Raw genomic sequence first — 125,831 nt, 5'->3', positions numbered from 1 at the left:
TCTCTAAAGCCAAAAAACTTTGGTCAGATTTCCAACAAAGTTGAATAAGTGGCTTTTGATTCAGATTCACCAACCGAACATCCACTTCGTAAAACAGTTTGCTCACTCTTTTGATCGAGGAGTTTTCCCCGATTTCTCTTAACCTTTGTACAATGTATGGTTCTTCCTTGAGATCACACACAATTTTTTCAGTTGCCCCTTGGACAGTGGTGGAAAAATAAAAAAATGCTTTCAGAACCCTGGCCAAGGCGTGTTTCAGTCTCGTTGTAAAAAGTTATTGTGCGATCTCCTCAAAGTACTGTATCGCTCAAAATAATAAGCTTCTAGTTTGAACAAGCAAGAATGTCCTCGCTGGCTAGGATGGCCACCTTACACCTTATGCATGATTTCTTTAGCTCGATCGCAATGATATGTTCCAGAATAAGAGCCAACGTTGCCTTGATGATCTTTACAAAGGGGGTGGTGAGACAACTGTCCACATTGTTTTGTAGGTATGTTAGATTCAGAGGTCCTATTTCTGAAGCAATCTGATCGAGCCAGTGGTAGTTCATTTGCAGAAAAGAATCGAGAGTTGCATGTTTTTGGTAAAGGTATAAGTCAGGATAGCCGGTCTCTGCGTTGTCATCCAAGGCCTCACAACACCAGCCACTAGATCCACGGTCTTGGAGGTCACAATGTGGATCATCTTGAGACATACTCCTCAGTCGCTGTAAGCAACTCGTGTCGAATTGTTGTCTTCCCTCTTTCTAACCTGTTCTTCTGGTAGATAGATGCAGGGGCATAGCACGTCAGTGCTACCACCCACAGTCACACTCTAATTGATTTTCAACACCCGACGGGATTAACTCTGATCTGACAGCCTCACACTGTTTCAACCCTTCAATACATTTCTATTCTATTAGGAATATCTTTTGACTGAGACACACAAAACGCATTCTGGAAAACACTCCGTTCACTTGAGTTAAAATCTACCTTGTGTCTCACAAAATTCCTTGCCTTGATTTCATTGAGTAAAATGTAAGCATAGGTTGTGAAGGCATGAAAACACCGCCAATACGACCATCTGAACATTTCCACTCATGCCGCAACGTGTCTGGATGTAGTTGAAGAATTTGTGTCAAACTAGGCATTAGTTTCTTGGGCTCTGACACAGTCATTGCGTCTTCATTATCCGGATGGACCCTCTTGGTGGCCTTAGTAGACTAGACCCCTTGATAGATTTCTCAGGTGTTTTAATCTACATGGTGGGTACTTGACCAAGCTCCATGGCTGTTTGACTGGGTATATCTTGTTTCACTCAGACATGTCTGAACAAATTACCCTACGTTTTGTGACGTGTATATATAGCCAAAGTGGATTAAAAAAAATAAAAAGATCAGAGCATGTTCGGATCAAAGTAATCATATCATGGCGACCCCACAGTTATAACATTTTATAACCAAATTGTATTACCTCCTGCCACGCCCCCTTCATAAATCCTTCCGCTCCACCCCTTTCAACCAAGACACTATGCAGTACAATATTCCCAAGCCAAGACTCATCTGTATTGTGACATATTTGAGGTGTGTGTGTGTGTGTGTGTGTGTGTGTGTGTGTGTGTGTGTGTGTGTGTGTGTGTGTGTGTGTGTGTGTGTGTGTGTGTGTGTGTGTGTGTGTGTGTGTGTGTGTGTGTGTATGTGCGTGCAAGGGAGGGAGGGAGGGAGGGACAGGACGAACACAGTGTGAGTTACATGCCAGTCATTGTCTTGTCTCTCGCTTTCTTTTGCTCGATCTCTTTATTCATCAATCTCATACAATGTTTACCCTGACAACCACAGTGACAGGCAGTAGTGATGAAGATGAAGAAAAAGAAGCTGATGATGACGTGGATGAAGAAGAGCAAAAGGTCCTGAGGTGTTTTCGTGGTTCTGCGACCAGCCTCTGGGAGGAGTCGCGGATGTATTCTTCCATGTTACCGTTTCTCTCAGTTCTGTTATTCCCTCTATCTGTCTTTCTTTCTTTCAATTTGGTCTTTGTTTTTTGTCTTTTTTTTTTTTGTGCCATGAACATGTAACGTCGCCAGTAAGCACCTGAGGCCCGGCCCACAATCCTGCCAGGACTAGCCTGATTAGTGGAACTGGGAGGGGCAAGGGAGAGGAGGTGTAGCAGAGGGGAGAGAAGAGCGGGAAGAGGAGTAGGAAGTAGAACAAGAGGAAGAAGAAGGAGAGGAGGAGTGGAGGAGGAGGGATGAAAGTGGTTCCTGCTCAGTGCTGAATCCTCCTGATGGACTGGATCTGAGGGGTCTGGGCGTGGGAGCCAAACTCACGGTAACACTTGTACTCTCCTCCGTGGCAGTCACACTCCATGATGTACTGGTGGCCACGGTAGCCGGGGAACTGGTAGCACACGAAGCTACAGGGAGAGAAGAGAGCAGGCCAATCAGATACACTGTTACTGTGAGGTGAGTCACAGTGGGCCAATGGAAATGAGGGTGAGGATCAACTTGGCAATAGGACAGCGTAGTGCAGGCAATATAAGTGCAAAAATCACTACAGTAGTATAGTATTAGAGTAGCAGCTTCAAATTTGCAAAGATAGAGGTTGGTCTTTGTGGTAGTGTTGTTGTTGTTGTGGTAGAAGTATAAGTAGCAGTTATTATTAGTAGTAGAGATTGATCTGTGCTAGAAATGTACAGTAGTAGTAGCACGAGTTGTAGAAGCAGTCATTATTAGCAGTAGATATTGGTCCGGGTCGGTAGTGTACAAGTAGTGGTAGTACAAGTAGTAGTAGAGTAGTAGCAGTCGGCGGCAATTGTGTACAGAAGTAGCAGTGGTAGTATATTTAGTGTGAAGTGGCAGTGTCCCTGTCATGGCATTAGTATACTTACGCTCCGCTCTGGATGTGCATGGATCCAACCTCGTTGTTGAACCAGCCCATGGCCTGCAGGGAGGGGTAGTCATCACGCATCTCAAACTGGCGACCAATCATGTTCTCCTTCTCATAGATGGTTATGTGGGACTCCTTGTGGCTCTGATCGAGATGGAGAGAGGGAGATAGATAGAGAAAGGAGGGATGGTGAGAGCGAAGAGCGATAGAGAGATGATGGGATGAAAAGAGAGAGACATTTTAACACACCGTTTACATTCTTACAGTATTTCATATAGTGTTGTTGATAATTGAATATATCATAAGGTTATGCAATGTTATGCAATGCAAATATAATCTGGTAACATTGGCATGGTAATATGATGGGATGTTATGTTCATTATGTAATAAAGTAAAGATATTGCAGGGGGATTTCATGTATTGTAGATACTGTTGATAATGTCGCCATGATAATGTGATGATCTGTGATAATGTGGAGTGACTCACAGCGGAGCAGATGGGTCTGAAGGAGATCATCCTCTCGATGCGGTAGGAGTTGCTGCCGCTGTAGGCCTCGAAACGGGGGTAGTCTCCCTTCTCCAGGACAAACTGCTGGCCACTGAAACTGGAGTGCTCATAACCCACCCAACTAGAGGGAGGGAGAGAAAGGGAGATGGAAAGAGGGAGATAGTGATGGAGGGAGATGGAATGAGAGAGAGGGCGATGTCGGGAGACAAAGGAAGGTAAGGGAGAGGGAGGTAAAAGAGAAAAGAAAGGGAGATAGTGAGATTGAAATCAAGGAAGAAAAGACAGTGATGGATGGAGAGAGAATTGAAAGAAGAGATGAATAAGGAGAGAGAGTGATTAGTTAGTGCCCAATGTAAAAAGTTTTGGGACTACTTACGCTCCACACTCGACCTTCAGGGATCGGATGTTCTCCATGCCACACTCCATGATGTTCTGGCAGCAGGCGGTGAACTCCACACGCTTCCCCTGAAAGTACTCCTGGTCGTACACAGTGATCTTCCATGGGCCCATGGGCATGGGGTTCACAGGTTTGGTCAGAGCCATTATGTCCTTCTGTCTCAGTGCTTGACCTGGAGAGAGAGAGGAGGGAGGGAGACGGGGAGGTGAGTTAAAACAAATAAACATGCAATCATCCATACTGACATTCTTCTCCAAGCATGTCTCTGCACATAGACAATCATCACTGTATAAACACATAGAAGCTCTCACGGACATAGTCTGATATACATATGAACAATTCAGTGAATTCTTGACAAAATGTATTTTTAGGACGCCTACACCAAGAAATCCCACCCTGTCTCGAGGCTCGCAGTGAATGACCCATAGCCTCTGGTCCCCTGACCTGTAGCTACAGAACAACACAGTTCATTGAATCATGAGGTAAAGCCTTAGACGGATGCCCGACCAGCTCTTTTAAACAAACAGAGTGACCTATGCATGATGACCAGTCGTTCCTACCGTTCCACTGAAGCTCCCTGTCATCAGAGCCTCAGCGGTTGTCAGACTATTTTATACCATGATCCACCTAAACTGAAGCCTTTCAAAGAATAATATTGTAATCCTCCAAATAAGATAAAACAAAACTAAATGTATCGTAATACTAACAAGTCTTCAGGAAGAACTCCCAGTCACCACCTGCCAATGGTTCCAGATACATCATTTGGGAAACACTACCCTCTAGTCCCGTTCTAACAGCCCTGCGAAGCTCTATCACACAGACAAATAGAGGTCTATGGGCCGGCTTCCCGGACACAGATCAAGCCTGAAGCCTCACGTCCTGAACTAGAAAACATGGTCAACGGAGAATCTCCGATAAAACAGCTTTATAGTTTTTTTTATTTTTTTAAAGCTATGTGTCAAAGCCCATCAGATCAGACCTATCCAAACAGATACGTCTGTTAGATAACCACGAAGCTATGTGCTAGCAGACCTACCTAAAACGTAAGCTGTGTGTGTCACAGGGTTCCACTGAGCGGTCTGCCAGAGAGGTGTGTGTGTGGGTATATATACATCCCGGGGCCTGGGGCTAGGGGGTCGGCCACACCCGATTCACTGTCAGCACTTTGCTTTGGGATCCATTGTTACTGAGCCTGAACCTGACTGAGGTGGGGTTAACACACATACATATGCATACATGGGCGTACGCAGACACACACACAGAATTAATTAAGGCAGGTCTTTATACCTTAAGAGTGTACATATATGGATTAATTGTGTATTCAGTAAATGGACATGCACACACACACATTTGCTCACAGAGACACACTTACTGTTCACGCAGGAGCACAGACTTACAGACACATACAGTCACACCACTGTAGATACAGATGGGGGGGGGGGGGGGGCAACTCAATATTAGGAAGATGCTGCTAATGTTTGGTATACTCAGTGTATAAAAAATATTATTAACCGGCTAGTTTGGGTCCTGGATGCTGATTGATTGAAACAGCATTTCAGCTGTGTGTATATCAGACAATAGACCATGGGTATGAAACAAATAATACTTGTTTACTGTTCTATTGATGTTGGTAACCAATTTATAATAGCAAAAGTCTTTGCGTCGTGCATAAGAACAGCCCTTAGCCTTGGTATATTGGCCTTTATAAACTGGGTGGTTCGAGCCCTGAATGCTGATTGGCTGACAGCCGTGGTATATCAGACCGTATACCACGGGTATGACAAAACATTTACTTTTACTGCTCTAATTACATTGGTAACCAGTTTATAATAGGAATAATGCACCTTGGGGGTTTGTGGTATATTGGCCAATATACCACGGCTAAGGGCTGTTTTTTGGCACGACGCAACGCGAAGTGCCTGGATACAGCCCTTAGCCGTGGTATATTGGTCAATATACCACACCCCCTCGGGCCTTATTGCTTAAGTACCACTAACTCTTTATTATGATGTTACAGTGTAATATAACTTTACTTACTGTGCATTTTTAGCTCAGTGTAACAGTGTTGGTCAAAAATACACTTTACGGGTCATTTGTGAATGACATAACTGATCAGCATTTTGGGAATAGTAGAAGGACATTTGTTAGGATGAGGGGGCAGTGGTACAATGCCAGGGGGGTAATGAGGGGGCAATATAACCCTGGTCTCTGCCATGGAGGATAGAGTGGTAGTTGGGTAGATCTATGCACTGGTAAAGTCTGGTACAGTTTATTGGTACTGGCTGGTTATTTCTGATCTCTAGTGTGAATGGACCATGATTTAATAAAATATCAGATGTGGGGGTGGTATAAAAGAGCGAGAAAGGAAAAAAGAGAAAGAGAGAGAAAAAGAAGAGCTCTTCTTGCCATGGATACACAGAGAAAAAGAAGAGCTCTTCTTGCCACGGACACAGAGGGAAAAAGAAGAGCTCTTCTTGCCACGGACACAGAGAGAAAAAGAAGAGCTCTTCTTGCCATGGATACAGAGGGAAAAAGAAGAGCTCTTCTTGCCATGGATACAGAGGGGAAAAGAAGAGCACTTCTTGCCATGGATACAGAGAGAAAAAGAAGAGCTCTTCTTGCCATGGATACAGAGGGAAAAAGAAGAGCTCTTCTTGCCATGGATACAGAGAGAAAAAGAAGAGCTCTTCTTGCCATGGATACAGAGAGAAAAAGAAGAGCTCTTCTTGCCAAGGATACAGAGAGAAAAAGAAGAGCTCTTCTTGCCATGGATACAGAGAGAAAAAGAAGAGCTCTTCTTGCCATGGATACAGAGAGAAAAAGAAGAGCTCTTCTTGCCATGGATACAGAGGGGAAAAGAAGAGCTCTTCTTGCCATGGATACAGAGAGAAGAAGAAGAGCTCTTCTTGCCACGGACACAGAGAGAAAAAGAAGAGCTCTTCTTGCCATGGATACAGAGAGAAAAAGAAGAGCTCTTCTTGCCATGGATACAGAGAGAAAAAAGAAGAGCCCTTCTTGCCATGAGAGCCAGAGAGAAAAAGAAGAGCTCTTCTTGCCATGGATACAGAGAGAAAAAGAAGAGCTCTTCTTGCCATGAGAGCCAGAGAGAAAAGGAAGAGCTCGTCTTGCCATGGATACAGAGGGGAAAAGAAGAGCTCTTCTTGCCATGGATACAGAGGGAAAAAGAAGAGCTCTTCTTGCCACGGATACAGAGAGAAAAAGAAGAGCTCTTCTTGCCACGGATACAGAGAGAAAAAGAAGAGCTCTTCTTGCCAAGGATACAGAGAGAAAAAGAAGAGCTCTTCTTGCCATGGATACAGAGAAAAAAAGAAGAGCTCTTCTTGCCAAGGAAACAGAGAGAAATAGATTTGTTCTTCTGGAGAATGTTGCAATTTTTGGATGAGATTCAGAAGAGTTGTTTGTCAATGTTACTCACTGTTCACACAAGCATTGTTAATTTGTTTGTGTTCTAAAGTAGTGTATAGTTAAGTATGTAGCTAATTATTTACATTAGCCATCAATATTTCAGTCGTATACAAGAATCTTCCTAAATTTATTTTGTTTGTGTCTATATGCTTGCGTATGTACACTTGTCTGTCCTAAGTAAATACACTGATGTGCTGAAAGCAGTGACAAACTGTGTCTTGGACTAGTTTCTAGTAAAGCATGCATTTACCAATATGCTGGAGGCAGCGCAATTTTCCATTTCACCTCCTTTTTCCTTTTCTTTTTTACAATCAATCTAAATGAACATGAATTGTGGAGCTGTCATTATTTCCATGTACAGTACGGTGTACTTTTACTGTACACCCATACTTAAGGCAAAGTAGGCACGCTCTGTCTGGTACAATGGGAGATCAGACAGGACAGAGCTATAGTAAAATGCTATAGCCTATTCTAAATCTCTATGGCTCTATGCCTCTCTCCCCTGTATGTCATTCTGCTGCTAAAGCAAACAAGCAGAGATGGGACAAAACAGTATAGCGAGAGACTGGTGGGACTGTAGAATGCATCTAACAGAGGCTACAGCATCCATCCATCCACTCCTCTCACCAAACAATGAACTCGTTGGGAACAGCTTACTGAGGTCAGCACATTGCCCAGACCTCTCTCTCTGTGTGTGTGTGTGTGTGTGTGTGTGTGTGTGTGTGTGTGTGTGTGTGTGTGTGTGTGTGTGTGTGTGTGTGTGTGTTTCTCAGTGAATGTTGGTCTATGCATATGTTTTGGATGTTTTGGTGTGCAGCGGCTTTGTTGCTAGTATGTGTATAAAGCATATCAATGTGTGTGTGTGTGTGTGTGTGTGTCTCTGTGTGAGTGTGTGTGTGCGTCCGTGTGACACCCTTAGCATGTATTCCTCTGTGTGAGTGTGTGTGTGCGTCCGTGTGACACCCTTAGCATGTATTCCTCTGTGTGTGTGTGTGTGTCTGTGAGTGTTTCTGCTGATGTTAGCAGCAGCCCAGAAGTGACAAAGAGACAAGCACTGTCAGCAAGCCTATGGGAGGAGCTCTCTGTGACCATATGTACTCTACCGTATACAGACATCAGCCATTCAACACACACGCAGGCGCACAGACACACACACTCCTTAGACCTGTGCTAAGAAACATAATCATCGTATCAGATGAACATGTACACAGGTTGCTGTTCGTTTAGGATGAATGAATGAATCCTGTTTTGCAACAGATTCTTCTCTTGCTGCAAACATTTTTTTGAGGGGTGAAAAAGCTAAACATAATCCACAAAGAAAAGACTGCTCATAATTCTCCACAATCATAGTCCGCCCTTTTTTTATGCGGTGTTCTCTTTCCGTTGTTGCACCTTTTATGGAAATGTATTCTAGTAAACAAACTCAGCAATGTATTTTTTACAAATGGACTTCAGGAAAAATGTGAAAATGCTCCTTTTCAGCCTTGATGACCAACCAAACCATGACAAACCCATCCTGAAATGTCCACTGTGACTGGCTCTGCGGTAGAGGCAGCTGGCCTCTAGGATGCAGCCTTTCCTCGTGGATGAGTGAGAACTTGTGGAACTGTTGTGACATTTTGGAACAGCTGTGACCTTCCAGAATGTCTGGGATATTCACTGGAAATCTCATGGACTAGACTGTATGTCATTGGCCATACTGACATAGGCCTGTCCGTTTTACCATGTGGTACATTTCAATAACCTAAAGTTGCCATCTCCACATGCACCTACCTTCTCACCGATCTGAAAGAACAGGCCAGCCAGGTGAATGCAAACCTTTTGCAAACCTTTTGGAATTTGCTTTATTGCAGAGGCAAGGCGAAAAGGCCACTTTATTAATACGCAACCTATGACCATATATGAAATTACCCCAAATGATGTATAGACTGCCGTCTAGTCCAGTGACACTACACGGTCTGGTCAGTACAGGGTAGGGTACTAATAGGCTATGGTATCCAATGAAATACTAGTCTCGGAAAGTCAAACCCATTCTCCACAGAGTCGGCAGAAAGTGGATGCTTCTGCTTTTCAAGGGTACAGTATTTTCAACCTAACTTCCATTTCCCCTGAAAAATAGAAGTGGGGACTCCGCTTTGCCATTTTTTTACCCCTGCTACCTGCTACCTGCTACCGAGGCAAGCTGGAATATTGGTACATTGTGTGAGGTAACCAGTATGTCTAGAGAGACAAATTAAATGCTACTAAAGGCAATCAGTGTTGTGGTTCTGACCTATTAGTCAATTGCACCTCCTAATAATGAAACAATCTGGAGAAATTCAGGCTATATAGGTTTATAGGCCGACCCCACATTATTAATATATCTGTTTGGTCCTCTGACAAACCAATAGGCCTAATTGACTTCTCTTGATGGAAATCAGCAGGCAGTATCATTTCAGCTGACATGGCAAAACATTTTTGGAGTGACATCCAAACGGACCATACATAATTGAGAGATAGGGGCAGCGCCCAATAGGGATCAAGTCAAATATTATATCAGATGTCTAAATCCTTGCATTGTTTATAAATGCGACGTCCCCGAGCTGACAAGGTACAAATCTGTCGTTCTGCCCCCGAACAAGGCAGTTCACCCACTGTTCCTAGGCCGTCATTGAAAATAAGAATTTGTTCTTAACTGACTTGCCTAGTTAAATAATTTAAAGGTAGAAATGTTAGTGGACAAGCTGCAGTTTGGACATTTGGATCTCAACCAGTGCCACTTCTCTTTTTTCAATTACGACGAAAAGGCACAACGCTCACTTTGCCTTGACTGTTTCAGTTTCAGGATACAGTGCGCTGTTGGTGGATTTGTTCGATGTTAGGAGGAGAGAGAGCGACTCTATAGCAGTATCATCTCCTGCAGACGGCAGACTTCAAGTCAGAAAGAAGAAGGGCTTTTGAATTAAGCACCAAGCAGCTACAGACAGCAGCTGTGCAGCCTTTGGAGAGGGAGGGAGGGAGGACGACTGTTTTGTATCTTGCAGGCACGGGCTCGGAGAAGGGGGAGGAGGGACAGAGAATGAGCTATTCTTGCACCAGCAGACGCAACAGCCGGGACCCGTCAAGCGCTAAGAAGTCCACTGGTAATAATCCTGGCAGTTGCCGTGGCGGAGGAGATACCGGAGGAAGCAGCAGTAACAACATCAACGGCCAGGCGAGCCCGACTCCAAACGCGAACCAAAACCCAACAGCAGTAATGAAAGTCAAAAAAGGCTGCAACTCAATGGATGTGGGGGTCCCGGCGACCACGGAAGAGGAACTGCTCGGGAACACTGCGATCACTCCCGAGGACCTATTGGGCTTGCAGAAGATCACCGAGAGTAAGTTCGATAGTCCAAATACCACACTAGGCTTACCGATTGACTGGCTGCTTTGGGTAGCCTAATAATAAGACACGCATAACAGCCCATTCATTCAGGGAATGAAGTGTGAAGGCGCCTAAGCAAAGTGTTGCAGGGAGGGTAATTTTTTATATTAAACAGCTTCCTTTCCTTCCACGCTGTTCATGCATTCATTGCAACAATGTAACCACGTTCTATCTTCTCGGGTTAATCAATACATTGTCAACAGCTGCATTTTACGGGAAACTGCCCAGCTAGCACAGTGGATCTGGGCTGATTCCGGCTGAGAGTTGGGGCACTCGGCTGAGAGTCAGACTCTGCCGACGTCATGTGGCCCGAGTCTGGGCCGCCTTCGGCAGTATTACTTATGGCTAGGATGCATGGATTGAGCTCGGGCCGATTCCGGTGTGAGTTATCTGGCCCAAATGTATTACTTGGGGCTCGGGCCGATTGGGTCTACTCTGGGAGATGATTACACGGGCTGCTTTATACAATGAACATTTCATTATTTATTTGGCCATATTTTCTCATTGTTTCTGTGATCCAAAAATGAATGTAATATTTAAATGAAATTCTTTAAGAGTCCTGTGTAGTGTTTTACTATTTGAAACTTTGTGCAAGGAAACTGATAAGCATTAAAACCTGTGTGGATGGAGCCTCCTGAGTGGCGCAGCGGTCTAAGACACTGCATCGGCAGTGCAAACTGTGCTGCTACAGATGCTGGTTCGAGACCCGTGCCGACCGGGAGAGGCCAATGAGGCCACCCACAATTGGCCCAGCGTCGTCTGAGTTAGTGGAGGGTTTGGCTGGACGGAATGTCCTTGTCCCATCACACTGTAGTGACCCCTGTGGAAAAGGTCAAGGTTTCTGAATACTTTTCGAATGCACGGTAGAGAGAGAGAGAGAATGGTTTAGCAGCTATATCTATCCATCTCTGATGCCCAAACCTCACTAACCTCCATGTACAGGAAGTTAGATAACAGGTGGCCAGTAGGGCCCTTGACTACTTTAAGTAATACCTTCTTACACAACAGGTGATGTCCCAAATGGCACCCTATTCCTTATATATGTAGGGAATAGGGTGCCATTTGATGCCCATCCAAACACCCTCCTCCCCTCACACGTAGCCTACAAAATGCTGGTTGTTGTTCTACTTAATCAAATCAAATCAAATGTATTTATAAAGCCCTTCTTACATCAGCTGATGTCTCAAAGTGCTGTACAGAAACCCAGCCTAAAAACCCAAACAGCAAGCAATGCAGGTGTAGAAGCACGGTGGCTAGGAAAAACTCCCTAGAAAGGCCAGAACCTAGGAAGATAACTAGAGAGGAACCAGGCTATGAGGGGTGGCCAGTCCTCTTCTGGCTGTGCCGGGTGGAGATTATAACAGAACATGGCCAAGATGTTCAAATGTTCATAGATGACCAGCAGGGTCAAATAATAATAATCACAGTGGATGTCAAGGGTGCAACATCAGCACCTCAGGAGTAAATGTCAGTTGGCTTTTCATAGCCGATCATTCAGAGTATCTCTACCACTCCTGCTGTCTCTAGAGAGTTGAAAACAGCAGGTCTGGGACAAGGTAGCATGTCCGGTGAACAGGTCAGGGTTCCATAGCCGCAGGCAGAACAGTTGAAACTGGAGCAGCTTCTGTTCCTCTGGATAGCATGCTGACCTCCAGCCATACACTTATAAATTAGGATTCTTCCTCTACACTACAGGGACGAGAGTTCCTCGTGGAACCTTTTTTATCCAGAACTTCTTCAGAACATTTGAAAAAACCTTCTCTATGAAAGAAATGGTTATTTGTTAGGTGAAAAGGTTCTACCTGGCAGTGTCCTTCTACATGGACAAGTCAGAGAACCCTTTCTTATACAGTGCTACTGCCATAGAAACAGAACAAGAGTAGTGTTGAACAATGTCCAGCTGGGAATGCCCTAATGAGCCCAACTCCCAGGCCGGGACAAGCTCCAACTCGGAGTGTCGGGACGAGAGGGGAGTCATGCTTGGATGGCTGCAGCATCTTGGAAAATCTCTCCATGGTTACAGCAGCCTATCTCTCTGTGGCCTAACAGGAACACACACACACAGACAGTCCTCTCTGTCAGGAGAGAGAGTCTGTCTCTCGGTCTGTCCATTCGTCCGCCTGGCTGTCTGTCTGCCTGCCTTGTTGGCTTGCTCATTCGCTGTCTGCCTGTCTGCTGGCCTTGTTTCCTCTGTCCCCTGAAGAACAAAGGGATCTCACTCTTTCAGAGGCTGACACCATTTCTTCCAGTCAGAGAGAAAGAGGGAGACAGACAGAGAGAGAGAGGAGAAGGACGCCTTATAGTCAGTGTTTGTGTGGGAGTTTATTGAGTTCTGACAGAGCACACAATGGACAAGACAGGAGTCTGACAGTCAGTGACTTTCATTTAGTTCTGTGACGACCCTCCCACTCTGTCTGCCGAATTCTTTCTCTTTGCTCTTATTTTCTTTAATAGGATGTCGGTGGGCGGAGCTGGGAGGGTCGTCAGCGAAATGGTACACACCTGGGATAAATACACCTTTTCCCCATTCATTGAGGAGACTCTCTCCATCTCTCCAACACTGTTGGATTTTGGTTGTGGCATTTTTGTTGCCTTTTTGGTTGTTTGCTTTGGCACCTTTCAACACCTCTCATTATCACATCTATGTACGCAACCACTCACTTGCACTACTGATTACTGGCTACACACCCCATTGTTAATTGTATTTAGGTTACTTGAGTTAATAAATATATTTTGTTATTCCTTATCTCCACGTTGTCTCCCTTTTTGTTGCGGACTTCGAGTCGGTTCGTGACAGTTCACTGTTCTTGTCCTTTAAAGACATGCTCCGGGACTTTAGCAAATTGGGCTAAACTACGTTAGTATTTGTTAAACATCCCGCTTTAGGCTGGATGTGTCAATGTGTAGTTCATACACGTGTAATCTATGAGCAGAATTATTGTTTGACCTTAATAAGCCATGAAATCCCTAGTTTGAAAGCGACTGTTTTTTGGTAACTGTGTGGCGCCATTTTCCTATTCAGGGAATCTACACATATTTTGGCGACGTACTACAAGCTTGGCCCATGCGGGCCAGCCCGCTAGCGATTTGAGTTCCAGCCCCTTGCTATTGTTTTCAACATGTCAGCCAAATAAGGTTTACAAGCTATGCATAGTGTTTTTATGAACGGTGATTTACTGATGTATTTTTAGTTAGCTATAGCCAGCTCTGGCTATAGCTAACTAGCATATACATATATATATAGAGAGAGAGCTATATATAGAGAGCTATATATAGAGCTATATTTAAAAACACGAAATACATGGCTCTCTGGCCATAGCTAGCTAACTTATCATAATGAGGCTGGATTATTTGAAAAATAAATAGAAAGGAAAATATCCACATAGTAGCTATGTAGCTAATATAAATATTCTACATTTTCTAGCACAATAGTCCCTCCTGTTACACCTGTATATCAATCAATCAATCAATTTTATTTTATATAGCCCTTCGTACATCAGCTAATATCTCGAAGTGCTGTACAGACACCCAGCCTAAAACCCCAAACAGCTAGTAATGCAGGTGTAGAAGCACGGTGGCTAGGAAAAACTCCCTAGAAAGGCCAAAACCTAGGAAGAAACATAGAGAGGAACCAGGCTATGAGGGGTGGCCAGTCCTCTTCTGGCTGTGCCGGGTGGAGATTATAACAGAACTAGGCCAAGATGTTCAAAAATGTTCATAAGTGACAAGCATGGTCAAATAATAATCATGAATAATTTTCAGTTGGCTTTTCATAGCCGATCATCAAGAGTTGAAAAACAACAGGTCTGGGACAGGTGGCGGTTCCATAACCGCAGGCAGAACAGCTGAAACTGGAATAGCAGCAAGGCCAGGCGGACTGGGGACAGCAAGGAGTCACCACGGGCGGCAGTCCCGACGCATGGTCCTAGGGCCCAGGTCCTCCGAGAGAAAGAAAGAGAGAAGGAGAAAATTAGAGAGAGCCAAGATTTTCAAAATTTCCATAAATGACAAGCATGGTCAAATAATAATCAGGAATAAATCTCAGTTGGCTTTTCATAGCCGATCATTAAGAGTTGAAAACAGCAGGTCTGGGACAGGTAGGGGTTCCATAACCGCAGGCAGAACAGTTGAAACTGGAATAGCAGCAAGGCCAGGCGGACTGGGGACAGCAAGGAGTCACCACGGCCGGTAGTCCCGACGTATGGTCCTAGGGCTCAGGTCCTCCGAGAGAAAGAAAGAGAGAAGGAGAAAATTAGAGAGAGCCAAGATTTTCAAAATGTTCATAAATGACAAGCATGGTCAAATAATAATCAGGAATAAATCTCAGTTGGCTTTTCATAGCCGATCATTAAGAGTTGAAAACAGCAGGTCTGGGACAGGTAGGGGTTCCATAACCGCAGGCAGAACAGTTGAAACTGGAATAGCAGCAAGGCCAGGCGGACTGGGGACAGCAAGGTGTCATCATGCCCGGTAGTCCTGACGTATGGTCCTAGGGCTCAGGTTCACAGAGAGAAAGAGAGAACGAGAGAATTAGAGAGAGCATCTCTCAGTTGGCTTTTCTCAGTTGGCTTTTCATAGCCGATCATTAAGAGTTGAAAACAGCAGGTCTGGGACAGGTAGGGGTTCCGTAACCACAGGCAGAACAGTTGAAACTGGAATAGCAGCAAGGCCAGGCGGACTGGGGACAGCAAGGTGTCATCATGCCCGGTAGTCCTGACGTATGGTCCTAGGGCTCAGGTTCTCAGAGAGAAAGAGAGAACGAGAGAATTAGAGAGAGCAATTAATAACATTTATGACCCTTTCGAAAGGGTCTCTATGAATCATAACGAGTCTTATAATGCTACTCCTGAAACATGTAACTAACATAAGTGGACTATGTCTTATGAAGTAGGCCACATTCAACCATAATACAGAACTATATGCTTGACAGTATATTGTCACGTGAGAAACCACAAAGTTGCTTTATCGAATCCCCGAGCCGACAAGGTGAAGAGCTGTCATTCTGCCCAAGAGCAAGGCAATTAAACCCCACAACAACTGCTCCCGGGAGCCGATGATGTTGATTAAGGCAGCCCCCTGCACCTCTCTGATTAAGAGGGGATGGGTTAGATGCGGAGACACATTTCGATTGAATGCATTCAGTTGTGCAACTGGCTAGGTACAGTGCATTCGGAAAGTATTCAGACCCCTTCACTATTTCCACATTTTGGGACGTTACAGCCTGATTAAAAAAAATCCTCATCAATTTACACTCTTTTGACACCACAATGTCAAAGAGAAAACAGGTTTTTAGAAAAAAAATGAAATTTATTACAAATAAAAAAACACATCTTATTCACATAACTATTCAGACCCTTTGCTTTGAGACTCGAAATTGAGCTCAGGTGCATCCTGTTTCCATTGATCGTCCTTGAGATGTTTCTACAACTTGATTGGAGTCCACCTGTGGTAAATTCAATTGATTTGACATGATTTGGAAAGGCACACACCTGTCTATATAAAGTCCCACATATGACAGTGCATGTCAGAACGAAAACCAAGCCATGAGGTTGAAGGAATTGTTCGTAGAGCTCCGAGACAGGATTGTGTCGAGGCACAGATCTGGGGAAGGGTACCAAAAAATGTCTGTAACATTGAAGGTTCCTAAGAACACAGTGGCCCTCCATCATTCTTAAATGGAACAAGTTTGGAACCACCCAGAATCTTCCAAGATCTGGCCGCCCGGCCAAACTGAGCAATCAGGGGAGAAGGAACTTGGTTAGGGATGTGACCAAGAACCCGATGGTCACTCTGACAGAGCTCCAGAGTTCCTCTGTGGCGATCGGAGAACCTTCCAGAAGGACAACCATCTCTGCAGCACTCCACCAATCAGGCCTTAATGGTAGAGTGGCCAGATGAAAGCCTCTCCTCAGTAAAAGGCACATGACAGCCCGCTTGGAGTTAGCAAAAAGGCACCTAAAGGACTCTGACCATGAGAAACAAGATTCTTTGGTCTGATGAAACCAAGATTTAACTTTTTGGCCTGAATGCCAAGCGTCATGTCTGGAAGAAACCTTCCACCATCCCTACAGTGAAGCATGGTGGTGGCAGCATCATGCTGTGGGGATGTTTTTCAGCAGCAGGAACTGGGCTCCAGAGCGCTCAGGACCTCAGACTGGGGCGAAGGTTCACCTTCCAACAGGACAATGACCGTAAGCACACCAACGACCCTAAGCACACAGTCAAGACAACGCAGGAGTAGTTTCGGGACAGGTCTCTGAATGTTCTTGAGTGGCCCAGCCAGAGCCCAGACTTGAACCTGATTAAACATCTCTGGAGAGACCTGAAAATAGCTGTGCAGTAACACTCCCCATCCAACCTGACAGAGTTTGAGAGGATCTGCAGAGAAAGGAAGACCCATACCCAAGAAGACTCGAGGCTGTAATCGTTTCCAAAGGTGCTTCAACAAAGTACCGAGTAAAGGGTATGAGTACTTATGTAAATGTAATTTAAAAAAATAAAAAATAATAAAAAAATTCTAAAAAATTATTTTTGCTTTGTCATTATGGGGTATTGTGTGTGTAGGTTGATGAGGGGAAAAAACTATTTAATCAATTTTAGAATAAGGCTGTAACGTAACAAAATGTTGAAAAAGTGAAGGGGTCTGGATCCTTTCCGAATGCACTGTACCCCCCCCCCCCCCTTTCCTTTTCATATGTGTTGTGTGTTTTCTTAGCGAGGTAGTAGGCCACAATCATATAATATTGGCCTTTAAAAATGTGCATAATTTTCACATGGCACATTACAGAGTTATTAGAGCTTACTGCAGCCATAGCTTCATAGAAGTCTTGTTGTATTATGAAAACCCATGTTGACATTTATCTGTGTGAATTTGTTATTCATAAAGTTCAAAAGTCCACAGTTTTTCTTTTTATTAAGTAAAAAAAAAAATACCTGAATAGTATTTACATATTTTACATAATGTGCTTCTTGCTCGAAGATGGCAACTCCAATACAGAAGTTGGTTGAGACTCAGTGTCTCAACCAACTCTATTAGAGTTGCCATCCTCAAGCAAGATGGTAAGGGGATTGCCGAGGCCACAGGAAGGAAAGCCACAGGAAGGTCAGGGTGTGGTGGATGTGTGGCTGGTGGGTCATTCATGACTGCTAATGTCCATCTCCTGTGTATAGAGAGCGTATATAAATGTTTGCTCACAGTGACAATTATGAACATAATAATATATGACATTTAGCTAGGGATGACCCCATTTAGTTGACTGGTCCATAGGCTGTTTGTCGACTGAGATGTCTTTACTCGAGCAGTCGCAATTATTAGTTTTTTTTCCTTCGTTGTGCACAAGAAACCTGTCTGATTCGCGCCTGTCTCAATGGACTAATCCATTTTGGACTAATCACAGGGATGGCACAGTCCATCACTCTAAGACATGTGATACTGAAATTGTATATGGTTATATTATTTTAAAATAATGGTGAAACACGAAAAAAAAATCGTATTTTATAACAAATGCGCTTTCTCCCACATCGGATATGGTTGCTGTCCGTGATTCTGAAACAATCATCAGTGCGCTGTAGAATTGGCTTCTGTCCCCATGTTGCATAGTAGCAAAATGAACCAGGATATTGGGACAATGCCACAGAGTTAGCAGCAGAGAAGAGGAAACAGTCCTTGCCTAAAGCCCTGTTAGGACACGATTAGTTTTACTGGGGGTGGTAATGTAATTTTGCGCACAAGCACAAAACACTGCATCTGTCATTTTAGTCCCGTCCGAATCTGCCATGTCAGTCATTTGTACAGGGCAGGAGAGTAACAATTCCAGCTTCAATAACTGCAAGGTCCTCTGATAATACTAGTCCCGTGCGAATTGACATCCCTGTGTTTTGAGAGAAATGTCTGAATTTGACAAGTGTGGCTCACGGTTTGAGCAAGAAAACAACAACTCACTCAATAAATTGAATGAAGTGCTGCACACATATATATATAGGGGGTACATGTATCAACTTTCACAGTGAATGCTTTTGTTCAAATGTTTTGTGTGCGTATTAATGAAATATTACCAAATGCATAAGTAAAAAATATTGCACCTATTTAATGTAACCCTTGCCGTTAAATAGATCGTAAAGCAGCATAGAACTGACCTAAACGCTTGGAAATGAATAAGTTCACTTTTGCATCCATAGCATTAAAACACATCTGAAGTGCAAGTGCACTGTTTAGCTCAAATCTGAAGGCATTTAGGACGTCTACTGCTGATCACTAAAATATCCTAATGATTATCACACTTCCTCAAGCCAAATATTATGGTGACACTATACCACAGATGGTTTGGTATGGTTTAGAAACCAAGCTCGAGTTATCAGTGTAGCCCTGATAACCAATCACAGATGGTGTTGGGATCCAGAATTTCCTCCACCTGAACCCAACACCGCTCCTCTGGGCCATACCCCTCCCAGTCCACCATGTACTGGAGCCATCCCCCAAGACGTCGGGAGTCCAGTAGAGAACTGGCGGCATAGGCCGGACCACCCCTCGATGTCCAGGGGGGACAGCATCAGGGGACACACTTCTTCTGCGCACCTGAACCACTCATCAACCGCAGGAGCTTCAGTCTGGCCCGGGGTCTTTGGAGCCAGGGCCGGCTGAAAACCCAGAACACACTGGAAGGGAGTCAACCCAGTGGAGGAGTGTCACAGCAAATTCTGGCGTACTCTGCCCATGGACGGTATCGAGCCCACTCTCCCTGCCAGTCCTGAAAGTGACTCCTCAGGAACCTCCCCAGCTCCTGGTTCATCCTCTCCACCTGCCCGTTGGACTGACCATGACCAAGCTTCTCCATAAATCAAATCAAATGTATTTATATAGCCCTTCTTACATCAGCTGATATCTCAAAGTGCTGTACAGAAACCCAGCCTAAAACCCCAAACAGCAAGCAATGCAGGTGAAGAAGCACGGTGGCTAGGAAAAATTTCCCAAAAATGTCTGGGTCAAGGTTTGGCTTTTTCAAGAGAGGCTTTATTACTGCCACTTTTAGTGAGTTTGCTACACATCCGGTGGATATAGAGCCGTTTATTATGTTCAACATAGGAGGGCCAAGCACAGGAAGCAGATCTTTCAGTAGTTTAGTTGGAATAGGGTCCAGCATGCAGCTTGAAGGTTTAGAGGCCATGATTATTTTCATCATTGTGTCAAGAGATATAGTACTAAAACACTTAAGTGTCTCTCTTGATCCTAGGTCCTTGCAGAGTTGTGCAGACTCAGGACAACTGAGCTTTGGAGGAATGCGCAGATTTAAAGAGGAGTCCGTAATTTGCTTTCTAATGATCATGGTCTTTTCCTCAAAGTTCATGAATTTATTACTGCTGAAGTGAAAGCCATCCTCTCTTGGGGAATGCTGCTTTTTAGTTAGCTTTGCGACAGTATCAAAAATACATTTCGGATTGTTCTTATTTTCCTCAATTAAGTTGGAAAAAAATAGGATGACCGAGCAGCAGTGAGGGCTCTTCGATACTGCACGGTACTGTCTTTCCAAGCTCATCGGAAGACTTCCAGTTTGGTGTGGCGCCATTTCCTTTCCAATTTTCTGGAAGCTTGCTTCAGAGCTCGGGTATTTTCTGTATACCAGGGAGCTCGTTTCTTATTACAAATGCTTTTAGTTTTTAGGGGTGCAACTGCATCTAGGGTATTGCGCAAGGTTAAATTGAGTTCCTCAGTTAGGTGGTTAACTGATTTTTGTCCTCTGGCGTCCTTGGGTAGGCAGAGGGAGTCTGGAAGGTCATCAAGGAATCTTTGCGTTGTCTGAGATTTTATAGCATGACTTTTGATGCTCCTTGCTTGGGGTCTGAGCAGATTATTTGTTGCGATTGCAAACGTAATAAAATGGTGGTCCGATAGTCCAGGATTGTGAGGAAAAATATTAAGATCCACAACATTTATTCCATGGGACAAAACTAGGTCCAGAGTATGTCTGTGGCAGTGAGTAGTTCCGGAGACATGTTGGACAAAACCCACTGAGTCGATGATGGCTCCGAAAGCCTTTTGGAGTGGGTCTGTGGACTTTTGATGTGAATATTATCTGCTATGACTACAAGGTCCGATTGGAATTCAGGGAACTCAGTGAGGAATGCTGTATATGGCCCAGGAGGCCTGTAAACAGTAGCTGTAAAAAGTGATTGGGTAGGCTGCATAGATTTCATGACTAGAAGCTCAAAAGACGAAAACGTTATTTTTTTTGTAAATTGAAATTTGCTATCGTAAATGTTAGCAACACCTCCGCCTTTGCGGGATGCACGGGGGATACTCGTGGGATAAAGGCTCTCCATACCCGTGATGTGAATTGGGGGCCACGGTCGTAGACAATGTCCTCCAGAAGGCCATAATGCTGGAAGACCTGTTGGAATAGTGCCTCAGTAACCTGGAGAGCAGTAGGGAGACCAGAAAGAGGGATTAAACAGGATTTTGAAAGTCTATCCACAACCACCAAAATGGTGGTGAAACAGTCAGAGAGGAGATCAGTAACAAAGTCAATGGATAGATGGGACCAGGGATGCTGAGGCACAGGAAGGAGTTTCTGCTGGAGAGTTCCGGGGGGATTTGGTTTGGACACATACGGCACAGGAGTTGACGTAGCGAGTGACGTCCTGTGCCAAGGTGGGCTACCAGTACTTCTCAGAGATGGATTGGTAGTGCGAGAAATACCTGGATGTCCAGCGACGACAGCTGTGTGTGCTCTTGTCAGCAGCCGACCCCTTATCATCGTGGGAACGTAGATGCGTTTGGGAGGACAGTTAGTGGGTGGGGGCTCCCTCTCCAAAGCCTGGCGAATGCCCACCTTGCTTGGCACAGATTCAGCCTCCTCGCTGTTCAGGTTCCGATGGTCAGTGAGGACGACGAATGGTTCCTTGGCACCCTCCAGCCATTGTCTCCACTCCTCTACTACTCACTACTCACCGCCAGGAGCTCACGATCATCAATGTCGTAATTCCTCTCTGCAGGGGACAGTTTTTTAGAGTAATATGCACACGGATACATTTTCTGTCGATTACCCTGTCGTTGAGACAGAACTGCCCCCATGCCCACCTCTGATGCGTCCACCTCCACCACAAAGGATATCGTGGGATCTGGGTGTTTGAGCAATGGGGCGGAGGTGAAACGTCCCTTGAGGAGACGGAAGGCCTCGGCTGAGGAGAGACGTGAGAGGGGCGGCTACGGAGCGGAAGTTCCTGATGAAACGGCGGTAGAAGTTGGCAAACCTAAAAGACTGTTCTAACCCCTTTATGGGAGGTTGGGACTGGCCATGACCTGACCACATCTACCTTCTTGTCGTCCATCCTCACTCCCTGCAGGCTGATTTGGTAGCCTAAGAAGGAAACAGCCTTCTGATGAAATTGGCACTTCTCAGCCTTGACGAACAGGTGGTTAGCAAGGAGGCGTTCCAGGACTGCTCGAACGTGAGAGATGTGATCCTCCAGGGTAGCCAAGTATACCAGGATGTCATCAAGATACACAACCACCTGGCATCCGAGCATGTCCCTGAACACCTCGTTAACGAATGCCTGGAACACTGACGAAGCATTGGCTAAGCCAAATGGCATCACCAAGTACATGTAGTGGCCAGACATTGTGCTAAACGCAATCTTCCATTCATCCCCCTCCCAGATGCAGATGAAATTGTATCCACTCTGTGGGTCCAGTTTAGTAAAGAACCGGGCACCACGGAGCTGTTCGATGGCTGCCGAGACCAATGGGAGAGGATAACGGTACTTCGTGGTGATTTCATTGAATCCTCTAATCAATGCAGGGACATAACCCTCCATCCTTCTTGGCCACAAAGAAGAAACCAGCCGACACAGGAGAAGTGGACGTGCGGATGAAACCTTGTTGGAGCGTCTCTTGGATGTAATCCTTCATGGCCTGGGTATCAGCCACCAATAGAGGGTAGATGAGGAGGGTATCTTGCGACCTGGTGCACTGGTGATGAAGGGGATGTTCTCCTGATGAATGGACTCCACAGTGAGGGTGATGTGTGTGATGGTTCCGGATCCTAGTGGCCAATTATCGAGACCTTGAACCGAGTAGAGTGGGTATGTGATGATGTTAAGAGAGGCAAGGGTCTAGTCCATAAAGTTCCCCGCGGCACTGTAATCCACCAACGCTGTAGTTGACTGTCCCTCATGTACTGTGTCTAGTGTGATGGACAAAGAAATAAAAAATAAAGAGTTTAGCAGAAAGTCATGAAGATGAAATACTCACTCCTGCACCAGGAGGTGGAAGATCACTTGACCATCCCTCTGCTCTTGTGGATCCCGGATTAGGAAGTGCCGGATACCGCTGGAGCTGGTGCCTTCCTTGACCACAGTACAGACAGAGCCCCAGCTGTCTCCATCTGCATCTCTCCGCTGCGGGGAGACATGTGACCCCTACCTCCATGGGTTCAGACTCTGATCCGGAGTTTTCACTGAGTGAGGGAGAGAAGCAATGAGTGTACCGACACTCCTGAAGTAGGTTATCCAGACGGATGGCCATCACAATGAGTGCGTCTAGGAAGATGTTGGCGTCGCGACAGGGCAGTTCTGTCTGGATCTCCTCACGCAGACCTCTTCTGAATAGCGTACGAAGCATTCGCTGGATGCTGCTACTGTCCGGAAGGTGAGCGTGCATTCGGCAGCCGTCTGGTCCACCTGCCATAATTGAAGGAGGCGCTCACCCCCTCTCTGCCCTCCGGGGGATGATCGTAGATGCATTTGAACAGAGCCATGAACCCCTCATATGAATCTAGCACCTCTTCTCCCAGATGGCCATAGCCCATTCCAATGCTCGCCCGGTCAGCAGAGAAATAACTGTGGCAACATTAGACCTCTCGGTGGTGCGGGCCCCTTGTGGTGCGTAAAGTAGAGGGAGCACTGAAGCAGGAAGCCACGGCATTTAGATGGGGTGCCATCATATTTAGCGGGGAGGTACAAAGGGGCATCGCTGACCTGAGTGGGTTGCTGAATGGGCTGTTGTGCTGGCTCTCTGGGTCAACTGGTTGTAGAATATTCTCCGCTAGTTGACGACAACGCCTCCCGGGTGTGTTCAAGATGTTGCACACTGCGAATAACCTCTTCCATAGCCATCCCTAGTTGTGCCAACTGGTCGTAGTGTTGACATAGAAGGTATCCCTGCTCGTCGACCATCTGGGAGATATTCTGTTTTCCTGCTGCTTCCATTGTTTGAGTCAGTGTTCTGTAATGAAGAAGCTGAGAGTTGAGAAGCAGGTGAAAGGTTTAATAAAACAATAAACATGGAACGAGACAACATAACAGCATGCATAAACACAGGAATAATACTGACTGGGGAAAGAACCTAAGGGAGTGCCATTTATATAGGGGAGGTAATAAGTGAGGTAATGGAGTCCAGGTGTGCCTCATGATGATGTACAGGTACGCGTAATGATTGATGTTAGGTGTGCGTAATGATGGATCCCAGGACCGGTGGTTAGTATACTGGCGACGTCGAACACCGAAGGGAAGGAGCAGAGAATACGTGACACTAAGAAAATTGAGGAGAGAGCAAACCCCAAATGAATTAGGTCTGTAATCAACAGCCTAACTGTTAAATGTGCCTGGCTTTATAAATCATCCACATACAGTACCAGTCAAAAGTTTGGACACACCTACTCATTCAAGGGTTTTTCTTTATTTTACTATTTTCTACATTGTAGAATAATAGTGAAGGCATCGAAACTATGAAATAACACATATGGAATCATGTAGTAACAAAAAAAGTGTTACAAAATCGAAATATATTTTAGATTCTTCAAAGTAGTCACCCTTTGCCTTGATGACAGCTTTGCACACGCTTGGCATTCTCTCAACCAGCTTCACCTGGAATGCTTTTACAACAGTCTTGAATGACTTCCCACATACAGTTGAAGTCAGAAGATTACATACACCTTAGCCAAATACATTTAAACACAGTTTTTCACAATTCCTGACATTTAATCCTCGTAAAAATGCCCTGTCTTAGGTCAGGTAGGATCACCATTATATATTTAGAATGTGAAATGTCAGAATTATAGTAGAGAGAATTATTTATTTCAGCTTTTATTTCTTTCATCACATTCCCAGTGGGTCAGAAGTTTACATACACTCAATTAGTATTTGGCAGCATTGCCTTTAAATTGTTTAACTTGGGTCAAACGTTTCGTGTAGCCTTCCACAAGCTTCCTACAATAAGTTGGGTGAATTTTGGGCCATTCCTCCTGACAGAGCTGGTGTAACTGAGTAAGGTTTGTAGGCCTCCTTGCTCGCACATGCTTTTTCAGTTCTGCCCACACATTTTCTATGGGATTGAGGTCAGGGCTTTGTGAAGGCCACTCCAATACCTTGATTTTGTTGTCCTTAAGCCATTTTGCCACAACTTTGAAAGTATGCTTGGGGTCATTGTCCATTTGGAAGACGCATTTGCGACCAAGCTTTAACTTCCTGACTGGCGTCTTGCGATGTTGCGTCAATATATCCACATAATTGTCCTTGCTCATGATGCCATCTATTTTGTGAAGTGCACCAGTCCCTCCTGCAGCAAAGCACACACCCACAACATGATGCTGCCACCCCCGAGCTTCACGGTTGGGATGGTGTTCTTCGGCTTGCAAGCCTCCCCCTTTCTCCTCCAAACATAACTATGGCCAAACAGTTCTATTTTTGTTTCATCAGACCAGTGGACATTTCTCCAAAAAGTACAATCTTTGTTCCCATGTGCAGTTGCAAACCGTAGACTGGCATTTTCTATGGCGGTTTTGGAGCAGTGGCTTCTTCCTTGCTGAGAGGCCTTTCAGGATTTGTCGATGTAGGACTCGCTTTACTGTGGCTATAGATACTTTTGTACCCGTTTCCTCCAGCATCTTCACAAGGTCCTTTGCAGTTGTTCTGGGATTGATTTGCACTTTTCGCAGGTACGTTCATCTCTAGGAGACAGACGGCTGCATGGTCCCATGGTGTTTATACTTGCGTACTATTGTTTGTACAGATGAACATGGTACCTTCGGGCATTTGGAAATTGCTACCAAGGATGAACCAGACTTGTGGAGATCTACAATTAATTTTTTGAGGTCTTGGCTGATTTCTTTAGATTTTCCCATGATGTCAAGCAAAGAGGCACTGAGTTTGAAGGTAGGCCTTGAAATACATCCACAGGTACACTTCCAATTGAATCAAATTATGTCAATTAGCCTTTCAGAAGCTTCTAAAGCCAAGACATTATTTTCTGGAATTTTCCAAGCTGTTTAAAGGCACAGTCAACTTAGTGTATGTAAACTTCTGACCCACTGGAATTGTGATACAGTGAATTATAAGTGAAATAATCTGTCTGTAAAGAATTGTTGGAAACATTTCTTGTGTCATGCCCAAAGTAGATGTCCTAACCGACTTGCCAAAACTATAGTTTGTTAATTAACAAGAAATGTGTGGAGTGGTTGAAAAACGAGTTTTAATGACTCCAACCTAAGTATATGTATATTTCCAACTTCAGCTGTATGCTGAGCACTTTTTGGCTGCTTTTCCTTCACTCTGCGGTCCAACTCATCCCAAACCATCTCAATTGGGTTGAGGTCGGATGAGGGTGGAGGCCTCGTTATCTGATGCAGAACTCCATCACTCTCCTTCTTGGTCAATAGCCCTAGCACAGCCTGGAGGTGTGTTGGGTCATTGTCCTGTTGAAAAACAGAATGCTGTGGTAACCATGTTGGTTAAGTGTGCCTTGAATTCTAAATACATCACAGACAGTATTACCAGCAGCACCCCCACACCATCCCACCTCCTCCTCTATGCTTCACGGTGGGAACCACACATGCGGAGAGCATCCACTCACCTGCTCTGTGTCTCACAAAGACACACTGGTTCGAACCAAAAATCTTAAATTTGGACTCATCAGACCAAAGGACAGATTTTGGTCTCATGTCCATTGCTCGTGTTTCTTGGACCAAGCAAGTCTCCTCTTTTTAGTGGTTTCTTTACAGCAATTCAACCATGAAGGCCTGATTCACTCAGTCTCCTCTGAACAGTTCATGTTGAAATGTGTCTGTTACGTGAACTCTGTGAAGCATTTATTTGGGCTGCAATCTGAGGCTGGTAACTTTAAACATCTTATCTCCTGCAGCAGAGGTAACTATGAGTCTTACTTTCCTGTGGCTGTCCTCATGAGAGCCAGTTTCATAATAGCTCTTGATGGTTTTTGCCGACTGCACTTGAAGAAACTTTCAAAGTTCTTGAAATTTTCCGTATTGACTGACCATCATGTCTTAAAGTAATGATGGACTGTCGTTTCTCTTTGCTTATTTGAGCTGTTGTTGCCATAATATGGACTTGGTCTTTTCCTTCATAGGGCTATTTTCTGTGTACCACCCCTACCTTGTCACAAGTGATAATGAACTAGAATGTATTGGCCTGAACGTTACACTGTCTCCCCAAATGTAATTTACCTTTATTGGAATGTATAGGCCACCTTCCACCAAAAGTGTGTTTTTTGATCAGTTTAATAACATGCTTAGGGAATGTGATTTTGGGAAAGAGGTCATCTTAATGGGAGATTTTAATATGAATTATGAAGACAAGTCTTGAAGGAAAACACTCAAACGGATCACTAATACCTTTGACCTTACACAGCTAGTTAAAGGACCAACCTGTCACGTCCTGACCATAGTTCTTATGTGTGTTGCTTGTTTTAGAGTTGGTCAGGACGTGAGCAGGGTGGGCATTCTATGTTGTGTGTCTAGTTTGTCTGTTTCTGTGTTCAGCCTGATATGGTTCTCAATCAGAGGCAGCTGTCAATCGTTGTCCCTGATTGAGAATCATATATAGGTGGCTTGTTTTGTGTTGGGGATTGTGGGTGGTTGTCTTCTGTCTTTGTGTTCTGCACCAGATAGGACTGTCTCGGTTTTCACATTTGTTATTTTGTATAGTGTTCACGTTATTGTCTCTTCTTTATTAAATCATGTTGAACACTAGCCGCGCTGCATTTTGGTCCTCTCCTTCACCCCAGGAAGAAAGCCGTTACACAACCAAGGTGACTTGTTGCTCTAAAACACAGATTGATTTGGTGTTCAGTAATAAACCAGAGAGAGTGACTAAATCATTCAATATGGTTACTGGGCCATCTGATCATAATCTGACACTTATAGCCAGAAAGCTGTCTAAGAGCAGGTTTAACCTCTCTATTGTTAGAAAGCCGGATCAACTAAGAATACCTAAGAGTGAATTAAACTATTTTGAAAACGCAATTAAGGGAATTAACTGGAATGATCTCTTGTCCTATACAGACATGGAAGCTGATAGTAAGGTTTTTCTATCCACAATCCAGACTACAATAAATGGTTTCCTAAAGAAAATCAAATCCAAACCTGGCCAAAAGAGCACTCTTCCTTGGCCAAATGGAGAAATCTGGAATTTGATGAAAGAATAAGATTATGCTCTAAAAATAGCCCTAAGATCCAAATTAGAGCATGACAGACTTAGGTTTACCATGTTGAGAAATAAGGTGATGAAAGAAATCAGACAGGCCAAGGCAAACTTTTTTCTTAGCATAATTGGTGAAGCAAAGGGAAATTCTAAATTGATCTGGGAGAATCAAAAAAGCTAACAGGGAAAGACCATAGTAACAGTGCAAAAAGACTAGAAATCATGGTGAATAACAATCTAACACAGGATGCAGTCGAAATAGCAATAGCCTTCAATTCCTACTTTATTGACTCTGTCAGGGTACTGACACAGAACCCCTCCACTGGTTTCTTGGGCTCAGTGCTAGTGAATGACGCTCAACCTGTCTTCATCATAAGGGAGGTTTCTGAGTCAAAGGTGAACAAGGTGATTAGCTCACTAAAGAACTCTAAAGCCAAAGATGTGTTTGGGCTGGACTCTACTTGTCACGTTCTGACCTTTATTTCCTTTGTTTTGTCTTTATTTAGTATGGTCAGGGCGTGAGTTGGGGTGGGCAGTCTATGTGTGTTTTTCTATGTTGGGGTTTTGTGTTCGGCCTTGTATGATTCTCAATCAGAGGCAGCTGTCAATCGTTGTCCCTGATTGAGAATCATACTTAGGTAGCCTGGGTTTCACTTTTGGGTTGTGGGTGTTTGTTTCCTGTGTCTTTGTGTATGTCACCAGACAGGACTGTTTCGTTCTCGTTGTTTTGTTCGAGTATTTCGGTTTGCATTAAAAGGAATATGAATACTCACCACACTGCAGTTTGGTCCTCCTCTCTTTCTCCTAACGACGAGCGTTACACTACCTTTCTTAAAAACTACAAAGAGTCACTGATTGGCCCCATTACTAAGGTCACCAACACATCTTTTGGTCTGGGGGTGTTTCCAAGGGTATGGGAGTCGGCCATATTAACGGCCATCTTTAAATCGGGCGACCCTGCTGACGTGAGTAACTACAGGCCCATTAGTATACTACATGTGGTGTCAAAGGTTGTTGAAAAGTGTTTAGCAGAACAACTGATTGCCCACCTCAACAACAGCCCCTTCACATTACACTCCATGCAGTTTGGCTTCAGAGAGAAACACTCTACAGAAACGGCCAACTGCTTTCTTCTGGAAAATGTGAAATCCAAGATGGACAAAGGGGGCATTGTTGGGGCTGTGTTTCTGGACCTAAGAAAGGCTTTTGATACTGTTAACCATGAGATTCTCATCACAAAATTGTCCAAGTTCAACTTTTCCCCCGATGCCTTGAGATGGATGAAATCATACCTCGAAGGCAGAACTCAGTGTGTCACAGTGAGCAATGAGCTGTCGCCCACTCTTAGCTATGATGTGGGCATGCCCCAAGGGTCAAACTGGGGCCCCTCCTGTTCAGCCTGTACATTAATGTTCTGCCTTCTGTCTGTACTGGGTCTGAAGTTCAAATGTATGCAGATGATACAGTGATATATGTGCATGCAAAGAGCAAACAACAAGCTGCACAAGAACTCTACTGTACTTACTACCATTACTACTGTAATGGTCCAGGTTACAAAGTGGCTCAGTGACTCGTGTTTGCATCTCAATGTGAAAAAAACTGTTTGCATGTTCTTCACAAAGAGGGCAACAGATGCTACTGAGTCAGATGTCTATGTGTCAGGGGAGAAGCTCCAGGTGGTATCTGATTTTAAGTATCTTGGCATCATACTTGATTCCAACCTCTCTTTTAAAAAGCATGTGAAAAAGGTCATTCAAATAACCAAATTCAAACTAGCTAATTTCCGATTTATACGAAATTGTTTGACTACAGAGGTAGCAAAACTGTACTTCAAATCTATGATACTCCCCCACTTAACATACAGCTTGACTAGTTGGGCCCAAGCTTGCTGTACAACATTAAAACCTATTCAGTCTGTCTACAAACAGGCTCTCAAAGTGCTTGATAGGAAGCCCAATAGCCATCATTACTGTTACATCCTCAGAAAGCATGAGCTCCTGAGTTGGGAAAATCTTGTGCAATACACCGACGCATGTCTTGTATTCAAGATCCTAAATGGCCTGGCTCCCCCTCCACTCAGTATTTTTGCTAAACAGAAATCCCAAACATATGGCAGCAGATCCACAAGGTCTGCCATGAGAGGTGACTGTATAGTTCCCTTAAGGAAAATCACCTTTAGTAAATCCGCTTTCTCTGTGAGAGCTTCCCATGTCTGGAATACACTGCCATCAGACACACATGACTGCACCACATATCACACTTTCACAAAATGCATGAAGACATGGCTAAAGGTCAATCAGATTTGTGAACATAATCCCTAGCTGTGTATTGCCGCTTTCCATGTTGTCTGTTGTCTGTAGCTTGTGAGGTGTGGAAGCACTTTGTTGCTTTTATGAATTTTGTCTTGCTGCTTTTTGTTCTATGTTGCTCTGTCTGTATGCTACATCTTGCTTGTCCTATGTTGCTCTGTCTGTATGCTACGTCTTGCTTGTCCTATGTTGCTCTGCGTGTGCTCACTGCTCAATGATTGTCTATATTGTAATTGTTCTTAATAACTTGCCCAGGGACTGCAGTTGAAAATTAGCCGGCTGGCTAAAACCGTCACTTTTACTGAAACGTTGATTAATGTGCACTGTCCCTGTAAAAATAAAATAAACTCAAACTCAGACTGAAACATAACTGATTGGCTCAAATGCATTAAATTCCACAAATTAACTTTAAACAAGGCAATTGAAATGCATTCCAGGTGACTACCTCATGAAGCTGTTTGAGAGAATGCCAAGTGTGTGCAAAGCTGTCAGCAAGTCAAAGGGTGGGTACTTTGAAGAATCTCAAATATAATATATATATATTATATTAACACTTTTTTAAATTTAACCAGGCAAGTCAGTTAAGAACAAATTTGTATTTTCAATGACGGCCTTCCCCGGCCAAACTCTCCTCTAACCTGGACGACGCAGGACCAATTGTGCTCCGCCCTATGCAACTCCCGATCACGGCCGGTTGTGATATAGCCCGGGATCGAACCAGGGTCTGTAGTGACTCCTCTAGCACTAAGATGCAGTGCCTTAGACCGCTGCGCCCCTCATGAGCTACTCATTCGCCCTACCCTCTGTAGCGCCTTGCAGTCGGATGCCAAGCAGTTGACATACCAAGTCAAGATGCTCTCAATGGTGCAGCTGTAGAACTTTTTGAGGATCTGAGGGCCCATGCAAAAATCTATTCTGTTTCCTAGGGGGAAGAGGCGTTGTCATGCCCTCTTCACAACTGTGTTGGTGTGTAGACCATGATAGATCCTTAGTGATGTGGACAACCCGCTCCACAACAGTTCCGTCGATGTGAATGGGGGCTTGCTCTGCCCTCCGTTTCCTGTAGTCCACGATCAGCTCCATTGTCTTCTTGACATTGAGGGAGAAATTGTTGTCATGGCACCACACTGCCAGATCTCTGACCTCCTCCCTATAGGCAGTCTCATGCGCCCTCTGTGATCAGGCCTAGGTCGTCAGCGAACTTAATGATGGTGTTGGAGTCGTGCGCAGCCACCAGTCGTGGGTGAACAGGGAGTACAGGGGGGGGGGACTAAGCATGCACCACTGAGGGGCCCTGTGTTGCGGTCATCCTGGATGTATGTGTTGTTGTCTAAGCATGCACCACTGAGGGGCCCTGTGTTGCGGTCATCCTGGTGGATGTGTTGTTGTCTACCCTCACCACCTGGGGCGGCCCATCAGAAAGTCAGGATCCAGTTGCAGAGGGAGGTATTCAATCCCAGTGTCCTTAGCTTAGTGATAAGCTTGGAGGGCACGATGGTGTTAAACGCTGAGCTGTAGTCAATGAACAGCATTCTCACAAAAAAAATCACATTTTACAGTAAACAAGCACAGCACTTACACAAATAACTGATGATTGGCTGAGAGAAATTGATGCTAAACAAGAGAGTTACACAAACAAGGAGGTGATTCCACCTCGGGACGCAGGAATCGCCAGTGGCAGTAGGGGAATATGCCAGGCGTGGTCAAGCCACTGTTACGTGTTCAGCCCGCACACAAGCTTACACGAGCGGGGGGCAGCCGGAGCATGCACCGTGCCGAGACAGACCATACATCAAGAACATCTTTTCATTTATTTGGGCATGGTCTTGAACCCGACCCCGGCTTGTTAGCCTTCGTCGTTTTGGTTGCGTTAGCCATCTTAGCCAGTTAGCCAGGCTAAACAGGCCTAAGAATAACTAACAGATTCAGCAGGAAACTCACAAAACCAGTTACCAAGAGTTAACCAGAAGGATGAGCACGCTCTCTTTAAGTGGGACAGCTAAGTTGGAGTAAAGGCTGATAGATTTCACGTTTACATGTTTACTTTAAAAAAAAAGTGTGAAATTGTTCTGCTCAGCTCGAGGTGAATAGCGGAAGAATTTAAGGAATGTATCTGTGCCTCGGTTATCACCTGTGGAAGGCGGGGCTTCCGGTGAGGCACAGTGATTCAAATGTTATTCAGTAGAGGACGCTAGCGCAAACTCCCCAAAGCTGTGTTGTACCTAGTTGACCGACTGAAATGGAACTGAACAAACACTCCCAATAACAACCTCTGCTTTAGACTCAGGTGTCAAGTCTCTAAGATGCTGGCCAAATTACTACACTCTGCCTTTGTTCTGTGGGGGTTCTCTCTCTCTGTCCCCTGCTTCCATCTGTCTGCCTGCCAGCCTGCTTGTCCGTCCATCGGTCTGTGTAGTGTTGCGGTGGAATGAAGTGACCCATCCTCTGATTGGAGAGGACTACATGGTCACACCATGACAACATCATGGATCACCAAGCCCTGGGGAGTTAGTGTTCAGAGGCAGGGCTGGACATATACTACGTGCCACTGTTACGAACGTGTCAAAATAGTAATTCCCTGTTATGAAGATTGTTTCAGATCTGCATTAAGTGGTGTCTTGGGGTAGATGTTAGGGTAGGGCCTGATTTTGGAACTCGGCACCTGTCTTTCACCTGCAGCACAGCCCCATAGCCAGCCCCATCACATCCCCTCTGGGCCAGCACAAAATATTTTGGCAGCAGACCACCATACTGTACCCTCCTTCCCTCCCTCGTCACTCAGATCTCTCCAACCCTGCCTACCTACCTCACCTGCTCCCTCCCTCTACTAACCATACTGTCCCCCCTGCCCCCCTGCCCCTCTGGTCCTAAACCTTCTCCCCTACCCCCTCTCTTGCTCCCCCCTGCCTCCCTCTCTCCCCCCACTCTCCAGTGAGGGATTAAATGGATATGCTTCCTTGCGAGTCACTAAAGCGGATTAGTCCCGTTGAGCTGTGTGCAGTGGCTTCCTGCTCGTCCCTGATTGGCTGTTCAAACAGACCTGAGTGGTCACTCTGGCTGCACACGTATTCTTTTATAATCCTGTTTTATTCTCCTTTGATGGCTAGAGAGTGACACATAACATGGTCATCATGATCCTCATGGTCATCTATTGAGTGTTAAGGAAAAGACAGGCTATTCTCCATTCAAACTAAGCTTAATGTGATGTTAGTTTTGAGAAATACAACTTTGTTATATGTCAAGCTCAAAACTGTAGCCTACATTTGAAAAGAGAACACTAAAAGCTTCACTCCCCACAACTCCAGTTCAAACCCCCACTGTTTCCTTTATGAGGCATGCTAGATGTATGTAGCCTTCAGACAGTGCATGTCTGTTTTATTATATCCATACACAACCAAAAGCCAAACGCTGTGGTTACAGTGACACAGACTCTGCTTTGCCGTTCATGTCACAACTCTGTTTTATGTAATCCCTACTGTATGTATTTACAGCCACATCCTGATTCGCATCCTGACTGGCTCAGTGGAGAAAGAACTAGCCCTCATTGGTCAAAGGCTGGGACAACTGTGATGATGTCAGGGTGATGATGTCAGTTAATGGTATCATCATCATCATCATACTTTACATCTCCAGGTGGGTGGGTTGGATAGAGAGAGGTGGCCAGTGTGAGCAAGTGATTCGAGGGCAGGGGACAGACACTTAGCTTTCCATGGTAACGCTGCTGCCAGATTCTAGTGATTAGAAAGCAACCCATCACTGTGAGAGTCAGTTGGCTTTTTCAGGGTTGTCATGGTGATTAATTATACAGTCCAGCTGATGAGGACTGGGTCAAATGTACCTACAGTTTGGGGTCATGTACAGCTACAGTGGGGAGAACAAGTATTTGATACACTGACAATTTTGCAGGTTTTCCTACTTACAAAGCATGTAGAGATCTGTAATTTTTATCATACGTACACTTCAACTGTGAGAGAAGGAATCTAAAACAAAAATCCAGAAAATCACATTGTATGATTTTTAATTAATTAATTTGCATTTTATTGCATGACATAAGTATTTGATACATCAGAAAAGCAGAACTGAATATTTGGTACAGAAACCTTAGTTTGCAATTACAGAGATCATACGTTTCCTGTAGTTCTTGACCAGGTTTGCACACACTGCAGCAGGGATTTTGGCCCACTCCTCCATACAGACCTTCTCCAGATCCTTCAGGTTTCGGGGCTGTCGCTGGGCAATACGGACTTTCAGCTCCCTCCAAAGATTTTCTATTGGGTTCAGGTCTGGAGAACGGCTAGGCCACTCCAGGACCTTGAGATGCTTCTTACGGAGCCACTCCTTAGTTGCCCTGGCTGTGTGTTTCGGGTCGTTGTCATGCTGGAAGACCCAGCCACGACCCATCTTCAATGCTCTTACTGAGGGAAGGAGGTTGTTGGCCAAGATCTCGCGATACATGGCCCCATCCTTTCTCCCCTCAATACGGTGCAGTCGTCCTGTCCCCTTTGCAGAAAAGCATTCCCAAAGAAATATGTTTCCACCTCCATGCTTCACGGTTGGGATGGTGTTCTTGGGGTTGTACTCATCCTTCTTCTTCCTCCAAACACGGCGAGTGGAGTTTAGACCAAAAAGCTCTATTTTTGTCTCATCAGACCATATGACCTTCTCCCATTCCTCCTCTGGATCATCCAGATGGTCATTGGCAAACTTCAGACGGGCCTGGACATGCACTGGCTTGATCAGGGGGACCTTGTGTGCGCTGCAGGATTTTTATCCATGATGGCGTAGTGTGTTACTAATGGTTTTCTTTGAGACTGTGGTCCCAGCTCTCTTCAGGTCATTGACCAGGTCCTGCCGTGTAGTTCTGGGCTGATCCCTCACCTTCCTCATGATCATTGATGCCCCACGAGGTGAGATCTTGCATGGAGCCCCAGACCGAGGGTGATTGACCGTCATCTTGAACTTCTTCCATTTTCTAATAATTGCGCCAACAGTTGTTGCCTTCTCACCAAGCTGCTTGCCTATTGTCCTGTAGCCCATCCCAACCTTGTGCAGGTCTACAATCTTATCCCTGATGTCCTTACACAGCTCTCTGGTCTTGGGCATTGTGGAGAGGTTGGAGTCTGTTTGATTGAGTGTGTGGACAGGTGTCTTTTATACAGGTAACGAGTTCAAACAGGTGCAGTTAATACAGGTAATGAGTGGAGAACAGGAGGGCTTCTTAAAGAAAAATGAACAGGTCTGTGAGAGCCGGAATTCTTACTGGTTGTTAGGTGATCAAATACTTATGTCATGCAATAAAATGCAAATTAATTACTTAAAAATCATACAATGTGATTTTCTGGATTTCTGTTTTAGATTCCGTCTCTCACAGTTGAAGTGTACCTATGATAAAAATGACAGACCTCTACATGCTTTGTAAGTAGGAAAACCTGCAAAATCGGCAGTGTATCAAATACTTGTTCTCCCCACTGTATGTGGGCTGTATGGATAAGTGGGTCTCCTATTGTTATTGTATGAAGCCTATAGCTTACTTAGTGAATGGACTGATGGTGATTTAAAATATCAGCCTTCTACACACGCGTTTTGTTAGGTGTTAGGTGCACATTTGTGGCTGTTGAATGGCAATGAGAGTAAATGTCATTTCAACTGCTGTTGTGTTGGCTTGCTCTCTAGCTCTTTTTCGGTTCCCATCTGCTTCTCTCTCTCTACAATATAAAAACAAATAAAAAATGTTTAAAAAAATGAGAATCAAAATTGTCAACGGGACAACAGTAACAACAATAACCAAGGGTCAAAATAACCATACATTCAACAATAAGCATACAGTAGAGTACATGTGCAGGTTGATTGGTCTGTCAGACACTGTCCCTCAACTTATGGCAGGCAGCAATGTAGTTCTCTCACACACACACACACACACACACACACACACACACACACACACACACACACACACACACACACACACACACACACACACACACACACACACACACACACACACACACACACACACACACACACACACACACACACACACACACACACACACACACACACACACACCCCTACTAATCCCCAGGAGGCTAATCGAGGATTAGTGTCTAAATAAAGGCGCCATCGTCCCTCAGCTTTCTGTCCACATATACCACTGTCACATGACATCACCCACATGACCCAGGCATCCCACTGCTGGCTTGCCTCTGAAGCTAAACAGGGTTGGTCCTGGTCGGTCCCTGTATGGGAGACCAGATATTGGTAAAAGTGATGTTGGTGTGCCAGTAGGAGGCACGTTAAACAGGTGTATTGACTCTCTGTGATCATGGCACTTAGAGTAAGAGTAGGGGTGTTAACCCTGGTGTCCTGGCTAAATTCCCAATTTGACCCCCCCCCCCCCCAATCTGACCCAGCTCCTCAGTAAAAGGCACATGACAGCATGCTTGGAGTTTGCCAAAAGGCAACTAAAGGACTCTCAGACCTTGAGAAACAAGATTCTCTGGTCTGATGAAACCAAGATTGAACTCTTTGGCCTGTATGCCAAGCGTCACGTCTGGAGGAAACCTGGCACCATCCCTACGGTGAAGCATGGTGGTGGCAGCATCATGCTGTGGGGTGTTTTTCAGAGGCAGGGACTGGGTGACTAGTCAGGATCGAGGGAAAGATGAACGGGGCAAAGTACATAGACATCCTTGATGAAAACCTGCTCCTGAGCGCTCAGGACCTCAGACTGGGGCGAAGGTTCACCTTCCAACAGGACAACGACCCAAAGCACACATTCAAGACAACGCAGTAGTGGCTTCGGGACAAGTCTCTGAATGTCCTTGAGTGGCCCAGCCGGAAGCCGGACTTGAACCCGATCAAAAATCTCCGGAGAGACCTGAAAATAGCTGTGCAGCGACACTCCCCATCCAAGCTGACAGAGTTTGAGAAGATCTGCAGAGAAGAATGGGAGAAACTCCCCAAATACAGGTGTGCCAAACTTGTAGCGTCATACCCAAGAACACTCAAGGCTGTAATCGCTGCCAAAAGGTGCTTCAACAAAGTACTGAGTACAGAGTCTGAGTACTTACGTAAATGTGATATTTCTGTTTGAAATTTTTAATACATTTGCAAATATTTCTAAAAACCTGTTTTTGGTTTGTCACTATGGGGAATTGTGTGTAGATTGATGAGAAATAAACAATTTAATCATTTTTAGAATAAAGCTGTAACATGACAAAATGTGTGTCACGACTTCTGCCGAAGTCTGCTCCTCTCCTTGTTCGGGCGGCGTTCGGCGGTCGACGTCACCGGCTTTCTAGCCATCGCCGCTCCATTTTTCCATTGTTCCATTTGTTTTGTCTTGTTCCCTGCACACCTGGTTTTCATTCCCTAATCACACTGCATGTATTTATGCCTCTGTTCCCCTCCATGTCTTTGTGTGAAATTGTTTTGTGTTACGTGTTCTATGTGACACGCCAGGCTGGTTTTCTATGTACCGTGGCTATGCCACGTAGTATGTTTCTTTGTAAACATTAGCATTTGTGACTGTTTTGCGCCTTGCACTTTTGCCTATTTGTGCTGGAGGTTTTTACGCAGCTGCGTTTGTCTGCTGTTTGCTCCTGCCTAAATAAAGTGTGCGCCTGTTCACAACTCTCTGCCCTCCTGCACCTGACTTCGCTACCAGTACGCACACCTTGACAATGTGGTAAAAGTCTAGGGGTCTGAATCCTTTCCGAATGCCCTGAATGTAGTCATTTTTTTCTCTCATACTATTTAATTTTTTTGAAATAACTGACCATTTATACAGAAAAAATATATATAAATGCAACATGTGTTGGTCCATGTTTCATGAGCTGAATAAAAGATTTCCGTACGCACAAAAAGGTGATTTCTCTAAAATGTTGTGCACACATTTGTTTACAATTGCCGGGGACAATAAAAGGCCACTCTAAAATGTGCCACAGATGTCTCGAGTTTTGAGGGAGCATGCAATTGGCATGCTGACTACAGGAATGTCCATCAGATCATTTAATGTTAATTTCTCTACCATAAGCCACCTCCAATGTTGTTTTAGAGAATTTGGTAGTACGTCCAAACGGCCTCACAGACCACGTGTACCCGCGCCAGCCCAGGACCTCCACATCTGGCTTATTTACCTGCGGGATGGTCTAAGACGAGCCACCCAGACAGCTGATGAAACTGTGGGTTTGCACAACTGAAGAACGTCTGAAAAAACTGTCAGAAACCATCTCTGGGAAGCTCATCAGCGTGCTCGTCGTCCTCACCAGGGTCTTAACCTCATTGCAGTTCGGCGTCGTAACCGACTTCTTCAGTGGGCTAATGCTCACATTCCATGGCCACTGGCACAGTGGAGAATCGTTGTTCAGTGTAGATGTCAACCTGATTCATACAGTCTACTACCCAATGGTGAGGGCATGAACGGCAACAACACGGCAACAATACCAGGACACAGTGCTTTTTGTTCCCACTTGACAAGCACTACTGTCTGGCAATGGAATGGGAAGTACCTAGCAAATATCAGGGTGACCTTCACAGTAAGCATACAACACATGAAGCAATAGTAGACCTATCAGAAATACTTAAAAAATATATACATTTTTGTGGCATCCAACTGCCTTGTTTCATCGCCGCAACTCCCTTAGAGACTCGGGAGAGGCAAAGGTCAGGAGCCGTGCATCCTCCAAAACACAACCCAACCCAATGCCCACTTAACCTGGAAGCCAGCCACACCAATGTGTCAGAGGAAACACCGTACACCTGGCAACCGTGTCAGCATGCACTGTGCCCAGCCAGCCAGCACTGTGCCCAGCCAGCCAGCACTGTGCCCAGCCAGCCACACTTGTGTGTGGCGGGACAAGAACATCTCTGCCGGCCAAACCCTCCCCTATCCCAGACGACGCTGGGCCAAATGTGCGCCACCCCATTGGTCCACCATGCCAAACTCATAGTCTGTTCAGAGGATTTGAGCCCATCCCTTAGTTAACCCCACAAAGTGGCACCTCAAGCTGTTGAATTGCTGAATATGTGAAAGGTAAATGCACTGCGACAGAGCCTGGACTTGAACCCAGGATCTCTAGTGGCACAGCTAGCACTGCGATTCAGTGTCTTAGACCACAGCGCCACTCGGGAGGCCAAGCAATACTTTTAATAAAAAATAAACAATCGTTAGTATTATAACTGACAATTATTTGTGTAAGACTAGCATTGAAATACGACTCATCCACTGCCTTAAAAACAGAAGTCCAAACTCTCGCGGTACGGTAGCTCAATGTACGGTAGTTGCATGGTAAGAAACGGAAAGAAATAAAAACAGCTTAATCAAAACTGTGTAACCAAAAGCAGAGCACTTTCGACATACCCACTCCTTTCTACACGCCCAGTACTTTCCTTTCGACACCCACTCGCCCATACTCTGGTCGCCATATTGGAATGCAGCTACCCCCTTCTCCTCATGCCATCATGGCCACCTAATCATCCCCAGCTTCAAATTGGCTTATTCATCCCCCCTCCTCTCCCCTGTAACTGTTCCCCAGGTTGTTGCTGTAAATAAGAATGTGTTCTCAGTCAACTTACCCGGTAAAATAAAAATAAAAATACATTAAACAGGGAAAAACTCTGAGCCACAAAAGATACATTATTGGCCAGGGAGTGTAAATCAAATTTTTATTGGTCACATACACATGGTTAGAAGATGTTAATGTGAGTGTAGCGAAATGCTTGTGCTTCTAGTTCCTACAGGGCAGTAATATCTAACAAGTAATCTAACAATTCCCTACTAACTACCTAATACACACACAAATCGAAAGGGGTGAATGAGAATATGTACATTTAAATATATAGATGAGCGGAGGCCAAGCGGCATAGGCAAGGTGCAGTAGATGGTATAAAATACAGTATATACATGTGATATGAGTGATGTAAGATATGCAAACATTATTAAAGTGGCATTGTTTAAAGTGACTAGTGATTCATTTATTAAAGTGGTCAGTGATTGGGTCTCAATGTAGGCAGCAGCCTCTCTGAGTTTGTGATTGCTGTTTAGCAGTCTGATGGCCTTGAGATAGAAGCTGTTTTTCAGTCTCTCGGTCCCAGCTTTGATGTACCTGTACTGACCTAGCCTTCTGGATGGTAGCGGTGTGAACAGGCAGTGGCTCGGGTGGTTGTTGTCCTTGATGATCTTTTTGGCCTTCCTGTGACAGTGGTGCTGTAGGTGTCATGGAGGGCAGGTAGTTTGCCCCCGGTGATGCGCTGTGCAGACCGCACCACCCTCTGGAGAGCCTTGCGTTTGAGAGTGGTGCGGTTGCCGTACCAGGCTGTGATACAGCCCGACAGGATGCTCTCGATTGTGCATCTATAAAAGTTAGTGACGGTTTTGGGTGACAAGCCAAATTTCTTCAGACTCCTGAGGTTGAAGAGGCGCTGTTGCACCTTCTTCACCACACTGTTTGTGTGGGTGGACCATTTCAGTTTGTCTGTGATGTGTATGCCGAGGAACTTAAAACTTTCCACCCTCTCCACTACTGTCCCTTCGATGTGGATAGGGGGGTGCTCCCTCTGCTGTTTCCTGAAGTCCACAATCAACTCCTTTGTTTTGTTGACGTTGAGTGAGAGGTTGTGCACTATAGATTCAGGGTAGATATTGAATGTACAGTAGCTGGGTTACACTGCCTTCAGTAATTATTCATACCCCTTGACTTATGCCACATTTTCTTGTGTTACAGCGTGATTTTTTTTTACACACAATTACCCATGTTTTTGGAAATGTTTGCAAATGTATTGAAAATGAAATACAGAAATATCTCATTTACAGTGCATTCGGAAAGTATTCAGACCCCTTGACTTTTTCCACATTATGTTACATTAGTCTTATTAAAAAATTTATTAAATAAATATTTAACCTCAGCAATCTACAAACAATACCCTGAAATGAAGTAAAAACAGTTTTTTTTAGACATTTTCAGAAATACGTTATTTACATATGTTAAAACCATTTGCTATGAGACACACAATTTAACTCAGGTACATCCTGTTTCCATTGATCATCCTTGAGATGTTTCTACAACTTTATTGGAGTCCATCTGTGGTAAATTGAATTGATTGGACATGATTTGGAAAGGCACACACCTGTCTATATAAGGTCCCACAGTTGACAGGTTTATTTGAGATTCTTCAAAGTACCCACCCTTTGCCTTGATGACAGCTTTGCACACTCTTGGCACAACCAGCATCATGAGGTAGTCACCTGGAATGCATTTCAACTAACAGGTGTGCCTTGTTAAATTGTGGAATTTCTTTCCTTCTTAATGTGTTTGAGCCAATCACTTGTGTTGTGACAAGGTACGGGTGGTATACAGAAGATAGACCTATTTGGTAAAAGACCAAGTCCATATGTGACCGAATGCCTTGATTCAGTCTTATGTAGCAAAATTCGAAATTGTGTTTTTTACATTGGATAACAGACACAGAGCAACAAAATGATATATCATACACTGCATTTGAGGAACAATGGGAAAGTAATTCTGCTTTGAAAGTTGATAAACTTGTAACCTCACTTTTGAGGCCAAAATAGAATGTTTTGGTACCTACTGGAGAGCTCTTCTTTGTCATTCCGCATCGTTCACACCCTCTTAGGCTTTAGCCCCCACCCAAACTCTAACCATTTTACTCGCCCTAGCAGAGATGGTTAGGCTGTTTTCATGTTATCCAGAGCTTTGGTGACTAACTGTGCTGCTTACAACAATTTATTACGCTTTTTTGCCGACGTTTACTGACACCGGCCATGGGTGTTTAGCGTTCATAAATTCATCAGCTATTCTGAGCTTTGGCACACTCAGATGAGAGTGCTCTGAAATCGGAGTAGATGGCCAGACTGAATTTACGAACCAACCCGAAATGGTTACTTGCACAATGGAGTCTTTTGTTAAGACATTTAGCTAGCTAGCTTGGTAAACAATGAACCATAATCTCAACTCATGACGTTACTACCCTGCTTGAATCTGCAGGTAGCTAACCTACCAGGTTCAATGTCAGCTAGCTAACATTAGGCTATAACTAGCAATGCAAATGGCTCTGAGATACGAGTAATAAGATCATACACGTAACGTTAGCTAGTGAGCCAGCCAGCTAATGTTCGCTAGCTAACAGTACACTTTAACATGAAATGAAACCACTTTCAAAATTAGAAATGTGTAATGTCTGAAAATGGAGCTAGCTAGACTATCTTACCTTTATTCATCATGGATGGACACGTCTCCTGTCACGGATGCCATGGTTTCACTTAGTTTGAAGATGTAATCCGGAGACAGGTGTTTTCGCTATCTCCTTAGCTATCATACTCGAGTTCCACTGATTTCAAAATTAGGTCCTCCAGAAAGTGGAGAGCAACACTTATGGAGTTTTACTACGCGATACATTAACACAAAAATATCCTACACAAACTGACCAGCTCAAATAGACAGAACCGTGCAATATAGTAGACAAATCCAAACTCCTCTCTCAGCATGTCCAGCATGTCCAGCCCACTCATTATCTCAGACAATCATGGCTAGCGGGAAGGTTGCTGACTTTTTCTGTGGCTAAACCAACTAGGCTCGTAATTTAACAATTTTATTCGTATTTACAGATGACATACAAGTTTGTTATTAAGGCACATGAAAGATCACATGTTCGAGAAGGCATTTCTGCCAATTAACGCATTTTGATTTTAAGAAAAGTTTACGTTGAAACGGCTCGCCTGACATACGCCTAGTTTCTTGAAATGGGCCACATATTATGGCATGAACAGCTCAAATAAGCAAAGAGAAATGACAGTCCATCATTACTTTAAGACATGAAGGTCAGTCAATCCGGAAAATGTCAAGAACTTTGAAAGTTTCTTCAAGTTCAGTCACAAAAATCATCAAGTGCTATGATGAAACTGGCTCTCATGAAGACCGCCACAGGAAAGGAAGTTCATTAGAGTTACCAGCCTCAGAAATCAGCATTTATCTGCACCTCAGATTGCACATCAAAGAGTTCAAGTAACAGACACATCTCAACATCAACTGTTCAGAGGAGACTGTGTGAATCAGGCCTTCATCGTAGAATTGCTGTAAAGAAACCACAACTAAAGGACACCAATGAGAAGAAGAAACTTGCTTGGGCCAAGAGACGTGAGTAATGGACATTAGACCGGTGGAAATCTGCTTTTTGGTCTGATAAGTCCAAATGTAAGATTTTTGGTTCCAACCGCCGTGTCTTTGTGAGACGCAGAATAGGTGAACGATGATCTCCGCATGTGTGGTTCCCACCGTGAAGCATGGAGGAGGAGGTGTGATGGTGTGGGGGTGCTTTGCTGGTGAAATTGTCTGTGATATATTTAGAATTCAAGGCAACTTAACCAGCATGGCTACCACAGCATTCTGCAGCTATACGCCATCCCATCTGGTTTGCGCTTAGTGGGACTATCATTTGTTTTTCAGCAAGACAATGACCCAACACACCTCCAGGCTGTGTAAGGGCTATTTGACCCAGAAGAAGGGGGATGCAGTGCTGCATCAGATGACCTGGCCTCCACAATCACCTGACCTCAACCCAATTGAGATGGTTTTGGGATGAGTTGGACCGCAGAGTGAAGGAAAATCAGCCAATAAGTGCTCAGCATATGTGGGAACTCCTTCAAGACTGTTGGAAAAGCATTCCAGGTGAAGCTGGCTGAGAGAATGCCAAGAGTGTGCAAAGCTGTCATCAAGGCAAAGGGTGGCTACTTTGAAGAATTTATTTGTTTAACACTTTTTTTGGTTACTGCATGATTCCATATGTGTTTATCATAGTTTTGATGTCTTCACTGTTATTCTACAATGTAGAAAATAGTCAAAATAAAGGAAAAACCCATGAATGAGTAGGTGTGTCCAAACTTTTGACTGGTACCATAGATATTCACACCCATGATTTAAAATCATATTTGGCAGTGATTACAGCTGTGAGTCTTTCTGGGTAAGTCTCTAAGAGCTTTGCACACCTGGATTATGCAACATTTGCCCATTATTATTTTAATAATTATTAAAGCGCTGTCAAATTGGTTGTTGATTATTGCTAGATGGTTCTTGCTGTAGATTTTCAACTAGATTTAAGTAAAAACTGTAACTAGGCCACTCAGGAACATTCACTCTTGTCTTGGTAAGCAACTTCACTGTATATTTGTATAATACAAACAGTATGCATGTATTGTAATATATTTATTCTGGCTTCCTTCTTTTTACTCTGTCATGTTGGTTAGTATTGTGGAGTATCTAAAATGTTGTTATTCTATCCTCAGTTTTCTCCTATCACAGCCATTAAACTCTGTTACTGTTTTAAAGTCACCATTGGCCTCATGGTGAAATCTCTGAGTGGTTTCCTTCCTCTGTGCGCCCTAACAGAGAAAGAAAGCATCTGTGGGAAGACACACACACAAAAACACACACCAAATAAAACATGCAGGCAAAAACAGGAAACCGACAACAAAGGACAAACCACTTCAGTCACGCTACAATAAGTCCCTTTCTCACACACACAGTACATATAGTTGAAGTCAGAAGTTTACATACAGTTAGGTTGGAGTCATTAAAACTCGTTTTTCAACCACTCCACAAATTTCTCGTTAACGAACTGTAGTTTTGGCAAGTCGGTTAGGACATCTACTTTGTGCATGACACAAATCATTTTTCCAACTATTGTTTAGACAGATTATTTCACTGTATCACAATTCCAGTGGGTCAGAAGTTTACATACACTAAGTTGACTGCCTTTAAACAACTTGTTGTCACGAACATCAAAATGAGCGGACCAAGGCACATCGTGCATTGAGTTCCACATCAGTTTAATACAAAGTGAAACTAGAAACACAATAACACAACTTAAAAATAACGTGACATCATCGTGCCCAAACACACTAACACAAACAATATCCCACAAAGCAGGTGGGAGATAGGGCTTCCTAAATATGATCCCCAAGAGGCAACGATTACCAGCTGACTGGGAACTATACAAAACCACCAACATAGAAATACACGTTCTAGAACACCCCCCCATGGCATTAGAATCTACTGATAGGCTAATTGACATCCTTTGAGTCAATTGTGGGAGGTAGCCTAGTAGTTAGAGCGTTGGACAAGGAACCGAAAGGTTGCAAGATCAAATCGCTGAGCTGACAAGGTAAAAATCTGTTTTTCTGCCCCTGAACAAGGCAGTTAACCCACTGTTCCTAGGCCATCAATGAAAATAAGAATTTGTCCTTAACTGACTTGCCTAGTTAAATAAATAAAAAATTAGAGGTGTGGATGTATTTCAAGGCCTACCTTCAAACTCAGAGCCTCTTAGCTTGACATCATGGGAAAATCGAAAGAAATCAGCCAAGACCTCAGAAAAATATTGTAGACCTCCACAAGTCTGGTTCATCCTTGGGAGAAATTTCCAAACACCTGAAGGTACCACGTTCATCTGTACAAACAATAGTACGCAAGTATAAACACCATGGGACCACACAGCTGTCATACCGCTCAGGAAGGAGATGCTTTCTGTCTCCCAGAGATGAATGTACTTTGGTGCGAGAAGTGCAAATCAAAACAACAGCAATGGACCTTGTGAAGATGCTGGAGGAAACAGCTACAAAGGTATCTGTATCCACAGGAAAAGGAGTCCTATATCGACATAACCTGACAGACCGCTCAGCGAGGAAGAAGCCACTGCTCTAAAACCGCCATAAAAAAGCCAGACTACGGTTTGCAACTGCACATGAGGACAAATATTGTACTTTTTGGAGAAATGTCCTCTGGTCTGATGAAACAAAAATAGAACTGTTTGGCCATGATGACCATCGTTATGTTTGGAGGAAAAAGGGGGACGCTCGCAAGCCGAAGAACACCATCCCAACCGTGAAGCACGGGGGTGGCAGCATCATGTTGTGGGGGTGCTTTGCTGCAGGAGGGACTGGTGCACTTCACAAAATAGATGGCATCATGAGGCAGGAAAATTATGTGGCTATATTGAAGCAACATCTCAAGACACCAGTCAGGAAGTTAAAGCTTGGTCGCAAAAGGGTCTCCCAAATGGACAATGACAAGCATACTTCCAAATGTGTGGCAAAATAGCTTAAGGACAACAAAGTCAGGGTATTGGAGTGGCCATCACAAAGCCCTGACCTCAATCATATAGAAAATTTGTTGGCAGAACTGAAAAACGTGTGCTAGCAAGGAGGCCTACAAACCTGACTCAGTTACACCAGCTCTGTCAGGAGGAATGGGCCAAAATTCACCCAACTTGTGGGAAGCTTGTGGAAAGCTAAATGAAACGTTTGACCCAAGTTAAACAATTTAAAGGCAATGCTACCAAATACTAATTGAGTGTATGTAAACTTCTGACCCACTGGGAATGTGATGAAAGAAATAAAAGCTGAAATAAATCATTCTCTACCATTATTCTGACATTTCACATTCTTAAAATAAAGTGGTGATCCTAACTGACCTAAGACAGGGCATTTTTAAGAGGATTAAATGTCAGGAATTGTGAAAAACTGAGTTTAAATGTATTTGGCTAAGGTGTATGTAAACTTCCGACTTCAACTGTATATCCATGCCTTTCTAAAATCTTTGAATGCCAAGTTAACAAACAGATCACAGACCATTTCGAATCCCACCGTACCTTCTCCACTATGCAGTCTGGTTTCTGAGCTGGTCATGGGTGCACCTCAGCCACGCTCAAGGTCCTAAACGATATCATAACCGCCATCGATAAAAGACACTACTGTGCAGCCATATTCATCGACCTGGTCAAGGCTTTCGACTCAATCACCACATTCTCATCGGCAGACTCAATAGCCTTGGCTTCTCAAATGACTGCCTCGCCTGGTTCACCAACTACTTCTCTGATAGAGTTCAGTGTGTCAAATTTACATTTACATTTAAGTCATTTAGCAGACGCTCTTATCCAGAGCGACTTACAAATTGGTGCATTCACCTTATGATATCCAGTGGAACAACCACTTTACAATAGTGCATCTAACTCTTTTAAGGGGGGGGGTTAGAAGGATTACTTTATCCTATCCTAGGTATTCCTTAAAGAGGTGGGGTTTCAGGTGTCTCCGGAAGGTGGTGATTGACTCCGCTGACCTGGCGTCGTGAGGGAGTTTGTTCCACCATTGGGGTGCCAGAGCAGCGAACAGTTTTGACTGGGCTGAGCGGGAACTGTACTTCCTCAGAGGTAGGGAGGCGAGCAGGCCAGAGGTGGATGAACGCAGTGCCCTTGTTTGGGTGTAGGGCCTGATCAGAGCCTGAAGGTACGGAGGTGCCGTTCCCCTCACAGCTCCGTAGGCAAGCACCATGGTCTTGTAGCGGATGCGAGCTTCAACTGGAAGCCAGTGGAGAGAGCGGAGGAGCGGGGTGACGTGAGAGAACTTGGGAAAGTTGAACACCAGACGGGCTGCGGCGTTCTGGATGAGTTGTAGGGGTTTAATGGCACAGGCAGGGAGCCCAGCCAACAGCGAGTTGCAGTAATCCAGACGGGAGATGACAAGTGCCTGGATTAGGACCTGCGCCGCTTCCTGCGTGAGGCAGGGTCGTACTCTGCGAATGTTGTAGAGCATGAACCTACAGGAACGGGTCACCGCCTTGATGTTAGTTGAGAACGACAGGGTGTTGTCCAGGATCACGCCAAGGTTCTTAGCACTCTGGGAGGAGGACACAATGGAGTTGTCAACCGTGATGGCGAGATCATGGAACGGGCAGTCCTTCCCCGGGAGGAAGAGCAGCTCCGTCTTGCCGAGGTTCAGCTTGAGGTGGTGATCCGTCATCCACACTGATATGTCTGCCAGACATGCAGAGATGCGATTCACCACCTGGTTATCAGAGGGGGGAAAGGAGAAGATTAATTGTGTGTCGTCTGCATAGCAATGATAGGAGAGACCATGTGAGGATATGACAGAGCCAAGTGACTTGGTGTATAGCGAGAATAGGAGAGGGCCTAGAACAGAGCCCTGGGGGACACCAGTGGTGAGAGCACGTGGTGCGGAGACAGATTCTCGCCACGCCACCTGGTAGGAGCGACCTGTCAGGTAGGACGCAATCCAAGCGTGGGCCGCGCCGGAGATGCCCAGCTCGGAGAGGGTGGAGAGGAGGATCTGATGGTTCACAGTATCAAAGGCAGCCGATAGGTCTAGAAGGATGAGAGCAGAGGAGAGAGAGTTAGCTTTAGCAGTGCGGAGCGCCTCCGTGACACAGAGAAGAGCAGTCTCAGTTGAATGACTAGTCTTGAAACCTGACTGATTTGGATCAAGAAGGTCATTCTGAGAGAGATAGCAGGAGAGCTGGCCAAGGACGGCACGTTCAAGAGTTTTGGAGAGAAAAGAAAGAAGGGATACTGGTCTGTAGTTGTTGACATCGGAGGGATCGAGTGTAGGTTTTTTCAGAAGGGGTGCAACTCTCGCTCTCTTGAAGACGGAAGGGACGTAGCCAGCGGTCAAGGATGAGTTGATGAGCGAGGTGAGGTAAGGGAGAAGGTCTCCGGAAATGGTCTGGAGAAGAGAGGAGGGGATAGGGTCAAGCGGGCAGGTTGTTGGGCGGCCGGCCGTCACAAGACGCGAGATTTCATCTGGAGAGAGAGGGGAGAAAGAGGTCAAAGCACAGGGTAGGGCAGTGTGAGCAGAACCAGCGGTGTCGTTTGACTTAGCAAACGAGGATCGGATGTCGTCGACCTTCTTTTCAAAATGGTTGACGAAGTCATCAGCAGAGAGGGAGGAGGGGGGAGGAGGGGGAGGAGGATTCAGGAGGGAGGAGAAGGTGGCAAAGAGCTTCCTAGGGTTAGAGGCAGATGCTTGGAATTTAGAGTGGGTCGGAGGGCCTGTTGTCTGGACCTCTGGCAGTCTCTATGTTGGTGCCACAGGGTTCAATTCTCGGTCCGACTCTTTTCTCTGTATACATCAATGATGTCGCTCTTGCTGCTGGTGATTCTCTGATCCACCTCTATGCAGACGACACCATTCGGTATACATCTGGCCCTTCTTTGGACACTGTGTTAACAATCCTCCAAACGAGCTTCAATGCCATACAACACTCATTCCGTGGCCTCCAACTGATTTTAAATGCTAGTAAAACTAAGTGCATGCTTTTCAACCGATTGCTGCCCCCACCCTCCCGCCCAACTAGCATCACTACTTTGGACAGTTCTGACTTAGAATATGTGGACAACTACAAATACCTAGGTGTCTGGTTAGACTGTAAACTCTCCTTCCAGACTCACATTAAGCATCTCCAATCCAAAATTAATCTAGAATTGGCTTCCTATGTCACAACAAAGCCTCCTTCACTCATGCTGCCAAACATACCCTCGTAAAACTGACTATCCTACCGATCCTTGACTTCGGCGATGTAATGTAATTTACAAAATAGCCCGCAACACTCTACTCAGCAAACTGGATGTAGTCTATCACAGTGCCATCCGTTTTGTCACCAAAGCCCCATATACTACCCACCACTGTGACCTGTATGCTCTCGTTGGCTGGCCCTCACTACATATTCGTCGCCAAACCCACTGGCTCCAGGTCATGTATAAGTCTTTGCTAGGTAAAGCCCTGCCTTATCTCATCTCGCTGGTCACCATAGCAACACCCACCCGTAGCACGCGCTCCAGCAGGTATATTTCACTGGTCATCCCCAAAGCCAACACTTCTTTTGGTCGCCTTTCCTTCCAGTTCGCTGCTGCCAATGACTGGAACGAACTGCAAAAATCACTGAAGCTGGAGTCTTATATCTCCTTCACTAACTATAAGCATCAGCTGTCAGAGCAGCTTACCGGTCACTGCACCTGTACACATCCCACCTGTAAATAGCCCACCCAACTACCTCATCCCCGTATTATTACTTACCCTTTTGCTCTTTTGCACCCCAGTATCTCTACTTGCACATCATCATCTGCACATCTATCACTCCAGTGTTAATGCTAAATTGTAATTATTTTGCCTCTATGGCCTATTTATTGCCTACTGTTACGATCAATGAGGACAATTGTGAGGAGTCAGGCGCAGAGAGCAAAGCTATGGGGAAAAACCACTCTTTAATGTCCAACCAGAAGAACAACTGGTAACGTCAAAACATTGGCGTAAAAATACGACTTGAATAAAGTACACACTGGAAAATAAATCCAGACTGTGGAAAACCCCAAAATGAACGAACAACCTCATACAAAACAGAAAGACAAGCCCGCACAAACAGAAACGGGCTAAACGAACTTAAATAGCACCACCCTAACAACCAAACAATAAACAGGTGAAATCTATTAGTCAAAACCAAACGAAAAGGAAAAAGGGATCGGTGGCAGCTAGTAGACCGGCGACGACGACCTCCGAGCGCCACTCGAACAGGAAGGGAAGCCACCTTCGGTAATACTCGTTACACCTACCTCCCTACTCTTCTACATTTGCCCACACTGTACACAGATGTTTCTTTTTTTCCGTTTTCTATTGTGTTATTGATTGAAGTGTAAAATATGACATTTGAAGGTCACTCTACTAAGGACATGGACTAATGACTCATTACTTAATAACTGTATATAATTTATAAAGCACTTTTCACAGTCCCGAAAATGTAATGTAAATGTATTTAAAATAAATTGTTGTAATAGAACGAAAGCCGATCAGGGTAACCAAATAAAAGCTACAGGATCCAAATCATACAGGGAATATGTGAAGGCGCCCTAGGTCACCTAACGTTAGCAAATTACATGTTTGGCAAAATTATATAACAATAGCGAAGCACAAAACAACCTGAAAATAGCTAGCTACACTATCCCAAAACACACACTTGCGAGGCTGGCTATGTAGCAAGCAAACTTTTAGCTAACTTAAGCTAAACCACACAGACTCAGTGGTCCCCCTTTTCATCAGTGATGTTACTTTATTAGCTAGCTAGGTAGGTAGCTAGCTAACTTTATAACATATCTCTTAGCTCAATTAGAATTTCTGCTGGTCCTAGACAGGCACGGGACATCCTTCAACAGTTGGTGTAGCTGTTTTCTTCAAATATGTTTTTTTTACCAAGGATTTTTCTTGTTGTCATTATCAGAAGTCGTCAACGGCGAAATGCTCACTACAAACCCATAGATCCAACACACAAAGTCTGTGGATGGGAGTGTTTATGCATCTTTGCAGAACAACTAGCCAAAGCTTCAGTAAATCTGGGTCATCCAAAGGAAGTCTGTGAAAAGTTATCGGACTAGCTAGGTTTTATCATTGCATTGTCCGATGTTGGGATTACATATCGGTGAACCAATTTCCACAATATTCAGCAAAAATTACTTCAGTCCCCTTGTCATCGCCTGGCTGATCTTGTAAGTGAGTGAATGACAACGTTACTAGCTAGCTAGCTACCTAGTACCTGTGCCGGTAGCATACCCCTTATTTACAAATGATCACTTAAGTTCAACTAAATGGATTATAACGTTCGGTATGACACAATTTCATGTGTACAAGATCTAAAGTCCTGGGTCACGATACTGAGAACTTTGTTGTTTGTAAAAGGACGTATTTGGGTGTATTTGGAGCCTTTATTTATGTTTTTTGGATGGCCTGGAACTCCAGAAGGAGGCTAAGGAGGTCAATTGCTGGTGGGGTAAGTTTCTCAAAAACAAGTGAGATTGTAAGAAAACTGTCTAACCTTCTATAACATGCCATTTACATCAAAAATACTGATTAATACAAATCGAGGAATTCTCATTTAAGTACCTTACTGATTGATTGTTTTCAATTAAAATTGTGAAAAATAAAAATAGCTTTTTTAGCAAAAAACAATTTCTCAAGCAAGAATTTTGCTAGAACGGTCTGTGAGTGGTGGGGTTAGGGATGGGAAAACTGAAACCTAGCTGTTTTTGGCAGAGATGCTTCTTATTGGTCTATTAACTCATTTACTGCCTGGTGTGACCAAAACTCCATTCAAAGAGCTCTTACAGTAAAAGGGCATTATCATCCCTTTCACAGTATTATTCCAACCTCATAGTTTGAAAATGTATATAAAACACAGGAAAAATCACATTTTTGACTGCACTGAGCCTTTAATTCGTAGACTGTCTGATTTGCAGCCTGCAATTGGTTTTAAAACTACCTGACAGACAGGACACAATGTGTTTCTTCTGATGGTGTTAAATCACGTTTGCAAGATATTACCAAAGGTGTCCACCAAGGGTCGAGTTTGGGCCCCGTACTTTTTATTATCGCTAACCAGGTTTCCATCCAACCTTTTTATGCAAGTATATTACATGTCGGAAACAAAATATGACAGGCCTGATGGAAACAGAAAATGTGTACGAATGTCGACAAAACAAAATACATGGTGGGATCTTTTTGTGTCGGTAAAATTAATTATGCGAGAAATGTCAGTGGAAACTCTTTTATGCGCAAATATTGTTGTGTGCTCCTCCCACTACGACTCATCGGGAAAGCATGCAGTTTATTAGGCTACAGATAAAATAAGTAATGATGAACTTCACAGTGTGGTGAAAGTGCAAGGTGATGAGCTTGATGGTCCTTTCCAATAAAGGAAATCTTATTCTGGTGACATGATAATCGATACTTAGCTACCATTTGACGAATACAAATAATCTTGCTCTTTTGTCCATAAAAATTCAATATTTGTGCTTTCAAGACAACTGGGAACTCTGGGACAACTGGGGAAAAGAAATAGATCAAATCATAAAGTCAGAGATAATCAGGTCGGAAAGTCGGAGCTCTAGAAATAGACTCGAGTTCCCCACCTGGAATTCCCGAGTTGGATGACCGGTTAAAACAACTTTTTCCAGTTGCGAGTTGTCTTGAACACACTGAAGTCGGAAGTCGGAGATTTACAAGTTCTGACTTCCCAGTTGTTTTGAACACAGCATAATGTCATCATGGGTACTCAACTCTTACCATACGAGATCCAGAGACTGCTGGTTTTCTTTTCTATCTCATAATTAATTGCACACACTTATGTCCCAGGTCTAAATCAGTCCCTAATTTGAAGGGAATCAATGCGCAACTCAATATTAGAAAGGTGTTGTTAATTTTTTGTGCACTCAGGGTAAATATCTGGGTATCTGGATTGATGAAAAGCTATCTTTCAAAAAGCATATTGATGAATAGGTTAAGAAGTTACGAATTAAAATGGGCCTCGTTTATAGGAATAGGGCATGCCTTTCGTTAAATAGCAGAAAACAAATAATTCAGTCGACATTCATTCCGGCTTCAGATTATGGCGATATTGTCTATATGAATGCAGCTGTCACTGTATTTAAGCCATTGGGCACAGTTTATCATAATGCACTATCCTTTATTGCGGGTGATAGGTTCCGTACACATCACTGAATTCTGTATCAGAAAGTAGGCTGGACCTCTCTTAAAACTCGCAGATCAATGCGCCGCTCTCTTTTTGTTTCTAAAAATCCTTACTTCATTATTGAATGACAGACATTTGAGTCACCAGACGCGATCACAGGCATGGCTAACTTTGGAGATCCCTTCGGTCTCCACAGAGTTAGGTTTCGTTTTTTTGCACCTTACTTGTGGAACTATCTCCAGAACTCTCTAAAGTTGATTGTTTTGGTGCCACTAGGGGCAGTTCAGACGGCTGGTTGAGGAATGTGTTTGTTTTTCATGATTGGATTTTGTAAGTTACTTTTCTTACATTTCTTGTAAATATTGTTTTTTTTTACTTTGGTATTGTGAATTTATATGATTGGGTGCCGGGCTCCCTTGTAAAAGAAGCCTTGGTCTCAATAGGATGTCCCTGTTTAAATAAGATGTAAATAAAGATAGAATATTGCTTTGGTAATCTCCTGCCTGTGTATTCCTAGTAACCTAACCTATTTACACTGTATGTGTGATCCTCAGGGTTATTGTTATGCACTCAGCATTGGCAACCATTTATTTAAAAACTTTACAGAAACAGAGGATCAGTAGACGAAGACTTCCTTTCTTCTATAACGAAAAAAAAAAAATAGTATATAATTGTGTTTATATTAACATCCTCTCTTTCTCTCCTTTTCCCTCCCTCAACACCCCCTCCCTCTCCCTCTATCAGACTACTTATGTGGGCCAGGTGAGAATGTGTACAGCATTGACTTCACCAGGTTCAAGATCAGAGACATGGAGACAGGCACAGTGCTGTTCGAAATCACCAAACCTCCTCATACAGGTGAGACACACACACACACACAGGGGTCTGATTGGCCTATTATGACGAGTGTTGCCTTTGAGTGTTATCTCCTGTCTGTCTGTCTGTCTGTCTGTCTGTCTGTCTGTCTGTCTGTCTGTCTGTCTGTCTGTCTGTCTGTCTGTCTGTCTGTCTGTCTGTCTGTCTGTCTGTCTGTCTGTCTGTCTGTCTGTCTGTCTGTCTGTCTGTCTGTCTGTCTGTCTGTCTGTCTGTCTGTCTGTCTGTCTGTCTGTCTGTCTGTCTGTCTGTCTGTCTGTCTGTCTGTCTGTCTGTCTGTCTGTCTGTCTGTCTGTCTGTCTGTCTGTCTGTCTGTCTGTCTGTCTGTCTGTCTGTCTGTCTGTCTGTCTGTCTGTCTGTCTGTCTGTCTGTCTGTCTGTCTGTCTGTCTGTCTGTCTGTCTGTCTGTCTGTCTGTCTGTCTGTCTGTCGTCGTCTGTCTGTCTGTCTGTCTGTCTGTCTGTCTGTCTGTCTGTCTGTCTGTCTGTCTGTCTGTCTGTCTGTCTGTCTGTCTGTCTGTCTGTCTGTCTGTCTGTCTGTCTGTCGGTCGATAAAGCAGGAGATACAAGCGTCATTGATCGAAATGCCGGGAGGTTTGTCCGCTACCAGTTCACCCCTGCCTTCCTCCGGCTAAGACAAGTTGGCGCCACGTAAGTCTAACCCATTAACTCACAAGGACGTCTGTAACCCTAATCCCCATTTTACACAGAAGTCTAACCCTAACCCCCAATCTACACAAAAGTCTGTAACCCTAACCCCAAATGTACACATAAGTCTAAACCTAACCCTCAATTTACACAGAAGTCTAACTCTAACCTACAAAGAGAGATGCATTTTAATCCCAAGGAAATTGCCTCTTCCCCCCCCCCCCCCCCCCTCTCTTTCTGCCTTTATCTCACCATCCTTCCCCTCTCTCAGTGTTGAGTTCACCGTAGGAGACATGCCCATAGAGAACTTCCGGATGATTGAGAGGCACTACTTCAGAGAGAAGCTGCTCAAAAGCTTTGACTTTGAGTTTGGCTTCTGTATGCCCAGTAGCAAGAACACTTGCGAACACATCTATGAGTTCCCCCCTCTGTCTGAGGATGTCAGTGAGTACACACACACACACACACACACACACACACACACACACACACACACACACACACACACACACACACACACACACACACACACACACACACACACACACACACACACACACACACACACACACACACACACAGCGAGAGAGAGAGAGGCCTGGGAAATGTGCTGACAGACAGTAGCTGTGTCCGAATACCCATACTTGCGTCCTAAATAGTAGGCCATTTGAGTATACGAAAAAATTATGTTGAATAGTATGCAACATTTCCAAAATCGAGCATACTTTAAATGCCTGGATGTCGTTCATTTCGGCTTTGACAACAGCTGATCAATTAGATATGGGGATGTGCTACCGAAATCAATGAATAGCAGGAAACAATGCAATTGGACATGACGCATTCTCAGTAATGCGAAAATAGAAGTATAGTTATAGTATGTACATTCTCAAAAATCGGGTATGGTTTAAATGCCAGGATGTCATGCTGATTTTGGATCTTCGTCTAGTAGAATTCGATGCACACTTTCCCACAATACACTGGAAGAGGTGGGCTGCGAGTGATAGGACATAGTTCTCTTCAAGTAGCCAAACAACAAAACTAGGCTACATAATTGGGAAGAGGCCAAATAGCAAAGCTTCTGCACGGGTGTTCAAATGTAGGCTAAGTAGTTTTGTTCTCCTTAACATGATCACAAGTATTGCATCGTAGCCTACTTGAAAACAGAAGTCTATATATTTTTTGTTTTACCCAAAGTGGATTTCTGTTTTCTCATTGAAAAGTGTTTCTGGTTTTCTTGGCCTTCGTCAGAGCTTCAAATAGATAAAATTAAGATTGTTTTGGTCAGTGTTTACACACAATACCCCATAATGTCAAAGTCGTTTTTACATTTTTACAAATTAATTACAAATGAAAAGCTGAGATGTCTTGAGTCAGTAAGTAAGTATTCAACCCCTTTGTTATGGAAAGCCTAAATAAGTCCAGGAGTAAAACTGTGCATAACAAGTCACGTAATAAGTTGCATGGACTCCCTCTATGTGCAATAATAGTGTTTAACATGATTTTTGAATGACTACCTCATCTCTGTACCCCACACATACAATTATCTGTAAGGTCCCTCAGTCAAGCAGTGAATTTTAAGCACAGGTTCAAGCACTAAGACCAGGGAGGTTTCCCAATGCCTCACAAATAAGGGCACCTATTGGTAGATGGGTAAAAATTGAAAAATCTGACATTGAAGTTATTAATTACACTTTAGATGGTGTATCAATATACCCAGTCACTACAAAGATATTGGTGTCCTTCCTAACTAAGTTGCCGGAGAGGAAGGAAACCGCTCAGGGTTTTCACCATGATGTCAATGGTGACTTGGCTGTGATCCAATACAACACATTACTGAGTATCACTCTCCATATTTTCAAGCATAGTGGTGACTGCATCATGTTATAATGGGTATGTAATCGTTAAGGACCGGGGAGTTTTTCAAGATAAAAATAATCCTAGAGGAAACCTGGTTTAGTCTGCTTTTCACCACACTGGGAGATGAATTCACCGTTCAGCTGGACAATAACCTAAAACACAAGGCCAAATCTACACTGGAGTTGCTTACTAAGAAGACAGTGAACGCTCCTGAGTGGCCGTGTTACAGTTTTGACTTAAATCTACTTGAAAATCTATAGCAAGACCTGTCTAGCAATGATCAACAACCGATTTGACAGAGCTTGAAGAATTGTTTAAATAATAATGGGAAAATGTTGCACAATCCAGGTGTGGAAAGCTCTTAGAAATGTACCCAGAAAGACTGTAATCGCTGCCAAAGGTGCTTCTACAAAGTATTGACTCAGGGGTGTGAAAATTCAGACGTTTGATTGCAAATGCAGAGGGAGTCGAAAATAGAACACAGAAGGCTGTGTAATCTCCCCGAATTACATCTTCAAACTAAGGGCAACCATCCATGACAGAGAGGGAGAAAGATCTGATGATTCTTATGGCATTGCACATGGTCAATGTGAACCAGAGTGACTTGACACAACGGGCCAAGCAAGCTGTACAAACAAAACGGAAATGACAGAGGACGTCTTATTTAAAGAAAGGGTTTGCAGTCTGCCGCGAAGCATTCATCCATGTATACGGGTAAGAGTCCAGCTGCATTTTCAGATATTAGAAGTTTCTCATTTTGTCAGAAAGTTGTTTTCATTGCAAGTTAAAGCATACTGTTAGCTAGCTAACATTGAACCTAGTTGGATAGCTTTAGCTACCTGCAGATACATACTACATCATGCATGGTGTATAGCTATGACAATTAGTTTCTATTTATTTATCCATTATTTTACCAGGTAAGTTGACTGAGAACACATTCACAGCCACAACCTGGGGAATAGTTACAGGAGAGAGGAGGGGGGTGAATGAGCCAATCGTAAACTGGGGATTATTAGGTGACCGTGATGTTTTGTGAGCCAGATCAGGAATTTAGCCAGGACACCGGGGTTAACACCCCTACTCTTACAAGAAGTGCCATGGGATATTTAATGACCTCAGATAGTCAGGACACCCGTTTAACGTCCCATCCGAAAGACAGCACCCTACACAGGGCATTTGGATATTTTTTCAACCAGAGGAAAGAGTGTCTCCTAATGGCCCTCCAACACCACTTCCAGCAGCATCTGGTCTCCCATCCAGGGACCGACCAGGACCAACCCTGATTAACTTCAGAAGCAAGCCAGCAGTGATATGCAGGGTGGTATGCTGCTGGCTATTGCTACTGTATGAGGATTATGGTTAATTGTTTTAAAAGTTAGCCAGGTGTACAGTTGTGACCAAAAGTTTAGAGAATGACACAAATATTAATTATCACAAAGTTTGCTGCTTCAGTGTCTTTAGATATTTTTGTCAGATGTTACTATGGAATAATGAAGTATAATTACAATAATTTCATAAGTGTCAAAGGCTTTTATTGACAATTACATGAAGTTGATGCAAAGAGTCAATATTTGCAGTGTTGACCCTTCTTTTTCAAGACCTCTGCAATCCGCCCTGGCATGCTGTCAATTAACTTCTGGGCAACATCCTGACTGATGGAAGCCCATTCTTGAATAATCAATGCTTGGAGTTTGTCAGAATTTGTGGGTTTTTGTTTGTCCACTCGCCTCTTGAGGATTGACCACAACTTCTCAATGGGATTAAGGTCTGGGGAGTTTCCTGGCCATGGACTCAAAATATCGATGTTTTGTTCCCCGAGCCACTTAGTTATCACTTTTGCCTTATGGCAAGGTGCTCCATCATGCTGGAAAAGGCATTGTTCATCACCAAACTGTTCATGGATGGTTGGGAGAAGTTGCTCTCGGAGGATGTGTTGGTACCATTCTTTATTCATGGCTGTGTTCTTAGGCAAAATTGTGAGTGAACCCACTCCCTTGGCTGAGAAGCAACCCCACACGTGAATGGTCTCAGGATGCTTTATTGTTGTCATGACACAGGACTGATGGTAGCGCTCACATTGTCGTCTCCGGACAAGCTTTTTTCTGGATGCCCCATCGGAAAGGGGATTCATCAGAGAAAATGACTTTACCCCAGTCCTCAGCAGTCCAACCCCTGTACCTTTTGCAGAATATCAGTCTGTCGCTGATGTTTTTCCTGGAGAGAAGTGGCTTCTTTGCTGCCAGGCCATCCTCCAAAAGTCTTCACCTCACTGTGCGTGCAGATGCACTCACACCTGCCTGCTGCCATTCCTGAGCAAGCTCCGTACTGGTGGTGCCCCGATCCCGCAGCTGAATCAACTTTAGGAGACGGTCCTGGCGCTTGCTGTACTTTCTTGGGCGCCCTGAAGACTTCTTCACAACAATTGAACCGCTCTCCTTGAAGTTCTTATGATCCGATAAATGGTTGATTTAGGTGCAATCTTACTGGCAGCAATATCCTTGCCTGTGAAGCCCTTTTTGTGCAAAGCAATGATGACGGCATGTGTTTCCTTGCAGGTAACCATGGTTGACAGAGGAAGAACAATGATTCCAAGCACCACCCTCCTTTTGAAGCTTCCAGTCTGTTATTTGAACTAAATCATCATGACAGAGTGATCTCCAGCCTTGTTCTCGTCAACACTCACACCTGTGTTAACGAGAGAATCACTGACATGATGTCAGCTGGTCCTTTTGTGGCAGGGCTGAAATGCAGTGTTTTTTGGGGATTCAGTTCATTTCCATGGCAAAGAGGGACTTTGCAATTAACTGCAATTCATCTGATCACTCTTCATAACATTCTGGAGTATATGCAAATTGCCATCATACAATCTGAGGCAGCAGACATTGTGAAAATTAATATTTGTGTCATTCTCAAAACTTTTGGCCACGATTGTACATGTATAAAAATAGTGACTTAGCTAAGTGGCTGGGGGGTGGTTAAAGCATTTCTTTCACATGCCCCATCAATTTAGACAAGTGTGTCTGTGTTCACAAAAATGCATAAACCACATCAGGGGATAACTTTTGATGTCTGGGGAAAATCTAAGAAACTTACGCTTTTGAGTGTACTGGCCCTTAATTTAATGTGCATGCCCTGCGCTGTTGTTTGGTTAGCTGTTTCTGTAGCGCAGTAAAGTGCACATCTGATGAGTTTGCAAATCAAGTGGCCACTTTTATTTATTGTAATATAATTTTTTGGTAGTTGTTAAATTTCTTGAGTCAAATATGTTGGGGGAGGTACTAAACTGACATATGGGATTGTTTTAAGATGGTCATACTATGGATTATTTAGGTATTTGATTTTGGAATGTTAGGATCTTAGGATATATAGAAAAATTATTTGATAAAATATTGATTTTGGCCTTTACTACTAACACCCTTAGAAACGCATTGAATAACACATTCATAAATGGCAAAAAAGGACAGTCAAAAAATACATCATAAGAAACAAGTTTTGAAGTGTCTGTCCTAAATGTAGGAGATGTAAAAAAAAAAAAAGAATTCATTGTTTTTAACCAGTACCACTAACCTTCAGATGAGAGCACCATCGTGTTCATTAGAGTCTCCCCTTTTCACAGTGGGGTCCCATTAGTTTGTAGCCCAAATGGTTCGGACACTACCAAACAGAAGTTGGCACATTGACGGTTCCGACTTCAGACGAGTCTCCTGAAACTTGTGGGGGCCGTAGAGCAAAACGGTGAACACCATTGTGTTTGTGAGAGTCTCCCCTTGTGTTCCTGAGAGTCATAATAGTAGGTGAAACTGTTCAAACGCTACAGATGTTTACGTGAGCAGACAGATTTTCGGGATGTCTCATGGACTGACAAAACCGGTCTAGCTCCGCCACCTTTCACCACAGATGCAGAAGTGCGACACTAGCAAAAGAAATTGATATCTCTAGCTTAAACTTCTTTGGGAAAGGGGGGCAGTATTGAGTAGCTTGGATGAATAAGGTGCCCAGAGTAAACTGGATAGAAAACACTCTAAAGTTTCCAAAACTGTTAAAATAATGTCTGTGAGTATAACAGAACTCATATGGCAGGCAAAAACCTGAGACAAATCCAACCAGGAAGTGGGAAATCTGAGGTTTGTAGTTTCATTTAAGTGATTGCCTATCCAATATACTGTGTCTATGGGTCCAGATTGCACTTCTCAAGGCTTCCAGCAGATGTCAACAGTCTTTAGAAAGTTGTTTGAGGCTTCTATTGTGGAAGGGGGTCGAATAAGAGCTGTTTCAACAAGTGGACTAGGCTGAGGCCAATGAGTTGTTTACTGCGCAGTCACGCGTGCGCGCCGTTCCTTCTTTTTACTCTGTAATGAATACGCTATTGTCCGGTTGGAATATTATTGAAGATTTATGATAAAAAAGACCCTAAGGATTGATTGTAAACATCGTTTGACATGTTTCTACGAACTGTAATGGAACTCTTTTGACCTTTTGTCTGGATTTTGCGCTCGCGCATTGTGCCTTTGGAATAGTGAACTAAACGCGCAAACAAAACGGAGGTATTTGGACATAAATATGGACTTTATCGAACAAAACGAACATTTCTTGTGGAAGTGGGAGTCCTGGGAGTGCATTCCGACGAAGATCAGCAAAGGTAAGTGAAGATTTATAATGCTATTTCTGACTTTTGTTGACTCCACAACTTGGCGGGCAACTGTATGGCTTGCTTTGGTGGCTGAACGCTGTACTCAGATTATTGAATAATGTGCTTTCGACGTAAAGCTTTTTTGAAATCTGACACAGCGGTTGCATTAAGAACAAGTTTATCTTTAATTCTATGTAAAACACATGTATCTTTCATCAAAGTTTATGATGAGTATTTATGTTATTTGATGTGGCTCTCTGCAATTTCTCCGGATGTTTTGGATGCATTTCTGAACATGGCGCTAATGTTAACTGAGGTTTTTGGATATAAATATGAACTTTATCGAACAAAACATACATGTATTGTATAACATGGAGTCCTGGGAGTGTCGTCTGATGAAGATCGTCAAAGGTTAGTGATACATTTTATCTCTATTTCTGCTTTTTGTGACACCTCTCTTTGGTTGGAAAATGGCTGTATGCGTTCTGTGACTAGGCGCTGTCCTAACATAATCGCATGGTGTGCTTTAGCCGTAAAGCCTTTTTGAAATCGGACACTGTGGTTGGATTAACGAGAAGTTTATCTTTAAAATGGTGTATAATACATGTATGTTTGAGGAATTTTAATTATGAGATTTCTGTTGTTTGAATTTGGCGCCCTGCAATTTCACTGGCTGTTGGCGTGGTGGGACGCTCACGTCCCGAACGATCCTAGAGAGGTTAAACTAACAGATATTGATGGGGATTTTTGTTAAGTTACTTAGATTGACAGTGTGTTAATCAACTCTAGTGGTTTAAGTGTTGTTAGATTACAGAGTTACCTCAATCAAATTATTTCTGTGACATCACAGCAATTGCTAGCTAGCAGGCTCAGCTAAATAAAAATCCCTCTAGATACAGCCACTTCTCATAGTCATGTCATGAGATTTGTAAATGAAAGAGGAATATAATAATAAGAATCGAATGGAGTTTCCCATCTCCCCAGTATTTCTGGTGCAGCACAGACGGTGTGACAAAGGCATTTCCTAAAAGACCTGCCAACTTTCTTTGTTAATGTTAAGGTTGGAATCAACATGCACTACCTCCAGCAGGCAGAGAGGCAAGAATGATTCGTCTGCCAGCTCAGGGACAAGCTACACTTTTAACACCCCTGTGTAATGTTCAATGGAATTGCATTGCTGGACTTCTTGAAACTAAATGTATTTGTATTGTAAAAATGTTTTATTTATAAAAGGAAATGTATGGTTTAAACACGTCTTTCATGTTTATTTGTTTTAGCTGATCGTGATAATTCTCTAAGTGTTAATACATTTGTGTATGTATCATTAAGCTTTTATGTATGTGTTATGAATGACCAAATGTGTCTGACTCTATAGTAAGTACAGCGTCATATGATACAAGGCATGTATGTATGTGTTATAAATTACCAAAGGGATCTGACTTTAAAGTAAGTACAGTGTCATGCGATGTAGAGTCTTTATGGATGCGTTTTGAATGACTGAAGGTGTCTCACTTCAATCTAAGTATTACAGGAGACTACATAAAGTGTCAATAAATAGGTTATTAACGTTCTGCTGATTCATGAAGGACAGCCACAAAAATCATAATTAGGGCTTAATTCTGGCCATTTTCACAATTTCTCTTCTAAAATTGTATTTTAAACCTAACACTAGCTAATGAAGGACAAGTTTGATGAGTTTGTCCACCAGACCTTTCGTGCATTTGGGTGGAAGTGTCTGGGAATGAGATTAGGTGTAATGTGACTAACATGACTTCACTTTAGAGCGTGTGCCATCCTTCAGCACAGCATGTCACTCTTTTATTAAGGACATGTTTATATCATATTTGACATAAGTGAGTTATGTCACATTTGACATTGGTGATTATGTCACACAGTTATGCCACATTTATGAACCCTTCATAAAGCATGCCATACAGTTATAGATGTTTTGTATCACATGTCGTACTTATGAAGGCATTATGAAGCCTTTATAAGCTGAACGTAATTTAAAACGGGATCAAATATGGTCATCTAGACACTTTCTATTTTTATATTGCTACTATTCAAATAATAATTTCAGTGTAACGTTTCTACCTTCTGTATCCTGTGACATTAAACTTAGATTTGATATAGTGTGTGTTTACCAGAGACAGTAATGTGAAGAACAACATGACCTGCACCAAAGTCAGATTAGGATATAGGCCAAGGACTAGATAAAGTGTATTTTTACCTGGAGTTTTTGCTTATTGTAGGCTACTGCTTTCGCCACTTTTAGTCTTGAAATCTTTGTTTTTTCACTGCATCATCCTACTCTGTTTAGCACATGTGTCACGTTCCTGACCTATTTTCTGTTGTTTTGTATGTGTTAGTCGGTCAGGGCGTGAGTGTGGGTGGGCATTTCTATGTTTTGTGTTTCTATGTTTAGGTCTTGTAATCAGCCTTATATGGTTCTCAATCAGAGACAGGTGTTTGACGTTTTCCTCTGAGAACCATATATAGGTTGGCTGTTCACACTGTTTGTTTGTGGGTGATTGTCTCCTGTGTCTGTGTCTATGTTGCACCATACGGGACTGTTTTCGGTTTGTTTGTTCGTTTCGTTTTATGTAGTAATTTTTCCTGTTTGTGCGTTCTTCGAGTTACATGTAAGTTCTTACGTTCAGGTTTGTCTACTCCGTTTGTTGTTTTGTTTCGATTCAAGTGAAGTTCGTGTTTGTCGTCTTTACTTAAATAAATCATGTCAAATCGCAACGCTGCAGTTTGGTTCAATCCCTGCTCCTCCTCTTCGGATGAAGAGGAGGAGGAACGCCGTTACAACATGGCCTTAAAGAGATGGGTGGGGCTAAGGCTTAAGAGGGTGTGAACGAGGTTGAATGAGTGTAAACAAAGAAGAGCTCTCTAGTACAAAAACTTTCAAGGGCCATTTTCTCAAAAGTGGGGTTACAAATTTCAGAGCAGCATTACTTTTCAATTGTTCCTTAACTGTAGTGCATTTTATATAATTTTGAAGCTCTGAGTCAGTACTTTTATCCAATGTAGATAACACCATTTCAAATTTTGGAACATAAGACCGTAAAGAGATGGTCGGTCATATTTGGCCTTGTGTTTTAGGTTATTGTCCTGCTGAAAGGTGGATTTGTCTCCAAGTGTGTTGGAAAGCAGACTGAACCAGGTTTCCTCTAGGATTTTGCCTATACTTAGCTCCATTCTGTTTATTTTAATCCTAAAAAACTCCCTTGTCCTTGCGATTACAAGCATACCCATAAGATGATGCAGACATTACTATGCTTGAACATATGAAGAGTGATGTGTTGTGTTGGATTTGCCCCAAACATAAGGCTTTGTATTGAGGACATAAAGTACATTTTTTTGCCTCATTTTTTCGAGTTTAACTTTGGTGCCTTATTGCAAACAGTATGCATGTTTTGGAGAAAAAAACATCAGTACAGGCTTCATTATTTTCACTCTGTCATTTGAGTTCATATTGTGGAGTAACTAGAATGTTGTTGAGTCATCCTCCGTTTTCTCATATCACAGCCATTAAACTCTAACTGTCTTAAGGTCATCATTGGACTCATGATGAAATCCCTGAGTGGTTTCCTTCCTTTTTTTTTTATATTTCACCTTTATTTAACCAGGTAGGCTAGTTGAGAACAAGTTCTCATGTACAACTGCGACCTGGCCAAGATAAAGCAAAGCAGTTCGACACATAAAACAACACAGAGTTACACATGAAATAAACAAACATACAGTAGAAAAAAAAATATTAAAAAGTATATATACAGTGTGTGCAAATGAGGTAAGATAAGGGAGGTAAGGCAATAAAATAGGCCATAGTGGCGAGGTAATTACGGTATAGCAATTAAACACTGGAGTGATAGATGTGCAGAAGATGAATGTGCAAGTAGAGATACTGGGGTGCAAAGGAGCAAAATAAATAAATAAATACAGTATGGGGATGAGGTAGTTGGATGGGCAATTTACAGATGGGCTATGTACAGGTGCAATGATCTGTGCGCTGCTCTGACAGCTGGTGCTTGAAGTTAGTGAGGGAGATAAGAGTCTCCAGCTTTAGCATCTCCAATCCAGTGATTTGTGCAGTTCGTTCCATTCATTAGCAGCAGAGAACTGGAAGGAAAGGCGGCCAAAGTAGGAATTGGCTTTGGGGGTGACCAGTGAAAAGTACCTGCTGGAGCGTGTGCTACGGGTGGGTGCTGCTATGGTGACCAGTGAACTGAGATAAGGTGGGGCTTTACCTAGCAAAGACTTGTAGATGGCCTTGAGCCAGTGGGTTTGGCGACAAGTATGAAGCGAGGGCCAGCCAATGAGAGCGTACAGGTCACAGTGGTGGGTAGTATATGTGGCTTTGGTGACAAAACGGATGGCACTGTGATAGACTGCATCCAATTTGTTGAGTAGAGTGTTGGAGGCTATTTTGGAAATGACATCACAGAAGTCGAGGATCGGTAGGATAGTCAGTTTTACGAGGGTATGTTTGGCAGCTTTGCTTTGTTGCAAAATAGGAAGCCAATTCTAGATTTAATTTTGGATTGGAGATGCTTTGTTGCAAAATAGGAAGCCAATTCTAGATTTAATTTTGGATTGGAGATGCTTAATGTGGGTCTGGAAGGAGAGTTTACAGTCTAACCAGACACCTAGGTATTTGTAGCTGTCCACATATTCTAGGTCAGAACCGTCCAGAGTAGGGATGATGGACGGGCGGGCAGGTGCGGGCAGCGATCTGTTGAAGAGCATGCATTAGGTTTTACCTGCATTTAAGAGCAGTTGGAGGCCACGGAAGGAGAGTTGTATGGCATTGAAGCTTGTCTGGAGGTTAGTTAGCACAGTGTCCAAAGAAGGGCCAGAAGTATACAGAATGGTGTCGTCTGCGTAGAGGTGGATCAGAGAATCCCCAGCAGCAAGAGCGACATCATTGATGTGTACAGAGAAGAGAGTCGGCCCGAGAATTGAAAACTGTGGCACCCCCATAGAGACTGCCAGAGGTCCGGACAACAGGTCCTCCGATTTGACACACTGAACTCTATCAGAGAAGTAGTTTGTGAACCAGGCTAGGCAGTCATTTGAGAAACCAAGGCTGTTGAGTCTGCCAATAAGAATGTGGTGATTGACAGAGTTGAAAGCCTTGGCCAGGTTGATGAATATGGCTACACAGTATTGTCTCTTATCGATGGCAGTTATGATATCGTTTAGGACCTTGAGCGTGGCTGAGGTGCACCCATGACCAGCTCTGAAACCAGATTGCATAGCGGAGAAGGTACCTTGGGATTCTAAATGGTCGGTCATCTGTTTGTTAACTTGGCTTTCAAAGACCTTAGAAAGGCAGGGTAGTATAGATATAGGTCTGTAGCAGTTTGGGTCTAGAGTGTCTCCCCCTTTGAAGAGGGAGATGACCGTGGCAGATTTCCAATCTTTGGGGATCTCAGACGATACGAAAGAGAGGTTGAAAAGGCTAGTAATAGGGGTTGCAACAGTTTCGGCAGACAATTTTAGAAAGAGAGGGTCCAGATTGTCTAGCCCAGCCGATTTGTAGGGGTCCAGATTTTGCAGCTCTTTAAGAACATCAGCTATCTGGATTTGGGTGAAGGAGAAATGGGGAGGCTTGGGCGAGTTGTTGTGGGGGGTGCAGGGCAGTTGACCGGGGTAGGGGTAGGGGAAAAAATGGTTATTGAAATTCTCAATTATAGTGGATTTATCAGTGGTGACAGTATTTCCTAGCCTCAGTGCAGTGGGCAGCTAGGAGGAGGTGCTCTTATTCTCCATGGACTTTACAGTGTCCCAGAACTTTTTTGAGTTTGTGCTACAGGATGCAAATTTCTGTTTTAAAAAGCTAGCCTTAGCTTTCCTAACTGCTTGTGTATATTGGTTCCTAACTTCCCTGAAAAGTTGCATATCACGGGGGCTATTTGATGTTATTGCAGTATGCCACAGGATGTTTTCGTGCTGGTCAAGGGCAGTCAGGTCTGGAGTGAACCAAGGGCTATATCTGTTCTTGGTTCTACATTTTTTGAATGGGGCATGCTTATTTAAGATGGTGAGGAAGGCACTTTTAAAGAATAACCAGGCATCCTCTGCTGACCGTGTTTACGGATTTGGTGTTGTACCTGGTAGGTTCATTGATAATTTGTTTGAGATTGAGGGCATCACGCTTAGATTGTAGGATGGCCGGGGTGTTAAGCATGTCCCAGTTTAGGTCACCTAGCAGCACGAGCTCTGAAGATAGATGGGGGGCAATCAATTCACATATGGTGTCCAAGGCACAGCTGGGGGCAGAGGGTGGTCTATAGCAAGCGGCAACGGTGAGAGACTTGTTTCTGGAAAGGTGGATTTTTAAAAGTAGAAGCTCGAATTGTTTGGGCACAGACCTGGATAGTATGACAGAACTCTGCAGGCTATCTCTGCAGTAGATTACCACTTCGCCCCCTTTGGCAGTTCTATCTTGTCGGAAAAGGTTATAGTTAGGGATGGAAATTTCTGAGTTTTTGGTGGTCTTCCTAAGCCAGGATTCAGACACGGCTAGGACATCCGGGTTGGCAGAGTGTGCTAAGGCAGTGAATAAAACAAACTTGGGGAGGAGGCTTCTAATGTTAACATGCATGAAACCAAGGCTTTTACAGTTACAGAAGTCACCAAAGCTAGGCGCGGCTAGGCCTGGATTAACCTCTACATCACCAGAGGAACTAAGGAGGAGTAGGATAAGGGTACTGCTAAAGGCTATAAGAACTGGTGATCTAGTATGTTCGGAACAGAGCGCAAAAGGAGCAGGTTTCTGTGTGCGATAGAATAGATTCAAGGTATAATGTCCAGACAAAGGTATGGTAGGATGTGAATACAGTGGAGGTAAACCTAGGCATAGAGTGACGATGAAAGAGATATTGTCTCTAGAAACATAATTGAAACCAGGTGATGTCATTGCATGTGTGGGTGACTGGAACTGAAAGGTTGAATAAGGTATAATGAGCAGGGCTAGAGGCTCTACAGTGAAAAAATACAATAATCACTAACCAGAACAGCAATGAACAAGGAATATTGACATTAGGGAGAAGCATATGGAGCCGAGTGATCATAGGGGTCCAGTGAATAGTTAAGCTGGCTGGAGACACGGAGAATCAGACAGCTAGCGGGCCAAGGCTAGCAAGCTTGCAGAAGGGCCTTAGAGGTACGTCGCGATGGAAGAAGTCTGTTGTAGCCTCCTCATGCGGTTCCGTCGGCAGACCAGCCGTGATGGATTAGTAGGGTTCCGTGTAGTTAAGGTGCCCAGTCCAATTGGCAAAATAGGCATAGTGGCCCAAGAAATTGTCCGATAGACCCAAATAAACCTACCATTAAAATTACAGACTGATCATTTCATTGTCAGTGGGCAAACGAACAAAATCAGCAGGGGATCAAATACTTTTTTCCCTCACTGTATACAGCTAACAGTCCGATGTGTTCTAGACAGCTAGCGGGCCGCGGCTAGCAGGCTAGCAGATGGGCATTCAGGGGACGTCGTTACGGAGGGGCCTGTTGCAAAAAGAACCCTCGGGCAGATTACGTCGGTAGTCCAGTCGTGATGGATTAGCAGGGCTTCGTGTAGTAAAAGGGGTCCAGGCCAATTGGCAAAATAGGTATTGTAGCCCAAGGAGTGGCTGATGGACCTCTTCAGCAAGCTGGGAGATGGGCCTAGCATGGGCTAGCTCCAGGCTAATTGGTGCTTGCTTCGGGACAGAGATGTTAGCAACTCGGATTGCAGCTAGCTAGCTGCGATGATCCAGGTGAAAAGGTTCAGAACTTGCGGTAGGAATCCGGGGATATGGAGAGAAAATAAGTCCGGTATGCTCTGGTTTGAATTGCTTTGTGGAAACTGGCGAGAAATTTCCGAGCTAGAGGTTAGCTGATGACCGCTAGCAGTGGTTAGCTGACTACTAGCTAGTAACTAGTTAGCTGGCTAGCTTCTGTTGGGGGATTCCGGTTCGAAAGTAAAGAAAAATACTAGAAAGTAGCAGATCCATACCACATTGGGTGAGGCGGGTTGCAGGAGAGTATATTGAAGTTGAGGTTTAGGAAAAATATAAAAAAGATATGCGAAGATGTAAAAGATATACACGGGACAAGACGAGGACAAAGACGTCTGACTGCTACGCCATCTTGCATTCCTCTCCGGCAACTGGATTAGGAAGGATGCCTGTGTCTTTGTAGTGACTGGGTGTATTGATACACCATCCAAAGTGTAATGAATAACTTCACATGTTCAAAGGGATATTCAATGTCTGTTTTTATATATATTTTTAACCAATCTACCAATAGGTGCCCATCTTTGTGAGGTGTTGGAAAACGTCCTTGGTCTTTGTGGTTGAATCTGTGTTTTAAATTCACTGCTCGACTGAGGGACCTTATAGATAATTGTATATGTGGGGTACAGAGATGAGGTAGTCATTCAAAAAATCATGTTAAACTCTATTATTGCACACAATGAGTCCATGCAACTTATTACGTTACTTCTTAAGCACATTTTTCTTCCTGGACTTATTTAGGCTTGCCATAACAAAAGGGTTGAATACTTATTGACACAAGACATTTCAGCTTTAAAAAAAAAATTTTTTTTTTCACTTGGACATTGAGGGGTACTGTGTGTAGGCCATTGGAACACAATCTAACTTGAATACATTTTAAATTCAGGCTGTAACACAACAAAACATGGAAAAAGTAAAGGGGTGTGAATACTTTATGAAGGCACTGTATAACTCTATTCCTATTCTATTCAGAGTTTAGAGAGAAAATCTAATTGGATATTAGCTATAATCCAGGCTGGTTAATGAGATGTATGTCTGTTGAATTTGAAGAAAAAAAACACCCTCACTCGGCCCCGCCCCACCTTCTCAGCCAGTCAGGATCCGCTAGTCCATTGTGGGCATGGCATACTGCATGCTTTTTATTGAACAGTATGTGCGATATAGTATGCAACGATGAGTACAAATTATGCAGTTTAAGTATGTAGTACGCTAGTATGGGTATTCGGACACAGCCACAGTGTTGTTATGTGGTGATTTTTATCTGTTTGGTAATTAAAAACCCAATAATGTTGTTGGTCCATCAGACCCGTGAACATTGTGGGAATAACAAAAACATGAACACCACACAAGGGTTACAGTTATTTTCAATTGCTAACATTCATTGGTCAAAACTGAAGTCACATTGTCAAAACTCTTCACACAGTCAGCGAAACAGAAGTGTATGTGGAAAAACTGTGAATCATTTTTCATTGCTTTCACACAAAATACATTCAATGACCACATTCTCCGAAATCCAAGAACTCTTTTCTCATTCATACTCCACCACCTGCTCAACTATATATTTGCAGCACGTTTTCAAATGCTAATACACTGTTTGCAAAACTGTTAAAAACACATTCAAAACAGAATGATGGCAAATGTCGTGCATTTCTGCAGCAACCAGATTGAAACATAGAAAATCTCACAAAAATATTTAATCGTTCCAAACACAACTGATTGCAATTTCATCTGAAGCCTACCCAAGTGTCCTTTTTTTAGTCTCGTTACCAAACAGACAAAAGAGTACGGCTTCGGGATGATTTAGTTTGGAAACATGGATCAAGGAAGACAGGTTAGTGGGGAAAGAAGAGTGGCAGGGAGAGGGAAGACCAAGAGCGGTGGTCTCTGATGAGATAAGGGGCACAATTATTGACCATGTTGAAAACCATGGTCTCTCTTTGACAGAGGCCGGTTTAAGGGTGCAGCCAAATCTGCAGCGTTCAACAGTTGCATCTATAGTACGAATTTTCCGGCAAAACAAGAGGTGAGATGTGCATCCTTCAATGATAATTTAACTACATATTACAGTAAAATACAGTATGTTCACATTTTTGTTCAGTATGTTCACCCCCGCTAAACACTAGTCTCAACCTCAACAGTGAAGAGGTGACTCTGGGATGCTGGCATTCTAGGCAGAGTAAAAAAAAAAAGCTATATATCAGACTGGCCAATAAAAATAAAATATTAAATGGGCAAAAGAACACAGACACTGGACAGATGAACTCTGCCCAGAAGGCCAGCATCCCGGAGTCGCCTCTTCACTGTTGACGTTGAGACTGGTGTTTTACGGGTACTATTTAATGACGCTGCCAGTTGAGGACTTGCGAGGCATCTGTTTCTCAAACTAGACACTCTAACGTATTTGTCTTCTTGCTCAGTTGTGCACCGGGGCCTCCCACTCCTCTTTCTATTCTGGTTAGAGACAGTTTGCGCTGTTCTGTGAAGGGAGAAGTACACAGTGTTGTACGAGATCTTCAGTTTCTTGGCAATTTCTCGCATGGAATAGCATTAATTTCTCAGAACAAGAATAGACTGACGAGTTTCAGAGGAAAGTTCTTTGTTTCTAGCCATTTTGAGCCTGTAATTGAACCCACAAATGCTGAAGTCTCAGATAATCAACTAGTCTAAAGAAGGCCCGTTTTATTGCTTCTTTAATCAGAACAACAGTTTTCAGCTGTGCTAACATAATTGCAAAATGGGTTTTCTAATGGTCAATTATCCTTTTAAAATGATAAACTTGGATTATCTAACACAACGTGTCATTGGAACACAGGAGTGATGGTTGCTGATAATGGGTCTCTGTATGCCTATGTAGATATTCCATAAACAAATCTTCTGTTTCCAGCTACAATAGTCATTTACAACATTAACAATGTCTACACTGTATTTCTGATCAATTTGATGTTATTTCAAAAACAAGGACATTTCTAGGAAATCCCAAACTTTTGAACGGTAGTGTACTTTAGTACAGATAATAAAGTGAAAAGGTGTTATTCTTATTCTATAATGAAATACTGATTTATGTGAAAAACCATTCACACTTCAAAGAGAAAAGTCCATCATTTATGTAATGCTCCCTGTTGTTAGTGTTTAAGGTCAGTGTGTTATGAGTGACAATGTATGCTTTCTGAGTCAGAATTGTTGCCAGTGTTATGGTCGAACGAGCTTATTCTGAGACATGTACAGTATGAAGTGTTTTGGTGGTTTGAGTGACTTTTAGAGGTGAGATTAACTGTTTGGCCAAGATGCATGTTGGTAATGCAGACTGTGTGAAGAGTTTTGAAAAAAGTCGCTTCAGTATTGACCGATGCTTGTTAGCAATTGAAAAAAAACAAATACAGTGGGGAGAACAAGTATTTGATACACTGCCGATTTTGCAGGTTTTCCAACTTACAAAGCATGTAGAGGTCTGTAATTTTTATCATAGGTACACTTCAACTGTGAGAGACGGAATCTAAAACAAAAATCCAGAAAATCACATTGTATGATTTTTAAGTAATTAATTTGCATTTTATTGCATGACATAAGTATTTGATCACCTTCCAACCAGTAAGAATTCCGGCTCTCACAGACCTGTTAGTTTTTCTTTAAGAAGCCCTCCTGTTCTCCACTCATTACCTGTATTAACTGCACCTGTTTGAACTCGTTACCTGTATAAAAGACACCTGTCCACACACTCAATCAAACAGACTCCAACCTCTCCACAATGGCCAAGACCAGAGAGCTGTGTAAGGACATCAGGGGTAAAATTGTAGACCTGCACAAGGCTGGGATGGGCTACAGGACAATAGGCAAGCAGCTTGGTGAGAAGGCAACAACTGTTGGCGCAATTATTAGAAAATGGAAGAAGTTCAAGATGACGGTCAATCATCCTCGGTCTGGGGCTCCATGCAAGATCTCACCTCGTGGGGCATCAATGATCATGAGGAAGGTGAGGGATCAGCCCAGAACTACACGGCAGGACCTGGTCAATGACCTGAAGAGAGCTGGGACCACAGTCTCAAAGAAAACCATTAGTAACACACTATGCCGTCATGGATTAAAATACTGCAGCGCACGCAAGGTCCCCCTGCTCAAGCCAGGGCATGTCCAGGACCGTCTGAAGTTTGCCAATGACCATCTGGATGATCCAGAGGAAGAATGGGAGAAGGTCATGTGGTCTGATGAGACAAAAATTGAGCTTTTTGGTCTAAACTCCACTCGACATGTTTGGAGGAAGAAGAAGGATGAGTACAACCCCAAGAACACCATCCCAACCGTGAAGCATGGAGGTGGAAACATCATTCTTTGGGGATGCTTTTCTGCAAAGGGGACAGGACGACTGCACCGTATTGAGGGGAGGATGGATGGGGCCATGTATCGCGAGATCTTGGCCAACAACCTCCTTCCCTCAGTAAGAGCATTGAAGATGGGTCGTGGCTGGGTCTTCCAGCATGACAACGACCCGAAACACACAGCCAGGGAAACTAAGGAGTGGCTCCGTAAGAAGCATCTCAAGGTCCTGGAGTGGCCTAGCCAGTCTCCAGACCTGAACCCAATAGAAAATCTTTGGAGGGCGCTGAAAGTCCGTATTGCCCAGCGACAGCCCTGAAACCTGAAGGATCTGGAGAAGGTCTGTATGGAGGAGTGGGACAAAATCCCTGCTGCAGTGTGTGCAAACCTGGTCAAGAACTCCAGGAAACGTATGATCTCTGTAATTGCAAACAAAGGTTTCTGTACCAAATATTAAGTTCTGCTTTTCTGATGTATCAAATACTTATGTCATGCAATAAAATGCAAATTAATTACTTAAAAATCATACAATGTGATTTTCTGGATTTTTGTTTTAGATTCCGTCTCTCACAGTTGAAGTGTACCTATGATAAATATTACAGACCTCTACATGCTTTGTAAGTAGGAAAACCTTCAAAATCGGCAGTGTATCAAATACTTGTTCTCCCCACTGTATATATAACGTGTTGTGTCTCTGTCGCTCCCTGCAGTGCGAGAGATGATCCTGCACCCGTACAAGACACAGTCCGACAGTTTCTACTTTGTGGACAACAAGCTGGTGATGCACAACAAGGCAGACTACTCCTACAGTGGCGGCCCATAGAGGATGGAGGACCAACCAGGCTCCTGCAGACAGACAGACAGAGGGACCATGTTTCTCAGTGGCACTGTTAACAACCCACTGATCCCATGCTCTCATCCTCCCTCTCAGCCCTATGGAAAAGCCACAGACACACCACTGAAGAGACCCAACTTGAACCCAGTTGCTGTGTGTGTGTGTGTGTGTGTGTGTGTGTGTGTGTGTGTGTGTGTGTGTGTGTGTGTGTGTGTGTGTGTGTGTGTGTGTGTGTGTGTGTGTGTGTGTGTGTGTGTGTGTGTGTGTGTGTGTGTGTGTGTGTGTATGTGTGTGTGTAGCTTGTCTGTCAGAGCCTGGGAACACATGCACAAACACACACAAAGCGACAGAGGCAATAAGACCAGCAAGTTTCTGTATAGGACCAGTAGAGGCTAGAGAAGAAATGTGTGTGTGTATATTAAACGTCTCTGTATATTTATTATGTGAATGTGTGTACAAGTCTGTATGTTTGTTGTGACTGTGTGTGCGCGCACGCGTGCATGAATATATGTGTCTGTCAGTGTGTACAACATGTGAGTCTAAAACTTTATAAAATGAGTTAACTGATTTTGAAAGGTTTTTCAGTTATACTCTTCGTCCATCACAATAACTCAGTTATACTGCATAATATCATATGACTGGTAAATATACATAGATTTGACATCACATGTCATGGTAAATCACAGGTAAATATACATCTACATTTCACTTTATATTTTATGTTTATCAACAATAGGGAATTTTTATGGAACTTTATGGACAGAGGACTTTCCAAATACATTTAAAACTAGTTAATTTGGTACAGTGCCTTCAGAAAGTTTTCACAACCCTTGACCTTTTCCACATTTTGTTGTGTTACAGCCTAAATTTTAAATTGATTACATTTAGATTTTGTGTCACTGGCCCACACACAATACCCCATAATGTCAAAGTGGAATTATGTTTTTATAAAATTTTTACAAATGAATAACCCTTTTGTTATGGCAAGCCCAAATATGTTCAGGAGTAAAAAATGTCTTAACAAGTCACATTAGTTGCATGGACTCTTTGTGCAATACTAATATCTAACATTATTTTTGAATGACTACCTCATCTCTGTACCCCACACATACAATTATCTGTAAGGTCCCTCAGTCGAGCAGTGCATTTCAACCACAAAGACCAGGGAGGTTTTCCAATGCCTCGCAAATAAGGGCACCTATTGGTAGATTGATTAAAAAATACAAAAAGCAGATATTGAATATTCATTTGAGCATGGTGAAGTTATTAATTACACTTCAGATGGTGTATTTTTTAACCTTTATTTAACTAGGCAAGTCAGTTAAGAGCAAATTCTTATTTTCAATGACAGCCTAGGAACAATGCGTAAACTGACTTGTTCAGTAATTATTTTTTTTACCTTGTCAGCTTGTGTGATTTGATCTTGCAACCTTTCAGTTGTTAGTCCAACACTCTAACCACTAGGCTACCTGCCACCCTGCACCATGTATCAATACACCCAGCCACTACAAAGATACAGGCTTCCTTCCTAACTCAGTTGCCGGAGAGGATAGAAACCGCTCCGGGATTTCCCCATGAGGCCAATTGTCACGGTCGTTTAAAGGAGTGGACCAAGGCGCAGCGTGATTTGCATCCATTCTTCTATTTATTAAACGAAGAACACTTAACAAACTTACAAAACAACAAAACGAAACGTGAAGCCAACGTAGTGCTCACAGGCAACTAAACAAGGACAACATAGAACACCAGACATAGAAGGCCCACCCAAACTCACGCCCTGACCAACCAAAATAGAGACATAAAAAGGATCTCTACGGTCAGGGCGTGACACCAATGGTGACTTTAAAACAGTTACAGAGTTTAATGGCTGTGATAGGAGAAAATGGAGGATGCATCAACAACATTGTAGTTACTCCACAATACTAACCTAATTGACAGAGTGAAAAGAAGGAAGCCTGTACAGAATATAAATATTCCAAAAGATGCATCTTGTTTGCAACAAGGCACTAAAGTAATTCTGCAAAAAATGTGGCAACGCAATTAACTTTTTGTCATGAATACAAAGCGTTATGTTTGGGGCAAATTCAATACAACACATTACTGAGTACCACTCCATATTTTCATGCATAGGGGTGGAGGTATCATGTTATGGGTATACTTGTAATCATTAAGTACTGAGGAGTTTTTCATGATTAAAAAGAACAGTCAAAATCCTAGAGGAAAACCTGTTTCGGTCTGCTTTCCTCCAGACACTGGGAGATGAATTCACCTTTCAGCAGGACAATAACCTAAAACACAAGGCGAAATATACACTTGAGTTGCTTACCAAGACGACATTGAATGTTCCAGAGTGGCCTAGTTATATTTTTGACTTAAATCGACTTGAAAATGGCTATGTAGCAATGATCATCATCCAACTTGACAGAGCTTGAAGAATTTGTGCAAATATTTTACAATCGAGGAGTGCAGAGCTCTTAGAGACTTAACTAGAAAGATACAGCTGTAATCACTGCCAAAGGTGATTCTAACATGTATTGACTAAGTGGTGTGAATACTTATGTAAATTAGATATTTCTGTTTTTCTTTTTCAATAAATTTGCAAACATTTCTAAAAACATGTTTTCCCTTTGTCATTATTGGGTATTGTGTGTAGATGGGTGAGAGAAAAAAAATATTGAATCCATTTTGAATTCAGGCTGAAACTCAACAAAATGTGGAATAAGACTAGGGGTATGAACACTTTCTGAAGTCACTATATAAGATAGCCAATAGATTGGTAGTGTATCCATTCAAAACACAATTATTATATTTACCATATGTACAGTACCAGACAAAAGTTTGGACACACCTACTCATTCCAGGGTTTTCCAGTATTTTTACTATTTTCTACATTGTGTAATATTAGCGAAGAAATCAAAACTATTAAATAACACACATGGAATCATGTAGTACCTAAGTAAGAAGAATAGACTTGCTTGCGCCAAGAAACACGAGCAATGGACATTAGACCGATGGAAATCTGTCCTTTGGTCTGATGAGTCCAAATTTGAGATTTTTGGTTCCAACCGCCATGTTTTTGTGAGACGCAGAGTAGGTGAACAGATTATCACTGCATGTGTGCTTCCCACCGTGAAGCATGGAGGAAGAGGTGAGATGGTGTGGGGGTGCTTTGCTGGTGACACTGTCTGTGATTTATATAGAATTCAAGGCACACTTAACCAGCATGGCTACCACAACATTCTTCAGCAATACGCCATCCCATCTGGTTTGCGCTTAGTGGGACTATCATTTGTTTTTCAACACAACAATGACCCAACACACCTACAGGCTTTGTAAGGGCTATTTGACCAAGAAGGAGAGAGATGGAGTGCTGCATCAGATGACCTGGCCTCCACAATCACCCGACCTCAAAGCAATTGAGCTGGTTTGGGATGAGTTGGACCGCAGAGTGAAGGACAGCAGCCAACAAGTGCTCAGCATGTGTTGGATCTCCTTCAAGACTGTTGGAAAAGCATTTCAGGTGAAGCTGGTTGAGAGAATGCCAAGAGTGTGCGAAGCTGTCATCAAGGCAAAGGGTGGCTACTTTGAAGAATCTAAAATCTAAAATATATTTTGATTTGTTTAACACTTTTTTGGTTACTACATGATTCCATATGTGTTATTTCATAGTTTATGTCTTCACTATTATTCTAGTGTAGAAAATAGTAAAGTAAAGAAAAACCCTTGAATGAGTAGGTGTGTCAAACTTTTGACTGGTACTGTATATCAAGTATTTTGCACTGTTCCTTAGCAATCATTTAATTAAAGCACAACACCTTAGTTTATCCATTGTCATCATGGGAGAAAAACTAACATTTTACAACGTTACCATACCAGCAGACCTGTCCAGTCAGTCTTTGTTTTCACACATTTGTGTTAGGTTCTGTAAATGTTACAACTGTGTTATTATCAGCACTATGACATTGGGGCTAGTTCAGGGCTTCAGGATTTTCCTTTCAGGTAATTTAGAAAATCACTTTGAGAATGTTCAGAAGTTTCTTTGTTATGAAACGTATTGCAAAAGGATTCATATGTAGCAAATATTTTGGATACTTTTCTCCCTCTTTCTTTCTCTTTCATTCTTTGCACATCTGTATTATCTGAGTTCCTCTTACTCTCTTTTTTTGTCTTTCCCACATCTCTCCGTTCCTCCTCTCTCTCTCTCTCTGCCTCTGTCCCTCTCTCTCTGCCTCTCCCTCCCTCTCACTCTCTCCCACTGTCCCGACACATCCATCTCGGTCTTTCACGTTTCCCTCCTCTCTTTCTATCAGAAACACATTCCAGTGTGTTAAGCGGCATACAGGTGTCATGTTCCCCCAGTAAGATAAAATGGATGAACTGGAATGACCACGTTAGTGAAACAAGTTCAACAGATTTTGTGATTCATTCATGTAACATGATTTAGAAAATTAACTGATAAATATGTAATGTTTTTGACCATTCTATTGCCAGTCTGGGTGAACCAAAAATAAATAAAGTTTTCCGTGAATTTGTTTAATAATTATTTTAAAAAATGATTACAGGTTTTGTGTGTGCGTGTGCATGCGCACATGCGTGTATAGTGTATCTGTATTTGTAGCTGAAGTTGAAAGTCAAAGTTATGTGACCTGTCTGCACAGATTCTCAAGATACAGTACAGTACCTCTAGATACAGTAAATAAATGTGATGTAAACATCTCTGAGCAAAGAGCAGAGTTTGCAGTGTTACTTGATTAAAAATAAACAAGAGCATGAATGGTATATTATATACAACATATTCATTTTATTTATTAATTTGACAGGGACAACCCAGCAAACCAAAATTGGTTCTGTGAAAGTTCCCAGAAAATAGTTCTCATAACACAAAATCTGTTTGCCTGATGTTGCAAGAACGTTCCCAGAACGTTGCTCTCACGTTTTGTAGTGGCAGTATGTTCTAAAAGCATTACTGGTGTTATAACATTACCTGGAAACCCAATGACAACATCTGTGGTGGTTATCACAACATTTGAGTGAATTTTAGGAGAATATTCCCAAATATATTTAATTGAAACATTTTCTGAAAAACAACAATGTTTTGTTATCAAAAACATTTTCCTAATGTCACAACTAATGTTCTGGGACTGTTCCCGGTTTTCTGGGAATGCAAATCAATCAACATTTCTGTAAATGTGCCAGATTTAGACTTCTGGCTAGTTTTCAACTGTAGTTCCTGGGCAGATCGATATACACTGCTCAAAAAAATAAAGGGAACACTTAAACAACACAATGTAACTCCAAGTCAATCACACTTCTGTGAAATCAAACTGTCCACTTAGGAAGCAACACTGATTGACAATAAATTTCACATGCTGTTGTGCAAATGGAATAGACAAAAGGTGGAATTATAGGCAATTAGCAAGACACCCCCAATAAAGGAGTGGTTCTGCAGGTGGTGACCACAGACCACTTCTCAGTTCCTATGCTTCCTGGCTGATGTTTTGGTCACTTTTGAATGCTGGCGGTGCTTTCACTCTAGTGGTAGCATGAGACGGAGTCTACAACCCACACAAGTGGCTCAGGTAGTGCAACTCATCCAGGATGGCACATCAATGCGAGCTGTGGCAAGAAGGTTTGCTGTGTCTGTCAGCGTAGTGTCCAGAGCATGGAGGCGCTACCAGGAGACAGGCCAGTACATCAGGAGACGTGGAGGAGGCCGTAGGAGGGCAACAACCCAGCAGCAGGACCGCTACCTCCGCCTTTGTGCAAGGAGGAGCACTGCCAGAGCCCTGCAAAATGACCTCTTGGTGAACACCAACAATCTTGGTGTTCTCTGGCAAATGCCAAACGTCCTGCACGGTGTTGGGCTGTAAGCACAACCCCCACCTGTGGACGTCGGGCCCTCATACCACCCTCATGGAGTCTGTTTCTGACCGTTTGAGCAGACACATGCACATTTGTGGCCTGCTGGAGGTCATTTTGCAGGGCTCTGGCAGTGCTCCTCCTTTTATTGTTATCTAAAACTTAGCAGTAAACGTCCACTCCCCAAAGCTGATTTATTGTGGAATATTTGACTAGTCTTATCTCCTCCACTCCCCGGCAGAGCTCCTTCTTCACAGTCACACATTCTCAGAGGGGCCTTTTTATAAGAAAGAGAGAGAGAACTAAAAAACAATTGTGGAAAACTAAACCTCTACAATGAATATATATTGTTAATCTGTAGTCTAGGACCCTATAAATGTAAAGAGGGAGGGGTCTTATAACCCCTCCCCTTCTATTAATATTACATAAGAATAATCAATTATTCTAATACATCAAACATTTTGGTACAACCCTTTTCATGACCCCTAGGTGAACCCGACAAGCCTAATGTCAAGTTAAAGTGTACTGTTAGCTAGGTAATGTTAGCTTGCTGGCTCGCTAGCTAACATTACGTGTATGCTCTCCACTTTCTGGAGGACCGAGTTTTGAAATCAGTGGAATTAGAGTATGATAGCTAAGGAGATGGAGAAACACCTGTCTCTGGATTACATCTTCAAACTAAGGGCAACCATGGCATCCGTGACAGGAGACACATCCATCCATGATGTATACGGGTAAGATAGGCTAGTTAGCTACATTTTCAGAGATTAAATGTTTCTAATTTTGACAAAGTAGTTTCATTTCAAGTTAAAGTGTACTGTTAGCTAGCTAACGTTAGTTAGCTGTCTGGCTGGCTCGCTAGCTGACATTAGGTGTACTATCTTATTATTCGTATCTCAGAGCCATTTGCATTGCTAGTTATAGCCTAATGTTAACTAGCTAACATTGAACCTGGTTGGTTAGCTACCAGCAGATTCATGCAGGGTAGTAACATCATGAATTGGGATTATGGTTCATTGTTTAACTAGCTAGCTAGCTAACTACATGTCTTAACAAAATACTCTCTCGTCTGAGTGTGCCAGAGCGCAGAATAACTGATGAATTTACGAACGCTCAACACCCGTTGAATATGGCCAGTGTCAGTAAACGTCAGCAAAAAAGCATAATTAACCCTTTCACACGTACCATCACACGGGTGTGATCGTTCTACAGTGGTCCCTGAAGCGTACGATCACACCCGTGTGATTAGAACACTCATTTAGAACGCTCGTTTAGAACGGCCAGTTTCGAATGACTCAACAATCAGCGTTTGAGCTGGCCACACTTTTTTCAGAAACTATTTACACAAACACAGTCCTTACAAAGTTATGTCCAGAATGTGAGCAGTTTATTTTTGGATTCAATGTTCAGATATTCACAGAAGTATATATAGCACAACACAATCATCCTAACCGGAAAAATGTAGGCTACATTTGTCCTAGCGCTAACTGAGGAAAGATTGACCTAACACAAGCAGTCATATTTTCTAACTCTCGGCTGACATAAACTACATGATGAATTAGCTAATAGCAATTACTATGTATAATTAATCACATTACGGGTGAGCTCACCATTGATCGAAATAATTAGGTAAAACACTACAGACATCGACAGTAATCCGATGATTAGTTTCAGCAGGCAGCCATGCATTTTTCCTCACAGAAACCGAAGATAATAAGAGAAGACGAGATAAGTTTGGTCTGTTTATAGTATGCATGTTGAAGGGGTGTGTCATCTACCGTCGTTCACATCCCACCATTCATTTCCGGAAGTCCTCCAAAAATGTGTGAACTCTTACTCACCTCATTTTGTTATAACATCTTTGGTTAAACAGACGATTACGTGAAACCCAGAATGCATTGTATGTCAACAAACATGGCTATACAGCTGGAATTAGCTTAGCTCATCATAAATCAGTACAACCTTCAAAAAAAGTATTTTACACACATAATATGTGTCCATTACAATCTGTGCAAGAATCGGAATGCATGATTTGTCACCTAGAATTGAAAACATGTGAATAAAACCGTAAATACACAAATAATTGCCACACGAAACATTTTCTGATAGTGATTTATTGATACAAGTGGCGCGTGCCGGTAGTCAAACACGTACCCTCTCACTCTGAGCCATTCAGTGTTGTTGTTTATGTATGTAGATAGTGAGCTAAGCTGTAGCATTAGCAATGTCTTTCAAAAGGAGACAACTCACAAATGTGAAAATTCTGGAGATTTTTTAAAATTCTGACAATGAGTCTGAGTATGAAAGTCAGGAATCAGATTCTGACACTGACAGTGACAGTGACGAGCTGCCCCCCAACCTTGTAGCCATTGAGAACCCTGAATCTGAATTTCCCTTGTCCACTGACGAAGTACCAGTTCCCTTTGAAGATGCTGGTGGTGATGGAGGCAGACCGACAGTGGATGAAGTACAGGAGTTCTGTGGTAGCTGGAAGGCCACCAGTAATTTCACCCCTCCTGGCCCTGCTGTTTGCCTTGACGAGTCCCAGTCTGGAGTGCAACGCCCCTTGCCATTTCCAACTGAGGCAGAGTGCTTCAAGTTGTTTCTGACAGAGGAGCTGGTGGGAGACATAGTAGAGGAGACCAATCGCTATGCCTTGGAGCTACAGGAGAAGAGAGAGCCAGGAGTGAGGGGGAAACTCGCTAAATGGGTGACAACCACAATTAGTGAAATGTATACCTTCCTGGTGACAGTCCTCCTCATGGGGATAGTAAAGAAGAACTCCCTAAGAGAATACTGGAGCACAGATCCTATGTTTGCAACTCCCTTCTTTGCCACCCTCTTTTCCCAAGACCGCTTCCTAGTTCTGCTGCGATGCCTGCATTTCGTCAACAATGCTACTGCCATCTTAAGTGACCCGTTATACAAAATAAGAAATGTTCTAACCAGCCTGACATCAGCATTTGATCGGGTCTTTGTGCCATACAAGGACCTATGCATTGATGGGTCCCTGATGTTATGGAAAGGTAGGCTGGCGTTCCGTCAATATATTCCCTCCAAAAGGCACAGGTTTGGAGTCAAGTTCTTTGTCATGTGCGACGTGAAGACAGGATTTGTCCAGGATATTATAGTTTACACAGGGTCCACCACTGACATCAAACATTATGAGGGGCTTGGGGTGTCCGGGTCCGTAGTGATGACCATGCTGGCTCCTCATCTCGGCAAGGGACACACTTTGTACGTGGACAATTGGTACAGCAGTCCCACACTCTTCCAGCATCTGCTCTCCAACAGCACAGGGGCCTGTGGCACAGTCAGGTCGAACAGGAAGGGGATGCCGGCATTCGGATGCAGGAAGATGCAGAGAGGGGAGGTGGAGTTCCAGGAGAATGGTCAACAGCTGGCAGTAAAGTGGCATGACAAAAGAGACGTCCATGTCCTCTCCATTGTCCATACAGCAACCATGTCGGCCACAGGGAAGGTGGACCACCTGACGGGAGAGAGGGAAAGATCAAACCAGATTGTGTGCTTGACTATAACCTCAAAATGGGGGCAGTGGATAAGGCAGACATGATGAACAGCTTTGTGGAATGCACTCGGAAAACAACCAAGTGGTATAAGAAGATATTTTTCCATCTGATCGACACTGCTGCCCTCAATGGCAGCATAGTTCACCGCCAACTAACAGGTGAGATGATTACTGAACAAGCTATTTTTGTAATTGGATGTACAGTTCACATACAAATCCATTATGCAATTATAGTGACAATATCTCACCCACCTACCCACTGCCTCATCATCCTCTAACTTTCTTCATCCTCCCCACTCCCTCTTAGGTAAAGTAATTACCTACCAAAAATACAGAGAGAACCTAATGAGAGAGGGGGGGGGGGGGGGGGGGAATGCAGTTGTTGTTCAGTCACTGCATGAATATTAAATATGGGTTATGCATATTCCGTTTTTTGTCCTCTAGTATAACAAGTTGTTGAACCAACTACCAATACTGCAATAAAATAGACGACTATTACATATTGGCATATGTGTTTCCTTGCTGTGTTTTCATCCAGTAAGACTGTTAAGGAGTGTACGCTAGCATACAAAAGCTGTCCTCATTCTTCTGCTCCAAAGATGTCCAGCTCCAGTTATGATATTGGCAAATAATGTTTGTGGTTTCTGAAAGTACAGAAGAAAGAGGAATTATTAATTAGAATACAATATAAGGATATAGCAATAAAACAATACTACAAAGAAGTAACATAATAAACACTGCTATAAAAAATAGTTTATTGCATTGACAAAATCACAAATTTGAGTTATAACAGTAAGAAACTAACTTTTGAGCTCCACAAGGGGGCAAGGCAGGGCAGAACAGAGCTATGCTGAATAGACCAAATAAACAAACCATGGTCATATTTTTTATTTATTTAACTAGGCAAGTAATTTAAAAACAAATTATTATTTACAATGATGGCCTACACCGGCAAAACTCGGACAACGCTGGGCCAATCGTGCGCTGTCCTATGGGACTCCCAATCACAGCCAGTTGTAATATAGTCTGGATTTGAACCAGGGTGTCTGTAGTGACGCCTAAAGCACTGAGATGCAGTGCCATAGACCGCTGCGCCACTCGGGAGTCATAAGGTCAGGGTAGCTTCAAAATACAACACAAGCTAATAGTTCTCTGATGCAACTAGCACTGTTTTACAGAGCTAATAGAATAATGTAGCTACATAAGCACGATTGACTATAACACCATAAAGGTTATAAAATGTGTAACGTTGCCTCACGTGTCCGCGGTTATAAGGAATATATTATGATCCATACATACAGTGAGCTACAGCAGAAACTATTATAACGTAATAAGGCACTTACTTTGATTGAAACGCAGCCTGGATTTGAACCAGGCAGTCTGTAGTGACGCCTGTAGCACTGATGTGCTGTGCCTTTGACCGCTGCGCCACTTGGGAGTCATAAGGCCATGTAGCTTCAAAATACAACACAAGATAGTACTTCTCTGACGCAATTAGCATTGTTTTACAGAGCTAATAGAATAATGTAGCTACATAAGCACGATTGACTATAACACCATAAAGGTTATAAAATGAGTAACGTTACCTCACGTGTCCGCGGTTATAAAGAATATACACAAATATATTATGCTCCATACATACAGTACGCTACAATAGAAACGACATACAGAAACTATTACAACGTAATAATGCACTTACTTTGATAGAAACGCACACATTTCCAAAGTTATTATTATTAACGAAAACAATGACTGCAATGAGGGCAACAGATAGAAAATGTGAACACGTGTGCAGATCATGATCTGACGGGAGATGAGCAAATGTCTGCAGACGTGAACTGCACAAACAATTGGGAAGTGCTTGGGGGAATTTTGTCCGTGTCAGAAATGTCCCAAAAATGTAATTGTCCGCAAAAGTAAAAATGACTATTTTTATGTGAATGAATGAGGAGGCGGAACACACCTAAATTCAAACTGATTTTAGAACATAAAAACTTGTTAGAAAATAATTTGAAATTGAAGTTGAAACAGCCTATAAATATAAACAGGCTGCGTGCTTTGGTTTGAGGGCAGCGCGGCTAAAATGTACTGTTACGTATCAATCACATTCTGTAATTGAGAGAACATTCTAACATCACGTGCATAAAAAAACTCACGCTGTGGCGACCGTTAGAGATATTTGGAACTCACGCATGAAAGAGATATTTGGAACTCAAGCATGAAAGGGTTAAATTGTTGCCAGCAGCACAGTTACAGTCACCAACGCTCTGGATAACATGAAAACAACCTAACCAGCTTTGCTAGTGAGTAAAATGGTCAGAGTGCGGTGTTCTCTCATTATGTGTCAGGAAGTAGCTAGCAAGCTAGCCAATGTTAGCCAGTTAGCTTGGGTGCTTGACTGCCGTTGTGAGGTCAGTATGTTAGAATCAACCCTACTCATCGGCCAGAGCTTCCAGTGTGTGCTCTGAACGCTCCGAGAGCGAAATGCTCTGAATTTACAAATGGACAATCTGACATTACAGTTGCAGTCACCAAAGCTCTGGATAACATAACAGCCTAACCAGCTCTGCTAGGGAGAGTAATGTTCAGTGAGCTGTTCTCTCATTTGTGTCTGGAAGTAGTTAGCAAGTTAGCTTACTTACTTTGAATCTGTGTATAATTAAGGTCTTTACTGGGGTCCTTGACAGCTGTTGTTAGTACAGAACGCTCGGGAACAACCCTTAAAGAGATGGGTGGGGCCAAAACATAAGAGGGTGTGAACGATGCTGTATGGCTCTCCAGTAGTAGTACCAAAACATTCAAAGGCCATTTTCTCAAAAGTGAGTTTACAAGTTTATCATCTTTCAAAGCAAAATTACTTTCCCATTGTTCCTCAACTGTAGTGTATGATATACCATTTTGTAGCTCTGGGTCTCTACTTTTATCCAATGTAAAAAACACAATTTCTAATTTTGCTACATAAGACCGATTTGAGCCGGTCGGTCACATATGCAACAGCATGGATAGAGAAGCACTGTAATAATTATTATTATACCAGAGTTAGAACGGCAGTTGCTTACTGTGTATTCAATAGGACTGTGTCTGCGTCCCAAATGGCATCCTATTCCCTATTTAATGTACTACTTTTGACTCTGGTCAAAAGTAATACACTATATAGGGAATAGTGTGCCAAATGGGACACAGCCTGATTGTTGTTGAGGAGCCATAAATATGATCCATAATAAGGAACTTCTAAAAGTCCAATTATCGTCCTCTCATATCTCAGATGCTCCGATTAAAGTCAAACTGAGGGCAAATTCCCTGTATTTACCCCCCCCAAAAAAACATCCTATTTCACTCACCACTCAACCCACCTCCACACCCCACACCCTATTCCACTCACATATCAGATACCTTACCCATATATGTTCATATTATGAACATTTACTATTGGGAGATTTGCGTAGGCTTTCCTCATAAGCCCTGTCTTCATATCACAATGCTTGTCTTCATGCCAGAAGCCTTGTTCTCACATGTCGTCAGGCTTGCCCACATAGTCCAAAACTCGTGCATCAATTGTAAAGTCTTGTCCACGTAAGGCACAATGCTGGTCTCCATATCGCCAGGCAAGTCCTCCCGTTGACCAGTTAGAGGGCAGGAGCTGCAGAGAAACCCCGCCCCAAAGAAGAGGAGCACTGTGGTGATGAATCCCACGTAGAGCGATCACCCATCTCAATCTCACCCGCTTGGTTGCTGTAGCGATCTTGGCCCTGGGCGGTTTTGAAGGTTACCCAGGCAATGGAGGATGAGGAGCCCCAAGAAAATGAAGAGGACCCCATTAGTGAACTCTTTCCCCTCGCCATCCTCGCCAGTAGTCTGTAGGATATTTTCTGTCACAAAAGTTATAGGGGGAGATGTATGGGTGTGGTGGTTATTGTCGACTCGTTCAAACTCCCATGCTAGACTGGCAGGGGAATTTATTTATATGGTACCCCAAATTCTACTATCCATGGGCCTCAAAAAACGGGAATATGCTAGCTAACTACATATGAATGGATAGCAAGGCACTCAAAGTGTGTTGAACTCTATTGTCATGGTCTTTCTGTAGTGATGATGTATTTATAGTGATGTAGGCTAGTTAGCTGGTAATCATAGGCCCTTGTTTTTTTTCTGTGTATCTCCATATACACTGAACAAAAATATAAACACAACATGCAACAATTTCAAAGATTTTACTGAGTTACAGTTCATAAAACGAAATCAGTCAATTTAAATTAATAAATTAGGCCCTAATCTATGGATTTCACATGACTGAGAATATAGATATGCATCTGTTGGTCACAGATACCTTAAAACAAAAGGTAGGGGAGTGGATCAGAAATCCAGTAAGTATCTGTTGTGACCACCATTTTTGCCTAATGCAGCGCAACACATCTCCTTTGCATAGAGTTGATCAGGCTGTTAATTGTGGCCTGTGGAATGTTGTCCCACTCCTCTTCAATGGCTGTGCAAAGTTGCTGGTTATTGGCGGGAATTAGAACACGCTTGTGTACAGACCTTGCGACATAGGACTGTGCATTATTATGCTGAAACATGAGGTGATGATGGTGGATGAATGGTACTACAATGGGCCTCGGGATCTCGTCACGGAATCTCTGTGCATTCAAATTGTCATCGATAAAATGCAATTGTGTTCGTTGTCCATAGCTTATGCCTGCCCATAGCATAACCCCACCGCCACCATGGAGCACTCTGTTCACAACGTTGACATCGACAAACCGCTCGCACACACGACACCATACTGCCCAGTACAGTTGAAACCGGGATTAATCTGTGAAGAGCACACTTTTCCAGAGTGCCAGTGAAGGTGAGCATTTGCCCACTGAAGTTGGTTACGACGCCAAACTGCAGTCGGGTCAAGGTCAAGACCTGGTGAGTTAGTGCAGAAATTATTTGGTTATGCAAACCCACAGTTCCATCATCTGTCTGGGATGGCAGGTCTCTGACAATCCCGCAGTTGAAGAATGTGGAGTGCCCTGGGCTGGCATGGTTACAAGTGGTCTGAGTTTGTGAAGTTGGTTGGACGTACTGCCAAATTCTCTAAAACGATGTTGGGCTTATGATAGAGAACTATGATAGAGAAGTTAACATTAAATTATCTGACAACAGCTCTGGTGGACATTCCTGCAGTCAGCATGCCAATTGCATGCTCCCTCAAAACTTGAGACATCTCTGGCATTGTGTTGTGTTACAAAACTGCACATTTTAGAGTGGACTTGTGTAATGATCATGCTGTTCAATCAGCTTTTTGATTTGCCACACCTGTCGGTTGGGTGTATTATCTTGGCAAAGTAGAAATGCTCACTAACAGGGATGTAAACAAATGTTTGCACAACAATTTAGCTAAATAAGCTTTTTGAGCTCATGGAAAATGTCTGTGATCTTTTATTTCAGCTCATGAAACATGGGACCAACACTTTACATATTGTGTTTATATTCTTGTTCAGTATTATAAGTACTAATTTATTAAAGATAAAAATGTCCTTTTTCAAAAACAGTGTGATATAAGGTCACACAGGTCACAAAAAAAACACCCAATGAGTTTCCTCAGAGTATAAAGAGTACAGAGAGTATAGTAGTATACTGATTAGTAGACATTCAGTTTACAAAAAAACGAAGACATATTCAGAGTAAATGTCTATTTACAACACTGAATTTACAACACTAACACATTTGTTGACGACTGTTAGAATATTTTATCAAGGGTTAAGATAAATGATTAAATAATTCTACCCAGAAACTTAACCATTAGGATTATTTGTTAGGTAGCATGTAAGGGGTTAGAAAGGAATGTCTGTGTGTCTCTAAAGAAAGCTAAGGGATCATTAACCTATGGTTGAACCACTAAGCTATAACTCTGTGGAGATAAGGGAGAATAGTTCAAGTCCTCTGGATTTGAGGGGGGGGGGCTGGAACTGTCAGCTAAGTGGTAATAAACTGTGGTAAAAGGCTTCAGGAGATGATCCAGATTAGTGTGTATGTATATGCGTTAGTAATAGAAGGGATAAAAATAGCAGTTTTGTATATGCACGTCAGAGATCTCTCGAGAATAAACACTATTGTTAATTTGGACACGGGTCTATGTCTATTTTATGCAAATAAGGATCTTACATATTCTTAGAAACGGACAGAGTGTTTGCTTTGTATAATTAAATTGGTTAATGAACATATAGGAAATAAATTCGTTCATCAACGACACACATCGCAGGGTTCATGGGGCACTTGTTGGGGACATATTCATTAATTTCTCAATAACCTACCTACACAGCACAGTGAAATAAGAAAATAGGGAGTAGTTGTATTTCATGTCTGTGCATGATCCAATAACAGTTAAAAAGCTGAAGAATGAAAAATCAGGGGATTTAAACACGGAAGCATCTTACATTTTAAATTGAGAATTTATCAATAAACCAAGAATGGTTTGAATAAATTGTGTGAGCGGATCAAGTAATTTGGTGTCACTCTAAAGCGAAAAGGTGGAATAAACGAGTCAGGAGTATGTTTTCTTGATTGAGAGACAAGAGAGCAATTTTTTTCCTGCCAGGCAAAGTCACACATCATAAGCTCATTGCTATGGATGTATTCAAATAAATCTTAACTGGAAAACAGCTTAAACAAATGCAAATGAAGCTACTTTGCTATTATTCTGGCAGCACTTTTGAAGTGACTGTAAATTAGCCGTAGTTGGCTAGCTAGCAAGCAAGGGATGAGAACGTTGCCAGTCAGTATGGCAATGGAACATTTAGAACAAACGACTGGATCGTGTCGCCCGCCCTGTCTGTACAGCACTTTGAGATATCAGCTGATGTAAGAAGGGCTATATAAATACATTTGATTTGATATAGATACAGAACAAAAAGAACGAATGACTGGGTCGAGTCCATAGGTAGAGAACAAAATAACGAACGACTTGGTCGCGTCTCTAGCATCCCTAGATTTGTGTCAGGACTATATCTTATGGAAGGATGAAATAGTACGAATAAATGAATCAAAATAATGTTTGTTTTCACGCCCTGATCTGTTTCACCTGTCCTTGTGATTGTCTCCACCCCCTCCAGGTGTTGCTGATTTTCCCCAGAGTATTTATCCCTGTGTTTCCTGTCTCTCTGTGCCAGTTTGTCCTGCTTTTTGCTATTCTCCTTTTTCTAGTCCTCACAGTTTTGACCCTTGCCTGTTTCTGGACTCTGTACCCGCCTGCCTGACCATTCTGCCTGCCTTGACCACGAGCCTGTCTGCCACTCTGTACCTCCTGGACTCTGGTCTGGTTTTGATCTTTTGCCTGTCCACGACCATTCTCTTGCCTACTCCTTTTGGATTAATAAACATTGTAAGACTCCAACCTTCTGCCTCCTGTGTCTGCACCTGGGTCTCGCCTAGTGTCATGATAGTTTGTAATGAAGCCGGTGTTTGTTGAATATATTGACTTTGTCTCGGGCCTAACAACCACCCGTGCCAATATATATAACACCGGCTTTTCAGGAATTGTCACTTAAGTAGACACCAGCCTTTAAAAAAATGTAGCAAGGTTTATATGGTGTAGAAAAAAAGAGAATTCAGTTTTCTACTCTTGTCAAACAAGAATATATGGGGGGTCTGGGTCTGCCCAACTTTATTATTGGTCAGCACAAAGTCGTAATTTGCTGCCTTGGATAGACAGGACTCACTATGGGTTCAGATTGAAGCTCAATTTAGCTACCCCTTTCCTCTAAAGAATCTCATGTTTTTGAATCTGTGTCAACATATGTGATTACAATAAGACCTTTTAGTATGTACAACACATTAATGACATGGGCAAAATGTAAAAAGCACTTAGGTATTTCAAACATGTATTCTTTACTTGTGCCTATCTCTTGTAATCCTGACCTGCCCAATGACGACCTCTATAGATGGTGCTTGCTGGGTCTTAGGAGGTTTGCTGACCTGTTCCATAGTGGATCGAATACAATGAAGTAATTTATCAAAATCCGTACTTGTCACGGCTGTTTAAAGAAGAGGACCAAGGTGCAGCGTGGTGAGCGTACATGTTCCTTTATTAAACAAGACGCCGAACAAAACAATAAACAAACCGTGAAGCTCAAAGGCTAAGTGCCCTAAACAAAGTAAACTTCCCACAAACACAGGTGGAAAAAATAGCTACCTAAGTATGGTTCTCAGAGACAACGATAGACAGCTGCCTCTGAGAACCACACCCGGCCAAACACAAAGAAAAAGAAAACATAGAAATAGAAAATCATAGAAACACAATAAATAGAATGCCCACCCCAACTCACGCCCTGACCAAACCAAAATAGAGACATAAAAAGGATCTCTAAGGTCAATACGTCAATACAACTGAATACAACATCCCTGGTACAGATTTCTTTAGATATCTTCAATCCGAAATGCTGAGATCTCAGTTATCAGAAGTTGAAGAATTAATAAACACATCTATACCTATCAAAGGAATGATTTGCTAAGATGTACCTGACATTAAGACAATGTGAATCCACTTTTATCCCTCTTCAAAGGATGTGAGAAAACGATTTAGGTAAGGAATTTGAGGAGGTCTGGCTTGAAATCTGTAATAAGATACACTACCCACTTAACAGTTTGAATATCTTGATTTGATTCATTAGGATCCACATTAGCAGACGCCAATGGCGACAGCTACTCTTACTGGGGTCGACACATAACAAAAAATACATTACAGACAAAGGACTTTACAACTTACAGATATTTAAAAACATTAACATGTAGTGTGTGTACATACACTACAGGTCAAAAGTTTTAGAACACCTACTCATTCCAGGGTTATTCATAATTTTTCCTATTTTCTACATTGTGGAATAATAGTGAAGACATCAAAACTATGAAATAACACATATGGAATCATGCAGTAACCAAACAGGTGATAAACTAATCTAAATATATTTTTGATTCTTCAAAGTAGCCACCCTTTGCCTTGATGACAGCTTTTCACACTCTTGACATTTACTCAACCAGTTTCATGAGGTAGTCACCTGGAATGCATTTCAATTAACAGGTGTGCCCTGTTAAATGTTAATTTGTCTAATTTCTTTCCTTCTGAATGCGTTTGAGCCAATCTGTTGTGTTGTGACAAGTTATGTATACAGAATAACGTATTTTACCAAATAGGGCTAAATCCAAATTATGGCAAGAACAGCTCAAAGAAGCAAAGAGAAACAACAAGTCCATCATTACGTTAAGTCAATACGGAACATTTCAAGAACTTTGAAAGATTCTTCAAGTGCAGTCGCAAAGACAATCAAGCGCTATGATGAAACTGGCTCTCATGAGGACCGCCACAGGAAAGAAAGACACAGAGTTACCTCTGCTGCAGAGGATTAGAGTTAACAGCCTCAGAAATTGCAGCCCAAATAAATGCTTCACAGAGTTCAAGTAACAGACACATCTCAACATCAACTGTTCAGAGGAGACTGCGTGAATCAGGCCTTCATTGTCGAATTGCTGCAATGAAACCACCACTAAAAGGACACCAATAAGTAGAGACTTGCTTGGGCCAAGAAACCCAAGCAATGGACATTAGACCGGTGGAAATTTGTCGTTTGGTCTGGAGTCCAAATTTGAGATTCTTGTCTTTGCGAGACACGATGTAGGTGAACGGATGATCTCCATATGTGTATTTCCCTCTGTAAAGCATGGAGGAGGAGGAGGTGTGATGGTGTGAGGGTGCTTTGCTGGTGACGCTGTCTGTGATTTATATTGAATTCAAGGCACACTTAACCAGCATTGCTCCCGCAGCATTCTGCAGCGATACGTCATCCCATCTGGTTTGGGCCTAGTGGGAATATCATTCGTTTTTCTACAGGACAATGACCCAACACACCTCCAGGCTGTGTAAGGGCTATTTTACCAAGAAGGAGAGTGATGGAGTGCTGCATCACATGACCTGGCCTCCACAATCACCCAACCTCAACCACATTGAGATGGTTTGGGATGAGTCATACAGCAGAGTGAAGGAAAAGCAGCCAACAACTGCTCAGCATATGTGGGAACTCCTTCAAAACTGTTGGAAAAGCATTCCAGATGAAGTTGGTTGAGAGAATGCCAAGAGTGTGCAAAGCTGTCATCAAGGCTGTAACGGCATTCTACGTCGTCCTCCTCCTCAGACGAGGAGAGAAGAGAGGGATCAGATGACCAATGTGCAGCGAGGTATGTAGACATAATGAATTTATTAGACACGACGAACACTGACACGAACTATACTTGAATGTTTACAAAATAACAAACAAACAACGTAGACTGACCTGAACATGCAAACTACATATAACGAAGCACGCATGAACAGGAACGAACGAAACGAGACAGTACCGTGTGGTGCAATAAACACAGACACAGCGACAATCACCCACAAACAAACAGTGAGAACAGCCTACCTTAAATATGGTTCTCAATCAGAGGAACGTCAAACACCTGCCTCTAATTGAGAACCATATCAGGCACATTAAACCCAACATAGAAACACAACACATAGAATGCCCACCCAGCTCACGTCCTGACCAACAAAACAAAGGATTAACACAATAACTAGGGTCAGAACGTGACAAAGGCAAAGGGTGACTATTTGAAGAATCTCAAATATAAAATATATTTTCATTTGTTTAACACGTTTCTGGTTACTACATGATTCAATTCAAATCAAATCAATTTAAATTGAGGTGTAGTAGACCTTACAGTACAATGCAACAATAATATACCAGTAGCTAGGCTATATACAGGGGGTACCGTTGCAGAGTAAATGTGCGGGGACACAGGTTAGTTGAAGTAATTGAGGTAATATATACATGTAAGTAGAGGTAAAGTGACTATGTATGGATAATAAACAGAGAGTAGCAGCAGCATAAAAATGGGGGTGGGGGGGGACAATGCAAATTTTCCGGGTAGACATTTGATTAGCTGTTCAGGAGTCTTTTGACTTTGGGGTAGAAGCTGTTAAGAAGCCTTTTGGACCTAGACGTGGTGCTCCAGTAACGCTTTCCTTGCAGTACCAGAGAAAACAGTCTATGACTAGGGTCGCTGGAGTCTTTGGCAATTTTTGGCAACTGTTATTCTACAATGTAGACATTTTTTGAATAAAGAAAAACCCTTGAATGAGTAGGTGTGTCCAAACTTTTGACTGGTACTGTGTCTATACAGTATTTGATTCCAAACTAGCCTACAAATAAATGACCAACGTCATCATAACGAATCCGTAAACCGGTAGAGCACGATACACAAACCGATTGTTTCCCTCAATAAATGTGGCGCTATGGCTTAGTTGGTTAAATCCTTTTGTTGATTACAGTCACTTATTGATGTTTTGATATGTGACGTTATACAAACGGAAATAAGAAATAGTTTGTGCTTACAGCCTCTCACTAATGTCGTGTTGTTAACTCTGCCAGATTAAGTGATATGACATGCTATTCTATAAAATCATTTCTCTGTAATTAATATTAACTGATTGAGCTAATCATGTAAATGTAATTAACTAGAAAGTCGGGGCTGTCACGGTCGTCTTGAGGTGAGAGAGAGGACCAAGGCGCAGCGTATGCAAAATACATCTTCCTTTATTTTACTACGAAGATGAACACGACACGAAACACTTATACAAACTATACAAAAACAACAAACAACCGTGAAGCTACAAACGAAAGTGCACACACAAGCTACTTACTTTCTACATAGACAATTACCCACAAAAAAGCTAAAGCCTATGGTTGCCTTAAATATGGCTCCCAATCAGAGACAACCATAACCAGCTGTCTCTAATTGAGACCCAATTCAGGCAACCATAGACTTTCCTAGACACCTACACTGAACACTAAACCATCCACTATACTAAACTCCCTAAACAATACAAAAACACACAAACTTCCCCATGTCACACCCTGACCTAACTAAAATAATAATGAAAACAAAGATAACTAAGGCCAGGGTGTGACATAACCCCCCCCTTAAGGTGCGAACTCCGGGCGCACCAGCATAAAGTCTAGGGGAGGGTCTGGGTGGGCGTCTGTCCACGGTGGCGGCTCTGGCACTGGTCGTGGTCCCCACCCCACCATAGTCACTACCCGCTTTCTTAACCCCACTGGAATAAGGGGCAGCACCGGACTAAGAGGCAGCACCGGACTAAGGGGCAGCACCGGACTAAGGGGCAGCACCGGACTAAGGGGCAGCACCAGGATAAGGGACAGCACCAGGATAAGGGACAGCACCAGGATAAGGGGCAGTACCAGGATAAGGGGCAGCACCAGGATAAGGGGCAGCACCAGGATAAGGGGCAGCTCCGGACTGAGGGACGGCAGCTCCGGACTGAAGGGCAGCACCGGACTGAATGGCGGATCCTGGCTGGCTGGCGGATCCTGGCTGGACGGCTCTGGCGGATCCTGGCTGGACGGCTCTGGCGGATCCTGGCTGGACGGCTCTGGCGGATCCTGGCTGGACGGCTCTGGCGGATCCTGGCTGGACGGCTCATGGCTGGCTGACGGATCTGGCTGCTCATGGCTGGCTGACGGATCTGGCTGCTCATGGCTTGCTGACGGCTCTGGACGCTCATGGCTGGTTGACGGCTCTGGCAGATCCTGTCTGGTTGGCGGCTCTGGCAGATCCTGTCTGGTTGGCGGCTCTGGCAGATCCTGTCTGGTTGGCGGCTCTGGCAGATCCTGTCTGGTTGGCGGCTCTGGCAGATCCTGTCTGGTTGGCGGCTCTGGCAGATCCTGTCTGGTTGGCGGCTCTGGCAGATCCTGTCTGGTTGGCGGCTCTGGCAGATCCTGTCTGACGAATGGCTCTAGCGGCTCCTGACTGACTAACGGCTCTGACGGCTCGGGACAGACGGGCGGCTCTAATGGCTCGGGACAGACGGATGGCTCAGACGGCACTGGGCAGACGGATGGCTCAGATGGCGCTGGGGAGACGGATGGCTCAGATGGCGCTGGGGAGACGGACGGCTCAGATGGCGCTGGGGAGACGGACGGCTCAGATGGCGCTGGGGAGACGGATGGCTTAGATGGCGCTGGGCAGACGGATGGCTCAGATGGCGCTGGGGAGACGGATGGCTCAGATGGCACTGGGCAGACGGATGGCTCTGGCCGGATGAGGCGCACTGTAGGCCTGGTGCGTGGTGCCGGAACTGGAGGCACCGGACTAAGGACACGCACCTTCAGGCTAGTGCGGGGAACAACAACAGGGTACACTGAACTCTCAAAGCGTACTATAGGCCTGGTGCGTGGTACCGGCACTGGTGGTACCGGGCTGAGGGCACGAACATCAGGGCGAGTACGGGGAGAAGGAACAGGGCATACTGGACCCTGGGGACGCACATTAGGCCTAGTGCGTGGTGCCGGAACTGGTGGTACCGGGCTGGGGACACGCATCTCAGGGCTAGTGCGGGGAGGAGGAACAGGGCATACTGGACCCTGGAGACGCACATTAGGCCTAGTGCGTGGTGCCGGAACTGGTGGTACCGGGCTGGGGACACGCATCTCAGGGCTAGTGCGGGGAGAAGGAACAGGGCATACTGGACCCTGGGGACGCACATTAGGCCTAGTGCGTGGTGCCGGAACTGGTGGTACCGGGCTGGGGACACGCATCTCAGGGCTAGTGCGGGGAGCAGCAACAGGACGCACAGGACTCTGGGAACACACAGGAAGCTTGGTGCGTGGTACCGGACTGGAGACACGCACCATAGGGCTAGTACGTGGAGGAGGAACAGGGCACACTGGACTCTCGAGGCGCACTATAGGCCTGGTGCGTGGTACCGGTACTGGTGGTACCAGGCTGAGGGCACGCACCTCAGGAAGAGTGCGGGGAGAAGGAACAGTGCGTACAGGGCTCAGGAGACGCACAGGAGGCTTCCCAACCTTACCTGGTTGTATGCTCCCCCATATCAACATCTCTCTCTCTTCGCTCTCCTCCAATAACACCAACAACTCCTCAAATGTCTCATAATCTCCCATCCTTTCACTTTCCTCCAATCTGTCCAATAACTCCTCCACATTCTCCGACTCATACCTTCGTTTAGCCAACTGCTCCTGATGGTAAGCACGGGGAACTGGCTCAATTCTCCCACTTGACCCAGCCACACTCCCCGTGTGCCCTCCCCCAAGAAATTTTTGGGGGAGCCTCTCGGGCTTCCAGCCACTCTGCCTTGATTTACGCTGCTTGGTCCCATGTTGGTGGGTAATTCTGTCACGGTCGTCTTGAGGTGAGAGAGAGGACCAAGGCGCAGCGTATGCAAAATACATCTTCCTTTATTTTACTACGAAGATGAACACGACACGAAACACTTATACAAACTATACAAAAACAACAAACAACCGTGAAGCTACAAACGAAAGTGCACACACAAGCTACTTACTTTCTACATAGACAATTACCCACAAAAAAGCTAAAGCCTATGGTTGCCTTAAATATGGCTCCCAATCAGAGACAACCATAACCAGCTGTCTCTAATTGAGACCCAATTCAGGCAACCATAGACTTTCCTGGACACCTACACTGAACACTAAACCATCCAACTATACTAAACTCCCTAAACAATACAAAAACACACAAACTTCCCCATGTCACACCCTGACCTAACTAAAATAATAATGAAAACAAAGATAACTAAGGCCAGGGTGTGACAGGGGCACCACAAAATAATATTTATAGAGCAGTTATCTTCCGAATAAACTCTTAAAGACCTAGTAATATTTTACATCAATAGCAGTCAATATTAATCGTCACCTTATTTCAGTCTCATCTGAAAGTTGTAAATTCTTGGTTATCTTCACGAACCCTGGCTAACAAGTTGAATCAGCAATACAAAATTGGGTTGAATTATATATTTACTAAATACCTAACTAATCACACAGAATTACATATACACAGAATGAATCATACCTTGATTACAAATTATGTCATAAAGGAAAACGTCCCTAGCGGACGGAACAGATATGACAGCTGGTTACACAAAGAAAAGTGGGTTGGGTTTGAGTGAAAGAGCAGGAAGACTGAAGAACAAAGGGAGAAGCGATGTCTCTATCGGGCCGTAGGCAGCTACTCTATCGTAAATAAAGAATCTTATGCATTCTAAATTACCGCACATTTGGAAAAGGAAAATGCAATAAATATTTACTCTGAGCTGCGCTTCGGTAGGTTGGTCGTAGATGCTGGTCGTGTTGGCCAACAGAGATCTTCCTGTCCTCGGAAGAATGTCTCTGGTGGTAAATTGGATACGTTGTAGTAACGTCGTTTTGTGGTAGACGGGATACTCTGTCTGTTCTTTCCTAGCCCACGTTTGCAGCTGCTGTTGCTAACTCAACGGCTATGAGGTATCACTTCTGTAGTGAATAAGAGTTCAAAGTTCATACCATTCGCAACCAAAGCTCACGCTGAAGTTGGCTTCGTTCTGTAGTTATTATGTGAACCCTTCTGACATCGGATCGTCATCCTAATGTACCCGGAACAGGAAGTTATATTGTCATTAAGGCTTTATATAGGAAGGGAGAGGAGGGGGTGTTTCATAGTTTATAACCAATGTCTCTTCACGTGGGCGGGCCACTGAGTCGGGCCTAATTCACTGCTGAAAACCCAATTCTCACATTTTAGAAGCTAAAATCACATTTCATCCCCTCACAAATAATTTCATATTCAAACATTTAAATTGCACAACAATTCCATGTGAATCTGATAACTATAATGTGTAGACTTTCCACTGTACAAGTTATGTCATCCTATCATTGATGAGAATGTCTCAGATGACAACCGAACTGACATCATATTCATTAAGTACCAACACATATGTTCAACTGGTTGGATTACCAAAATATGGTTAATTTCCCCCCACCTTCTGATGTTCCCAGAATCTCTATGTTAACCAAGGGATTTTCAATAGTCACATCAGTAGGGTAGAGAGAGGAAAAAAGGGGGGAGAGGTATTTATGACGGTCATAAACCTACTCCCAGGCCAGCGTCATGACACTAACTAACGCGTGGGAGAAATGATTGTAGCACTGTCTGTAGCCACTGAGGTCGGGATATTGAAGATATCAGTAATGGATTATATATTTATTTTGTTGACATTTCATTTACAGAAACATGGAGTTTCATTAGTCAATATCTTCATGTGGAGCTAATACATTGCTATTTCTTTTTTTTACAAGGAACAGCTTTGAATGAAATCTTGTTTTGGTAATATAATTTCTACTTTTCTTTGTTAAGTTGAGTAGCCTGACTTATATGCTACTTTTTTTGCATAATTTCTTTGAACCATACATTTTTCAATTCATAATCGATCCAGGGGGCTCTAACAGTTCTCACAGCTGGTGCATGCTTGTCAACAATTGGCAAGTATAAGTGCTGCATCAGGATTCTCCTCATTATACATATCAGACCAACATACATTTTTGACGTCTTCAACAGAAGAGTCCTGAGAAAAGTCTCCACTATAAAGGATATCATCCTGCTTGATTAGCGAGTACCGCTCCCCCCCGATTTGACCCATACCTGACGCGAACGCGGGACCTCTGCCTCAGTAACACATGTGACCGTCCTCCCTTAAGTGTCTTAGCCGATGGCGCCATCTCAAAAACTAGCTGCTTCTGGTTGTAGGGCACATGGCTCTCCTCTGTTTGCCTCCATCATCTTCGTCTTCACTCTCCTCTCCCTCCTGAGGTGCTCCTGTCCCCATGTTGTTTTCTCTCAAAAGGAGCACTCAAGCTCAGCTTCCACTCACATAAAGGACACTCTGCCGCCACCCTGTGGTAAAGTGTGGAGTTGCATGGTTGTGAACTTAAAATAGCGCAGTTGAGATACTAGCACAAAAGCTCAAATAAATCACTAAATACGTATATAGAATATCGGCAGATACAAATATTAAACAACACAATGTATATGCCAACTATTTTATGCTACCAGGAGCCTGTCTATGACTACCTGAGAATGCAGTTTGTGCAGGAAAGTCATCACAGCTAACATGCACACACTAGGCCTTGAGTGTGCATCAGCAACCACAGTACTTCTTGAAGCCAGATACGCGGGTCCTTTCACGCGACGTCCAGCTCAGACAAGAATACTGGTTTCGGAACCAGTGTAACGGATGTTATCGTACAGTCTACTGGTGAGGCCTGAACACACATGCACATGCATCATACCCTCTTCTCTTTCACACACACTCTTCTCTCTCATCCCTCTCTTTAATCCATCTCTCTCTCACACGCCCTCTCTCTGTTGGCTCTCCTTTAAATTGACTCTCGATATAGGACTCGTTTTACTGTGGATATAGGTACTTTTTTACCTGTTTCCTTCAGCATCTTCACAAGGTCCTTTGCTGTTGTTCTGGGATTGATTTGCACTTTTCACACCAAAGTACGTTCATCTCTAGGAGACAGAACGCATATCCTTCCTGAGCGGTATGACGGCTGTGGTGTTTATACTTGCGTACTATTGTTTGTACAGATGAACGTGGTACCTTCAGGCGTTTGGAAATTGCTCCCAAGGATGAACCAGACTTGTGGAGGTCTACAATTTTTTTTCTGAAGTCTTGGCTGATTTCTTTTGATTTTCCAGGATGTCAAGCAAAGAGGCACTGAGTTTGAAGGTAGGCCTTGAAATACATCCGCAGGTACACCTCCAATTGACTCAAATTATGTCAATTAGCCTATCAGAAGCTCCTAAAGCATGACATAATTTTCTGAAATTTTCCAAGCTGTTTAAAGGCACAGTCAACTTAGTGTATGTAATCGTATGACCCACTGGAATTGTGATACGGTGAATAAGTGAAATAATCTGTCTGTAAACAATTGTTGGAAAAATTACTTGTGACATGCACGAAGTAGATGTCCTAACCGACTTGCCAAAACTATAGTTTGTTGACAAGAAATGTGTGGAGTGGTTGAAAAATGAGTTTTAATGACTTCAATCTAAGTGTATGTAAACTTCCGACTTCAACTGTAAGTATATGTTTGCAATTGCATGTACTTTTGATTCTTAAGTATATTTAAAAGCAAATACTTTTAGACTTTTACTCAAGTAGTATTTTACTGGGTGACTCACTTTTACTTGAGTCATTTTCTATTAAGGTGTCTTTACTTTTACTGAAGTATGACAATTGGGTTATTTATCCACCCCTGGTATTATACAGTCTTCCTACTACTATAATGAACTGGTCTGCTGAGTCTGCCTCTACACTTGACATTGTGAACGGTATTTCTTTACTGCTCCGCTAGAATGAAAATTGGAATGATATGATTGACCGCATATGACCTTGTAAATGTATGCATTGTTCCTTAAGGCTAGCCACATCAGTTTCGAGCTTGTTAACCATGGTTTGTGGTGTAGTCGTGTCGTCCGAGCATGATGACAAGCCTTGTTCCATGTCAGAGACGGTTTTCTTAACTGTATCCAGTTCAGTACGAACCATTGCTGTATGCTTTGCGAGTTCATTCTTTTCAAAAAAGTAAAGTGTTAATTTGATAGAAACAATCCACTCATATACAAATGCATTTAAATTTGTTGTTCACATCATTTTGCATTGATTGTCAAACAAACCTCAAAACGAGTGCACATTATTCTAAAAACATATGGCTGACTTTTACAACCATTGATTTGCATAAAAACTAAAATGTTGATTTGAAAGAAAGAATCAACTCATATGAAAATGCATTCAATCTGCAGAATGAATAACAAACACATAACACTGACAGAAGCATTATTTAAACAGAAATGTTTCTGATGAGGTTACTAACGGCCATCATATTTGACATTAAACCATTGAATAAGATGTTAGAGTGGGATAATTTTGTTTGGTAACACATCAGGTGGGATGTATCATTGGGGATTCATCATTCAGTATGGAGTCACTGTAGACATGGGAGTATGCCAACAACTGTCCGGAGTTGTGCCTGCCTACACTGTGATGAAAAGGTCTAACCCCTCAGTTTTCAATTTTGATGAAGAGGCCAACATCCAAGCATAAATGGGTGCAAAACTTGAGTTACCCATTTTCATAAGCTATTTGTATATGACATAACAGACCAAACCCAGTTTGTCATACATTGGGCATCTCTGTGTGTATAATGATGTGCACATATTGAGCAGTTTGTGTTCGCTTGGAAGACTGAAAGAAAAAACTGAATTACCAATTTGTTTATTTAATGTTGCCACATAAAAAAAAGTGAATTATTATTTTAATTGACTGGATAACAGGACTTAGATGTAACTCGTGCAACTTCATCAAAAGTGCTAATTCCTTCAACTCCAAAAAATGTGACAATTTAATTGCAATTCATGAATGTCCATTATGACATAAAGGTCATTCACACATACAGTATACACTCAGTAGACAGTTTATTAGGTACACCACCCCGATCACGAACATGATTCGCTCCAACAGACAGTGAGTCACGTGGTTTGCTATATAAAGTAGGCAGACAGGCATTGATGCGTTCAGTTACTCTTCGATTGAACTTTAGAATGGGCAAAACAAGTGACCGAAGCGACTTTGAGCGATCGTCGGTGCCAGTCGCGCCGGTTCCAGTATCTCAGAAAAGGCCAGGTTCCACTCTTATCAGCTAATAACAAGAAGAAGCCGCTCCAGTGGGAACGCGATCACCAACACTGGACAATTGAGGAGTGGAAATAAATCACTTGGTCCGACGAATCCCGGTTCCTGTTGCGTCATGCTGACGGCAGAGTCAGGATTTGGCGTAAGCAGCATATGAGTCCATGGCCCAGTCGTGCCTGGTGTCAACGGTACAGGCTGGTGGAGGTGGTGTAATGGTGTGTGGAATGCTTTCCTGGCACACGTTAGTTCTCTTGATACCAATTGAGCAACATTTGAACGCCTCACCTTGTCAAATCCATGCCCCAAAGACTTCAAGCTGTTCTGGAGGCAAAGGGGGGTCTGACCCGGTACTAAATGGGTGTACCTAATAAATTGGCCATTGATTGTATGTAAGACATTAGGTAAAACATGTAATGTAGTGATTCAGTAATGTCATCAGCTCACCTCCATGACAAACACCCCAAATCTGAATCTGTCCTGTTGTACAGTGTGGTTGATGGTAGCTCCCTTCTACTTAATCCCAGCCAGTCATCCTTCCCTGCCAGTTAAGGCACACTTTGAAGTACTCCGTGTCTTAAAGTGCTTTCGGAAAGTATTCAGACCCCTTGACTTTTCCCATATTTTGTTACGTTACAGCCTTATTCTAAATGTATTTATTCTTTTAAATCCTCAGCAATCTACACACAATACCCCATAATGAAATAGCAAAAACAGTTTTTTTTGAATTTTTTGCAAATGTATTAAAAATAATAAACAGAGAATTCAAACACTTTGCTATGAGATTCGAAATTGAGCTCAGGTGCATCCTGTTTCCATTAATCATCCTTGAGTTGTTTCTACAACTTGATTGGAGTCCAGCTGTGGTAAATTTAAATTGATTGGACATGATTTGGAAAGGCACACACCTGTCTATATAAGGTCCCACAGTTGACAGTGCATGTCAGACCAAAAACCAAGCCATGAAGTCGAAGGAATTGTCCATAGCGCTCTGAGACGAGGCACAGATCTGAGGAAAGGTAAACAATTCTGCAAGAATTTCTGACCAAGAACCCGATGGTCACTCTGACAGAGCTCTAGAGTTCCTCTGTGGAGATGGGAGAACCTTCCAGAAGGACAATCATCTCTGAAACAATCCACCAATCAGGCCTTTATGGTAGAGTGGCCAGACGGAAGCCACTCCTCAGTAAAAGGCACATGACAGCCCGCTTAGAGTTTGTCAAAAGGCACCATGAGAAACCAGATTCTCTGGTCTTATGAAACCAAAATTGAACTCTTTGACCTGAATGCCAAGTGTAACGTCTGGAGGAAACCTGGCAGCATCCCTACAGTGAAGCATGGTGGTGGCAGCATCATGCTGTGGGGATGTTTTTCAGTGGCAAGGACTGGGAGACTAGTCAGGATTGAACGGAGCAAAGTACAGAGAGATCCTTGATGAAAACCTGCTCCAGAGCGCTCAGGTCAGACTGGGGAGAAGGTTCACCTTCCAATAGGACAATGACCATAAGCACACAGCCAAGACAACCCAGGAGTGGCTTCGGGACAAGTCTCTGAATGTTCATAAGTGGCCCGGACTTGAACCCGATCTAACATCTCTGGAGAGACCTGAAAATAGCTGTGCAGTAACACTCCCCATCCAACCTGACAGAGCTTGAGAGGATCTGCAGAGAAGAATGGTAGAAATCCCTCAAATACAGGTGTGCCAAGCTTGTAGCGCCATACCCAAGAAGACTTGATGTAATCTGTAAGCTGTAATCGCTGCCAAAGTTGCTTCAACAAAGTACTGAGTAAGAGTCTGAATACTTATGTAAAAGTACTTTTTTTAAATTATGAATTAGAAAACATTTGTAAAAACCTGTTTTTGCTTTGCCATTATGGGGTATTGTGTGTTGATTGATGAAGGGAAACAATTATTTAATCTATTTTAGATTAAAGCTGTAACATAACAAAATGTGGAAAAAGTCAAGGGGTCTGAATAGATTCCGAATACACTGTATACAATATTCTGCCTATATGAACAAATACAATATTTCTAGCCATACTTGATTTAATGAAAAGCAGTAAACATACACATTTAATAACAGACTCATGAACACAATCACGCAATAGTAAACATGTACATTGTTTCACATTCTTTAATAACAGACTTATAAAAAACAAACAATAGCCTACAGCTCGCTTCCGATTCCATGGCACTTCACAGCTGCCCCTGGAAACTCAACCTATTGTAGCCTCATGCGGACGAAAGAGTAGCGGAGGAAGGCATTCACTGCTGCTGCAACTTAAGCAGTAAGATACACGTTGTGGCGGTACTTTATGATTTTTCAGACATTTGAAGCCGTAGTAGACTACTACAATGTGAGAGTTCCGTGGTTTTACAGGTGTGACTACAGTGTGAATCTGTAGTTCACTGCTTCCTGTACGTTGTCAGTTATCTGTAATACTGTATCCTGTGGAAACAGACATTTGTGGAAGGAACCAAAAATGTCACAACATTTCGTGAGCGGAATTTAATTGAATGCTGTAAGTTTTGTTTAATTTGTCTCATATGTGAGATATATGGTCAACTTTGTCATTTCTAGCTAATAATTTACTTATATTAGTGTGGTTGTGGTGGTTTTCGGACAACAGAGGGGGCCGTTCGCTCTAGTGGTTGCTTCAGTTCACAAGCTCTCACGCTATGTTGTCAGTCGAATGAGTGACAAGCCAGCAGCGGCTGTACTAAGAGCAACCAGATATAAACTCATTGATTTCCAAGGTGAGCGAGTTGTAAAGCACATAATAAGAAACACAAAGTTAAGAGGAGTGTAGTTATGTTATTGTTGTATTGTTTTCATAGTTAACCCTTTGACACATACAATCACGTATTTGTGATCATTGTTGAGTGGTCCCTGCGGCGTATGATCTCAAATACGTGATTGGAACTGTAGCAACCGAACGTATGACGCAACAAACGCGTCTAAACACCATTGTTGTCTGAACAGCATCTAAATATTTTTTGTACTGATGGAAAATAAAGGTCTTAAACTTTATTCCTCAATTTTACCATTGTAAAAGATAAATGCGAACTTCATCATCCAAGCATCACACGGGACACATCCACAGCCAAAATCATTCAGTAAACCAGTCTCAATAACAGGTTGCGCTGACAAAAAACTAAACATAAGTTAGCGTCCTAACAGCTAGACTAGTTTACAACGTACCACATCTCTGGTGAGCACAAAATACTAAAGTAATGTTGTTTAGAAAATAAATGTGTGTCAGCGAAGCTAACAGCAGCAACATTCTTTATGATGGCAGCCATGTTTGTTTACGTTTGCGTAAACTCCATAAGCACAGAATGTGAATTCACTATAATGCCGCATTCAAAACAACTGGGAAATCGGAAATCTCCGACTTCAGTGTATTGAAAACCACTGGGAACTCTGAAAATAATGAGCTCCGACTGGGAAAAATAGATTTGAACTGTCGTCCAACTCGGAATTACAACTCGGGGACTCTTTCTAGAGCTCTGATTTTCCGACCTGAACATCACTGATGTCATGATTTTACCTTGTATTTTTCCGATTTCCAAGTTGTTTTGAACGTGGCATAAGACACAAATAAACAAAGTCAAAGATGGCTGAGCCCATTGCCCGGAAATATCAACTTAGTTTGGCCACTTTTCAGCATATTACAAATCTGCATGAGCTTGTTATAGCGTATACACGAACCAGAGCACATGACTTGACAAGTTGTTTACAGTTTTTGACCAATCTCAAAGCAAATAAAATGTTATCGACTCACAGATCATCACCCAAATACAAGCCTACTGCCTAGCCATAGCATGAACAGGGTTGACAGATTTGGTTGAAACCATTAGTGGGGTTTGTGGGGGGTGTTCATTTCATTTGTGGGGGGTTTTCAGGTGCATGGGGAAGTAGAAATGGGGGAAGGTATCGTGGGAGGGATATGATGGAGGAAATATTACTATGATGGGTGATTTATCAATAAATGGGGGGGCAAACACAGGATAAGTTTATAAACTAAATAAAAATCAAGTTTAAATATACTGTATAGTTAGTAATACTTGAAGTTTATATAAATGTAACCACGTTTTGGAAGGAGAGCGATAACTGGTCCACCCACGTAACATTCGATGGCGCCAAAGCATAAACCTAGATAATCATGTCTAGCTCCATAGTTTACGACAACCCATTATATCTAAAACCTCGCTTCACTCATGCCACGTTCTCTGCATACAATATAGCTGATTAGACGCACGCACCATTCAATCTGATCACCTGCACAAACTACCTCACTTTGTTGCTTACATGACTTTGTCCACCACCCTGTTCTCATTATCCTCCGCCTCGACCAGGCTAAAACCTATCCAAGCCATAATACTCATCGCATTTGATGAGAAATATCTTCTTCGCTTGGTGATGAGGCAGGCATCTGTAGGCTACATGTCCAGTGGTGATAATACGTTGACATGGTGATGAAATGTAGCCACAGCTATAGCCTAGTTTTTCCAGGGGAGAATAAATTAAATTAATTTTTAAAAATGAAGAAAAGGTATTTAGGATGCCGGCCTTAGCAATGGTAGGCATATGGAATAAATGCTCATACCCCTCTCTCACTTTTTGTGTGCCACTATTGTATCAAATACATCGGATTTAGCGCCTCAGGTTTCCCGCCCTATCTCACACGTGCAGCCCCTCAGACAGGCTAATACCAAAGCCTCTTTCAGATAATACATGGAATATAGATGATAATAATAATTATACAATGATCAATAATACTATAGGTACTCACTACTACTACTATAGGAAGAAAGTTTTATAAAGCCTCATATGAATCAGACATTGCGGTATTGATACAATGTGGGGTGTAGAGAATAGTGACAAAATGCAACAATCAAATTCTAGAACAGAAGCATAGAATTCTGGTACGCCGTGCTAAAAGAACGTGGTACCAGTGACAAACTCGGTGTCACTGACATTAGAGGGGAGAGGTCTGTGCAGAATCCCACAGCAGAAAAACTGCCAGAGGTCACTATTCGGAGGGAGTCCCGTATCAGTGGGCAGATAGGGGAGGGAGGGCAGAGGGACAGGCTCTCATACACCAACCTCATGCACCAGATAAACGGGGGGCTCTGCAAGGGTCACACAGAACCAGACATCATTGAAGCAGTCATCAAAGCCATCAGCCCAGGGCTGAAGGTGAGGGATATGTTAGAGATCAAGTGTAACCTCACACTTCCAAAACTCAGAACGATCTTAAAAGGGCACTACACTGAGGAAGACACCTCTGATCTATGTCAGAAGTTGCTTAGTATCTCCCAAGAACCCAGAGAGTAGCCACCATTTCTTCAAGCAGAGTCTCAAAAACCATCAAGCGCTATGATGAAGCTGGCTCTCATGAGGACCGCCACAGGAAAGGAAGACCCAGAGTTACCTCTGCTGCAAGGGATAAATTCGTTAGAGTTACCATCCCAAATAAATGCTTCACAGAGTTCAGGTAACAGACACATACAGTATCTACATCAACTGTTCAGAAGAGACTGCGTGATTCAGGTCTTCATGGTTGAATTGCTGCAAAGAAACCACTACTAAAGGTCACCAATAAGAAGAAGATACTTGCTTGGGCCAAGAAACATGAGCAAAGGACATTAGACCGGTGGAAATCTGTCCTTTGGTCTGATGAGTGCAAATGTGAGATTTTTGGTTCCAACCTCCGTGTCGTTGTGAGATGCAGAGTAGGTGAAGGGATGATCTCCGCATGTGTAGTTTCCACCATGAAGCACAGAGAAGGAGGTGTGATGGTGTGGGGGTGCTTTGCTGGTGACACTGTCTGTGATGTATTTATAGTTCAAGGCACATTTAACCAGCATTTGTTTTTCAATAGGACAATGACCCAACACACCTCCAGGTTGTGTAAGGGCTATTTGACCAAGAAGAAGAGTGATAGAGTGCTGCATCAGATGACCTGGCCTCCACAATCACCCGACCTCTACCCAATTGAGATGGTTTGGGATGAGTTGGACTGCAGAGTGAAGGAAAAGCAGCCAACTAGTGCTCAGCATATGTGGGAACTCCTTGTTGGAAAAGCATTCCAGGTGAAGCTGGTTGAGAGAATGACAAGAGTTGTCAAAGCTATCATCAAGGCAAAGGAAGGCTACTTTGAAGAATCTAAAATATATTTTGATTTGTTTAACACTTTTTTGGTTACTACATGTTTCCACATGTGTTATTTCATAGTTTTGATGTCTTCATTATTATAGAAAATAGGTCAAAATAAAGAAAAACCCTTGAATGAGTAGGTGTGTCCAAACTTTTGACTGGTACTGTATTCCTTCACTCCAACTGCACATCACATTGAAAGACCCGACCCCTGTACATCTCTGTTCTCAAGCCAGTTCAGGATCTAATCAACAGTGGCTGTATTTGACCCTTATTTAACTAGGCACGTCAGTTAAGAACAAATTCTTATTTTCAATAACGGCCTACCGGGGAATAGTTTGTTAAAACTTCTTATGGCTGCGATCCCGTTAACGGGATCGATATGACAACAGCCTGTGAAAGTGCAGGGCTCCAAATACAAAACAACAGAAATCTCATAATTAAAATTCCTCAAACATACAAGTATCTTATACCATTTTAAAGGTAATCTTGTTGTTAATCCCACCACAGTGTCCGATTGCAAAAAGGCTTTACAGCACCACAAACGATTATGTTAGGTCACTGCCAAATCACAGAAAAACATTTTTCCAGCCAAAGACAGGAGTCACAAAAAGCAGAAATAGAGATAAAATTAATCACTAACCTTTGATGATCTTCATCAGATGACACTCATAGGACTTCATGTTACACAATACATGTATGTTTTGTTCTGTAAAGTTCATATTTATATAAAAAAATCTCAGTATACATTGGCGCGTTATGTTCAGTAGTTCCAAAAACATCCGGTGATTTTGCAGAGAGCCACATCAATTTCCAGAAATACTCATAATAAACGTTGATCAAAGATACAAGTGTTATACATAGAATTTTAGATCCACTTCTCCTTAATGCAACCGCTGTGTCAGATTTCAAAAAAGCTTTACTGAAAAAGCAAAACATGCAATAATCTGAGGTCGGCGCTCAGAGCCCAATCAAGACAAAAAGCTATCAGCCATATTGTGCAGTCAACAGAAGTGAGAAATAACATTATAAATATGCACTTACCTTTGATGATCTTCATCAGAATGCACTCCCAGGAATCCCAGTTCCACAATAAATGTTTGATTTGTTCGATAATGTCCATCATTTATGTCCAAATAGCTACTTTTGTTAGCGCGTTTGGTAAACAAATCAAAACTCACGAAGCGCGTTCACTAGTTGCAGACGAAATGTCAAAACGTTCCGTCACAGTCCGTAGAAACATGTCAAATGATGTATAGAATCAATCTTTATGATGTTTTTTAACATAACTCTTCAATAATGTTCCAACCGGAGAATTCCTTTGTTTTCAGAAAAAGCAAATGGAACGGGAGCTACCTCTCATGTGAATGCGCATGACCAGCCCGTGGCTGCTGGCAGACCTCTGACTCATTCCCCTCTCATTCAGCCCTCCTTTACAGTGGAAGCCTCAAACAAGTTTCTAAAGGCGGTTGACATCTAGTGGAAGCCTTAGGAAGTGCAACATGACCAATATCCCACTGTATCTTCAATAGTGGCTGAGTTGAAAATCGACCAAACTCAGATTTCCCACTTCCTGGTTGGATTTGTTCTCAGGTTTTTGCCTGCCATATGAGTTCTGTTATACTCACAGACATCATCCAAACAGTTTTAGAAACTTCAGAGTGTTTTCTATCCAAATCTACTAATAACATGCATATATTAGCAACTGGGACTGAGGAGCAGGCAGTTTACTCTGGGCACCTTATTCATCCAGCCTACTCAAAACTGCCCCCAGCCATAAGAAGTCTTGTCTTGTTCAGGGGCAGAACAACAGATTTTTACTTTGTCAGCTCGGGGATTCGATCTTGCAACCTTTTGGTTACTAGTCCAACACTCTAGCCACTAGGCTACCTGCCACCCCGTATCACAACATCAAAGTCACTCTACTCCTCACCCAGTATCTGTGTCAGAAAGAAAGATGGGAGTTTAAGACTGTGCTGTGACTACAGAAAACTGAACCAGAAATCAGTACCAGACAGACACCCCATCACTAGAACACAGGACATGCTAGTCAGCCTCAGTGTTAGTTCCTGGTTCTGTGTTAGACCAGGGCAAAGCTTATCACCAAGGGTTCCTTGACGAAGAAAGACACCCTTTCACTGCTTTCATCACACCCTGGGGCTTATAGTATATCAGTGGGTGAGGATTCCCTTCAGCTTGGCCTCCGCCTTGGCCGAGTTCCAGAGAAGCATGGAGGAGTGTCTGTGGGGTCTGCGAGATTCTATATGTTAGTCATATCTAGATGAAAACCTAGTTCATAGCCAGTCCTTTGATGAGCATGTCAGACACATCCAAACAGTCCTACGTCGAAACCAACAGCATGGCATCAAGCTCACTGCTAAGAAATGAGAACTGTTCAGGGACAAAAAGTAAGGTTCCTAGGGTGGATTGTGTCAAAAGGTGGTTATACCATGGATCCAGCAGAGGTGGCTCCTGTCCAGGCCTTGAAGGAGAGACATCGAGCTACAGCAGGAGAAGTCAGGCAATCGGGTTCTTATCCTACTACATGTTGTGTATATCGAGGACTTTTCATTATACGACCTGCTTGCTGCTCCTCGCCACTAACTCACCACCACTGCCTAAACCCAAAGACTTCAAAGCAAAAACAAAAGCTTCCAATGGACAGAGGAGCACCAGGATTCGTTAAACAACCTCGCCGACAGGCTGTCCAACCCTCCAGTGTTAGCCTACCCAGACTTCAACCAGCTGACGCATCACAAGTAGGACTTGGAGCGGTCCTATGACAACGTCGAGAGGGCAAGTTGAGAGTCATAGCCTATTGGTCCAGAACACTCACTCGTCCAGAGAAGAACTACAATCTGCATTCAGGCATGCTAGAGTTCTTGGCGCTGAAAGTGGGCTCTGTGAGTGTTTCAGAGACTACCTATTCCATGCTCCTTCCTTTATGGTGTATACGGACAACCCCCTCACATATGTGACCACCTCTAAGTTGAATGCAACAAGACAGAGGTGGGTTGCTGTATTGGCTGATTTCAACTTCAATGTAAAGTACAGACCTGGAAAGGCAAATGGAGATGCAGATGGCCTATCAAGGACGCCATTGGATATGTTCATGACACAGTGTACAGAGGGAGTAAGTCAGGACACTCAGTGCCACAAAGCAGGGTATCCTAATGCAGCAGGAAGAGCCTACGCCACTGTTCAGCTCTATCACGTTTCATGCCATCCAAGAGCAAGCAGAGAATGAGAGACTACTCAGCAAAGTACGGCCAATCTCCAGAGATGAAATACGGGAGGCTCAAAAGAAAAATCCGGTGATCGGAAAAGTGGAGTACAAGAAGAGAAACCAGAGACCTAGTGCAAATATCATTCATACAGAGGAGGTGAGAGCCTTGCTCAGAGAATGGGGAAAGCTAGAGATCAAACCAGACGGAACAAGAGAAGTCATTACAGATGTCAACTCGTTCATCCTCTCAGCGTCAAGGAACTGCACCAGGAAATGGGACATCTGGGCACAGAAAGAACATTGAGCTTAATCAGACCCGGTTCTACTGGCCCAAAATGCAGCATGATGTGGAACACTTTGTAACAAATGAGTGTGAGTGCCTGAGGAAGAGGAAACCAAATAGACCAGCACCCATGATGAGCATCAAAATGACTCATCTGTTTGAGTTAGTTTCTGTAGACATCCTTCACCTGGAGACGTGCAAAGGAGGTTATGAGTACATACAGTTGAAGTCGGAAGTTTACATGCACTTAGGTTGGAGTCATTAAAACTCTTTTTTCAACCACTCCACAAATTTCTTGTTAACAAACTATAGTTTTGGCAAGTCAGTTAGGACATCTACTTTGTGCATGACACAAGTAATTTTCCTACAATTGTTTACAGACAGATTAATTCACTTATAATTCACTGTATCACAATGCCAGTTGGTCAGAAGTTTACATACACTAAGTTGACTGTGCCTTTAAACAGCTTGGAAAATTCCAGAAAACGATGTCATGGATTTAGAAGCTGCTGATAATAAGCCTAATTGACATAATTTGAGTCAATTGGAGGTGTACCTGTGGATGTATTTAAAGGCCTACCTTCAAACTCAGTGCCGCTTTGCTTGACATCATGGGAAAATCAAAAGAAATCAGCCAAGACCTCAGACAAAATATTGTAGACCTCCACAAGTCTGGTTCATCCTTGGTAGCAATTTCCAAATGCCTGAAGGTACCACATTAATCTGTACGAACAATAGTACGCAAGTATAAACACCATGGGACCACGCAGCAGTCATACCGCTCAGGAAGGAAACGCGTTCTGTCTCCTAGAGATTAAGGTACTTTGGTGCGAAAATTGCAAATCAATCCTAGAACAACAGTGAAGGACCTTGTGAAGATGCTGGAGGAAACAGGTACAAAAGTATCTGTATCCACAGTAAAACGAGTCTTATATCGACATAACCTGAAAGGCCGCTCAGCAAGGAAGCCACTGCTCCAAATCCGCCATAGAAAAATCCAGACTACAGTTTGCAACTGCACATGGGGACAAAGATCGTATTTTTTGGAGAAATGTCCTCTTGTCTGATGAAACAAAAATAGAACTGTTTGGCCATGATGACCATCGTTATGTTTGTTGGAAAAAGTGGGAGGCTTGCAAGCCGAAGAACACCATCCCAACCGTGAAGCACGGGGGTGGCAGCATCATGTTGTGGGGGTGCTTTGCTGCAGGAGGGACTGGTGCACTTCACAAAATAGATGGCATCATGAGGCAGGACAATTATGTGGATATATTGAAGCAACATCTCAAGACATCAGTCAGGATGTTAACGCTTGGTCGCAAAAGGGTCTTGATGAAGTATGACCCCAAACATACTTCCAAAGTTGTGGCAAAATGGCTTAAGGACAACAAAGTCAAGGTATTGGAGTGGCCATCACAAAGCACTGACCTCAATCCTATAGAAAATTTGTGGGCAGGACTGAAAAGGCGTGTGCGAGCAAGGAGGCCTACAAACCTGACTCAGTTACACCAGCTCTGTCAGGAGGAATGGGCCAAAATTGACTCAACTTATTGTGGAAAGCTTGTGGAAGGCTACCCGAAACGATTACCCCAAGTTAAACAATTTGAAATGCAATGCTACCAATGACTAATTTCGTTTTTGTAAACGTCTGACCCACTGTGAATGTGATGAAAGAAATAAAAGCTGAAATAAATCATTCTCTCTACTATTTTTCTGACATTTCACATTCTTAAAATAAAGCGGTGATCCTAACTGACCTAAAACAGGGAATTGTTACTAGGATTAAATGTCAGGAATTATGAAAAACTGAGTTTAAATGTATTTGGCTAAGGTGTATGTAAACTTCCGACTTCAACTGTACTTGTTGTCATGGAACACTACACATGCTTTTCCCAAGCCTATGTAACCACAAACAGGTGCAGACAAACTGTTCAATGAAATTCTGATTTCTTGGAAAATACACCACAACCAGTGAAGAAAATGTGAAAAACAACTGTTACATCGACTGATCAGAGCTCTGTGGAATACGATGGTCACACACCACTCCGTTTCACCCACAGGGGAGCGGTCAAACAGAGAGATTTAATCGTACCCTTTTCTCCATGCTCAGAACACTAAGAGAAAAACATAAGATTGACTAGAAAAGCTAGCCTCCACGTCTCCCCATCAATCTCCTGTTCTGGATAAAAAAGGGAGGACAATCCAGGCTTCTACCAGGACTATGTGGAGAAGTGGAAAAAGAGAATGACCGAGGCCTATAGAGATAGCATCCAAAAATGAAGTTAAGTCAGCTGACAGGAGAAAGAAGCAGTACGACAAGAGAACCTATGGGTCAGAGCTTCAAGAAGGCAGCAGGGTCCTTGTAAGGAACATGAGAGAAAGGGGAGGGCCAGGCAAAATCCACTCCTACTGGGGAGATTAAGTCTATGTCATCCAGGCCCGCAAAGGTAAAGACAGTCCAGTTTTCGAGATCCAGACCAAGAGTGGGAGAGGTAAGATAAGAGTGCTCCATAGAAACCTGTTGTTGCCATGTGACTTTATACCTGTAGCTGAAACTCCAGAACAACCTCAGAGCAACGACAGAGTGAAAAGAAGATCGAGTAACAGATCAAAACTTAGACCCCATGTGACACAGAACCATCAACACACAGACAGCGAGGAACATTCTGATGAGGAGTTCCAGACAGGACTACTTACCTGGTCATCCATCAAGCCACCATGTCCACCCACACTGAACCACAGAGCACACCGGAAGTACAGGAGAGGTGTCAGTCGCCACAAATGGCTGAAGAGGAACAGGAGCGAACTCAGCTGGAGAAGGAGTGGGAAAGGGGAAACCTAGTCAGTTGCACAACTGAATGCATTCAACCGAAATGTGTCTTCCGCATTTAACCCAACCATAGACAAACATTGGTAGTAGAATGGCCTTACTGAACAGCTCAGTGACTTTCAACGTGGCACTGTCATAGGATGAAACTTTTCCAACAAGTCGGTTTGTCAAATTTCTGCCCTGCTAAAGCTACCCTGGTCAACTGTGAGTGCTGTTATTGTGAAGTGGAAATGTCTAGGAGCAATGGAGCAGTGGAAACGCGTTCTCTGGAGTGATAAATCACGTTTCACCATCTGGCAGTCCGACGGACAAATCTTGGTTTGGCGGATGCCAGGAGAACGCTACCTGCCTGAATGCATAGTGCCAACTGTAAAGTTTGGTGGAGGAGGAATAATGGTCTGGGGCTGTTTTTCATGGTTCGGGCTCGGCCCTTTAGTTCCAGTGAAGGAAAATCTTAACGCTACAGCATACAATGACATTCTAGACGATTCTGTGCTTCCAACTATGTGGCAACAGTTTAGGGAAGGCCCTTTCCGGTATCAGCATGACAATGTCCCCGTGCACAAAGCGAGTCCATACAGAAATGGTTTGTCGAGATCAGTGTGTGAGAACTTGACTGGCCTGCACAGAGTCCTGAGCCCAGGCCTAATCACCCAACATCAGTGCCCAACCTCACTAATGCTCTTGTGGCTGACTAGAAGTAATTCCCCACAGCAACGTTCCAACATCTAGTGGAAAGCCTGCCCAGAAGAGTGGAGGCTGTTATAGCAGCAGGTGTCCACATACTTTTGGTCATGTCATTTTTATCCGATTCGGTCACAAAGCTGCCTGCAAAAACTCAAGCCCCCCCCAAAATGTAATTATTATTTTAAGTATTATTCATTTACAAAATCAGTCTCGCTTTTACAGTCGCTTATTTCTTAAAGACATTAAACAGTGCTTTCATTTCATTTTAAATAATTATAACTATGCTCAAGTCTTTGTCATTGATCTATTTTTCCAGTCCAGCAGAAAGAAAAAACGAGGTGAGATTTTTGGCACATTAAATAAAATTCTGATCTTTGGGACACAAGCTCAAAAAGCAGCTTGGAAGCAATAATGTTGTCTTAGTTGCATACATTGCATGAATAAATGCTCACATGAAAAAAAGATATCAGATAATATTTCACATGACATGATCCAGTCTATTATTGTTACAGCCAAAATGTCACCCTTTTCACTATGTAGTTCACTACTTTTGACCAGGGCCCGTAGTCCACCTAGCTCTCCGTCTTCCTGGGCACGCATTCCAGTAAGTGATGCAACACTAATGTTTGATTGTTTATGGTTGGTGAGAGAAAGGGTCTCAAAAGTGTTGCACTATACATAGGGTATAACCTATATCTGTGCAGGCCTGTGTACTGCTCTGTGATACAGCAGGCACTGCCACCTAGTGGGAAACAACTGTACAGGTGGTGGTGACAGACATACAGTACATAACTAAACAGGTCAACATTCACAAGGCCGCAGGGCCAGACGGATTACCAGGACGTATACACCGAGCATGCACTGACCAACTGGCAACTGTCTTCACTGACATTTTCAACCTCTCCCTGTCTGAGTCTGTAATACCAACTTGTTTCAAGCAGACCACCATAGTCCCTGTGCACAAGAACACTAAGGTAACCTGCCTAAATGATTACCGACCCGTAGCACTCACGTCTGTAGCCATGAAGTGCTTTGAAAGTCTGGTCATGGCTCACATCAACACCATTATCCCAGAAACCTTAGACCCACTCCAACTAGCATACCGCCCCAAAAGATCCACAGATGATGCAATCTCTATTGCACTACACACTGCCCTTTCCCACCTGGACAAAAGGAACACCTATGTGAGAATGCTATTCATTGACTACAGCTCAGCGTTCAACACCATTGTGCCCTCAAAGCTCATCACTAAGCTAAGGACCCTGGGACTAAACACCTCCCTCTGCAATTGGATCCTGGACTTCCTGACGGTCCGCCCCAGGTGGTAAGGGTAGGTAACAACACATCTGCCACGCTGATCCTCAACACGGGGGCCCCTCAGGGCTCAGTCCCCTCCTGTAATCCCTGTTCACTCATGACTGCATGGCCAGGCACGACTCCAACACCATCATTATTTTTGCAGATGACACAACAATGACGAGACAGCATATAGGGAGGAGGTCAGAAACCTGACCGTGTGGTGCCAGGATAACAACCTCTCCCTCAACGTAGTCAAGACAAAGCAGATGATTGTGGACTATTAGGAAAAGGAGGACCGAGCACACCCCCATTCTCATTGACAGGGCTGTAGTGGAGCAGGTTCAGAGATTCAAGTTCCTTGGTGTCCACAACAAACTAACATGGTCCAAGCACACCAAGACAGTCGTGAAGAGGACACGGCAAAACCTATTCCCCCTCAGGAGACTGAAAAGAATTGGCATGGGTCCTCAGATTCTTAAAAGGTTCTACAGTTGCACCATCAAGAGTCCTCAGACTATTTGCATTAACTCCCCCCCTTTTACGCTGCTGCTACTCTGTTATTATCTATGCATATATCACTTTAATAACTCTACCTACATGTACATATTACCTCAGTTACCTCGACTAACCGGTGCCCCGGCACATTGACTCTGTACCGGTACCCCCTGTATATAGCCTCGCTATTGTTATTTTACTGCTGCTCTTTAATTATTTATTTCTTATTTTTTTAGGTATTTTTCTAAAAACTGCATTGTTGGTTAAGGGCTTGTAAGAAAGCATTTCACTGTAAGGTCTACACCTGTTTTATTCGGCGCATGTGACAAATAACATTTGATTTGATTTTAACACCCATTGATGCAAAAGAAGCAAACAGACAGAAATGGGGAGAGACCTACCTGAACTAGTCCAATAAAGACACAGAGCAGGCTCAGGACACACAGAGTGTAGCGTTGTCGAATCATACAATGTTTGTAACGGCGGTCATTTTTTATATATAAAAAAAAAATAAAGTGTTAAAATGTAACCTTTATTGAACTAGGCAAGTCAGTTAAGAACAAAATCTTATTTACAGTGACAGCCTACCCCGAACAACGCTGGGCCAAGTTAGGAATGTTCATGCAAGACAGGAGTCAGGATATTGAGTTTCAGTTGGATTGGGACAATAGGAAATAAGCCTAGGCTCTATATAAGGCTACTACAGTACGTGAGTCAATAGATAAATAATACACTTGATTTGGGCTACATTATTGCATGCAAAAACAAATCTGATCGGTGATAGATGAGCAAACTAATCAATTATCTACCACTTCCACTTGTCCAGCCAGAGATCAATTAACCAAATATACAGACAGAGATTCAGTGAAACAAAATCACATTGATTGATTATCAGACAAGTCACAGGCTTTTGGTCAGGAGTAGGACATGATTGATTATCAGAGTAGGACAGGCTGAAGAGCAAAATTCACTTGTATAAAATGCTGTCAAAATGTTCTGATCAGTTGTGAGCAAACTATGTGAGAAAACTAGACAAAAGATGATCATTAGCACTCACTTCAACTTAGCTAACATTTCTCCAGCCTAATTGTAACAAAATATCAAAACAGAGATGAAGTGAAAACAAAAATCTGACATTAATTGATTTATCTAGACCAGGGATTCCCAAACTCCAAACATGTGCATAGCTATGTCCCAAATGAAACCCTACTCCCTATATAGTGCACTACTTTAGACCAGAGGACTATTGAACCTGGTCAAACTTACTAAACTATATAGGGCATAGTGTGCAATGTGGGACGCAGCCAGAGTGTAGGACCTTCCAGATGCAGAGGACTAAAGGGAGTCCATCCAGTGGCATAGTCTGCAGTCCATACCAGTCTCTCCTTTTCCACTACAGTATGTGCTATGGGATGAAGGGAGTTAGTGCACACTATGGGGGTCTCCCACTCTGTAAATCAGGGGCATGGTGCGGTTGCGGACCATCAGAGCTTGGTGTTCTCCTGAGAGGTGGACAGATAGCAACACATACACACACATGAGTGTTAGAGGTCAGCTTAAGGCCGGTATAATACAAGTCATTTCTTAAAGATAATAATAACAGTTGTTGTGGAACATACAGTAATGTTTTGTTTTGGCGTGTTATCAGCAAGCAGATTATATTCTATGCACGGGGATGGTAAAGGATGACATGAGGTGACTTGATGTTGAATAGAGTTGTTACAGAGTTTTTAGGAAACGTCCATAGATGTCCATAGATACAGTTGAAGTCTGAAGTTTACATACACCTTAGCCAAATATATTCAAACTCAGTTTTTCACAATTCTTGACATTTAATGCTAGTAAAAATTCCCTGTCTTAGGTCAGTTAGGATCAGCACTTTATTGTAAGAATGTGATATGTCAGAATAATAGTCGGGAGAATTATTTATTTCAGCTCTTATTTCTTTCATCACATTCCCAGTGGGTCAGAAGTTTACAAACACTCAATTAGTATTTGGTAGCATGGCCTTTAAATTGTTTAACTTGGGTCAAACGTTTCGGGTTGGGTGAATTTTGGCCCATTCCTCCTGACAGAGCTGGTGTAACTGAGTCAGGTTTGTAGGCCTCCTTGCTCACACACGCTTTTTCAGTTCTGCCAACAAATGTTCTATAGGCTTGAGGACAGGACTTTGTGATGGCCACTCCAATACCTTGACTTTATTGTCATTTTGCCACAACTTTGGAAGTATGCTTGGGGTAATTGTCCATTTGGAAGACCCATTTGCGACCAAGCAACTTCCTTAACTTCCTGACTGATGTCTTGAGATGTTGCTTCAATATACCCACAGAAATGTCCTGCCTCATGATGCCATCTATTTTGTGAAGTGCACCAGTCCCTCCTGCAGCAAAGCACCCCCACAACATGATGCTGCCACCCCCTGTGCTTCACGTTTGGGATGGTGTTCTTCGGCTTGCAAGCCTCCCACTTTTTCCAACAAACATAACGATGAGGCCAAACAGTTCTATATTTGTTTCATCAGACCAGAGGACATTTCTCCAAAAGTACGATCTTTGTCCTCATGTGCAGCTGCAAACTGTAGTCTGGCTTTTTTATGGCGGTTTTGGAGCAGTGGCTTCTTCCTTGCTGAGTGGCCTTTCATGTTATGTCGATATAGGACTCACTTTACTGTGGATATAGATACTTTTGTACCTGTTTCCTCCAGCATCTTCACAAGGTCCTTTGCAGTTGTTCTGGGATTGATTTGCAATTTTCGCACCAAAGTAGGTTCATCTCTAGGAGACAGAACGAGTCTCCCTCCTGAGCGGTATGACGGCTGCGGGGTCCCAAGGTGTTTATACTTGCGTACTATTGTTTGTACAGATTAACGTGTTACCTTCAGGCGTTTGGAAATTGCTCCCACGGATGAACCAGACTTGTGGAGGTCTACAATTTTTTTTCTGAGGCCTTGGCTGATTTCTTTTGATTTTCGTATGATGTCAAGCAAAGAGGCACTGAGTTTGAAGGTAGGCCTTGAAATATATCCACAGGTACACCTCCAATTGACTCAAATGATGTCAATTAGGCTTATTATCTGAAGCTTCTAAAGCCATGACATAATTTTCTGGAATTTTTCAAGCTGTTTAAAGGCACAGCCAACTTAACGTATGTAAACATCTGACCCACTGGAATTGTGATACAGTGAATTATAAGTGAAATAATCTGTCTGTAAACAATTGTTGGGAAAATGACTTGTGTCATGCACAAAGTAGATGTCCTAACCGACTTGCCAAAACTATAGTTTGTTAACAAGAAATTTGTGGAGTGGTTGAAAAACGAGTTTTAATGACTCCAACCTAAGTGAATGTAAACTTCTGACTTCAACTGTAGATAGTTCAGTGATCTTGGTTCGTGAAATATCTACCATCAATATCTTGGGGCTCTATTCAATCCGATTGAATAGAGCCCCAAGATATTGATCGTGACAGAACACCTTACTCACCTTCTCTTCGTTGCAGTTTGTATTCCTCTCTCCCTCCTTTTCTTTGCAGGCCAGCTCTTCCCCCTCTTCTTTCTCTCTCTCTGTAGATGACTCCTCCGCTGAACAACTCTCCCTCCCCTTCTCCTCTTCTCCTCCACACCTCTGACCACAATCTTTCACCTCTTCTCCTCTAGACCATGTTACCTCCTCTCCTGTCTGTCTCTCCTCTGCTGTCTGTCTGTCCTCCTGTCTCTCGTCTCCTGTCTGTCTCTCCTGTCTCTCCTCTCTCTGGGGCTCCAGCGTTTTTTCTGACTTTGTCTTTTCTATGGGGTCTTTGTCTGTGGTTGAGCTGTCTGTTGTGGTAATCTGTTGCTGTGAGTTAGCAGGGGTAGATGAGCCTGTCTCTATCTTTGCTTTGGTAGACAGAGATGTGTCTGCTCTTTCGCCATCCTTCTCTTCCACTTCCTTCTCAAACACCTCCTCCCCCTCTCCCTTCTCTTCCTCCCCAACTTTGGCCTCAGGGTTGTCGGATGTAGTTAGGGGCGTCTCTTCACCCGTCGCCCCGTCTCCTTCCTCTCCGCTGGACTTCCTGTGTCGTCTCGAAGGTGGGCGTCGCCGGATGGAGAGGCGGGCTCTTCCCTGGAGAGGCAGGGACACAGACCATTAAGCACAGCTACAGTGGGGCAAAAAAGTATTTAGTCAGCCACCAATTGTGCAAGTTCTCCCACTTAAAAAGATGAGAGAGGCCTGTAATTTTCATCATAGGTACACTTCAACTATGACAGACAAAATGAGAAAAAAAATTCCAGAAAATCACATTGTAGGATTTTTAATGATTTTATTTGCAAATTATGGTGGAAAATAAGTATTTGGTCAATAACAAAAGTTTATCTCAATACTTTGTTATATACCCTTTGTTGGCAATGACAGAGGTCAAACGTTTTCTGTAAGTCTTCACAAGGTTTTCACACACTGTTGCTGGTATTTTGGCCCATTCCTCCATGCAGATCTCCTCTAGAGCAGTGATGTTTTGGGACTGTTGCTGGGCAACACAGTTTTTCAACTCCCTCCAAAGATTTTCTATGGGGTTGAGATCTGGAGACTGGCTAGGCCACTCCAGGACCTTGAAATGCTTTTTACGAAGCCACTCCTTCGTTGCCCGGGCGGTGTGTTTGGGATCATTGTCATGCTGAAAGACCCAGCCACGTTTCATCTTCAATGCCCTTGCTGATGGAAGGAGGTTTTCACTCAAAATCTCACGATACCTGGCCCCATTCATTCTTTCCTTTACACGGATCAGTCGTCCTGGTCCCTTTGCAGAAAAACAGCCCCAAAGCATGATGTTTCCACCCCCATGCTTCACAGTAGGTATGGTGTTCTTTGGATGCAACTCAGCATTCTTTGTCCTCCAAACTCGATGAGTTGAGTTTTTACCAAAAAGTTATATTTTGGTTTCATCTGACATTCTCCCAATGTTCTTCTGGATCATCCAAATGCTCTCTAGCAAACTTCAGACGGGCCTGGACATGTACTGGCTTAAGCAGGGGGACACGTCTGGCACTGCAGGATTTGAGTCCCTGGCGGCGTAGTGTGTTACTGATGGTAGGCTTTGTTACTTTGGTCCCAGCTCTCTGCAGGTCATTCACTAGGTCCCCCCGTGTGGTTCTGGGATTTTTGCTCACCGTTCTTGTGATCATTTTGACCCCACGGGGTGAGATCTTGCGTGGAGCCCCAGATCGAGGGAGATTATCAGTGGTCTTGTATGTCTTCCATTTCCTAATAATTGCTCCCACAGTTGATTTCTTCAAACCAAGCTGCTTACCTATTGCAGATTCAGTCTTCCCAGCCTGGTGCAGGTCTACAATTTTGTTTCTGGTGTCTTTTGACAGCTCTTTGGTCTTGGCCATAGTGGAGTTTGGAGTGTGACTGTTTGAGGTTGTGGACAGGTGTCTTTTATACTGATAACAAGTTCAAACAGGTGCCATTAATACAGGTAACGAGTGGAGGACAGAGGAGCCTCTTAAAGAAGAAGTTACAGGTCTGTGAGAGCCAGAAATCTTGCTTGTTTGTAGGTGACCAAATACTTATTTCCCACCATAATTTGCAAATGAAATCATTAAAAATCCTACAATGTGATTTTCTGGATTTTTTTTTCTCATTTTGTCTGTCATAGTTGAAGTGTACCTATGATGAAAATTACAGGCCTCTCTCATCTTTTTAAGTGGGAGAACTTGCACAATTGGTGGCTGACTAAATACTTTTTTGCCCCACTGTATGTCACAGGATATGACATAATACACATGCAGACAAACAAACAGGCTTAAAGGTATAACACACACACACACCCTGGCACACACACACACACACGTGTGTGCACTTACACACACACACACTTGTTTTACTAACCTTGAGGGGACCAAAAAATGTATTCCAATCCAAATCCTATTTTCCCTAACCCATAACCCTAACCCTAACCACAAACCTCTAAACCTAACCTCAAACCCTAATTGTAACCCTGATTGCAACCCTAAACATAACCCTTAACACTAAAATAGCCTTCTTCCTTGTGGGGACTGGCAAAACAATGAATTTAAAAAAAAATATATATATATATATACACACAGTACCGGACAAAAGTTTGGACATACCTACTCATAAAAGGCTTTTTCAAAATGTTTATTATTTTCTACATTGTAGAATAATAGTGAAGACATCAATACTATGAAATAACACATGGAATTATGTAGTAGCCAAAAAAGTGTTAAACAAATAAAAATGTATTTTATTTTTGAGATTCTTCAAAGTAGCCACCCTTTGCCTTGATGACAGCTTTGCACAGTGCTGGCATTCTCTCAACCAGCTTCATGAGGTAGTCACCTGGAATGGATTTCAATTAACAACTGTGCCTTGTTAAAAGTTAATTTGTGAAATTTCTTTCCTACTTAATGCATTTGAGCCAATCAGTTGTGTTGTTGTATACAGAAGATAGCCCTATTTGGTAAAAGACCAAGTCCATATTATAGCAAGAACAGCTCAAATAAGCAAAGAGAAATGACAGTCCATCACTACTTTAAGACATCAAGTTCAGTCAATCCGGAAAATTTCAAGAACTTTCTTCAAGTGCAGTCGCAAAAACCATCAAGCGCTATGATGAAACTGGCTCTCATGAGCACCGCCACAGGAAAGGAAGACCCAGAGTTACCTCTGCTGCAGAGGATAAATTCAATAGGTTTTAACTGCACCTTAGATTGCAGCCCAAATAAATGCTTCACAGAGTTCAAGTAACAGACACCAACTGATGAGAGCCCAAACTTTTGATTGGTGCTGTATGTGTGTGTTTTATTGTCACATACACAAGATCGGTGCAGTGAAGCGTGATCTTTTACAGGGTCAGCCATGGTAGTACGGCGTAAATTAGGGATAAGTGCCTTGCTCAACGGTACATCAACCTGATTTTTTTGCCTTCTCTGCTCAGGTATTCGAACCAGCAACCTTTCGATCACTGGCTCTAAACACTAGGCTACCTGCCGCCCTAAAATGTTACCACTTGTCTGAATTTTCCTTGTTTTACTATGACTTCTGATCCCCACAAGGATAGTAAAACCAAAAACACACACACACTTAGCAGACCTTGTTGATACTGGGCAGTAGGGATCCTTCGGTGGGTGTGGCTGCGACCTCAAAGGTGGCAGGTGTCTCTTCCTCGCTCAGCGACCGAGGGAGGGGTGCCCTGCTCACTGGGGAGGTGGGGGTAGTAACAGGAGGGGTGGGGGAGCAGGGGGAGGTGGGGGTAAAGGAGGGGGGCAACAGTCTCAGCCC

At 43.1% G+C, this 125,831-nt stretch overlaps 3 protein-coding genes and 1 long non-coding RNA gene across 9 annotated transcripts in view; 2 read left to right on the top strand and 2 right to left on the bottom strand.

Annotated features, from left to right (window-relative positions):
- Positions 1–1,737: 1,737 nt before the first annotated feature.
- LOC139530316 (beta-crystallin A3-like) lies at positions 1,738–4,855 on the bottom strand. Its single transcript, XM_071326606.1, has 5 exons — positions 4,805–4,855; positions 3,748–3,940; positions 3,351–3,492; positions 2,866–3,008; positions 1,738–2,391 (listed from the first exon to the last, which is right to left on the bottom strand). The coding sequence occupies exons 2-5, from the start codon at positions 3,912–3,914 to the stop codon at positions 2,244–2,246; spliced, it is 600 nt and encodes a 199-aa protein (XP_071182707.1). The 5' UTR covers positions 3,915–3,940; positions 4,805–4,855; the 3' UTR covers positions 1,738–2,243.
- A 4,938-nt stretch (positions 4,856–9,793) lies between these two features.
- LOC139583992 (protein unc-119 homolog A-like) lies at positions 9,794–79,321 on the top strand. Of its 4 annotated transcripts, none has more exons than XM_071415494.1 (6): positions 9,794–10,553; positions 54,402–54,515; positions 55,088–55,178; positions 55,447–55,619; positions 71,394–71,472; positions 74,471–79,321. In XM_071415494.1, exons 1-6 carry the CDS (start codon positions 10,253–10,255, stop codon positions 74,652–74,654), a joined length of 942 nt encoding a protein of 313 aa, XP_071271595.1. In that variant the 5' UTR covers positions 9,794–10,252; the 3' UTR covers positions 74,655–79,321. The 4 variants fall into 4 exon arrangements, with proteins under 4 accessions (XP_071271595.1, XP_071271594.1, XP_071271597.1 ...); XM_071415493.1 differs by having other exon boundaries at positions 55,085–55,178; XM_071415496.1 differs by lacking the exon at positions 71,394–71,472 and having other exon boundaries at positions 9,797–10,553.
- Positions 79,322–105,816: 26,495 nt separating this feature from the next.
- LOC139530315 (uncharacterized) lies at positions 105,817–109,883 on the top strand. 2 transcript variants are annotated; one of them, XR_011666005.1, is made up of 2 exons: positions 105,817–106,091; positions 109,458–109,883. It is a non-coding gene; the product is annotated as an uncharacterized lncRNA (long non-coding RNA). The 2 variants fall into 2 exon arrangements; XR_011666004.1 differs by having other exon boundaries at positions 106,029–106,326.
- Positions 109,884–119,065: 9,182 nt separating this feature from the next.
- LOC139583991 (capZ-interacting protein-like) overlaps positions 119,066–125,831 on the bottom strand; it is a 19,496-nt gene continuing 12,730 nt past the window's right edge. For both annotated transcript variants that reach the window (XM_071415491.1, XM_071415492.1), the window contains 3 exons: positions 125,643–125,831; positions 122,034–122,651; positions 119,066–120,054 (listed from right to left, as the gene is read on the bottom strand). The exon at positions 125,643–125,831 is cut by the window's right edge and continues 51 nt beyond it. In XM_071415491.1, coding sequence (XP_071271592.1) covers positions 120,037–120,054; positions 122,034–122,651; positions 125,643–125,831 — 825 coding nt within the window. In that variant the 3' untranslated portion in view covers positions 119,066–120,036. The remainder of the gene's footprint in view (positions 120,055–122,033; positions 122,652–125,642) is intronic.

This window comes from Salvelinus alpinus, chromosome 9, assembly GCF_045679555.1.
Source record: "Salvelinus alpinus chromosome 9, SLU_Salpinus.1, whole genome shotgun sequence".
Lineage (NCBI taxonomy): Eukaryota > Metazoa > Chordata > Actinopteri > Salmoniformes > Salmonidae > Salvelinus > Salvelinus alpinus.
The sequence above is the reverse complement of the archived record's forward strand: the minus strand, read 5'-3'. Positions and strand labels throughout refer to the sequence as shown.

Coding starts and splice junctions, on each gene's coding strand:
- LOC139530316 (XM_071326606.1), bottom strand. CDS start 3,914: ATGGCTCTGACCAAACCTGTGAACCCCATGCCCATGGGCCCATGGAAG. Junction 3,493..3,747: donor CTGAAGGTCGAGTGTGGAGC/GTAAGTAGTCCC, acceptor CCCTCCCTCTAG/TTGGGTGGGTTATGAGCACT. Junction 2,392..2,865: donor ATGCACATCCAGAGCGGAGC/GTAAGTATACTA, acceptor CTCTCCCTGTAG/CTTCGTGTGCTACCAGTTCC.
- LOC139583992 (XM_071415493.1), top strand. CDS start 10,253: ATGAGCTATTCTTGCACCAGCAGACGCAACAGCCGGGACCCGTCAAGC. Junction 10,554..54,401: donor CTTGCAGAAGATCACCGAGA/GTAAGTTCGATA, acceptor TCCCTCTATCAG/ACTACTTATGTGGGCCAGGT. Junction 55,179..55,446: donor CTAAGACAAGTTGGCGCCAC/GTAAGTCTAACC, acceptor CCCCTCTCTCAG/TGTTGAGTTCACCGTAGGAG.